At 45.5% G+C, this 144,179-nt stretch overlaps 2 protein-coding genes across 2 annotated transcripts; one reads left to right on the top strand and one right to left on the bottom strand.

Annotated features, from left to right (window-relative positions):
* The first annotated feature begins 38,608 nt into the window (after nucleotides 1-38,608).
* Nucleotides 38,609-80,344, top strand: LOC149458589 (tubulin tyrosine ligase 3-like). Its single transcript, XM_089682007.1, has 12 exons — nucleotides 38,609-38,665; nucleotides 46,531-46,708; nucleotides 48,511-48,572; nucleotides 52,168-52,296; nucleotides 58,682-58,796; nucleotides 61,151-61,279; nucleotides 66,805-66,991; nucleotides 68,742-68,890; nucleotides 70,788-71,031; nucleotides 73,312-73,747; nucleotides 76,979-77,579; nucleotides 79,436-80,344. The coding sequence occupies exons 1-12, from the start codon at nucleotides 38,609-38,611 to the stop codon at nucleotides 79,639-79,641; spliced, it is 2,493 nt and encodes an 830-aa protein (XP_089538133.1). The 3' UTR covers nucleotides 79,642-80,344.
* Nucleotides 80,345-82,476: 2,132 nt separating this feature from the next.
* Nucleotides 82,477-103,269, bottom strand: LOC149458588 (mitochondrial mRNA pseudouridine synthase Rpusd3-like). Its single transcript, XM_089682070.1, has 9 exons — nucleotides 103,065-103,269; nucleotides 100,999-101,159; nucleotides 98,789-98,833; nucleotides 96,242-96,338; nucleotides 95,123-95,230; nucleotides 92,833-92,917; nucleotides 91,445-91,571; nucleotides 89,428-89,567; nucleotides 82,477-85,975 (listed from the first exon to the last, which is right to left on the bottom strand). Exons 1-9 carry the CDS (start codon nucleotides 103,166-103,168, stop codon nucleotides 85,781-85,783), a joined length of 1,062 nt encoding a protein of 353 aa, XP_089538196.1. The 5' UTR covers nucleotides 103,169-103,269; the 3' UTR covers nucleotides 82,477-85,780.
* Nucleotides 103,270-144,179: the final 40,910 nt, after the last annotated feature.

Raw genomic sequence — 144,179 nt, 5'->3', positions numbered from 1 at the left:
TAGTGCCCCATCGTTGGTGTCAGTGGGGGGAGGAATAGTGCCCCATCGTTGGTGTCAGTGGGGGGAGAAATCGTGCCCCATCGTTGGTGTCAGTGGGGGGAGGAATAGTGCCCCATTGTTGGTGTCATTTGGGGGAGGAATCATGCCCCATCGTTGGTGTCAGTGGGAGGAATAGTGCCCCATCATTGGTATTAGTGACACCAATGATTGGGCACTATTCCTCCCACTGACACCAATGATACTTACCTTGCTGACCCCTGCTCCAGCCTGGCCTCGCTCGCTCCCTCCCTCTCACATGGTACAGACACTTAGCGGTCAGCTGTCTTCCTTCTCCGGCCGCTCTGCTCCTCTTCACTCGCTCGATCTTCGCGGTGCCGCTCGGCTCCACCTCTCTGAGCTCCACCACCTCGCCGGTGATTTGCCGCCTTTGTGCCTCTCCCGAGCTACAGTTCCGGCGTCCAATCACCGGCGAGGATTGATGCCGGGGGTGTGTCCAGATGACAGAGGTGGCATGTCATCCCGCCCACACCTGGAGACAGATAGAGGAGTGGTGTCTCGGTTCCTAAGACCATCGGAAATATGTGTTTTCCGATTGTCTTAGGCGACCCCTGTGAAAGCGTCGTTTGACCCCCAAAGGGGTCGCGACCCACAGGTTGAGAACCGCTGCTGTAGAGCGTATTTATCCCGCTAACCTTTTCTCTCCCCTTATCCCTCCCCCCCTTCCCACAATCCCTCCCCTCTCCCTCCCCTCCATCCCCTCCCCACAACCTCACCACCATCCCTCCCCCCCCTTCCCCCCTCTTTTTAGGCCTTCACTTTGCCTGTTCATCATTTGTGGAACTAACATCCACCTTTGATTTGGTCCTTAGGGCTACACTCCTCCCATGGCTAGCCTCCCCTCCGTCCAGATCTCCTTATTGACCCCTTTCTACTTGTACTTCTTAACAAAAAGGGGAAGAATTGGAGCAAAGCTAGATGAGCGAAGGAGGAAACAGGAGGCAAATTAGGGACACGGAGGGGCAGAGAGAAAAAAAAAAAAAAAAAAAAAACCCTCTCTCCCCTCCACCCCCTTCTTTATGGAGCTTCTATACTGTTCGCAAGTACGTCTCTTAGAGGCTGATCCCTCTTTGCAGATCCCTCTCCTAGGTCGATCACTGTGTAAAGAGGTAAATCGCATCTTAGAGTTCGGAAACGAAGAGTTGGAACTCTGCACTGCTGTCCCGTCTGCGTGCCCAGTCTCGACTGTAAAAGTGGGAAGAAGGTATACCCTTTTACGGAGGATAGACAGCAGGACCTTTTTGCCCTGAATATCAGCTTTACATCCAATCAGCCCTTTTATCTTTGATGCATAGAAAAGTAGACAGACAAATATATAGATAGATAGATACCAACCGGCCATCCGCTTTTAGACCTCTTCTCAACATATTCTGATTCTTTGATATGAAGGGCTTATGGAGCTTCTATACTGTTCGCAAGTACGTCTTTTAGAGGCTGATCCCTCCTAACACTGTGATCGACCTAGGAGAGGGATCTGCAAAGAGGTAGATCGCTTCTTAGAGTTTGGAAACGAAGAGTTGGAACTCTGCACTGCTGTCCCGTCGGCGTGCCCAGTCTCGACTGTAAAAGGGGGAAGAAGGTATACCCCTTTACGGAGGATAGAGAGCAGGACCTTTTTGCCCTGAATATCAGCTTTACATCCAATCAGCCCTTTTATCTTTGATGCATAGAAAAGTAGACAGACAAATATATAGATAGATAGATAGATAGATAGATAGATAGATAGATAGATAGATACCAACCGGGCATCCGCTTTTACCACAGAGTAAACTCAGACCAAATAATGTTCCAGAAAAGTAATCCACTCTGGCCAGAGCACAACACATTTAAAAAGGACACAATACTGACAAGAACATTAGACGCCCCACGCTCAACATGTTTCTTGCTGACATATTTTTCATTGCTTATTCACAATCAAAGTAACAAACTTAAGACCGACAAACACTAACTGTTTACTCTAAATCTTTATCTCTCCAAAGGAAAGGGAATTCCTCTTTTAGTTTTTCCTTTTCTTCATTTTTAAGGTTGATATTTAAAATTTCAGTCTTTGTCGGGTTTATTTTCAGATTCGACAGTTCTCCATACTCTCTCAATGATTTCATTAAATTTGGAAGTGATGTTCTGGGATTTCCTACATAGAACATCAAATCGTCCGTATACGCCGCTACCTTATTTTCTCTATCTTTTATCTTTATTCCTTTTATATCTATATTATTCCTAATCCTAGACAGCAAGGGCTCCAGTGATAATACATATAACAGTGGGGACAATAGACATCCCTGTCTTGTACCATTTGACATCTTAAAATACTCTGATCTTCCTCCATTTTCCATTATGGTGGCGGTAGGCCCTCTATCTAACTCTCCAATCCACCCTCTTATTCTATCTCCCATTCCTAATGCTTCCAGGGTGTCCATCATAAAACCCCAACTTACTCTGTCGAATGCCTTCTCGGCATCTATCGACATCAGTATTATTGGGGTTTTCCCTTTCTTGCCCTCTTGTGTAAGCAGCAGTGATCTCAGAGCGTTTTCTCTACCCTCTCTTCCTGGAACAAACCCCACTTGATCTCTATGTATCCACTCCGGCATCAGTTCTTTTAATCTATTTGCCAACACCTTTGCAAATATTTTAGTGTCTACATTCAATAGCGCTATTGGTCGATAACTCGCACATTGCGTGGGATCTTTATCTTCCTTCTGAATCAGTACTATATTAGCCTGTAACGATTCTCCCCTCATCTCCATCCCATTCCCCAAGGCGTTCATATAACTCTTCATCTTGGGTATTAAAAGCTCTATATATTTTTTATAGTATTTAACTGTGTATCCGTCTGGACCCGGACTTTTCCCTCCCGCCATGCTTTTTAACGCTATTTTTATTTCCTCTGAAGTTATTTCTTCCTCTAAAGAGTTCAGTTGTATTTCTCTTAATTTCGGTAGACCTGCTTCCTCTAGGTATATCTTTCTTTTCCCCCTATTTACTATTTCCATTTTCTTAAACTTATCCTGGGGTATAATATTATACAACTCATTGTAATACTCTTTAAATATTCTGGCAATATCCTTAGTTGAGTGTAGAAATTCACCCTTGGGGTTTCTTATTTTCTCAATATAATTTCTATTTTTCTTCTTTCTTAAAGTTCTCATTAAATACTTTCGCGGCCTATGTCCCCATCTATACCTTTCACATGTTATTTTATTAAAGACTTTTCTTTTTTCTTCCTCCATTACATTCTCTAGTTCTTCTTTCTTCTTTATTAACCCCTGCATTATCTCCTTAGATCTTTCCCTTTTATGCACCTGTTCAAGATCATTTATTTCATTTAATAATCTGTTTATCTTTTCTTTCCTTTCTTTTTTCTTTTTTGCCCCCATTGCAATGAGCAGACCTCTGATGTAAGCTTTATGAGCTTCCCACACCGTTGCTACCAATACATCCTCTGTCTCGTTCTCTTCAAAAAACCACTCAATTTCCCTCTCAATTCTTCGACTAATCTCTTCATCCATGAGGAGTGCCTCATTCATCCGCCACACATATCCCTCTCTCTCTTCTCTACCCCATCTTAACCTCATTTCTACCGGGGCATGATCCGATAGGGTGCTTTCTCCTATTTTTACTTCCCCCACCCATTCTATCATTTGGTGTTCTACTAATATGTAATCTAGTCTAGAATAAGTCTCATGTACTTGCGAAAAGAAAGTATAATCTCTCTCTTTCATATTCCTAATTCTCCAGATGTCCACCAGTTGACACTCATGCATCATTTTTTTTAACCTTCTCAAGGACTTGCTTTCCTCTCTCCTCACACAGGAAGTGGTATCCATCTTCAGGTCTATACAGAGGTTAAAATCACCCGCCACTAACATACACCCTTTTTTAAAGTCCATCAGTCTCTTCAACACTTCTCTCACAAATGTCACTGGCTTCTTATTTGGACTATATATATTTGCTGTTGTGCACTCAATTCCCTGTAATTTACCTCTCAAAAATAGGAACCTTCCCTCCGGGTCCGTCAATCTCTCCTCAACCTCAAACCTTATATTTTTAGCAAAGCCTATAGCAACTCCTTTTGCTCTTTTAATTGGTGAATGCGCATAAAACCATGTCGGAAAGTATCTGGTTCTCAGTCTAACCTTCGACTCTATCTCTAAGTGTGTTTCTTGCAAGAATATCACTGAAGATTTTCTATGTTGTAGTTCTTTAAATAACCTAAATCTCTTTCCTGGACAATTTAGCCCTTTTACATTATAGGTTATATATTGGATTTCTTCCATCTTACTCTTTTCCTCCTGACTCCTTTTCCTCCTTACTTTCCTCTTTCTGATACCTGTAGAGCGTATTTATCCCGCTAACCTTTTCTCTCCCCTTATCCCTCCCCCCCTTCCCACAATCCCTCCCCTCTCCCTCCCCTCCATCCCCTCCCCCCAACCTCACCACCATCCCCCCCCCCCCCCTCTTTTTAGGCCTTCACTTTGCCTATTCATCATTTGTGGAACTAACATCCACCTTTGATTTGGTCCTTAGGGCTACACTCCTCCCATGGCTAGCCTCCCCTCCGTCCAGATCTCTCTATTGACCCCTTTCTACTTGTACTTCTTAACAAAAAGGGCGAGAATTGGAGCAAAGCTAGAGGAGTGAAGGAGGAAACAGGAGGCAAATTAGGGACACGGAGGGGCAGAGAGAAAAAAAAAAAAAAAAAAAAAACCCTCTCTCCCCTCCACCCCCTTCTTTATGGAGCTTCTATACTGTTCGCAAGTACGTCTCTTAGAGGCTGATCCCTCTTTGCAGATCCCTCTCCTAAGTCGATCACTGTGTAAAGAGGTAAATCGCATCTTAGAGTTCGGAAACGAAGAGTTGGAACTCTGCACTGCTGTCCCGTCTGCGTGCCCAGTCTCGACTGTAAAAGTGGGAAGAAGGTATACCCTTTTACGGAGGATAGACAGCAGGACCTTTTTGCCCTGAATATCAGCTTTACATCCAATCAGCCCTTTTATCTTTGATGCATAGAAAAGTAGACAGACAAATATATAGATAGATAGATACCAACCGGCCATCCGCTTTTAGACCTCTTCTCAACATATTCTGATTCTTTGATATGAAGGGCTTATGGAGCTTCTATACTGTTCGCAAGTACGTCTTTTAGAGGCTGATCCCTCCTAACACTGTGATCGACCTAGGAGAGGGATCTGCAAAGAGGTAGATCGCTTCTTAGAGTTTGGAAACGAAGAGTTGGAACTCTGCACTGCTGTCCCGTCGGCGTGCCCAGTCTCGACTGTAAAAGGGGGAAGAAGGTATACCCCTTTACGGAGGATAGAGAGCAGGACCTTTTTGCCCTGAATATCAGCTTTACATCCAATCAGCCCTTTTATCTTTGATGCATAGAAAAGTAGACAGACAAATATATAGATAGATAGATAGATAGATAGATAGATAGATAGATACCAACCGGGCATCCGCTTTTACCACAGAGTAAACTCAGACCAAATAATGTTCCAGAAAAGTAATCCACTCTGGCCAGAGCACAACACATTTAAAAAGGACACAATACTGACAAGAACATTAGACGCCCCACGCTCAACATGTTTCTTGCTGACATATTTTTCATTGCTTATTCACAATCAAAGTAACAAACTTAAGACCGACAAACACTAACTGTTTACTCTAAATCTTTATCTCTCCAAAGGAAAGGGAATTCCTCTTTTAGTTTTTCCTTTTCTTCATTTTTAAGGTTGATATTTAAAATTTCAGTCTTTGTCGGGTTTATTTTCAGATTCGACAGTTCTCCATACTCTCTCAATGATTTCATTAAATTTGGAAGTGATGTTCTGGGATTTCCTACATAGAACATCAAATCGTCCGTATACGCCGCTACCTTATTTTCTCTATCTTTTATCTTTATTCCTTTTATATCTATATTCTTCCTAATCCTAGACAGCAAGGGCTCCAGTGATAATACATATAACAGTGGGGACAATAGACATCCCTGTCTTGTACCATTTGACATCTTAAAATACTCTGATCTTCCTCCATTTTCCATTATGGTGGCGGTAGGCCCTCTATCTAACTCTCCAATCCACCCTCTTATTCTATCTCCCATTCCTAATGCTTCCAGGGTGTCCATCATAAAACCCCAACTTACTCTGTCGAATGCCTTCTCGGCATCTATCGACATCAGTATTATTGGGGTTTTCCCTTTCTTGCCCTCTTGTGTAAGCAGCAGTGATCTCAGAGCGTTTTCTCTACCCTCTCTTCCTGGAACAAACCCCACTTGATCTCTATGTATCCACTCCGGCATCAGTTCTTTTAATCTATTTGCCAACACCTTTGCAAATATTTTAGTGTCTACATTCAATAGCGCTATTGGTCGATAACTCGCACATTGCGTGGGATCTTTATCTTCCTTCTGAATCAGTACTATATTAGCCTGTAACGATTCTCCCCTCATCTCCATCCCATTCCCCAAGGCGTTCATATAACTCTTCATCTTGGGTATTAAAAGCTCTATATATTTTTTATAGTATTTAACTGTGTATCCGTCTGGACCCGGACTTTTCCCTCCCGCCATGCTTTTTAACGCTATTTTTATTTCCTCTGAAGTTATTTCTTCCTCTAAAGAGTTCAGTTGTATTTCTCTTAATTTCGGTAGACCTGCTTCCTCTAGGTATATCTTTCTTTTCCCCCTATTTACTATTTCCATTTTCTTAAACTTATCCTGGGGTATAATATTATACAACTCATTGTAATACTCTTTAAATATTCTGGCAATATCCTTAGTTGAGTGTAGAAATTCACCCTTGGGGTTTCTTATTTTCTCAATATAATTTCTATTTTTCTTCTTTCTTAAAGTTCTCATTAAATACTTTCGCGGCCTATGTCCCCATCTATACCTTTCACATGTTATTTTATTAAAGACTTTTCTTTTTTCTTCCTCCATTACATTCTCTAGTTCTTCTTTCTTCTTTATTAACCCCTGCATTATCTCCTTAGATCTTTCCCTTTTATGCACCTGTTCAAGATCATTTATTTCATTTAATAATCTGTTTATCTTTTCTTTCCTTTCTTTTTTCTTTTTTGCCCCCATTGCAATGAGCAGACCTCTGATGTAAGCTTTATGAGCTTCCCACACCGTTGCTACCAATACATCCTCTGTCTCGTTCTCTTCAAAAAACCACTCAATTTCCCTCTCAATTCTTCGACTAATCTCTTCATCCATGAGGAGTGCCTCATTCATCCGCCACACATATCCCTCTCTCTCTTCTCTACCCCATCTTAACCTCATTTCTACCGGGGCATGATCCGATAGGGTGCTTTCTCCTATTTTTACTTCCCCCACCCATTCTATCATTTGGTGTTCTACTAATATGTAATCTAGTCTAGAATAAGTCTCATGTACTTGCGAAAAGAAAGTATAATCTCTCTCTTTCATATTCCTAATTCTCCAGATGTCCACCAGTTGACACTCATGCATCATTTTTTTTAACCTTCTCAAGGACTTGCTTTCCTCTCTCCTCACACAGGAAGTGGTATCCATCTTCAGGTCTATACAGAGGTTAAAATCACCCGCCACTAACATACACCCTTTTTTAAAGTCCATCAGTCTCTTCAACACTTCTCTCACAAATGTCACTGGCTTCTTATTTGGACTATATATATTTGCTGTTGTGCACTCAATTCCCTGTAATTTACCTCTCAAAAATAGGAACCTTCCCTCCGGGTCCGTCAATCTCTCCTCAACCTCAAACCTTATATTTTTAGCAAAGCCTATAGCAACTCCTTTTGCTCTTTTAATTGGTGAATGCGCATAAAACCATGTCGGAAAGTATCTGGTTCTCAGTCTAACCTTCGACTCTATCTCTAAGTGTGTTTCTTGCAAGAATATCACTGAAGATTTTCTATGTTGTAGTTCTTTAAATAACCTAAATCTCTTTCCTGGACAATTTAGCCCTTTTACATTATAGGTTATATATTGGATTTCTTCCATCTTACTCTTTTCCTCCTGACTCCTTTTCCTCCTTACTTTCCTCTTTCTGATACCTGTAGAGCGTATTTATCCCGCTAACCTTTTCTCTCCCCTTATCCCTCCCCCCCTTCCCACAATCCCTCCCCTCTCCCTCCCCTCCATCCCCTCCCCCCAACCTCACCACCATCCCCCCCCCCTCCCCCCTCTTTTTAGGCCTTCACTTTGCCTATTCATCATTTGTGGAACTAACATCCACCTTTGATTTGGTCCTTAGGGCTACACTCCTCCCATGGCTAGCCTCCCCTCCGTCCAGATCTCTCTATTGACCCCTTTCTACTTGTACTTCTTAACAAAAAGGGCGAGAATTGGAGCAAAGCTAGAGGAGTGAAGGAGGAAACAGGAGGCAAATTAGGGACACGGAGGGGCAGAGAGAAAAAAAAAAAAAAAAAAAAAAAACCCTCTCTCCCCTCCACCCCCTTCTTTATGGAGCTTCTATACTGTTCGCAAGTACGTCTCTTAGAGGCTGATCCCTCTTTGCAGATCCCTCTCCTAGGTCGATCACTGTGTAAAGAGGTAAATCGCATCTTAGAGTTCGGAAACGAAGAGTTGGAACTCTGCACTGCTGTCCCGTCTGCGTGCCCAGTCTCGACTGTAAAAGTGGGAAGAAGGTATACCCTTTTACGGAGGATAGACAGCAGGACCTTTTTGCCCTGAATATCAGCTTTACATCCAATCAGCCCTTTTATCTTTGATGCATAGAAAAGTAGACAGACAAATATATAGATAGATAGATACCAACCGGCCATCCGCTTTTAGACCTCTTCTCAACATATTCTGATTCTTTGATATGAAGGGCTTATGGAGCTTCTATACTGTTCGCAAGTACGTCTTTTAGAGGCTGATCCCTCCTAACACTGTGATCGACCTAGGAGAGGGATCTGCAAAGAGGTAGATCGCTTCTTAGAGTTTGGAAACGAAGAGTTGGAACTCTGCACTGCTGTCCCGTCGGCGTGCCCAGTCTCGACTGTAAAAGGGGGAAGAAGGTATACCCCTTTACGGAGGATAGAGAGCAGGACCTTTTTGCCCTGAATATCAGCTTTACATCCAATCAGCCCTTTTATCTTTGATGCATAGAAAAGTAGACAGACAAATATATAGATAGATAGATAGATAGATAGATAGATAGATAGATAGATACCAACCGGGCATCCGCTTTTACCACAGAGTAAACTCAGACCAAATAATGTTCCAGAAAAGTAATCCACTCTGGCCAGAGCACAACACATTTAAAAAGGACACAATACTGACAAGAACATTAGACGCCCCACGCTCAACATGTTTCTTGCTGACATATTTTTCATTGCTTATTCACAATCAAAGTAACAAACTTAAGACCGACAAACACTAACTGTTTACTCTAAATCTTTATCTCTCCAAAGGAAAGGGAATTCCTCTTTTAGTTTTTCCTTTTCTTCATTTTTAAGGTTGATATTTAAAATTTCAGTCTTTGTCGGGTTTATTTTCAGATTCGACAGTTCTCCATACTCTCTCAATGATTTCATTAAATTTGGAAGTGATGTTCTGGGATTTCCTACATAGAACATCAAATCGTCCGTATACGCCGCTACCTTATTTTCTCTATCTTTTATCTTTATTCCTTTTATATCTATATTCTTCCTAATCCTAGACAGCAAGGGCTCCAGTGATAATACATATAACAGTGGGGACAATAGACATCCCTGTCTTGTACCATTTGACATCTTAAAATACTCTGATCTTCCTCCATTTTCCATTATGGTGGCGGTAGGCCCTCTATCTAACTCTCCAATCCACCCTCTTATTCTATCTCCCATTCCTAATGCTTCCAGGGTGTCCATCATAAAACCCCAACTTACTCTGTCGAATGCCTTCTCGGCATCTATCGACATCAGTATTATTGGGGTTTTCCCTTTCTTGCCCTCTTGTGTAAGCAGCAGTGATCTCAGAGCGTTTTCTCTACCCTCTCTTCCTGGAACAAACCCCACTTGATCTCTATGTATCCACTCCGGCATCAGTTCTTTTAATCTATTTGCCAACACCTTTGCAAATATTTTAGTGTCTACATTCAATAGCGCTATTGGTCGATAACTCGCACATTGCGTGGGATCTTTATCTTCCTTCTGAATCAGTACTATATTAGCCTGTAACGATTCTCCCCTCATCTCCATCCCATTCCCCAAGGCGTTCATATAACTCTTCATCTTGGGTATTAAAAGCTCTATATATTTTTTATAGTATTTAACTGTGTATCCGTCTGGACCCGGACTTTTCCCTCCCGCCATGCTTTTTAACGCTATTTTTATTTCCTCTGAAGTTATTTCTTCCTCTAAAGAGTTCAGTTGTATTTCTCTTAATTTCGGTAGACCTGCTTCCTCTAGGTATATCTTTCTTTTCCCCCTATTTACTATTTCCATTTTCTTAAACTTATCCTGGGGTATAATATTATACAACTCATTGTAATACTCTTTAAATATTCTGGCAATATCCTTAGTTGAGTGTAGAAATTCACCCTTGGGGTTTCTTATTTTCTCAATATAATTTCTATTTTTCTTCTTTCTTAAAGTTCTCATTAAATACTTTCGCGGCCTATGTCCCCATCTATACCTTTCACATGTTATTTTATTAAAGACTTTTCTTTTTTCTTCCTCCATTACATTCTCTAGTTCTTCTTTCTTCTTTATTAACCCCTGCATTATCTCCTTAGATCTTTCCCTTTTATGCACCTGTTCAAGATCATTTATTTCATTTAATAATCTGTTTATCTTTTCTTTCCTTTCTTTTTTCTTTTTTGCCCCCATTGCAATGAGCAGACCTCTGATGTAAGCTTTATGAGCTTCCCACACCGTTGCTACCAATACATCCTCTGTCTCGTTCTCTTCAAAAAACCACTCAATTTCCCTCTCAATTCTTCGACTAATCTCTTCATCCATGAGGAGTGCCTCATTCATCCGCCACACATATCCCTCTCTCTCTTCTCTACCCCATCTTAACCTCATTTCTACCGGGGCATGATCCGATAGGGTGCTTTCTCCTATTTTTACTTCCCCCACCCATTCTATCATTTGGTGTTCTACTAATATGTAATCTAGTCTAGAATAAGTCTCATGTACTTGCGAAAAGAAAGTATAATCTCTCTCTTTCATATTCCTAATTCTCCAGATGTCCACCAGTTGACACTCATGCATCATTTTTTTTAACCTTCTCAAGGACTTGCTTTCCTCTCTCCTCACACAGGAAGTGGTATCCATCTTCAGGTCTATACAGAGGTTAAAATCACCCGCCACTAACATACACCCTTTTTTAAAGTCCATCAGTCTCTTCAACACTTCTCTCACAAATGTCACTGGCTTCTTATTTGGACTATATATATTTGCTGTTGTGCACTCAATTCCCTGTAATTTACCTCTCAAAAATAGGAACCTTCCCTCCGGGTCCGTCAATCTCTCCTCAACCTCAAACCTTATATTTTTAGCAAAGCCTATAGCAACTCCTTTTGCTCTTTTAATTGGTGAATGCGCATAAAACCATGTCGGAAAGTATCTGGTTCTCAGTCTAACCTTCGACTCTATCTCTAAGTGTGTTTCTTGCAAGAATATCACTGAAGATTTTCTATGTTGTAGTTCTTTAAATAACCTAAATCTCTTTCCTGGACAATTTAGCCCTTTTACATTATAGGTTATATATTGGATTTCTTCCATCTTACTCTTTTCCTCCTGACTCCTTTTCCTCCTTACTTTCCTCTTTCTGATACCTGTAGAGCGTATTTATCCCGCTAACCTTTTCTCTCCCCTTATCCCTCCCCCCCTTCCCACAATCCCTCCCCTCTCCCTCCCCTCCATCCCCTCCCCCCAACCTCACCACCATCCCCCCCCCCCCTCCCCCCTCTTTTTAGGCCTTCACTTTGCCTATTCATCATTTGTGGAACTAACATCCACCTTTGATTTGGTCCTTAGGGCTACACTCCTCCCATGGCTAGCCTCCCCTCCGTCCAGATCTCTCTATTGACCCCTTTCTACTTGTACTTCTTAACAAAAAGGGCGAGAATTGGAGCAAAGCTAGAGGAGTGAAGGAGGAAACAGGAGGCAAATTAGGGACACGGAGGGGCAGAGAGAAAAAAAAAAAAAAAAAACCCTCTCTCCCCTCCACCCCCTTCTTTATGGAGCTTCTATACTGTTCGCAAGTACGTCTCTTAGAGGCTGATCCCTCTTTGCAGATCCCTCTCCTAGGTCGATCACTGTGTAAAGAGGTAAATCGCATCTTAGAGTTCGGAAACGAAGAGTTGGAACTCTGCACTGCTGTCCCGTCTGCGTGCCCAGTCTCGACTGTAAAAGTGGGAAGAAGGTATACCCTTTTACGGAGGATAGACAGCAGGACCTTTTTGCCCTGAATATCAGCTTTACATCCAATCAGCCCTTTTATCTTTGATGCATAGAAAAGTAGACAGACAAATATATAGATAGATAGATACCAACCGGCCATCCGCTTTTAGACCTCTTCTCAACATATTCTGATTCTTTGATATGAAGGGCTTATGGAGCTTCTATACTGTTCGCAAGTACGTCTTTTAGAGGCTGATCCCTCCTAACACTGTGATCGACCTAGGAGAGGGATCTGCAAAGAGGTAGATCGCTTCTTAGAGTTTGGAAACGAAGAGTTGGAACTCTGCACTGCTGTCCCGTCGGCGTGCCCAGTCTCGACTGTAAAAGGGGGAAGAAGGTATACCCCTTTACGGAGGATAGAGAGCAGGACCTTTTTGCCCTGAATATCAGCTTTACATCCAATCAGCCCTTTTATCTTTGATGCATAGAAAAGTAGACAGACAAATATATAGATAGATAGATAGATAGATAGATAGATAGATAGATAGATACCAACCGGGCATCCGCTTTTACCACAGAGTAAACTCAGACCAAATAATGTTCCAGAAAAGTAATCCACTCTGGCCAGAGCACAACACATTTAAAAAGGACACAATACTGACAAGAACATTAGACGCCCCACGCTCAACATGTTTCTTGCTGACATATTTTTCATTGCTTATTCACAATCAAAGTAACAAACTTAAGACCGACAAACACTAACTGTTTACTCTAAACCAGCGGTTCTCAACCTGGGGGTCGCGACCCCTTTGGGGGTCGAACGACACTTTCACAGGGGTCGCCTAAGACCATCGGAAAACACATATTTCCGATGGCCTTAGGAACCGAGACACCGCTCCTCTATCCGTCTCCAGGTGTGGGCGGGATGACATCCCTTCCCTGTCATCTGGACACACCCCCGGGATCAATCCTTCGCCGGTGATTGGCCGCCGGAACTGTAGCTCAGGAGAGGCACACAGGCGACCAATCACCGGCGAGGAGGTGGAGCTTGGAGAGGAGGAGCTGAGGGGCAACGCAAAGATCGAGCGAGTGAAGAGGAGGAGAGCGGCCGGAGAAGGAAGACATCTGACCAGTAAGTGTCTGTACCATGGGAGAGGGAGGCAGCGAGCGAGCCCAGGTTGGAGCAGGGGTCAGCAAGGAAAGTATCATTGGTGTCAGTTTGAGGAATAGTGCCCCATCACTGGTATCAGTGGGAGGAATAGTGCCCCATCACTGGTGTCAGTGGGAGGAATAGTGCCCCAACATTGGTGTCAGTGGGAGGAATAGTGCCCCATCATTGGTATCAGTGGGAGGAATAGTGTCCCAACATTGGTGTCAGTGGAAGGAATAGTGCCCCATCATTGGTGTCAGTGGGAGGAATAGTTCCCCAACATTGGTATCAGGTGGAGGAATAGTGCCCCAACATTGGTGTCAGTGGGGGGAGGAATAGTGCCCCAACATTGGTGTCAGTGGGGGGAGGAATAGTGCCCCATCGTTGGTGTCAGTGGGGGGAGGAATAGTGCCCCATCATTGGTGTCAGTGGGGGGAGGAATAGTGCCCCATCATTGGTGTCAGTGGGAGGAATAGTGCCCCAACATTGGTATCAGGGGGAGGAATAGTGCCCCATCGTTGGTGTCAGTGGGGGGAGGAATCGTGCCCCATTGTTGGTGTCAGTGGGGGGAGGAATAGTGCCCCATCATTGGTGTCAGTGGGGGGAGGAATAGTGCCCCATCGTTGGTGTCAGTGGGGGGAGGAATAGTGCCCCATCGTTGGTGTCAGTGGGGGGAGAAATCGTGCCCCATCGTTGGTGTCAGTGGGGGGAGGAATAGTGCCCCATTGTTGGTGTCATTTGGGGGAGGAATCATGCCCCATCGTTGGTGTCAGTGGGAGGAATAGTGCCCCATCATTGGTATTAGTGACACCAATGATTGGGCACTATTCCTCCCACTGACACCAATGATACTTACCTTGCTGACCCCTGCTCCAGCCTGGCCTCGCTCGCTCCCTCCCTCTCACATGGTACAGACACTTAGCGGTCAGCTGTCTTCCTTCTCCGGCCGCTCTGCTCCTCTTCACTCGCTCGATCTTCGCGGTGCCGCTCGGCTCCACCTCTCTGAGCTCCACCACCTCGCCGGTGATTTGCCGCCTTTGTGCCTCTCCCGAGCTACAGTTCCGGCGTCCAATCACCGGCGAGGATTGATGCCGGGGGTGTGTCCAGATGACAGAGGTGGCATGTCATCCCGCCCACACCTGGAGACAGATAGAGGAGTGGTGTCTCGGTTCCTAAGACCATCGGAAATATGTGTTTTCCGATTGTCTTAGGCGACCCCTGTGAAAGCGTCGTTTGACCCCCAAAGGGGTCGCGACCCACAGGTTGAGAACCGCTGCTGTAGAGCGTATTTATCCCGCTAACCTTTTCTCTCCCCTTATCCCTCCCCCCCTTCCCACAATCCCTCCCCTCTCCCTCCCCTCCATCCCCTCCCCACAACCTCACCACCATCCCTCCCCCCCCTTCCCCCCTCTTTTTAGGCCTTCACTTTGCCTGTTCATCATTTGTGGAACTAACATCCACCTTTGATTTGGTCCTTAGGGCTACACTCCTCCCATGGCTAGCCTCCCCTCCGTCCAGATCTCCTTATTGACCCCTTTCTACTTGTACTTCTTAACAAAAAGGGGAAGAATTGGAGCAAAGCTAGATGAGCGAAGGAGGAAACAGGAGGCAAATTAGGGACACGGAGGGGCAGAGAGAAAAAAAAAAAAAAAAAAAAAACCCTCTCTCCCCTCCACCCCCTTCTTTATGGAGCTTCTATACTGTTCGCAAGTACGTCTCTTAGAGGCTGATCCCTCTTTGCAGATCCCTCTCCTAGGTCGATCACTGTGTAAAGAGGTAAATCGCATCTTAGAGTTCGGAAACGAAGAGTTGGAACTCTGCACTGCTGTCCCGTCTGCGTGCCCAGTCTCGACTGTAAAAGTGGGAAGAAGGTATACCCTTTTACGGAGGATAGACAGCAGGACCTTTTTGCCCTGAATATAAGCTTTACATCCAATCAGCCCTTTTATCTTCAATGCATAGAAAAGTAGACAGTCAAATATATAGATAGATAGATAGATATATAGATAGATAGATAGATAGATAGATACCAACCGGGCATCCGCTTTTAGACCTCTTCTCAACATATTCTGATTCTTTGATATGAAAGGCTTATGGAGCTTCAATACTGTTCGTAAGTACGTCTTTTAGAGGCTGATCCCTCCTAACACTGTGGTCGACCTAGGAGAGGGATCTGCAAAGAGGTAGATCGCTTCTTAGAGTTTGGAAACGAAGAGTTGGAACTCTGCACTGCTGTCCCGTCGGCGTGCCCAGTCTCGACTGTAAAAGGGGGAAGAAGGTATACCCCTTTACGGAAGATAGAGAGCAGGACCTTTTTGCCCTGAATATCAGCTTTACATCCAATCAGCCCTTTTATCTTTGATGCATAGAAAAGTAGACAGACAAATAGATAGATAGATAGATAGATAGATAGATAGATAGATACCAACCGGGCATCCGCTTTTACCACAGAGTAAACTCAGACCAAATAATGTTCCAGAAAAGTAATCCACTCTGGCCAGAGCACAACACATGTAAAAAGGACACAATACTGACAAGAACACGCTCAACATTTTTCTGGCTGACATATTTTTCATTGCTTATTCACAATCAAAGTAAAAAACTTGAGACCGACAAACACTAACTGTTTACTCTAAACCAGCGGTTCTCAACCTGGGGGTCGCGACCCCTTTGGGGGTCGAACGACACTTTCACAGGGGTCGCCTAAGACCATCGGAAAACACATATTTCCGATGGCCTTAGGAACCGAGACACCGCTCCTCTATCCGTCTCCAGGTGTGGGCGGGATGACATGCCATCCCTGTCATCTGGACACACCCCTGGGATCAATCCTTCGCCGGTGATTGGCCGCCGGAACTGTAGCTCAGGAGAGGCACACAGGCGACCAATCACCGGTGAGGAGGTGGAGCTTGGAGAGGAGGAGCCGAGGAACAAGGCAAAGATCGAGCGAGTGAAGAGGAGGAGAGCGGCCGGAGAAGGAAGACATCTGACCGGTAAGTGTCTTTACCATGGGAGAGGGAGGGAGCGAGCGAGCCCAGGCTGGAGCAGGGGTCAGCAAGGTAAGTATCATTGGTGTCAGTGGGAGGAATAGTGCCCCATCATTGGTGTCACTAATACCAATGATGGGGCACTATTCCTCCCCCCACTGACACCAACGATGGGGCACTATACCTCCCCCACTGACACCAACGATGGGGCACTATTCCTCCCCCCACTGACACCAACGATAGGGCACTATTCCTCCCCCCACTGACACCAACGATGGGGCACTATTCCTCCCCCCACTGACACCAACGATGGGGCACTATTCCTCCCCCCACTGACACCAACGATGGGGCACTATTCCTCCCCCCACTGACACCAACGATGGGGCACTATTCCTCCCCCCACTGACACCAACGATGGGGCACTATTCCTCCCACTGATACCAATGATGGGGCACTATTCCTCCCACTGATAACAATGATGGGGCACTATTCCTCCCACTGACACCAATGATGGGGCACTATTCCTCCCACTGACACCAATGATGGGGGCACTATTCCTCCCACTGATACCAATGATGGGGCACTTTTCCTCCCACTGACATCAGTGATGGGACACTATTCCTCCCACTGACACCAGTGATGGGGCACTATTCCTCCCACTGACACCAATCATGGGGCACTATTCCTCCCCCCACTGACACCAACGATGGGGCACTATTCCTCCCCCCACTGACACCAACGATGGGGCACTATTCCTCCCCCCACTGACACCAACGATGGGGCACTATTCCTTCCCCCACTGACAACAACGATGGGGCACTATTCCTCCCACTGATACCAACGATGGGGCACTCTTCCCCCCACTGACACCAATGATGGGGCACTATTACTCCCACTGACACCAATGATGGGGCACTATTCCCCCCACTGACACCTATGATGGGGCACTATTCCTCCCACTGACACCAATGATGGGGCACTATTCCTTCCACTGACACCAATGATGGGGCACTATTCCTCCCATTGACATCAGTGATGGGACACTATTCCTCCCACTGCAAAATTACAGTTATGAAGTAGCAACGAAAATAATTTTATGGTTGGGGGTCAGCACAACATGAGGAACTGTATTAAGGGGTCGCGGCATTAGATAGGTTGAGAACCACTGCTCTAAACAGTATATGTTACTCCTGGCTCCTTCTCTGCACTGTCTATTGTCTTTGCAATAAACTCAGCTCTTATCTTTCTATAGTCTGTGTTACACTGTACATTATACTTTTGACCCATTCTCTGGGTAGTGTATGTTGTACTCCTGACCTTTTTTCTGTATAGTCTTTATTGTACATTAAAAAGCTATTTTTCACATTACACTTCTGACCTCTTCTCAGCATATTCTGATTCTTTGACATGAAGGGCTTATGGAGCTTCTTTTTTTTTTTTTTATAAATATTTATCTATTTTCAAGTCTTATACATGTCATTTCAACATTTCTATTATTATAATTATCAAAACAGTAATTTATATGATTTATTTGACCATATATATAATCTTCCTTTTCTTACCATCCCCCCTGCCAAAACTCCCCCTCCCCTCCCCCCCTTCCCTCTCCCACCCACGCTCCACTTTCCTTTTTCTCTCATTAACTCCATATCTTTCTATTCTTCCTAAACCCTATTCTAATTCCACTTCCAGGAATATTATCTCCTCATATATTTCATCTTTACTTTATATTCTTCCCAGACTTTCCATTTTTTATTATACAACTCCAACTTGTCCTCATATGTATAATACAATCTTTCTGTCCTGGATAGCTGATTTACTCTACTTATCCAATCCTCCTCAGTTGGCACCTCTCTTTTCTTCCAGAACCTGGGGATCAGACTCTTTGCTGCGGTCAAGTATTGCCATATCCCGAGACTCTTGTATACTTTCGTAGAGAGCTTCGAGATATGGAGGAGACATAGTTCTGGATCCAATCCTATATTGATTTTAGTAATTTTCCCTATTAAATAAACTATCTTCCGCCAAAACACCTGTATTTCTGAACACTCCCACCACATGTGATACCACGTGCCAACCTCACCACATCCTCTCCAACACATCCGTGACATCTCTGTATTCATCTTGTGCTCTACATTAGGGGTAATGTGCCATCTATTCAAACACTTATAATTTACTTCTACTTCCCTCATACTAATATTTTCATGAATGAATGTGAACATTTTCCTCTCCTCCTCCTCCTCCTCCTCCTCTATTTTCCTTCCTATATCTCTTTCCCATTTCTCTATGTGCATTAACTTTGTGTCAGTGTCAATCTCCAATGATATCTTGTGTATTTTTGCCATTCCGTGTCTACCATTTCCCCGTGTCTCAAATAGTCTCTCAAATGGGTTCCAATCCTTTCTAGTTCTTATGGGCTTAGGGAGACTCTCAAAAAATTACTTCAGTTGGTAATATCTTAATCTATCCATCTTATTAAAAACTTCTCCCTTTCTGTCTTCCATATCCTTATATGACCCAATTTCCTCCCCTACCAATATATCTCTCAATTGCGCCTCTTGTTTTATAATCCATTTCCCTGCTATACTATCCATACCCGGGATAAAATATTTTGTGTTCCTAAGTGGTATTAATTGTGAATTAAAAACCCACCCTTTTTGTCTGTGTAATAAATCCCATTCTTTTAGAACATTCAAAGTATACTTACTAGTGCTCTCCTCTAATTCCCTATATTGTGCTGGTACCCAAATACTTTTACTTAAACTTATTCCACTCGGTGCTTTCTCAATTTTAACCCAACTTTTCTCCGGATTATGGATCCAGTCAAAAATTCTCGCAATAATCCCCGCTCTATAATATCTCCTGAAATCTGGTACTCCCAATCCTCCTCTCTCTTTACTTCTAGTCAATATCTCATAGCCTATTCTAGGTTTTTTATTTCTCCATATATATTTTATCATCATTTTCCTAAGTTCTTTAAAATATGTCTCTGGGAGCTTAATTGGGATCATTTGAAATTTGTATAATACTTTAGGGACAATTATCATCTTTATCAGGTTTATGCGTGCCATCCACGATGGGTTTCCATTTCCCACCCTTCTCAGCTCCGCCTTTATCTCATTTAATAGTGCTATATAATTGGCTTTATATAAGTTCGTAGTTGAGGCTGATAATTTTATTCCTAGATATTTTATTTTTTTATTTTTTTATTTTTTCCCAAGATATTTTTTATTGAGATATGAAAGGCATAACAAGTCATAAACAAATACGGATCGCAGTCCGCGCAAGTCTTTAAGCATGTTCTCCCGTAACGCAGACGGGATCAGGACATATAAGTAAATCGTTGCTCAACCTGAAATACAGTCCTAAGGGGAAGGCATAGTATATACCCATAGCAATGATGTTAGCAGTATGTAATTTATAGAAATACGGGGTACAATAGTCCTTGTGTAGGGAGATCTAAAGAAACAGGACAGTGAGGTATATAACAACAGTCGTGTCAACTCAAGGCATATATGTCTTAGGATTCCGTACCTGAACATTATAGATTAGATTTGAGGAGTATTGTTACACCTGTGTGTCTGTAAGTACTCTGTACCTTATGAAAAATATATAGTTAGTTAGAATATGGTAAAGAGGTGAAAGAGAGAGAAAGAAGAGATGGGAATGAGACGAGCAAGGGAATGGAGGAAGAGTATGAGGAAAAATATCATAGTGGGGCGAGGAGGGACGTAGGGGACGAATACAGAGGAAGAGAGAGAGAGAGAGAGAGAGAGAGAGAGAGAGGGGGAGAGAGGAAAAAAAAAAAAAAAAAAAAGAAAGAAGGGGGGGGGGGGGGGGAGGTGAATGGGGGAAGGATGAGGTATATAACTAAATAGGCACAACCAAACCAGTCATATCAGTTAGCAGCTTCCAGGCTGAGACAGATTCAATCTTTACTTAGAAATACAATTTCGTTAAAGTCCCGTAATGGAACTATTCCTGAGGTGAACGTTCTAGGGGTTTCCGTGTCACCAAATCTCCTCTCGCTCATTCCTTCATTAGACAATGATAAGTATCGGTAGTTTGGAAATGATTCCAACACGCCCAAGTCTTCCTGAATCTCTCGGGGTGTTCTTTTGCCACTGAAATCAGCTCCTGCATCTCTGCGATCCTGATGATCCTAAGAATCCACTCTCGCACGGTGGGAACGTATTCCGATCGCCAATGGACCGGAATACACTGTCTTGCCGCATTTATCATGTGTAAAGCAAGCGACCTACGATAAGTCCGCACAGAAAGTGAGGAATGATGAAGTAGACACTGTGCTGGGGTAAAGTCTAGGGCGTATGTAGTTACCTGTGTGATTATGTCCAAAACTTTTCTCCAGAAGGGTTGCAGCCGCGGGCAGTCCCACCAGATATGTAGAAGAGTACCTGTTGCCCGGGAACATCTCCAGCATAGATCTGAGGCGTTAGGATCAAATTTACTAACCAAAGACGGAACTCTGTACCATCTGGAAAATAATTTATAATTGCCTTCTTGTGTAGAGACACAAATGGAGCCTTTATGCATATGGTCGTAAATGTGGTCCCAGTCCTCTGGTGAGATTTGAAGTTGTAGGTCACGTTGCCAGGCTGAACAGGTCTTCCGCGAATGAGATGTGTTAGTACTTTCAAGATAGGAATAGAGCTTAGATATAACATGCCGCTGGGGGATGTCCGTAAAGCAGAGCTTCTCAAATGCAGTAAGCGGTCTTGAATAGTCTTTTAGATGTGGGGAGTTACGTAAGAAATGGTGGATTTGTCTATACATCCATGGAGTTAGTGTAATGGATGGCCACGTCTTTGCAATGTCTTCTTTAGATAAGAGGCTAGAATCTTTGAAGAATTGACCCACTGTAAGACTCTCATCACGGCCATACCCAGCAAGAAAGGTCGGAGAAATCCCTGGAATAAAGTCCGGATTCAATTTGATCGGAGTAAGAGGGCTCGGAAAGGAAGATAGTTCTTTTTTCTGGAACAACTGAGCACTACAGCATAGAGTGGGACCTATAAGTGGGTGTTCTCAAAACTCGGAAGGGACGTGAGAGGTTTTCAGCCACGGGGAGGTGGAGAGTGGTATCTTTGAGAAATCAGCCTCTACACCAACCCACACCTTACGAGTGTGGTTTGTTGTCCAGTCCACTATTCTGGCTAGGTGACAGGACCTGTAATAACGGTGAATATCCGGAAGTCCTATACCTCCACTCCTCTTGGGCATGGTGAGTTGGGCAAAGCTAATTCTTGGGCGTTTATTATACCAAAGAAAGGAGGTACAGAGCGTTCTATAGGATTTGAAGAATGAGTTTGGTAATTGGATTGGTATTGTCTGCAAAAGATATAATATTCTGGGGAGCACGTTCATCTTTAGTATAGCTGCCCTACCAAACCAAGAAAACCAGGGTTTATTCCATGTCTGTAGGTCTTTGGAGATGTCACGTAAGAGGGGTAGAAAATTTTTTGTATATAATTCCGAAAGATGTGTTGGTAATTGGATTCCTAAATAAGTGATAGCTTCACGTTGCCAAGTAAAAGGAAAATTTGATGTCGCTTGTTTCAACACATCCGGAGTTAATGATACATTAAGTGCTTGAGATTTAGAAAAATTGATTTTAAAGTTAGCCAAGTACTGAAATAGTTTGAAATCTTGTAGCAAGTTTGGCAACGTGATATGCGGGTCTGTTAGGAAAAGAAGTATGTCATCAGCAAAGGCTGCCACTTTATGTAGTTTGTCATTGATCAAAATCCCCTTGATGTTAGCATTATCCTTAATGCAATTCAATAAAGGTTCCAATGTAAGGATAAATAAGAGGGGTGACAAGGGGCATCCCTGTCTGGTCCCGTTGCCAATTGAGAAGGAGTCCGAAAGGTGACCATTCACGCGCACTCGCGCTGTGGGGGCTATATATAGAGACATAATAAAAGTCAAAAAGCGCAAAGGCAGTCCCAGTCCAATCAAAACTGCCTCCAGGTAATCCCATGCTAGTCTGTCAAACGTCTTTTCGGCATCTAAAGAGAGAAAAAATCCAGGTTGTCGCTTTTGAAGTAGCCAGTGATGTATATTAATGGCCCTAATTGTGTTATCTCTGGCCTCTCTGCCCGGAACAAAGCCCACCTGGTCCGGAGATATGATGGATTCTATAACAGGTAGTAAACGGTTAGCCAGAATTTTAGCAAAGATCTTTAGATCAACATTTAATAGCGAAATCGGACGATAATTCACTGTAGAAGTGTGGTCTTTATTCTCTTTGGGTATAACCGTAATGTGAGCCTCCGAAAGATGACTCATAGATTGTCCTGGCGTGTCTAATGTGTTGAAGGCCTGTAGAAATGGAAGCGCTAAAATGTCAAGAAAAGATTTGTAATAAGAGTTGATAAAGCCATCGGGTCCTGGGCTTTTACCAGGTTTCAACTGTGTAATAGCCTGTTGTAGTTCCTGTAGCGTCAAAGCTCCCTCCAATTCTTTCGCTTGTGTCCTTGAAACTGGTTTGGGGAGATATTGCGTGAGGAAGGCCTGTATAATGGTCTTACGTGGCCTAATGTCACCTGTTGGTTTTGGCTGTAAAGGTAGGTTGTATAGGTTAGAGTAAAACTCTTCAAATTCCGCCGCGATTTCCGACGATGTTTTCAGTAGGCGTCCATGCTTGGAATGGAGCTGATAAATGTGTCGAGCTGCCTTTTTAGATTGTAGCGCCCGAGCAAGAAATTTGCCACTCTTATTGCCATGTTCATAGAAAAGCTTCTGTTGTAGAGTAAAATTACGCTTAGTTTTCTTCTCTACGACATCGCGGAGTTGTTGTCGTGCTCGATCTAGTTCAGTAGCCGATCTTAAGGCTATAGATCGTTTATGTGCGCACTCAAGTGAGCGAACTTTTTGCAATAAAGAATAAAATGATGCTTGAGCCCGACGTTTTCGCGCAGCTGAGATTGACATTATAAGTCCACGTATTACACATTTGTGCGCTTCCCACCGTACGAGAGGGGTCGTTTCCAAGGATGTATTTTCTCGAAAGTAGTTTGTCAAAGAATCACGGATCTGGAGGGTAACTGAGGAATCCGTAAGGAGAAATGGATCCAGTCTCCATATTTTGGATATGCCTGGTGTATCCAGGAATTGCAAAGTTATCATAATCGGGTGGTGATCTGAGAGGAGCTTTGGTTCGATCGAGGCAGACTGCAAGGTATTTAAATCGTTTTGCGAGAGAAAGAAGTAGTCGATTCTAGAGTGGCGTTTGTGAGGAGCAGAATAAAAGGTATAATCTCTGTCTGAAGGGTGAAGGGTACGCCATGCATCATGAAGGAGAAGGTCTTTCAATTCAATTTTGATTTGTTTGAGTGCTTGGAACGGTATGGAGGAAAACCCCGAGGACGTATCTTCCAGTGGGTTCAGAGCCACATTAAAATCGCCTCCCAGAATCAGGATACCCGATTGAAATGTAGCAAGTAACTTGGTGATTTTACGAAAAAAGCTTACTTGTGCAGTATTGGGACTATAAACATTGACTAGGGTAAGTGGTTTATTAAAGAGGGTGCCTTTGAGAAAAAGGAACCTGCCCTCGGGATCTTCAAGAGACTCAGTAAGTTCAAACGGGAGCGTTTTAGAAAGCAAAATGGATACCCCCTTAGCTTTTACTTCCGCATTAACTGAGTGAAATGCCGTGGGGTAGTTAACATTAGAGAATTTAGGGACTTGGTCTGCTCGAAAATGAGTTTCTTGGACAAAGATCACATCTGCACGTAGGCTTTTCATATAAGTGAGTAGTTGCGAGCGTTTTTCAGGCACATTTAGGCCCCTTGCGTTGAGAGAGGCCACGGAAAGTGTGCGAAATGACTGTTTAGAAGCGTGTTTATTAGCCATTATGAAATCTACACGAACTGGTTGCTTGAGGGCTATAAGTGTACTCGATACGTATCGCTGAGGCAGGGAGAAGAAGGGGAAGGCGAAGAGAGAAAGAGAGAGAGAGAGAGAGAGAGAAAAAAAAAAAAAAAAAAAAAGGGGGGGGGGGACAAGGGGGTATCAGAAGAAAAAAGATTAATATAGAGTTTCTAAACTGTTGAAATAGAAACTAAATTATAAAGGAACAGAGTCAAAAAATTAGGTAGAAAAAAAGATAGAAGTGTCAGGTGTGTCATATATGTCCGTATGTATGTATTAATCTATGTTCCTTCAACTTCCTTTAAAACTCGACTCCAGAGGCAGAATAGTCCAGCTATTCTATCTCATAGTAAAGCTCCTATGGAATGGTTGTTTGCAAGACGTTGTGTGAGAATCTCGAATAAACTGTCGGAGAGGTGTCAAACCCAGAAACGGCCGTATTAAGAATATACAGTATAGTTCTAAAGCGGCCTAACTCTCCTGAATAAAAGTTGTAGAGGGGGAATGATCCAATATGATGTGTCCTTGACACATATACGTAGGTGGGAAGTGGCTAACTTGTAGCGAGAGATAAGTGGAGTGTAACAGGGGAGGGATGTATGCTAAAAGTGTTATATGCAACATCATGATAAACTCAATGTTGTAGGTAGGCACTTGGACCCTATCAAGGCTCCTAAACAGTGATGTGCAACAATAGGTGTAAAAGTGAATGTATGCCAAAGGAGAAGACCCAATATTTAAAACTGTATGACATAACTTGGACAGTCATTGGAAATACGTTATGCAATTGAGCGTAACCTATTTTACCATATACATATTATTGTATCACGAGTCATATACAATGCAATCTGTGATCTGTCATTTCCTAAAAGATACTTTAAATCGTACCACATAAACCCTCGAGTCACTTGAAAAGGGTCTGCATAGGCCATATCAATTTCGGATAAAGATAGCTACTGTACATGAAAAAGTGCATGGCAGGAGCAACAAAATCCCTTATGCCGAAACTGAGATGTAAGCCAAGGGCCAAATATCTCCTGAAACCGTTTTCCAAAGATAATGTAAGTAATAATCCCAACTGAGGGATCCTAAGTAGTGTTGAACACCCCATCGCCTACAAAACAGAGATAGGTTGCTGGGGAAGAAGCATCTATAATCTGTGGCCCAACGAGTCTGCGTCAAAGTAGAGCAGCTAAATGTATAGGGCCAAATTGTACCCATCCACGGAGTGAACTATACATGTGAAAATCATATAGTATGGGCTCATACTCCAAATCAAAAATACCACAGTACTCACATCTAGTTAGGAGGTATGTAACATATCATAAACTGAATTGCAGATAGAGGTATTCCAAGAGTTTTGTAAGACGAACATAATGTAAGGAGAGCAAATAAATAATGCGAATAGACTATTAATATGATATTAGCATTGATCTAATTAAGAGACAAGGGTCAGAGGCAAGCACGTACAGCAGTACACCAAGATGGTACGAAATCTCATGAATCCAGATTATGGTATTATTGTTTAGGATGCTTCAGGAGAGATAAACACATCTCGGTACACTACTGATCCGCACAAGCCCCCATCCCCCGTCCCACCAAAGATGGTATGTACAAGCGTATAGGCTAGTCCCGAGGCATTTCAAGGCTTATGGAGAATTTATCTGCAAGATCAAGACAAATAGCTTTTCAGAACCATAGTATTGCGCACTAGCCAAGCAAAAAAGAGCCCATCAATACCAGCAGGTACACAACCAATAGCTCCACAGATCCCAACATCTCTCTTCCATAACACAAATAAGGATACCTCAGCACTTACATGCCTACAAAACGAATAGATATGATTGATACATATTACATATATGAAGCTTGGCAATGTGATGCGATACACATACCCTAGAGAAGTACAGGTGATGTTAGGTATGTCACATAAAGGAACCGTGGATAAAAAATAACAAAACCTACTCGATTCACTAGTAAAGCAGCCTCAGACTGTGGGGGTGTTTATACTCATGAGCATGAATATCAGAAAACGGGAAAAGGTCATTCATGACGCGCCTTACGGTGTGCAGGCGATGCTGGTAAACTGTCATCATTAATAAGCCTTCTTCGTACCGGGGAAGTTGAAGCTGGGTGTGAAGATTTGCGTCGTCTTTCTCCAGATAAGTGGCCAGCAGATTGTGCTTCCATGGGGCTTTCATCTAGCTGCAATTGTAAAGAAGAAACACTGGACCAGTTAGGTATATCCGGTAGAGGGATATGCAAGGTTTCACAGAATGGTGCAAGGTCTTCCGGAAATCTCATGAGAGCTGATCTCCCCATATGTGTTGCAGCAAGACCAAACGGAAACTTCCAACGGTAGGCGATACCTTCAGAGCGAAGTAAATCTAGTAAGGGGCGCAGGTCTTTCCTACGTTGCAGGGTGAGATGGGAGAGATCCTGAAATAATTTAATTTCCGTTTCCTGGTAAAACAAGCGCTGTTTGTCCCGAGCTCTACGTAATATTTCCTCTTTAAGTCGGAAGTCGACTAGGCAGCAAACTATATCTCTCGGTGGGTCTGTGTCTCTGCCTTTGGGACGTAGGGCCCTATGGAGACGTTCGATCTCAATAGGAGATTCATGCGGTCTTTCCAAAAGATCATTAAAGATGGTTAAAAGAACTTGGGCGAGCTGGCCAGACTCTATTGCTTCCGGTACACCGCGCACCCGCAAGTTATGTCGTCTTCCCCTATTATCCAAGTCCTCAATATGACGATCGAGCTCTCTTAGGTGCATTGTGTGCGTGTCAACCTGCTTGCGCACCTCATGAATAGCAAGGCCTTGCATACTAACTTTATCCTCCACTGCGTCCAGCCTATGCGCCACTGCCTGCAGGTCAATATGTAGCTCAGCTATTGCCGCTGAAAGAGTCCCTTTAATATCTGATGCAACCGCTTTCAACCGCTTTCAAATCCCCGATGGTGAGAGGGGGAGGTTCGACATTGTCCAGGTATGGCCGCTGTTGTGGCAACTGTTGTCAAACTAATAGACTGTGATGGAATCTCCTTTGTAGGCGAATGTAATGGTGATGCAATAGAAGAGGATTCTGAGTGATCCGGAGTGTGAGACCGGAATAGCTCCGGGATACTGCGATTAGCAGGACCACCTGTACGGCGAGGGGATCTGGAGCGAGGAGTAGTAGCTTTCCTGTCTGCCTTCCCCATGTTTGCGTCGCCTCTCAGTGAAGATTGCGTAGCCCCACCTACGTGTGTCAAGGCTCACGGTATTATATTGCCATTTTCTTTGGGGTCAAGCTGGATCCCCCAGAACAGATATGTGAAAATGAGAATAGGTAGTTTACAACAGGCCCAGAATTGCACTATATGCCTCAGCGTGCAGGAAAGGATAAGCGAAACAGGGGGGGTCAATGGTTTCTGCTGTGCGGACTTACGGATACAGGGATTACCACAGCCTTCCCCTCATATGAATCTGTATGGGACGTCTTCTATAGGCCTATCCTCAGCACAGCTTCCTGTTGTAAAGGCTGTAGCAAGGCCTCTACAATATGCCGATATTTCCTGGGTTTGTGTGGGGGGTGACCCAATGGATCGTGAAGTGCTGGCAGTTCTCTGTGGGAGAAGGAATGTGCTCATGTGTGATGTGTCTCCCTGGACTGAAAACGCACTCAGCCTGTACCCTGATGGGAGAGGTCCTGGGCTCACTAGGCCTCACTACTCCACACCGCCCCTGTTTCACATATGGGGGGAGGGAGGGTGACACTTATATGCCTGTCGTCCCGTCTGGAACGGAGGGACGACAGGCGGATCGTTCACTGAACGAGTGGGAGGGGGGGTGACCAGTCCTCCCCCTTCCCACCTCTGCCCCGCGTGCTCTGTCACCACCGACCGGCCCGATGTGAGCCGGAGGACTCCGCGGCTCCACCCGGCCGCAACAAGGCCACACCCGGTCACCGCCTCCGAGTGGCGCCGACAGCGCCCGAAGCTGCCCAGTAGGGAAGTCGCGGGGACGGGTGAGTCTCGCACTCACTCCCGCCCTCTGATGTATGGTGGATGCCGGTGAACTCCGCGGCTCCACCCGGCCGCAACAAGGCCGCACCTGGTCACCGCCTCCGAGTGGCGCCAACAGCGCCCGAAGCTGCCCAGCAGGGATGTCGCGGGGACGGGTGAGTCTCACACTCACTCCCGCCCTCTGATGTATGGTGGATGCCGGCGGATGAGGAGATGAGCCGTCGGAGCTCCAGTTCAGGCGACTGGTCCGATCGCCATCTTGGACACGCCCCCCCCAATTCCTAGATATTTTAAATCTTTATCTCTCCAAAGGAAAGGGAATTCCTCTTTTAGTTTTTCCTTTTCTTCATTTTTAAGGTTGATATTTAAAATTTCAGTCTTTGTCGGGTTTATTTTCAGATTCGACAGTTCTCCATACTCTCTCAATGATTTCATTAAATTTGGAAGTGATGTTCTGGGATTTCCTACATAGAACATCAAATCGTCCGTATACGCCGCTACCTTATTTTCTCTATCTTTTATCTTTATTCCTTTTATATCTATATTCTTCCTAATCCTAGACAGCAAGGGCTCCAGTGATAATACATATAACAGTGGGGACAATAGACATCCCTGTCTTGTACCATTTGACATCTTAAAATACTCTGATCTTCCTCCATTTTCCATTATGGTGGCGGTAGGCCCTCTATCTAACTCTCCAATCCACCCTCTTATTCTATCTCCCATTCCTAATGCTTCCAGGGTGTCCATCATAAAACCCCAACTTACTCTGTCGAATGCCTTCTCGGCATCTATCGACATCAATATCATTGGGGTTTTCCCTTTCTTGCCCTCTTGTGTAAGCAGCAGTGATCTCAGAGCGTTGTCTCTACCCTCTCTTCCTGGAACAAACCCCACTTGATCTCTATGTATCCACTCCGGCATCAGTTCTTTTAATCTATTTGCCAACACCTTTGCAAATATTTTAGTGTCTACATTCAATAGCGCTATTGGTCGATAACTCGCACATTGCGTGGGATCTTTATCTTCCTTCTGAATCAGTACTATATTAGCCTGTAACGATTCTCCCCTCATCTCCATCCCATTCCCCAAGGCGTTCATATAACTCTTCATCTTGGGTATTAAAAGCTCTATATATTTTTTATAGTATTTAACTGTGTATCCGTCTGGACCCGGACTTTTCCCTCCCGCCATGCTTTTTAACGCTATTTTTATTTCCTCTGAAGTTATTTCTTCCTCTAAAGAGTTCAGTTGTATTTCTCTTAATTTCGGTAGACCTGCTTCCTCTAGGTATATCTTTCTTTTCCCCCTATTTACTATTTCCATTTTCTTAAACTTATCCTGGGGTATAATATTATACAACTCATTGTAATACTCTTTAAATATTCTGGCAATATCCTTAGTTGAGTGTAGAAATTCACCCTTGGGGTTTCTTATTTTCTCAATATAATTTCTATTTTTCTTCTTTCTTAAAGTTCTCATTAAATACTTTCCCGGCCTATCTCCCCATCTATACCTTTCACATGTTATTTTATTAAAGACTTTTCTTTTTTCTTTCTCCATTACATTCTCTAGTTCCTCTTTCTTCTTTATTAACCCCTTGTCAGGGCTACCGGGTATGACCAGAGGTGTGTGACTGACGCAGGGAAACGCAGACTTCAGATATGTTATAAACAATGTAATTTATTCACACTAACAATACAAACATAAACGCAGTGCAATACTAAAACATAACACAGAGCAAACAAACCAAACCAAACCACCCACAGATAACAGTACATACAATGCAAGCGTCGTCAGGCAGGCCGGGTCAATATCAATCGGGCAGGTAGGTACAGGGGGAGCAAGCGGAGAATGGTCGGGGTCACAGGCCAGGTTCAGCAGGTAGCGGGCAGCGTGGTACAGAGGGTCAGGCAGAGGGTTGGTCAGGGTCACAAGCCAGGGATCAGAACAGGAGAAGTCAGCAGAGGTCAGAATCAAGCAGGGTCAGCAACAAGACAGGAACAGGAACAGGAACGCAGGTTTACAAGATACAGGGCCCAGGAAAACACACACCAAGGCAGAGTCTGCAGGTCTGGCCATCCCTTAAATACACCAGTGTAAGCAGTTTCAGCTGTTTTAGCTGGCTGCAAGGTTGAGTCTCTGATTGCTGGGAGCACCCGCTGGCCAGCCCTGGTACTGCAGCGCATAAGGCAGGCGAGTCCCACCATTGCTGGCCAGTCCATTCCTGACAGTACCCCCCCCCTCAAGGAGCGGCCTCAGGATGCTCCAAACAGTCCTAGCTGGGCAAAATGTTCCACCGCCTGGGTCTGGTAACTGGCGGGATATCAAAGACTGGCACACCGGGCAGGACTCCGGGCAGCGGCACACCGGGCAGGACTCCGGGCAGCGGCACACCGGGCAGAGGCACATCGGGCAGAACTTCGGGCAGAGGCACATCGGGCAGCGGCACATCGGGCAGGACTCCGGGCAGAGGCACATCGGGCTGGACTCCGGGCAGAGGCACATCGGGCAGGACTCCGGGCAGAGGCACATCGGGCAGGACTCCGGGCAGAGGCACATCGGGCAGGACTCCGGGCAGAGGCACATCGGGCAGGACTCCGGGCAGAGGCACATCGGGCTGGACTCCGGGCGGAGGCACATCGGATCACCAGGCGAAGCAGCAGGCAGCGGCCACCAGGCGGAGCAGCAGGCCCCGGGCCCCCAGGCGGAGCAACAGGCACCGGGCCCCCCGGCGGAGCAACAGGCACCGGACCCCTAGGCGGAGCAACAGGCACCGGGCCCCCAGGCGGAGCAGCAGGCACCGGGCCCCCAGGCGGGGCAACAGGCATCGGGCCCCCAGGTGGAGCGGCGGGCGCCGGGCCCCCAGGAGGGGCGGCAGGCATCGGGCCCCCAGACGGGGCGACAGGCATCAGGCCCCCAGATGGGGCGACAGGCATCAGGCCCCCAGACGGGGCGACAGGCATCGGGCCCCCAGGCGGAGCGGCGGGCGCCGGGCCCCCAGGAGGGGCGACAGGCATCGGGCCCCCAGACGGGGCGACAGGCATCGGACCCCCAGGCGAAGCGACAGGTCTCGGGCCCCCAGGCGGGGCGGCGGGCGCCGGACCCCAAGGTGGAGCGACAGGTCTCGGGCCCCCAGGCGGAGCGGCGGGCGCCGGACCCCCAGGCGGAGTGACAGGTCTCGGGCCCCCAGGCGGAGCGACAGGTCTCGGGCCCCCAGGCGGAGCGACAGGTCTCAGGCCCCCAGGCGGAGTGGCGGGCGCCGGACCCCCAGGCGGAGCGACAGGTCTCGGGCCCCCAGGCGGAGCGGCGGGCACCGAGTCACCAGGCACAACAGTGGGCTCCGAGTCAACTGGCAAGACTGCGGGCACCGAGTCGTCTGGCAAGACTGCGGGCACCGAGTCAACTGGCGGAACAGCGGGCATTGAGTCAACTGGCGGAACAGCGGGCTTCGAGTCGTCTGGCAAGACTGTGGGCACCGAGTCGTCTGGCAAGACTGCGGGCATTGAGTCGTCTGGCAAGACTGCGGGCACCGAGTCGTCTGGCAAGACTGCGGGCACCGAGTCAACTGGCGGAACAGCGGGCTTCGAGTCGTCTGGCAAGACTGTGGGCACCGAGTCGTCTGGCAAGACTGTGGGCACCGAGTCGTCTGGCAAGACTGCGGGCACCGAGTCATCTGGCAAGACTGCGGGCACCGAGTCGTCTGGCAAGACTGCGGGCATCGGGTCACCAGGCATCAGGTCATTTGGCTCAACCGCGGGCACCGCGTCATCTGGCAAGACAGTGGGCACCAAGTCACCAGGCACGACAGTGGGCTCTGACTCAACTGGCAAGACTGCGGGCACCTAGTCGTCTGGCAAGACTGCGGGCACCGAGTCAACTGGCGGAACAGCGGGCATTGAGTCAACTGGCGGAACAGCGGGCTTCGAGTCGTCTGGCAAGACTGTGGGCACCGAGTCGTCTGGCAAGACTGCGGGCACCGAGTCGTCTGGCAAGACTGCGGGCACCGAGTCGTCTGGCAAGACTGCGGGCACCGAGTCAACTGGCGGAACAGCGGGCTTCGAGTCATCTGGCAAGACTGTGGGCACCGAGGCGTCTGGCAAGACTGCGGGCACCGAGTCATCTGGCAAGACTGTGGGCACCGAGTCGTCTGGCAAGACTGCGGGCACCGAGTCATCTGGCAAGACTGCGGGCACCGAGTCGTCTGGCAAGACTGCGGGCATCGGGTCACCAGGCATCAGGTCATTTGGTTCAACCGCGGGCACCGCGTCATCTGGCAAGACAGTGGGCACCAAGTCACCAGGCACGACAGTGGGCTCTGACTCAATTGGCACGACAGCGGGCACCGGGTCATCAGGTACCGGATTGGCTGGCTCGACAGCGGGCATCGGGTCACCAGGTATGACAGCGGGCACTGGGTCACCAGGCCATTTGGCTTGCCAGCGGGCACCGCGTCATCTGGCAAGGCAGTGGGCACCGGGTCACCAGGCATTGGATCGTCTGGCTCGACAGCGGGCATCGGGTCACCAGGTATGACAGCGGGCACTGGGTCACCAGGCCATTTGGCTTGCCAGCGGGCACCGCGTCATCTGGCAAGGCAATGGGCACCGGGTCACCAGGCATTGGATCGTCTGGCTCGACAGCGGGCATCGGGTCACCAGGTATGACAGCGGGCACTGGGTCACCAGGCATCAGGTCATTTGGCTCGCCAGCGGGCACCGCGTCATCTGGCAAGGCAGTGGGCACCGAGTCACCAGGTACGACAGCGGGCTCTGAGTCAATTGGCACGACAGCGGGCACCGGATCAGGTACCGGATCATCTGGATCAACAGCGGGCATCGAGTCAACTGGCCTAATAGGATCATCAGGCTGGATCAGTTCATTATGCTGGGTAGAGGCATCCGGCTGAGTAGAGGCATCCGGCTGAGTAGAGGCTTCCGGCTGAGTAGAGGCTTCAGGCTGAGTAGAGGCTTCAGGCTGAGTAGAGGCTTCAGGCTGAAGAGAGGCATCAGGCTGAAGAGAGGCATCAGGCTGAACCACGGAAGGCAGGTTCTCAGACGGCAGGCTCACCGGTTTGGATACTGGCAGGATGGTACTGGTTGTAAAGAATTTTCGCTTTTTTCTGGTTTTAACTACTGGAGCACTGCAAGTAAACGCAGGTCTGCAAACAAATGGAGCAGCTGGAGACAGAGAAGAGCTGGAGGATGGAACAGAGTAGGGAGCAGTTGCTACAAAGGGCTTTTTTACAGGGTTAAAGGCAGGATAGGTGCAGCGAGCGGGAACAGGGTACTGACATGCGGTAGATAGCAGGGCAGGAGGAGCTGTTGGGAATGCAGGAATAGAGCTTTGAGGAAATAGATTAGAAGCAGGACTGGGTTTTTGTAAGCTGACTGAGGCTGGGTGCAACAAATCTGTCCATGTCTGCAGTATGGGTTGAACAAAGCTCAGCTTACACAAAGCCTGTCTGACCAATGACTGCACTGCGTTTATACAATCTCTTAGTGTCTGTGGTGAACATGCAGCATAATGCTCCAAGAAGCAATCCACATCATCCTCTAATAACCACACCAGGGACTCTACCTGGTCAGCACTAAATGGCGGCAAAAATTCATCCCTGCATTCGGGGGTACCAGATGAAACCAACTCCGCACAAACCTGAATCAATGGCTGCACCTCAGAGAACTCTGTGCCCTGATCTACTAGAACATGAGCGAGCCGTATACATTCTAGCAGTTCATCCCGGGGATACTCCTTCAGAGTTTGATAAGCATACTCTCTGTCATCAAACACTAGCAGATATAAATACACAACCTCATCAAGATCCATCCTTCCCATCAACAAGCCAAGATGGCTTCCCTGTGCAGCCACTTCTGGTCAGGATTGGCCTTGGTGTAATGTCAGGGCTCCCGGGTGTGACCAGAGGTGTGTGACTGACGCAGGGAAACGCAGACTTCAGATATGTTATAAACAATGTAATTTATTAACACTAACAATACAAACATAAACGCAGTGCAATACTAAAACATAACACAGTGCAAACAAACCAAACCAACCACCCACAGATAACAGTACATACAATGCAAGCGTCGTCAGGCAGGCCGGGTCAATATCAATCGGGCAGGTAGGTACAGGGGGAGCAAGCGGAGAATGGTCGGGGTCACAAGCCAGGTTCAGCAGGTAGCGGGCAGCGTGGTACAGAGGGTCAGGCAGAGGAGAATGGTCAGACAAGCCAGGGATCAGGAGCAGGAGAATGGTCAGACAAGCCAGGGATCAGAGCAGGGTCAGCAGAGAATCAGACAGGAACAGGAACAGGAAACAGGGCCCAGGAGAAACACACCACCAAGGCAGAGTCTGCAGGTCTGAATGTCCCTTAAATACACCAGTATAATTAGTTCCAGGTGTTTGACTGGCTGCAAGGTTGAGTCTCTGATTGCTGGGAGCACCCGCTGGCCAGCCCTGGTACTGCAGCTCATAAGGCAGGTGAGTCCCACTATTGCTGGCCAGTCCATTCCTGACACTTCATCAACAACACCAACAACTAGGAAACTTTATCTTCCCAAGTTTTTTATAGTCTCAAATATTAGTAGTCTCTATTTATCCAAATCTGTGCCCCCCTGTATAGTACAGTGCTAATTCTAGTCCAGCCATTCTCAACCAGGGTTCCATGGAACCCAAGGGTTCTCCAGGAGTTGCTAGGGGTTCCTTGAGCCGTGGCTGGTTGACCTTCCTTTTAATGGTGCCTGTATTGTTCTAGGACCAACAACACTTGGCAGAGTCAGCAGGGTGACATCAGTTATCTTTTTTTTTAGCATTATTGCTACTTTTATTTCCAATTTTCTTTTTTATCATCATTCCTACTGACCACCAACGTAAGGAACCTTTGCCTCCTGATTAACTGGTTTTAGTAAGGTTCCTTTGAGATCTCCACACTTTTTTAGGGGTTCCTCTGGTCTATAAAGGTTGTAAAAGGCTGTTCTAATCTGTGAGAGTCTCCATGTTGGAGCTTGTATAGCATTGTGTACTGTACATTAGGGGCAGGTATACCTTGAGGCGTCTCATTCCTTCCTAAAGGTGCAGGGACACACAAGAAGTCCAGCAAAGCACAATGACAGCTGAAGGCGTCCAACGTGTCCCTGCTTCAATTTAACCAATTTAACTAAATAAAAATGGCAATCACCCGAACATACATATAACATGCTTTTAAAGTATGGTGCACATAAAAAGCCTTTGCATAGCAAAGTTCTTTTATGTGGATCTTACTTAAAAAAGCTAGTTATAAATTCAGGTGGCTGCCATTTTTGTTTATCTTGGTTCTGTCTCCAGTCCTCTGCCCACTGCACCTTGGCCATCCATAGGTACACATCAAAAGTGAAAAAAAGTAACTTTTAATCAGAAGATTTTAGTTTTACCTCCTTGGAACATCTCTTAGCCAGTTGGCCAAAAGGTAGTAGAAAAACCATATAAGCTCCACTTGATGGACAGGTTGGGTGAGTATAGTTGTGGGTCACAGTACCATCAGGGGCGGGCAGGAATCTCACTGGATTTTTTACTCAAGAAGACACCCGTCCTATCTATAGCCACTACTGCATCAAGTCATCTACAGAAACCTGGTGTGGCCATGTTATATAAAATAGGTTGGTTCATCATTTCTGAATATAGGTTCCTCCCAATCTAGAAGTTGTAGAGTAGACTTTCTGAATGTCACTGCTGGTTATATGACTTGGCCATGATATTTGTGCTCTTGTTTAAAAAAATGAACACTGAATGAGCAGCTGGGGCACATTTAAAAAAATATTATATACTTTCCAGGCACCTCCTTGAATCTTCAAAGTCAACATGAAGGCCATCGAGCACCATCTCCTACTGGGAACCTCAAAAAGAATCCTCGGTCTGCTGTGGAAAAGCACAAGCAGGATGGTAGGAAAACAATCAAAGACTCGCTATTGATGCGTATGGGAGGGCCTCATGCATAATAGTTTAAGGAGGAAAAATAGTTCATGCAGTTAGGCTTTACGAACCAGTCAGGCTCTCTATTCTTAAGTTTCCAGCAAAGGTTAGTTGCTATGGAAAACCAGAACTGTTCATCTCTCAGCGACCTTAATGTATGGGGCCCAATGGGTATGCACGATGAACATCTGCTCACAGCATCTTCTCACAGCTACTAATCACATTCCCTATTTAATCCCCTAACCAGTACTGGAAAATTAAATATAGACTGAAGGCAATGCTTGGATGGTCCACCATCCACCCAGCTCTGTATTTCCTTATTGAGAGTGACAACCCTATTCCAGCCAATGCTCTGTGTACCACTTTTTCTGCTCATGCTCCAGTTTCCGCTGGGGATGAAGCTGTGCACTCCCAAACGTTTCCCCTTTTAGCCACCACAGGTGACATTCTTCATCAGCTTGCAGGACAGCATGATTGACAGCTGCTCCTCCAGGGATCCTCACTGTCAGAATGGAACCCCAGGCAAAGGAAGAGAGAGTCCTGCAGTGATGTCACGCTAGCTATGACTCATAATAATGCATATCATCCTTCAATAAAAGAGCATTTTATGCAATGATCAGTCATATTTTCAATATCAATACCAAAATTTCACAATTTCTGCCAGGGGATGCAAACTTTTGAGCACAACTGTATATATTTATATATATAAACAACATTTGACAAATAGAGGACTATTTCTAAAAAATATTTGTTGGACCAGTGTGACAAGCATTTGCCCATCTTTGACTAGTTCTGACCATATTATATTTAATACATTGATTTTCTGTGATCATCAGCTTCATCTAGTGGCCATAATAAGGTATTGTTTTTGATTGAAGTATTTCAGGAAAAATACCACATTAAAGCCACTAGATGGAGCTGACAATCATAAAAAAAATCACTGTATTAAAGGAGAAGTACAGCCAAAGCTCTTCTGGCTGTACTTTTCCTGTGGATCACAGGAGTGCAGTTCATTCTTCACTTCTGTGACCCGTTTTCAGGTGACAGCGGGCTGAAGCTCGCTGTCGGCTGACGTCGCTCAGCAGGTCCAGGCTGGAGAAAGGCTGGATGAATTCTTGTCACATTCATCCAACTTTTTATTTTTCTAATAATTACAGCCCTTATCTTTATGATCATATGCAAGTGCTAAAAAATTGGTATGCAGACACTTTAACACCTTCTATCACTGCAATTCTACTAAAAGGGATTGTGCCAGGAGAAATGTACATTTTTGTGTGTGGATCTTATCTTGAAAGAATCAGAAACGTTAGTCTTCAAGTATAGCTAAACTCAAGAATAAAAATGTAATGTATTGCAGTCCTTAGATACACTATTTTTTCAGGCTAAGTACATTTTCTACAACTATAGAAAAATTCCTGTTGATCCTGCCAGAAATCTAGTATCTCCTTGTGCACTGATCTCATCAAGGTTATCAGCTTTCCAAGCTATCTTCTGTAAATTACCCAGCTCCCTCCTCCATATGTAAGAGACATATAGAGGGCAGTGGCGTCCCTATAGGGGTGCGTGGAGTGCGGGCCGCACTGGGTGCCACAATCACAGGGGGTGCAGGAGCAGGATGCCGGCATAGTGACAGCTGCCCCCGCCCCGGTGTAGCGGTAAAATAAGTATCCTCTGAAGCAATTGCACATGTGTCAGTTTCAGGCCAAAGAAGCCGATCGCTGGCTCTGTGCTAAAGTAAGAGATCGGCTTCTTCGGCCTGAAACCGCCACATGTGCAGTTGTTTCAGGGGTTACATATCTTCAAGGGATACTCATTTTACCGCTACACCGGCACCACTCCTCTCTGGAGGGGGGACACCATGTGTTACTGCACCGGGTGACACCAACCCTAGGGACGCCTCTGGTAGAGGAGTAGATGTTTATAGTCCAAATCAGGGGATCAGCCTAGGGTGACAACACTGCTCCTCTATACAGTACAATGAGTGAGCGTTGTCACTCAGGAAGTGTGTTTCTGGCAGGATCGTTAGGTGAAAATAAAGAAAAAGCCAGAAAGAAAAGAGAACTAACGCAGCCGCCACCAAGAACTGGTGTGCTGAGATGGATATAAAATGTTCTTGGGTATAGATACAATAATATCATGCAGACAGGGCAGGCGTAACCGCCTCTATTAACATCGCAATCTAATCTTTATGTACACATGCTATGGCAGCCGAAGGACGGATAAGAAAAACAATGAATTCTACCATGATCAACCCAGAGAGACTGAAGCTAGCCAAGCTCCTAGTGGAGAAAGCAATTAAGGTCAGTAAAACTAGTTCAGCATACTCTAAAGTGCGGCACGATAATTATTCATCCCCCGTTAATGAAGTAATTAAATCTTTAGGGTTTAATATATATGAGACGTGACACAAGGGCCAAGCTGGGAGCCCAAATGAACTGTCATTGTAAATCAGTTAAATATATTCCAAGCAAAGGCTATGGGGTGTGTTATAAAAAAAAAAATGTAGATCTCTTCTTCGTGTGAAAGAGCATGTACATTCCTTCTGTGCAAATTGGGGCAAAAATTCATGTAATTAGGCTATTTTTTCTCCAGGTTGAGTTACTCTTCATACAGAATAGATTGACGGAATATACTGCATTATGGCAACTAGATGGAGCTAAGTGTTTATTTCCTATGATTATCAATAGAGATGAGCGAATCGAACTTGGCGAAGTGGAATTCGTTTCGAAGTTCAGGAAAAATTCGATTCGCGCCGAATCTGAAAATTAGCAAACTTCGGATGCACGAATCAAATTTTCCCAAAAATGGCGGCGACATGTGTGGCGACGGGGCGGGGATCTCTGGGAAGGCGCGCAGACAAGGCGCGCTGACCCATAATGCATTCATTCATGACGTGATCGCATTAGCCAATCAGCAGCCAGCCAGTCAGCACTGTGTAATGGTGGAGCTATAAATTGCGGCCATCTTACAATTCTCCATTAGCCTCCGGTCATTCAAGAGAGACAGACCTGTCTGTATTAGGGACAGAGTTAGGGCCAGAGAGACTTTAGGGCCACAGAATCGTTACTTAGGGACACAGAATCGTTACTTAGGGACACAGAATCGTTACTCAGGGACACAGAATTGTTACTCAGGGACACAGAATTGTTACTCAGGGACAGACACAGAATTGTTACTGAGGGACACAGAATTGTTACTCAAGGACACAGAATTTTTACTCAGGGACACAGAATTGTTACTCAGGGAAAGACACAGAATTGTTACTCAGGGACACAGAATTGTTACTCAGGGACACAGAATTGTTACTGAGGGACACAGAATCGTTACTCAGGGACACAGAATTGTTACTCAGGGACACAGAATTGTTACTCAGGGACACAGAATTGTTACTGAGGGACACAGAATTGTTACTCAGGGACACAGAATCGTTACTCAGGGACACAGAATCGTTACTCAGGGACACAGAATCGTTACTCAGGGACACAGAATTGTTACTCAAGGACACAGAATCGTTACTGAGGGACACAGAATCGTTACTCAGGGACACAGAATTGTTACTCAGGGACACAGAATTGTTACTCAGGGACAGACACAGAATTGTTACTCAGGGACACAGAATTGTTACTGAGGGACACAGAATCGTTACTGAGGGACACAGAATTGTTACTCAGGGACACAGAATTGTTACTCAGGGACACAGAATTGTTACTCAGGGACAGAAACAGAATTGTTACTCAGGGACACAGAATTGTTACTCAGGGACACAGAATTGTTACTGAGGGACACAGAATCGTTACTCAGGGACACAGAATTGTTACTCAGGGACACAGAATTGTTACTCAGGGACAGACACAGAATTGTTACTCAGGGACACAGAATTGTTACTCAGGGACACAGAATCGTTACTCAGGGACACAGAATGGTTACTGAGGGACACAGAATTGTTACTCAGGGACACAGAATTGTTACTCAGGGACACAGAATTGGGACACAGAATTGTTACTCAGGGACACAGAATTGTTACTCAGGGACACAGAATCGTTACTGAGGGACACAGAATTGTTACTCAGGGACACAGAATTGTTACTCAGGGACACAGAATTGTTACTCAGGGACAGACACAGAATTGTTACTCAGGGACACAGAATTGTTGCTCAGGGACACAGAATCGTTACTCAGGGACACAGAATCGTTACTGAGGGACACAGAATTGTTACTGAGGGACACAGAATTGTTATTCAGGGACACAGAATTGTTACTGAGGGACACAGAATCGTTACTCAGGGACACAGAATTGTTACTCAGGGACACAGAATTGTTACTCAGGGACACAGAATTGTTACTGAGGGACACAGAATCGTTACTGAGGGACACAGAATTGTTACTCAGAGACACAGAATTGTTACTCAGGGACACAGAATTGTTACTCAGGGACAGACACAGAATTGTTACTCAGGGACACAGAATTGTTACTCAGGGACACAGAATCGTTACTGAGGGACACAGAATCGTTACTCAGGGACACAGAATTGTTACTCAGGGACAGACACAGAATTGTTACTCAGGGACACAGAATTGTTACTCAGGGACACAGAATTGTTACTCAGGGACACAGAATCGTTACTCAGGGACACAGAATCGTTCCTCAGGGACACAGAATCGTTACTCAGGGACACAGAATCGTTACTGAGGGACACAGAATCGTTACTGAGGGACACAGAATCGTTACTCAGGGACACAGAATCGTTACTCAGGGACACAGAATCATTACTGAGGGACACAGAATCGTTACTGAGGGACACAGAATTGATACTCAGGGACACAGAATTGTTACTCAGGGACACAGAATTGTTACTCAGGGACAGACACAGAATTGTTACTCAGGGACACAGAATCGTTACTCAGGGACACAGAATCGTTACTGAGGGACACAGAATCGTTACTGAGGGACACAGAATTGTTACTCAGAGACACAGAATTGTTACTCAGGGACACAGAATTGTTACTCAGGGACAGACACAGAATTGTTACTCAGGGACACAGAATTGTTACTCAGGGACACAGAATCGTTACTGAGGGACACAGAATCGTTACTCAGGGACACAGAATTGTTACTCAGGGACACAGAATTGTTACTCAGGGACACAGAATCGTTACTGAGGGATACAGAATCGTTACTCAGGGACACAGAATCGTTACTCAGGGACACAGAATTGTTACTCAGGGACACAGAATTGTTACTCAGGGACACAGAATCGTTACTGAGGGACACAGAATCGTTACTGAGGGACACAGAATCGTTACTGAGGGACACAGAATTGTTACTCAGGGACACAGAATTGTTACTCAGGGACACAGAATCGTTACTGAGGGACACAGAATCGTTACTCAGGGACACAGAATTGTTACTCAGGGACACAGAATTGTTACTCAGGGACACAGAATTGTTACTCAGGGACAGACACAGAATTGTTACTCAGGGACACAGAATTGTTACTCAGGGACACAGAATCGTTACTGAGGGACACAGAATCGTTACTCAGGGACACAGAATTGTTACTCAGGGACACAGAATTGTTACTCAGGGACAGACACAGAATTGTTACTCAGGGACACAGAATTGTTACTCAGGGACACAGAATTGTTACTCAGGGACACAGAATCGTTACTCAGGGACACAGAATCATTACTGAGGGACACAGAATCGTTACTCAGGTACACAGAATTGTTACTCAGGGACACAGAATTGTTCCTCAGGGACACAGAATTGTTACTCAGGAACACAGAATCGTTACTGAGGGACACAGAATCGTTACTGAGGGACACAGAATTGTTACTCAGGGACACAGAATTGTTACTCAGGGACACAGAATCGTTACTGAGGGACACAGAATCGTTACTGAGGGACACAGAATTGTTACTCAGGGACACAGAATTGTTACTCAGGGACACAGAATTGTTACTCAGGGACAGACCCAGAATTGTTACTCAGGGACACAGAATTGATACTCAGGGACACAGAATCGTTACTGAGGGACACAGAATCGTTACTCAGGGACACAGAATTGTTACTCAGGGACACAGAATTGTTACTCAGGAACACAGAATTGTTACTGAGGGACACAGAATCAATACTCAGGGACACAGAATCGTTACTCAGGGACACAGAATTGTTACTCAGGGACACAGAATTGTTACTGAGGGAGACAGAATCGTTACTGAGGGACACAGAATCGTTACTCAGGGACACAGAATCGTTACTCAGGGACACAGAATCGTTGAATTAAAGAGTATGTCAGACAACACGCAGAGGAGTGGCAGAGGAGGCAATGTTTTAGGAGCGAGCAGACGTGGCAGCAGAGGAAGGGGTCGAGGCAGCTCTAGTCGCAGCCAGAGGCCAGTGCTCCCGGTGTCATCCAGCGGTCGTGTCTCCACCGACAACCCTGCCGTCATCGATTGGTTGGCTCGGTCGTCTTCCTCTTCCCAGGTCACCTCTGACACCTACAGCCAACGGTCGGTGGGTACGTCAGACACAACCGTTAGTTGGCATGGCCCGGGAGCAAGCCCACTGAAATCACGTGTCCTCTACCTGCCCCTGTCCTTAGGTGTTCCCTCACCAAGCGAAGTATCGCATGCTGTGGGCTCAGCCCCACTGTACAGTGAGGAAGAGCTAACAGAGGGCGGTCAGGAACGGGGGGAGACATCCGCCTCTTCAGCAGCCAGGCGAAGAAGTACTGGCGAGGAGAGTGGCTCGGTAGCCGGTCTAGGGACAGGTCTGTCTCCTGACCCACACGCAGCCGAGGGGGCTAGTAGTGAGGCGGAGACCCTAATTGATGATGATGAGGCTGATCGCACTTGGCAGCCTCGTCGTCATCAAGCTATTGCTTCCGCATCATCAGGAGAAGAGGGTGCCAGCTTGGCAGCGAGCAAAACAGTCGGTGGGTTGCCCAGGAGGCAGCAGGGTCGCAGCAGTGTCAGTGGAGGCAAACGGCCACGGAGTAGAGCACCAGCTCCACTGCAGCCTACCACCACGGCCAGTAGTGGTGCCGGTGTGCACGGAGGAAGTAGCAGTCAGCCAGTGAGGAGTAGCGGAGGCAAAGTTTCCTACTCGGCGGTGTGGCAATTTTTCGTCAAGCCGCCCGAGGAAGTAAACGTAGCCGTATGTCGACTATGTGGCCAGAAAGTCAAGCGTGGCCAGGGGGCCCCTGTACCGCCTCCTCATGCTGCTGCCAGGTCCAGAGTGTGTCATGGGTCCCTGTACGGCCTCTCATTGCTGCTGTCTCCATCGCCACACTCTGCCATGTGCCACTTTCAGGTCTCCTCACACTGCTGGTGGGTTCCATTTTGTCATAGGGTGCTGTATGGCCTCCCATTGCTGCTGCCAGGCCCGTAATCTGCCATGGGCCCCCGTACCGACTCCTCATGCTGCTGCCAGGCCCGTAATCTGTCATGGGCCCCTGTACCGCCTCCTCATGCTGCTGCCAGGTCCAGAGTGTGTCATGGGTCCCTGTACGGCCTCCCATTGCTGCTGTCTCCATCGCCACACTCTGCCATGTGCCACTTTCAGGTCTCCTCACACTGCTGGTGGGTTCCATTTTGTCATAGGGTGCTGGCAGATTACGGCCCTCCCATTGCTGCTGCCAGGCCCGTAATCTGCCATGGGCCCCCGTACCGACTCCTCATGCTGCTGCCAGGCCCGTAATCTGTCATGGGCCCCTGTACCGCCTCCTCATGCTGCTGCCAGGTCCAGAGTGTGTCATGGGTCCCTGTACGGCCTCCCATTGCTGCTGTCTCCATCGCCACACTCTGCCATGTGCCACTTTCAGGTCTCCTCACACTGCTGGTGGGTTCCATTTTTTCATAGGGTGCTGTATGGCCTCCCATTGCTGCTGCCTCCACCGCCACACTGTGGCTCCACACTCTGGTTTTGGCCCCGTGACTGCCCAAATGAGTGAAGTGTGCGGTGATTCTAAGATCGACGGCACTCATCTGCATGTCATACTGACTGACAGTATTATTTCTCTTCCCCAGCAGACTCCAAGGGCATTTAAATTAAAGGTACAGTGTTCTGCACTAATATAAAGGCTCTCTGAAGCCTAGAAACACCCTTTTTATAAGTTAAATTCGCAGCGAATATATTCGACTCGAATCGAATTTATTCTGCGAATTCGCCGAATCAGCCGAATCGAATTTTTGAATAATTCGCTCATCTCTAATTATCAACCCCATCTAGTGGCCATAATGCAGTATTTTCCTGATCCACATTTTTCTGATGACAGAAAAAAGCCTATTAGCGTTTGTTTTTGCCTTGGTTCACACAGGACGTACATGTAGTTTCTCAGGACAAAGAGGCCTGTAATTTTTTTTTCTTAATAAATACACGCCTTAGAGTTTGTCTTCTTTCTAAAGCAGAAACAGCGTGTCTCCTGCAGCATGCCATAGAGAAGGATGCTATGTTCTAGCAATAACAATAATAGTCTGGTTCTATTAATAACAAAGCAGTTTTTGTTTTTCTCAGATTCCCATGTAGCGTAGTTTTGTTACCTTTTGATCCCGCCAGTATGTGACTTCTCACAAAGGTCACAGCACTCCCCCTGAAAATGCCTTCATCTGTATTTTTTTTTTAAATTCAGGACCATCTTTGTTCAGGTATCAATTCAGGGTCCATGCACTCTGGCTTAACCCCTTGCCCTCCAGAGGATTTACTCCCCTTGCTGACCAGGCCATTTTTTGCGATACGTCGCTGTGTTACTTTAACTGACAATTGCGCAGTCATGCAACGCTGCACTCAAATGAAATTTACGTCCTTTTTTCCCACAAATAGAGATTTCTTTCAGTGGTATTTAATCACCTGTGCATTTTTTTTGCGCTATAAATAAAAAAAACGACAATTTTGAAAAACGAAACAATATTTTTGACTTTTAGCTATTAAACAAAAAATAAAGAAAAAAAAATAAAATTTTGTCATAAATTTAGGCCAAAATGTATTCTGCTCCAAGTCTCTGCTAAAAAAAAATCCCAATACGTGTAAATTAATTGGTTTACGTGAAAGTTATAGCATCTAAAAATGGCGGTATATACACTGGAATATTTATTTATTTATTACTAGTGATGGCGGTGATCAGCGACTTATAGTGGGACTGCGGCATGCATTCTGGCACTGGAGGGAACTAACTGCCACTAACGTCCCCAGTGACACCAATACAGTGATCAGTGCTAATAAAAAGCACTGACACTGTACTAATGACACTGGGCAGGAAGGGGTTAACATGAGGGGCGATCAAAGGGTTAACTATGTGCTGTGTGTATTCTACTAGGGAGACTGCGCAGAGCAATACAAAGCAGAATGCCATTGCTGACAGGGGAGAGATCTGTGTTGTTCACATACAGACCTCTCCACTGTCAGCTCCCCCAACGATCACCAAGTCCTGGTCGAGAATCGGCGGCCGGGACCCGGTGATTGACATGCCGAGGAGCCAATAGCGGCGCAGGTAGGGAGCCAGATATAGTGAATGCAGGGTCCTGGGAGACCAGATATAGTGAATGCAGGGTCCGGGGAGAGCGGATATAGTGAATGCAGGGTCCGGGGAGACCGGATATAGTGAATGCGGGGTCTGGGGAGACCAGATATAGTGAATGCAGGGTCTGGGGAGACCAGATATAGTGAATGCAGGGTCTGGGGAGACCAGATATAGTGAATGCGGGGTCCGGGGAGACCAGATATAGTGAATGCAGGGTCTGGGGAGACCAGATATAGTGAATGCGGGGTCCGGGGAGACCAGATATAGTGAATGCAGGGTCTGGGGAGACCAGATATAGTGAATGCAGGGTCCAGGGAGACCGGATATACTGAATGCAGGGTCCGGGGAGACCAGATATACTGAATGCAGGGTCCGGGGAGACCAGATATACTGAATGCAGGGTCCAGGGAGACCAGATATACTGAATGCAGGGTCCGGGGAGACCAGATATACTGAATGCAGGGTCCGGGGAGACCGGATATAGTGAATGCAGGGTCCGGGCAGACCAGATATACTGAATGCAGGGTCCGGGGAGACCAGATATACTGAATGCAGGGTCCGGGGAGACCAGATATACTGAATGCACGGTCTGGGGTTTAGTAACACTTTGATAATACTGTTTTCTCCCCATCCCTGTTACACAGCAAAAAAAGATATTCAGCATCCATGGTCCATACCCCGTCATACGCAGATGTCTGCGGAATCGCGGATGGGTGGAGAAGAAACTGCCCAAGGTGGCCAAGGCAGTGCGGAAAAAAGAGAAGTCATCAGATGAGGAGACAGAGGAGGATGATGGCGATGGAAGCGGCCATGATGATGACGGTAATACAAATGGCAGAACATGGGCTCCGTATAGACATGACTAGGACGTCTCCATGCCAGAGCTGTATGCTTTTCTGCTCCTTGCTGCAAATGGAACTAAACCGATTTCCTGGTAATGTAAGGAAGAGGAAAAGAATATTTACCAGCATGGCATAAGCTGCGCTTCTATCTAAGACTCACTACAATGACGCCTTCTTTATGATGCATAAACAGTCCTTATATATGGTGGCTGCATTTGTTTTCTTTGTCTAATGTCTTTTCTCCCGTTATTTTCACCTTGTGATCCTGAGACTAACACACTTCTTGCCCCTCCATGGCTACACTCACTTCTCCATTGTATCTATGCAGGGAGCCCCAGGCTGGACTTTAGGTCTACTTTTGCACCTCTCCACTACATGGGGAGGGGTGATTGGTTTACAAAACAAAGATATGATTGTTTTGTTGTCCGTTCAGCTCACAGAAAGTGATAAGAACACTGCATTTATGGCAGGATCAACAGGTATTTTCTGTACTTGCTGAAAATGTTCTTAGCCTTAAAAAAAGAAAACTAATGCAGTCACCACATCTAAGGACCTGTAAGCTGCAATATATTATGTTTGTTTTTGGGTTGTAAACCTTTACATATACCCTATCAGCATGCTTCTTGTCAGCTCATGAACTGATTGGCTGCTTGTGCTGGTTCTTCCTCTCATACTTCAGTCCTGCTGTACAGGGACTGCAAGAAGCTGATGCCAAGTCACAGTCAGGTACTTGCATTTAAAAAATAAATTTAAAGTGGTTGTAAACTCTTATATACCCAGTGAAGTGTCTGGCCTCAGGTAATACACAGAGATGAAACATAAGTTGTCCTACATAAGTTGTACCTGTTTATCTGTACCACTCTCCTCTCTACAGTCATTCTCTACATCCGTTATAAAGCTTGTCTGAGAGTTCAGAAAGCAAGGGGCATGCAGCGGAAGTTACACTATGCAGAGCTCAGTGAGGAGATCTCAGAGAGCTGATTGGAGGGAAGAGACACCCCCCCCCCCTTCACATAGCTCACAGGAACAGAGCTGAGGCTGTCAATCAGCTGGAGGTCCCTCCCCCATCACCATTTTTCTCTTGGTGTCAGGAAAAATTGTCAGAAGTGATTCATGCTGACAGCAGAGGAATGAGGCAGCAGACAGAAATGACACTTAGTGCTCTGGATTGAGACACGTACACACTATAGAGGGATTTGCTTTGTTCATATTTCATGTCTGAGGTTTACAACCACTTTGGGTTAGCAATAGTCGGACACCAGTATCAAAGTCAGGCATGGAGACAGAGGGTCATTTCCCGGGAAAATCCAGTGTTACCCACAGACACACTTTAGTTGGTTCTTCTTCTATTACCATTCAGTGAGCAGGCATACATCTGCTAAGGTGGAAGTAGGGGCGGACTGACCATTCGAGCACTCGGCACTGCCTGAGGGTCCGGGGTCAGTAGGGGGCCCAATGAGATACCCCTGGTACCTTTCTTTGGCTTTTTCATAGGCTTTTTTGGGTGTGGGCAAGGACACAGGAGCCCCATAATCCCCTATTGCCTGGGGGCCCCATGAGTTGTCAGTCCGCCCCTGGGTGGAAGCCTGCGACACACCACCACACACCATGAAGGTGAAGGTAGGAGATCTTTGGGAATGGCCAGGAACTTACAATAAAGTCATTTGGAAAAAATGGTAAAAAAGTTATGAAAGTTAATGTCATTTCCACAAAACTCCCAGATGAGCAATGCTGAATGGCTGGTAAATGTAATGGTGAAATCATGTTTTATTTCCTGATCAGATGATGATGGTGAAGAGGAGGACGAAAAAGATGATGATCCTGATGGCACCTATGACCTTATGGCAAGTATCTAATCAGTCAATAACCCATTCCTTTACATTCCATTCTGTTTTATTTTATTCTTTTATTCTATATTTTATTCTGTTCTGTTCTATTCTATTCATTTTGTATTCATTTGTTAGGTTATGTTAGAATGATTCGCTTTCGGAATTCGTATATTTGGATTAGTTTCGTTTGTCCAACAAGGACTGTGTTTGCTTTATCTGCAGTTCACACCTGAGCAATTTGAAGCACATCAATGCTTTGCATGAGGATTCCCCATGTATAGTATCCTACAGTACCCTTTAACATCTGAGCAGTGTTTTGCTTGAAGCTTGTCCTCCAAAGCTTGAAAAAAAAAACATGAGCTTCTTTGGGCAAGAGGTGCATATTTTTTTCCCCTATAGGCGTTAATGGGAGTGCCTGAAAAAAAAGGCCTAAAAATGTGCACTTTCTTGCCTCTAGAAATGTGCATAATGGAAAAATCTGTTTAGTTTCGGATTCATTCATTGACACCCCGGTCACATCAAGCCCGACTTTGAAATCATGCAACTAACTGAGAAGTCGCACAATTTCTTTTATATTCCATTCTGTTTTTTCTATTCTATTTTATTCCTTTACATTCTATTCTGTTTTCTTTTATTCTATATTCTGTTCTATTCTGTTTTATTCTATTCTATTCCATTCGTTTTGTATTAATTCGTTAAGATAGGTTATGTTAGAATGATTTGCTTTCGGAATTCGTATATTTGGATTCGTTTCATATTTTCATTATTTTCAAATCTATTCGAAATGTGAATTTCAGAAGATAGCTATATTAATTCTATTTCATTCTATGCTATTATATTCTAGTTTTTATTTTCTATCATATTTTGTTAATTCTATTATATTCTTTTCTATATCTCTTCTATTCTTCTATTTTATTGTATTCTTTTATTTACTATTCTGTTGTATTCCATTCTATTATATTCCTTTATATCCTATTCTATTATTTTTTTATTCTATTTTATTCTTTTTTTTCTATTCTAATTTTTTATTCTATATTATATTCTTTTCTGTTTTGATCTATTATATTATATTATTTTCTATTCTATTCTGTTTTGTTTTATTCTATTCTACTCTATAAAGCAACCTAAGTAGGATTCATCATCTTATTTCACTTTTAGACTTTACTGTATTTATTGCAATATGTTTCCATTACAAATTCAAATTCATTTTCAAATGTAAATTCAAATTCATTTCCAAATTCAAATTCATTTTCTAATTTGAATTTGGATAGTACGGAATTTGGATAGATTTGAATTAGTACTGTTACAAATTTTAATTTGGATAATTTGTTTGTTACAATTGATTTCGGATTTGTTGAAATTCGTTACTATTGTGATTCAGAATTTCAGATACATCTGAGTCACCAAATAAAGAAAATTTTGTCCGAATTACAATTCGTAATCAAATGAATCGCACACATCTATTTGCCTCTCCTTCTCCTGGTAACTGTTTTTTCATTGGCTAAAATAAAAACGCATGAAAAATGCATGTGCAACCGCACATAAAAAACATTCCAAAAATGTCTAAAGAAGCTCAAATGTGAACCTAGCCTTGAGATTTCTACATCTCTGAGCCTTCTCCACCATCATTTAATCACTGCCTCTCACTGTTACTGCCCCCCAACTGTGGTATAAAGACTGTTCCAGTGTTACGTTGGTGATGGACCTTTATCTGAAGACCTTCAGCAAACACTAAGTCATTGTTCATGAGGTGGATAGGGAACACGACTATGCAAACGCACTTCTCTTGGCTCTCAGCTGATCACTTCATTTCTTGCATGTGCATATTTTTCAACAGTTGGGTATATTGGAAACCAGAAGGGTAGCTGGACTTTGAAGGCCAAGTATAGCTTTGGAACAAGCAGCCTTGGTGTGTGGTTTTCCTGGGCCCTGTATCTTGTTCCTGCATCCCTGTTCCTGTCTCTGTCTGATTCGTTGCTGACCCTGCCTGATCCGGACCTCTGCTGACTTCTCCTGTTTGGCTATCACCGTGTGTCAACAGGGATCCATTTGATCCTTCACCTCACCCTACTCACTGGGAGATTGTGAACTATAGATTTGTGTGTCAATTGAGACTATAAGGGGCAGTATAAAAATTACACCCTGCCTGCGTTTTGCAGTTATATACTCTTGCACTTTGATATTTTGCATGTTTTAATATATAAGCGCTGCACTTTTTTATATGTATAGCTTTGGAACAAGTGGCCCCCATTCCTCTGAGCTGACCCAGTCCAATACTTGCCTTCATCCTGCTTCCAGCAATTTTTACTGTATGGCCCTGTTCACACCGGTACAGGCTTTCTTCCAAAACTGTCCCTCTGGGTCCTCTTCATCCTGCGCATACATGCCATGGTTCCATTAGTTCCTATAGGGAAAGAAGTACTCCATAGGACTGCTGGAGGCCACAATGAATACAGATATCCAAAGAAACGAATGGGGCCATGGAGTGTATGCCCAAGATGAAGAAGACTCGGCAGTGCTCCTTTGATTTCTTCGTTGAAGTTTGTTAAGTGTATGGCCAACTTTACAGGACACAGGACAAATCTGTAACACAGATGATGTTTTGAAGGCATTACACAGGATCTTCTATCCCTAATCTATGGAAACACATTTACGTTAGTTTGAATAACACTTCCCACGTAGTCTGCTTTAATTTTTAGTTTATTTTTGATTACAAGGGTTGTGGATCCCTTTTTTTATAAGGACTTTACACAGCAAGGCCCCATTAAAAGGAATTCTTGAAGAAGATATAGTAATACAAATGTCACTGTAAGAGTATAAACTAATCCTTCCATTTCAGCTTTGCCCAGCCGACTTTGTTGAGTTCTGGCCTGGCTGTCTGAGTGGAGTTCTGGCCTGGCTGTCTGAGTTGAGTTCCGGTCTGGTGGGCTACATTGAGTTCTGGCCTGGCTGTCTGAGTTGAGTTCCTGTCTGGCGAGCTACGTTGAGTTTTGGCCTGGCTGTCCGAGTTGAGTTCCGGTCTGGTGGGCTACATTGAGTTCTGGCCTGGCTGTCTGAGTTGAGTTCCGGTCTGGTGGGCTACATTGAGTTCTGGCCTGGCTGTCTGAGTTGAGTTCCGGTCTGGTGGGCTACATTGAGTTCTGGCCTGGCTGTCTGAGTTGAGTTCCTGTCTGGCAAGCTACGTTGAGTTCTGGCCTGGCTGTCTGAGTTGAGTTCCGGTCTGGCGGGCTACGTTGAATTTTGGCCTAGCTTGTAAGCAAGGATTAGTAGCTCTTTTAGCGAGACACCACCCCTGGGTGGGTACTGTGGATTGGGTCAGCTTATTTCTTTATAAGCAGGGTCCCGGAAGAACCATAGTGGGTTGACTTGAAGTCTGTAAAACAACACCATGTAGGTACACAGTCTGAGTGGAGCATGCCCCTCAGGGTAGGCCTAATATAGGCCCCAATGAGAACCCATCTCAGGAAAGCTAAGGCTGAGGTAAATGGAAGCGTTGGTTGACATCCGTATGTTTGAATATCACTTCCCATGTCTGCTTTCATTTTAAGTTTATTTTAAATTATGCTTAAAAAAAAAATAACTTCTAGTGTCCATTGTATGTCCTGCTCAGTCCAGGCTAGTTCGCAATGAGATCCCCTATTTTATCTGGACGACCAGACGTGATGCCGTGGACTGTCGCTTCCTGAAAAAAGACCAAATGATGAATCACTACGCCAGAGCTGGTTCCTTCACCACCAAGGTGGGTCCCTCCACTTTGTATCTTAATGCCTACATTATCCCGATGAAGACCAATGAAGACTGGCCTTATGTTATAAACAAGAGCAAAGTGTGATGATTGTGTGCACATGTAAGTCTTTATCCTTCTCATCATCTGACAGCAATGTCCTGAAATCTGATCGGCTGCACTTTGCTCTTTTGTTAAATACATTTCTTTCAGAAATGGAAAAGAGGGACACCTTTTATAATGTTGGCACAGGACACACCCCTGCCATGTCCCCAGCTGAGTGGACCACAAATCTTTTGTCCTTTAATCTGGGTGGCAGAGTACAAGGAAACAAATGGCCGCACACTGGTGTCACCATTTTTCTTTATAAAAACTTTATTGAATCAGCCAAGAAGGAGCTGAAGACTGAGCCTCTGCTGGTGTCAGAGATGAGCGGTCTTTCAGTGGAGGTGTCAGTGTGTTCTTGACTAGTTCAATAAAGTTTTTATAAAGAAGTGACAACTTTGATGCCTGGCTGTTAATTCACTTGAGCTACATAGTAACTTAGTCTGGCTGAAAAAAGACAAAAGTCCATCCAGCTAAACCATAAAAAAAATAAAAAAAAAACAGTTATAATCCTACACCCATAGTTGATCCAGGGGAAGGCAAAAAAACCCAGCAAAGCATGATCCAAATTTGCTCCTGCAGCAGAAAATATTCCTTCCTGATCTCCAGAGAGGTAATCGGATATTCCCTGGATCAACCTTACCTATAAATGTTAGTATCCAGTAATATTCTTTGTATCCAATAAAGAACCCAGGACTTTTTTTAAAGCAATCTATTGAGCTGGCCAGAGCCAACTCTTGAGGGAGTCTATTCCACATTTTCACAGCTCCATGTTTGAAGCTAGGGTGTGCAAAAGCAGCTTGACCGGCACCTGAGACACCCATGGCTGGAGAATTTAGAGCATTAACTGGGTTATTTTATTAACTGGGAAACAAAGTGTTATAGAGTGCTTTATAAACAAGTTCAGACAGCCATAATACGTGTGCAGGCATCTGAATGTATCATAACAAGAACAAGAACTGGGACTAACTTTCAGAGTATAGATAAAATCAGAGGTGGGCATCCTTGGAGAAGTGGAGGTCTACCTGAACAACATGGAAGAGATCGAAGATTACCAGGGTTGTGGAGCCCTTTTTTATAAGGACTTTACACAGCAAGGCCCCATTAAAAAGAATGCTTGAAGAAGATATAGTAATACAAATGTCTCTGTAAGAATAAACTAATCCTTCCATTTGAGCTTGGGCCAGCCGACTTTGTTGAGTTCTGGCCTGGCTGTCTGAGTTGAGTTCCTGTCTGGCGGGCTACGTTGAGTTTTGGCCTGGCTGTCCGTGTTGAGTTCCGGTCTGGTGGGCTACATTGAGTTCTGGCCTGGCTGTCTGAGTTGAGTTCCTGTCTGGCGGGCTATGTTGAGTTTTGGCCTGGCTGTCCGAGTTGAGTTCCGGTCTGGTGGGCTACATTGAGTTCTGGCCTGGCTGTCTGAGTTGAGTTCCGGTCTGGCGGGCTACGTTGAATTTTGGCTTGGCTTGTAAGCAAGGATTAGTACCTCTTTTAGCGAGACACCACCCCTGGGTGGGTACTGTGGATTGGGCCAGCTTATCTCTTTATAAGCAGGGTCCCGGAAGAACCATAGTGGGTTGACTGGAAGTCTGCAAAACAACACCATGTAGGTACACAGTCTGAGTGGAGCATGCCCCTCAGGGTAGGCCTAATATAGGCCCCAATGAGAACCCATCTCAGGAAACCTAAGGATGAGATAAATGGAAGCATTGTTAACTTTGAGTTTGAACTGAACAGTAATGCTAATGTCTGATGAATAGAGGAAGAGATGTACGTGTGTATGGGGAAGAACTGAGCATAGTAAAGCATTCAAAAGGCTGATTGTGTGGACATTCTTCTATTCCTGGAGGAGGGTATTTTGGCTGGGAGCATGTAGTTAATCAAAATGGCTGAACACATTTGTTGTACAGGTGAACGATACCCCATTTCGTTCATGTTGCAGGAGTATGATGAGAGGTGCCCTGAGCCAACATGATTGTTGCTGGTGGCGAATCCGGTCCTTGCTTATAAGCTAGGTACATTTGGCTCTGTCCTGGCTGCCTTGAGTTCTGGCCTGACTGGTTGGGCTGAGATTTGCTCTGGTTGGCTAGGATCGGCCCATCAGAGCAATATGTAATTTAGTTAGGATAGCACAGCGGTCAGGAGTAAGTAATGCAGAGTGCAGAGCAGGGGCGGACTGACAACTCACGGGGCCCCCGGGCAATAGGGGATCATGGGGCCCCTGTGTCCTTGCCCACACTCAAAAAAAGCCTATAAAAGGTACCAGGGGAATTTCTTGGGCAGTGCCCAAGTGCTTGAATGGTCAGTCCGCCCCTGGTGCAGAGTTATGTAACACGTAATGCAGAGTGCAGAGGTCAGTAGGAAGTAATGCAGTGTGAAGAGGTCAGTAGGAAGTAATACAAAGTGCAGAGCTCAGTAGGAAGTAATGCAGTGTGCAGAGGTCTGTAGGAAGTAATACAAAGTGCAGAGGTCAGTAGGAAGTAATGCAGTGTGCAGAGGTCAGTAGGAAGTAATACAAAGTGCAGAGGTCAGTAGGAAGTAATGCAGTGTGCAGAGGTCAGTAGGAAGTAATACAAAGTGCAGAGGTCAGTAGGAAGTAATGCAGTGTGCAGAGCTCAGTAGGAAGTAATACAAAGTGCAGCGGTCAATAGGAAGTAATGCAGTGTGCAGAGGTCAATAGGAAGTAATGCAGTGTGCAGAGGTCAGTAGGAAGTAATGCAGTGTGCAGAGGTCAATAGGAAGTAATGCAGTGTGCAGAGGTCAGTAGGAAGTAATGCAGTGTGCAGGGGTCAATAGGAAGCAATGCAGTGTGCAGAGGTCAGTAGGATATAATACAAAGTGCAGAGGTCAGTAGGAAATAATGCAGTGCGCAGAGGTCAGTAGGAAGTAATACAAAGTGCAGAGGTCAGTAGGAAGTAATACAAAGTGCAGAGGTCAGTAGGAAATAATGCAGTGCGCAGAGGTCAGTAGGAAGTAATACAAAGTGCAGAGGTCAGTAGGAAGTAATACAAAGTGCAGAGGTCAGTAGGAAGTAATGCAGTGTGCATAGGTCAGTAGGAAGTAATACAAAGTGCAGAGGTCAGTAGGAAGTAATGCAGTGTGCAGAGGTCAGTAGGAAGTAATACAAAGTGCAGAGGTCAGTAGGAAGTAATGCAGTGTGCAGAGCTCAGTAGGAAGTAATACAAAGTGCAGCGGTCAATAGGAAGTAATGCAGTGTGCAGAGGTCAATAGGAAGTAATGCAGTGTGCAGAGGTCAATAGGAAGTAATACAGTGTGCAGAGGTTTTAAAATCTGACAGATAGTACAGGGGGGACTTCTCCCCATATTATCTGTCAGAGAGATGGAGGGGCAGCGGGCGCAGCTACAGCCATAGGAACATGTTACATGTTTCACCCTAAAAACAGGTGGAACATGTAACAAGTAATATGTTCCCAAAGGTGAACTTATCCTTTAAGCGCAATGCTACCTTTTTAACAACTACTTTCCTTCGCTTCAGCAGGCAAAAAGTTTCGTATAGTGTGACCTTTTTGTTAGATAAAGTGGATGTGAACTAGGTGCAAAAGCTGGGGTACACACAAAAAGCGAGGTCTGATGACAGGGTCTCTTTAACATGTTAAAAGCTCGGTGATTTGATTTACACTTAAATGTATTTTAAATGATAGAGGTCTGTATATCAGACTACAAAGAGAATGAAAGACAGATTAATTTGGTTCCAAAACAGAGGATGTACCTCCAAGGGTGGCACCATCATTGCACACTGCATTCACTTATTAAGGTGTTACTAAACCCACAACAGTACAATCAGTCTGTATATGCAGCGAAGCATGCTTGTTATACTCACTGTGGAACCTAAGGGGTTAATCATGTGTAAAAATGCTGTTTGATCCTGACTTATCTGATCCTCCCCTTCTTATTTATTTATTTCAGGTACTTGTATATCGCTGTCAATTTACGCAGCGCTTTTACATATATATTGTACATTCACATCAGTCCCTAACCCTCAAGGGGGGTACAATCTAAAGTCCCTAACTCACATTCATACATACACATACTAGGGACAATTTAACAGGATCTAATTAACCTACAAGCATGTCTTTGGAGTGTGGGAGGAAACCGGAGTACCCAGAGGAAACCCACGCAGGCACAGGGAGAACATGCAAACTCCAGGCAGATAGTGCCATGGTTGGGATTTGAAACGGCGACCCTAGTACTGCCAGGCAGACGTGCTAACCACTTAGCCACTGTGCCGCCTTCTTCCAGTGCCCCCATCTTATCTCCTGATAAGACATACGGAGACACTCTGCACATGCTCAGTTTGGGAGAGTGCATGTGATCAGCACAGAGCCAATCAGCACTGTCCAGACAGAGGTCAGGGGTCCTGCATCCTCCTAGAGCAGAAATAAACTCCTCCTACAAGCTTTAACAAGTGCTCTGCTGGACACTGATAGAAGTCATAAGACTGCTCTAACTGCTGATGAGAAAAGGGATTTAGCAGTTTATATTTCCTAACATAATTGCATTTCCATGTTGTGTGTACTGTGGGAGACCAGATATAGTGAATGCAGGGTCCGGGGGACCAGATATAGTGACTGCAGGGTCCGGGGAGACCAGATATAGTGAATACAGGGTTCGGGGAGAGCGGATATAGTGAATGCAGGGTCCTGGGAGACCAGATATAGTGAATGCAGGGTCCGGGCAGACCAGATATAGTGAATGCAAGGTCCGGGGAGACCAGATATAGTGAATGCCGGGTCCGGGGAGACCAGATATAGTGAATACCGGGTCCGGGGAGACCAGATATAGTGAATGCAGGGTCCGGGGAGAACAGATATAGTGAATGCGGGATCTGGGGAGACCAGATATAGTGAATTCAGGGTCCGGGGAGACCAGATATAGTGAATGCGGGGTCCGGGGAGACCGGATATAGGGAATGCGGGGTCCGGGGAGATCAGATATAGTGAATGCGGGGTCCAGGGAGATCAGATAGTGAATGCAGGGTCCTGGGAGACCGGATATAGTGAATGCAGGGTCCAGGGAGATCAGATAGTGAATGCAGGGTCCGGGGAGACCGGATATAGTGAATGCAGGGTCCAGGGAGATCAGATAGTGAATGCAGGGTCCGGGGAGACCGGATATAGTGAATGCAGGGTCTGGGGAGACCAGATATAGTGAATGCAGGGTCCGGGGAGACCAGATATAGTGAATGCAGGGTCCAGGGAGACCGGACATAGTGAATGCAGGGTCCAGGGAGATCAGATAGTGAATGCAGGGTCCGGGGAGACCGGATATAGTGAATGCAGGGTCCAGGGAGATCAGATAGTGAATGCAGGGTCCGGGGAGACCGGATATAGTGAATGCAGGGTCTGGGGAGACCAGATATAGTGAATGCAGGGTCCGGGGAGACCAGATATAGTGAATGCAGGGTCCAGGGAGACCGGACATAGTGAATGCAGGGTCCGTGGAGATCGGATATAGTAAATGCAGGGTCCTGGGAGACCGGATATAGTGAATGCAGGGTCCAGGGAGATCAGATAGTGAATGCAGGGTCCTGGGAGACCGGATATAGTGAATGCAGGGTCCAGGGAAATCAGATAGTGAATGCAGGGTCCGGGAGACCGGATATAGTGAATGCAGGGTCCAGGGAGATCAGATAGTGAATGCAGGGTCCTGGGAGACCGGATATAGTGAATGCAGGGTCCAGGGAGATCAGATAGTGAATGCAGGGTCCGGGGAGACCGGATATAGTGAATGCAGGGTCCAGGGAGATCAGATAGTGAATGCAGGGTCCGGGGACACCGGATATAGTGAATGCAGGGTCCGGGGAGACCGGATATAGTGAATGCAGGGTCTGGGGAGACCAGATATAGTGAATGCAGGGTCCGGGGAGACCAGATATAGTGAATGCAGGGTCCAGGGAGACCGGACATAGTAAATGCAGGGTCCGTGGAGATCGGATATAGTAAATGCAGGGTCCTGGGAGACCGGATATAGTGAATGCAGGGTCCTGGGAGACCGGATATAGTGAATGCAGGGTCCAGGGAGACCAGATATAGTGAATGCAGGGTCCAGGGAGACCGGACATAGTGAATGCGGGGTCCGTGGAGATCGGATATAGTAAATGCGGAGTCCGGGGAGACCAGATATAGTGAATGCAGGGTCTGGGGAGACCGGATATAGTGAATGCAGGGTCCGGGGAGACTGGATATAGTGAATGCAGGGTCCGGGGAGGCCAGATATAGTGAATGCAGGGTCCGGGGTTTAGTAACACTTTAACTAAGATCAAATGTTTTATTCGCAGGTGGGGCTGTGTGTCAATCTTAGAAACTTGCACTGGTTTGATGAAGCCGACCCTGATTCCTTTTTTCCTCGTTGCTACAGACTGGGGGCTGAAGATGAGAAGAGGACTTTCATTGGTAAGGCCTTTTATCACCTGTAAGACTTTGTTTACACGGGAAAAACAAGGAGGTTATATACATGTGGATGCAGTGCTACAAAACACCTCTCCCATATGTGATATGTGATGGGTATGCAAAACAATTATAAACTTTAAAATTAACCCACAAAAACAAAACAAATAAAGATAAAAATCCACATGGTGTTAAAATTACCAAAATATATGTACTATTAAATCCTCCCTCCTGCTACCAATGTTTCACCATCCTCAGAACATATCTATTCAGTGTAAATCCAACCAAATATCATTAGTCATGCGACAACAAACAGTTAATAAACACAATTTTGTGTGGTACTACGACACACCTCCCCCATTACAATATATGACATTATAAAAGTCTTATATGGTTTTAATTAAAAGTCCAATAAAGTGCTTGCTAGTGACACGTTTGTTATGTTGATCTGTTTTTGGGGGCTTATTTTATAGCTTAGAATTTTTGCATACCCATCATATATCACATATGGGGGAGGTGTTTTGTAGCACATCCATGTGTACATAACTTTGATTGGTTGTATCTCTTTTTGGATATGATTGAGGTGCTGGCAGCCACATGTTAGGAGTTTGTACACCATAGCGCTGGACCTATTGCTATTTATCAATAAAAGGGGTGCCCAAATTCCATTCTCTATGCCCTTTGAGCGCCCCTTCCACTTCTCCATGTCGAAAGGATGGATCTCAGCAATTCTTAGTAGAGTGTTACATTTTGCTGTCTTCAATGTTACCTGTAATATGTGGACAGAGAGAGAAGTCCCTTAAATATCATGTCTACCCTATTAAAGTGTTACTAAACCCACAACAGTAAAATCAGTCTGTATATGCAGTAAAGCATGATTGTTATACTCACTGTGGAGCCTAAGGGGTTAATCCTCCGCAATGATTACAAAGGATGTTTGCTCCTGTGTTCTCTGATCCTCCCCTTCTTCTACTGTCCCCAATCCATCTGCTGATAGTACAGAGCCTTGGGGGCAAGCTGCACATGCTCAGTTTGGTGAGTTTTATTTTCTCTGGGAGAGTGCATGTGATTAGCACAGGGCCAGTCAGCACTGTCCAGACAGAGGGATAGGGGTCAGGCAGCCTCATAGGACAATCAGGGGAGAATTAAAACTCTTCCTACAAGCTTTAACCAGTGCTCAGCAGGACACTGATAGAAGTCACAAGACTGCTCTAACTACTGATGAGAAAAGGTATTTAGCAGTTTATATTTATTAAAATAATTGCATTTCTATGTTGTGTGTACTGTGGGAGACCAGATATAGTGAATGCAGGGTCCGGGGAGACCAGATATAGTGAATGTAGGGTCCTGGGAGACCAGATATAGTGAATACAGGGTCCAGGGAGACCAGATATAGTGAATGCAGGCACTGGGGAGACCAGATATAGTGAATGCAGGGTCCGGGGAGACCAGATATAGTGAATGTAGGGTCCTGGGAGACCAGATATAGTGAATGCAGGGTCCGGGGACAACAGATATAGTGAATGCAGGGTCTGGGGAAACCAGATATAGTGAATGCAGGTTCCGGGGAGACCAGATATAGTGAATGTAGGGTCCTGGGAGACCAGATATAGTGAATGCAGGGTCCGGGGAGACCAGATATAGTAAATGCAGGGTCCGGGGAGCGGATCTAGTAAATGCAGGGTCCGGGGAGAGCGGATCTAGTGAATGCGGGGTCCGGGGAGACCAGATATAGTGAATGCAGGGTCCGGGGAGATCAGATATAGTGAATGCAGGGTCTGGGGAGACCGGATATAGTGAATGCAGGGTCCTGGGAGACCAGATATAGTGAATGCAGGGTCCGGGGAGACCAGATATAGTGAATGCAGGTTCCAGGGAGACCAGATATAGTGAATGCAGGGTCCGGGGAGACCAGATAAAGTGAATGCAGGTCCTGGGTTTAGTAACACTTTAAGAGAGTGATAGAAAGCCAGGTGGAATATTTCCTCAAGCCACACAAGTGTTGAGGGGTTCTTGAGTCCAGCATAAGGTCTAGCTGCTGTGATATCCATTGTCCTCTGGGATGGACACCATCAGTCAGTAAACTCTGAGACAAACCCTAAATGGGTGACCATCAAGGCCCCTTATGTATAGTCCTTCTTTCTTCTTCAGCTGTCACTCTGTTTGGTCCAAAGTCAGGATCTGTAGACGTAATGGTCTGTTCTACAGCACAATACTACAGTATATGGGAAATATTTATGTGTAAGATTTTATAACTACCAAATTACAAATAAAATGATTATAAAATCACAACACATTCTTTATAAAATTTCACTTTGCACAATAAATATATCCATTTCCGTGGGAATTTTAACCTTTAGAAGATTTCTGGCTGACGGCTGCTCGGAGTATTCTCAAGAGAGTGTCGGGAAGAAGAAGCATTTCGGCTACAGATACAGAGTTCATCGCATTGACCCCGGAGAATGCAACTAATCCAAAGAATGAACAAGGTAAAAACAGATCCCGACATGTTGGCATTTGACTGATGTAAAACGTACCTGTCACCAGATAAATAAAAACAGAAGAACATATAAAAATAAAGAGGATGGTGGCCAAAAACAAGTGTTTTTCCGTACATTGCCTGAGAATAGACGTGTTTATCTCGAGTATGGGAACTGCTGGGCCTGTTTTGAAAATATTGGTTCCTGGTGTCATTGAAGGGTCTCATTTATCCAGGCCATGGTATAACTAGTAGTAGTCACATTGCACCTGAATTGTTCTGTAATGTTGAAGACATTTGTAGCTTCTACAAGCCACTTCTTCAGTTCTACCGGATGTTAGGAAGATAACCCAGCATCCATATGCCCAGACATATTAATCCACTTAACAAAATCAAAACAGGACGCACTCTCTTCATCCATTGACGTAGTAGACCACGAATTTAATATAAAGCATAAAAATGCATACTCACAAACCAATGGGGGATAAAAACAGACAAGAAGTGTCCATAATAACAGTCCAAAGTGACGATAGATCCTTAGTGAGGTAAGCTAACGCATTTCAGGAGATGAACTCCCCTCATCAGAGCCAGTTACCATGAAATGTGTAGATGTTGATTGTCCAAGAACAGGATGGGAGGTGAGAAAAGATGTGATACTTAACTAGAACTTGGTGGTACCACTTTCCCATCTCCGATCCAGTTCTTGGACAATCAACATCTACACATTTCTTGGTAATTGGATTAAGGTGTCTGTGCTACTGATGTAGGTTTAAATGTTGGGGTATCTTCCTGATAACCATTGGAGCTGAAGAAGTGGCTTGTAGACGCTACGAAATGTCTTGAACATTGAAGTTCAGCTGAATATGACTTACTGCTACTAGTTGTAGTTCCCTGGCTGTACCTGGCTCTAATACCGTTGAGTCACTGACCTGCTGTATAATGTTGGAATTCCTTATCTCTACACTTGTTACAGATCAGTGATTCAGAAAGTATTAAAATGGTTGTAAACCTCAGACATGAACTATGAACAAAGCATATCCCTCTATAGTGTGTACTTGTCTCAAGCCAGAGCACTAAGTGTCATTTCTGTCTGCTGCTTTGTTTTTCTGCTATTAGCCTGAATCACTTCTGACAAGTTTTCCTGACACCAAGAGAAAAATGGTGACAGGGGAGGGACCTTCAGTTGACAGCCTCAGCTCTGTTCCTTTGAGTTGTCTGGAGGGTTGTGACTTTTCCGTACCAATCAGCTCTCAGAGCTCTCCTCACTGAGCTCTGCAGAGTGTAACTTCAGCTCTCCACCCCCTTTTTTATTTTTTTTTACTCAGGCTTTAAAAAAAACTGGACTTTGAACTGAAACAGAGAAGAGAAGACTGCAGATAACCAGATACAACGTATGTAGTAGGATTTGTTTCATCTCTGTGTATCACCTGAGGCCAGTCACTTCATTGGGTACATGGAAGGGTTTACAACAGCGGTTCTCAACCGGGGGGTCGCGACCCCTTTGGGGGTCGAGCGACCATTTCACAGGGGTTGCCTAAGACCATCGGAAAACACATATTTCCGATGGTCTTAGGAACCTAGACACCGCTCCTGTCTCAGGCGATCTGTGGGCGGGATGATATGCTGCCCCTGTAACCTGGCCACACCTCCGGGATCACTCAACAGCTCCGCCTCCTCGCCGCTGATTGGCCACCGGAACTGTAGCTCAGGAGAGGCACACAGGCGGCCAATCGCCGGCGAGGAGGTGGAGCTTGGAGAGGAGGAGCCGAGCGGCAGCGCGCGGAGATCGAAGAAGATCAAGGGAGCTGCAGGAGCGAGTGAAGAGAGAGGCCAGAGAAGGAAGACAGCTGACAGGTAAGTGCAAATTTTGCTGCTGCAGCCAGGTATGCAGGCTGTAGATGGGAGAGGGAGAGAGCGAGCCCAGGCTGGAGCAGGAGTCAGCAAGGTAAGTATCATTGGTGTCAGTGGGAGGGATAGTGCCCCATCATTTGTGTCACTAATACCAACGATGGGGCACTATTCCTCCCCCCACTGACACCAACGATGGGGCACTATTCCTCCCCCACTGACACCAACGATGGGGCACTATTCCTCCCACTGACACCAACGATGGGGCACTATTCCTCCCACTGACACCAACGATGGGGCACAATTCCTCCCACTGATACCAATGATGGGGCACTATTCCTCCCACTGACACCAATGATGGGGCACTATTCCTCCCACTGACACCAATGATGAGGCACTATTCCTCCCAATGACACCCACAATGGGGCACTATTCCTCCCATTGACACCCACAATGGGGCACTATTCCTGCCACTGACACCCACAATGGGGCACTATTCCTCCCACTGACACCAATGAATGGGCACTATTCCTCCCACTGACACCAATGATGGGGCACTATTCCTCCCACTGACACCAATGATGGGGCACTATTCCTCCCACTGATACCAATGATGGGGCACTATTCCTCCCACTGACACCAATGATGGGGCACTATTCCTCCCACTGAAACCAATGATGAGGCACTATTCCTCCCAATGACACCCACAATGGGGCACTATTCCTCCCACTGACACCCACAATGGGGCACTATTTCTCCCACTGACACCCACAATGGGGCACTATTCCTCCCACTGACACCCACGATGGGGCACTATTCCTCCCACTGACACCAATGATTGGGCACTATTCCTCCCACTGACGCCAATGATTGGGCACTATTCCTCCCACTGATGCCAATGATTGTACACTATTCCTCCCACTGATGCCAATGATTGTACACTATTCCTCCCACTGACGCCAATGATGGGGCACTATTCCTCCCACTGACGCCAATGATGGGGCACTATTCCTCCCACTGACGCCAATGATTGGGCACTATTCCTCCCACTGACGCCAATGATTGTGCACTATTCCTCCCACTGATGCCAATGATGGGGCACTATTCCTCCCACTGACACCAATGATGGGGCACTATTCCTCCCACTGACACCAATGATGGGGCACTATTCCTCCCACTGACACCAATGTTGGGGCACTATTCCTCCCACTGACACCAATGATGGGGCACTATTCCTCCCACTGACACCAATGATGGGGCACTATTCCTCCCACTGACACCAATGATGGGGCACTATTCCCCCCACTGACACCAATGATGGGGCACTATTCCTCCCACTGACACCAATGATGGAGCACTATTCCTCCCACTGACACCAATGATAGGGCACTATTCCTCCCACTGACACCGATGATGGGGCACTATTCCTTCCACTGATACCGATGATGGGGCACTATTCCTTCCACTGACATCAATGATGGGGCACTATTCCTCCCACTGACACCAATGGTGGGGCACTATTCCTCCCACTGACACCAATGATGGGGCACTATTCCCCCCACTGACACCAATGATGGGGCACTATTCCTCCCACTGACACCAATGTTGGGGCACTATTCCTCCCACTGACACCAATGATGGGGCACTATTCCTCCCACTGACACCAATGATGGGGCACTATTCCTCCCACTGACACCAATGATGGGGCACTATTCCCCCCACTGACACCAATGATGGGGCACTATTCCTCCCACTGACACCAATGATGGAGCACTATTCCTCCCACTGACACCAATGATAGGGCACTATTCCTCCCACTGACACCGATGATGGGGCACTATTCCTTCCACTGATACCGATGATGGGGCACTATTCCTTCCACTGACATCAATGATGGGGCACTATTCCTCCCACTGACACCAATGGTGGGGCACTATTCCTCCCACTGACACCAATGATGGGGCACTATTCCCCCCACTGACACCAATGATGGGGCACTATTCCCCCCACTGACACCAATGATGGAGCACTATTCCTCCCACTGACACCAATGATGGGGCACTATTCCTCCCACTGACACCAATGATGGGGCACTATTCCTTCCACTGACACCAATGATGGGGCACTATTCCTCCCACTGATACCAATGATGGGGCACTATTCCTCCCACTGATACCAATGATGGGGCACTATTCCACCCACTGATACCAATGATGGGGCACTATTCCACCCACTTATACCAACGATGGGACACTATTCCTCCCACTGACACCAACGATGGGGCACTATTCATCCCACTGATACCATTGATGGGACACTATTCATCCGACTGACATCAGTGATGGGGCGCTAGTCCTCCCACTGCAAAATTACAGTTATGAAGTAGCAACGAAAATAATTTTATGGTTGGGGGTCACCACAACATGAGGAACTGTATTAAGGGGTCGCGGCATTAGAAAGGTTGAGAACCACTGGTTTACAACCACTTTAAAGATAAAGTATCAACAAAACAACTATTCTCAAGGAGATAGTCAACAAAGGGAGCCCCCATACTTTTCTCCTAACAAGGTCACTTTAGATTCACTTGCAGTTCAAACTCACAATTGACCTAAACACTGCATATTTCTATTATGTTGCCATTCTGAATAAGGTAATTGAATTGTACTATAAACCATGTGATGACCCAAGTGGGACTTGAACCCACAATCTCCAGCTCTGGAGGCTGATGCCTTCTCCCAGGGGCGTATATACCACAAGGCAAACAAGGCATTTGCCTGGGGCAGCATTTTTCAGGGGGGCAGCACTGTCCCCTGGAAGAAGGGACTGAGGAAGGGACACATGCGGCATGGGGATCAGGTGGGATCTGAGAGAGGCTGCGGGCTGGTTGACAGTATATGCAAAGCCCAACTCTCATTCTCAAGGATGTCCAGAGCTGTGAAGGCGAGCGTCTTTCTCTCTCTTGCCGGGTGGGGAAGGCGGTGTATGGGGGGCAATGGTAGTAGAAGGCTCTTTCAGGTGGGGGGGGGGCAGGTTGGTTGGTGTCAGGCTCTCTATACGGGGGGGGGGGGGCGATTTTTGTGTTGCCTAGGGCAGTACAAAACCTACATACACCACTGCCTTCTCCATTAGGCCACTGGGCCCACTATAAGGAACCTATGTAACTCCGCAGTATCTTTCTGCAGTTTCTGTGGACCCCTTGACGTGCTATAGGTAAGCTAGGTCCATTGAGATTCTTACTATTAGGGAGATTGCTGAAAGATACCCTCTAAAAAAATTGGATCAAATGGAAAAAAAATGTTCTTTCGCCCATAGCAGCCAGAGAGGTTTCATGTCTTTTATCGTAGATAAGAAAATGAAAAGGGGAACTTGATTGGTTATTATCGTTCACACCACTGCCCAAGCTCTACTTGTATTTTTCTCTAATGGAGAAAGCATGAGCTCTGGAGGCTCTATTAGGCCACTGGGCCCACTATAAGGAACCTATGTAACTCCGCAGTATCTTTCTGCAGTTTCTGTGGACCCCATTGACGTGCTTTAGGTAAGCTAGGTCCATTGAGATTCATGCTATTAGGGAGATTGCTGAAAGATACCCTCTAGAAAATGAAAGAAGGAACTTGATTGGTTATTATCATTCACACCACTGGCCAAGCTCTACTTGTATTTTTCTTGTTTTCTTTTTGTCTGCAGATGCCAAAAGAACAAATAAACATGGAGGACGTGTGTCAGCTCAGGTGATCAGTACCGCCATCCAGGCCTGTGAGGCCTACCTGAATAGCCTGGAACACGATGACATTGATATGGAAACATGCTCAGCTTCCATCATGACAGATGCAGCGTGGGAAGAATTTCTGCGTCATTATTATCAGGTCATCCAGTAAGTGAACACCCAAGGAATCATTTATGATGTAATTTTTTTTTTTACATCCAAACATGATGTCATTTTTATATTATCGGACATCTGCCGTGAACTCAAAATTCCAGGCAGATATAAAAAAAACATTCAAAATAAAAATTATATTATTAATGAATAATAATATTTAGTGCTGCGCTCCCGTGCTAAATTAATTATATAAAAAAACTTTCAACAGTGATTATCAGTTCATAATCAAATTATATACTCAAAAACATATTAAAATAACAAAAACAATATAATATAATAGCCTTGATGCAAACAATTTGTGTGTTAAATGAACAGTCCTCTTGATAAATCCAAAAACTCGTGTCACCAAATGGGGAAAAACACAGATGAATATTAATATATATTGCGCTCACCTCCAATTTTTGCCTAATATATAAATAGGCAAAAAAACACTTTTTGTCCTGACAGGACAGATGAAAACTACTCCTGCTCCAGATCTCTCACATAGGTGTCCGTTTATGACACAGAGAATAGCTGCGATTCAACAGATCTCAGCTATTCTCTGGTCATTCACAGTTTATGACACTCAGGAGATCATGTCAGCCCTTCACTGGAGATCTGTGTTCTCCCTCCAGATTCTCCAGCCCAGAGCTGGAGAATCAGAGGGACCGAAAACTAAGCAGAGATAATTTACCTCTGTTTAGTAAACTGATCTTTTACTGTAATCTCGCGAGATTATAGTAAAATGAGCCGTTTTCCAGCGTTTGGAGACCGTTCTCCCTTCGTTCGGAGAACTGCTTCATAAACTGCATTCACAGGAGAACTGTGTTCTCCGAGAATGCCGGAGAACTGAACAGCGATCTATTACCGCTGGTTCATAAACGGACACCTCAGCTGGTTGCACGTTGTTGTATGCTAATGATCCACCTGGTGTCTCTCCACAATGCTGCTTAATAAGATGGATATGGAAGGATTCCTCACTCGCACCTCCAGGGCTCTATTTGTCTCTATATCCCCTCCAGAATATTCTGATCACTGGAGCTAAGTGTAAGGTGCCACCATAGCATGACTTCTGTAGTACTGAAATGGAGCTGAGTAACTTCACCAAAAAAAACATATCACTTGATTTTTATAAAAAAAACATTGTTTAATTCTGGGAGGTATTCATTAATAATTTAATACATTTTTTAAAATGCAACTAGTGTAACAACCTGAATATGAATTGGTAGCGGCGTCTTGCGGTCCTTGTTCAAACCTAGAGGTAGGAGTAGCCGTAGGAACACTTCAGGTGTGCTGCATGTAAATATACTAAAAGGGAACAAGATGAGAGGAAGAGCGAGCAGAAGGATGATCTCAACAGTCTGCTGCTATCTTTATCCAATCAGTGGGATAGGAGTAGAAAGAGGACATCACTGTATTTCTGAACTGTAAGTGGCATATTCACTTGGGTGTGATGTATGATGGGGCTGTGTCAATCTTTGGACTGGACAGACAGATAATAAAAATGCATCAGAGGGGAAGAGCAGGTTAAAGTGTTTCTTGACTAAATAAAGTTGTTTAGGAGATGAAGGTTTGCAGTATGTTGTCTTGCCTCGTAGAATATGCTAGCAGAACGAGGTAACAAGCCCCAATGTTGGGTCATGACTGGAATGTGTAGCTTGGGGGGATGGGTGAATAGACTCATGGAACCAGAAATACCTACCGTAACATTATAATAGTACAGTATGTTCTGGCTGTTAAATAATCACTTCCTATCTTATTTTAGTGATGGAGCTGTGATAGACCAATCGTCCTCCTATGTGGACCAGTGTGATCATGTTTTAAGACAATTGGCAGACGTGAACCCACAGCTGGACATTGAAGGTGACAGAAACATCTGGATTGTTAAACCGGGTGCCAAATCCAGAGGTAGAGGTGAGAGAACAAGAATCACATGGCCTTATGTCCTACCATACCTTGCCATACTGGCGTACCCAATCCATTTTGTCTGGAAGTTTTGTTTTCTCTGCCATAATTCATTACATCAAAAGAGTCAGCCCACCTAAGACTAATTTATCGGTTAGGAATGGAGAGTGGTTGATGTTGGAGTATTATATGCAGCCAATTATTATCTAGCACCTCACAGACCCTGAAGAGCTAGTAGTCAACATGGGGTTTATTTACTAAAGCTGGAGAGTGCAAAATCAGACTCCCTTCTGCATAGAAACCAATCAGCTTCTAACCTCAGCTTGTTCAATGAAGCTTTGGCAATGAAACCTTGAAGCTGATTGGTTTCTATGCAGAAGTGAGTCTGATTTTGGACTCTCCAGCTTTAGTAAATAAACCCCCATGTGTCAAACGCCTATGAATCTACTTTGGAGATACACTCACCAGCTACTTTATTACGTACACCTTGCTAGAACCAGGTTGGACTCCCTTTTGCCTTCAGAACTACCTCCATTCTTTGTGGCATAGATTCAACAAGATGTTGGAAACATTCCTCAGAGATTTTGGCCCATATTGACATGATAGCATTACGCAGTTGCTGCAGATTTGGCGGCTGCCCTTCCATGATGCGAATCTCCCGGTCCACCACATCCCCAAAGGTGCTCTATTGGATTGAGATCTGGTGATTGTGGAGGCCATTGGAGTACAGTGAACTCATTTTCATGTTCAAGAAACCAGTTTGAGATGAATTGAGCTTTGTGACACGGTGCATTGTCCTGCTAGAGATAGCCATCAGAAGATGGGGACACTGTAGTCATAAAGGGTGGACATGGTCAGCAGCAATACTCGGGTAGGCCACGGCTTTTAAACGATGCACAGTTGGTACTAAGGGGCCCAAAGTGTGCAAAGAATATATCCCTCACACCATTACACCACCACCAACAGCCTGAACTGTTGATACAAGGCAGGATGGATCCATACTTTCATGTTATGTACACCAAATTCTGACCCTACCATCTGAATGTCGCAACTGAAATCAAGACTCATCAGAACAGACAACATTTTTCCAATCTTCGTTTGTCCAATTTTGGTGAGCCTGTGCGAATTGTAACCTCCGTTTCCTGTTCTTAGTTGACAGGAGTGGCACCCGGTGTGGTCGCCTGCTGCTGTAGCGCATCCGTTTTAAGGTTCAACGTATTGTGCATTCAGAGATGGTCTTCTGCATACTTTGGTTGTAACGAGTGGTTATCTTAGTTACTGTTGCCTTTCTATGATCTCAAACCCCAGTCTACCCATTCTCCTCAGACCTCTAACATCAACAAGGCATTTTCGTCCACACATCTGCTCACTGGATATTTTCTCTTTTTCGGACCATTCTCTGTAAACCCTAGAGATGGTTGTGCGTGATAATCCCAGTAGATCAGCAGTTATGAAATTCTCAGACCAGCTTGTCTGACACCAACAACCAGGCCACATCCAGAGTCACTTAAATCCCCTTTCTTCCCTATTCTGATGCTCGGTTTGAACTTCAGCAAATCGTCTTCACCACATCTAGATGCCTAAATGCATTGAGTTACTGCCATGTGATTGGCTGAATAGTAGTTTGTGTTACCACACAATTGAACGGGTGTTCCTAATAAAGAGGCTGGTGAGTGTATAAAGGACACAGGAGCACATGGAAGAAAACTGTGCAAACAAAGAGAGCAGATACAGACTCCATGCAGATGATTGGGACCTGATAAGAACTGCACCCAAGACCCCAGCATTGCAATACTGTACAACAAAATAGTTCTAGTTGTTCCATATGTGTTGAGATCATCCAAGTTACAGGCAGATGGATGTGGTTGGCGGAATCTCTAACATGGTTGAAATTCCTTTTTTCCAGGAATAATCTGTATGGATCGTTTGGAGGAAATTCTGAAGTTGGTGGATTGCGATCCCATGATCGTTAAGGATGGCAAATGGGTGGTGCAGAAATACATTGAGAGACCACTGCTCATCCATGGCACAAAGTTTGATGTCCGCCAGTGGTTCCTTGTTACGGACTGGAATCCGCTGACGATTTGGTTTTACCGAGAATGTTACGTCCGCTTTTCAACCCAGCCGTTCTCCCTGGAAAATCTAGACACGTAGGTTAGGTTGGGACTGTACAGAAACTAGCTGTTTAAAAAACACTTTTATATGTTAAACATGCAGGCTAGGCTACAAGGTTTGGTTTGCACAGTTTCACAGATACCAACCGGCTAGGACCATATACGTGCTGCCATGTCACCCGCTGTGGAAAGTGTTGTCAAGATAACTCCATACTGACAAAGCAAAATGATGAGGGGCCGCATTATCATGTATATTGTACATCAATGTATAATGTAGAGGTAACATACCTACTTTGGGCCCACCCTATATATGCAGCCACAGTTCTGCACTCACATTGTACAGTTGACCCAAACTTTACCCAATATATTTTACAGGTATACGTCGATAGATAGACTCCAGTGAAACATGGAGATTTTTCTTTTTAACCAACCAATAGCACACAACTTTGCAGCTCAATGGTCCTGATATTTATCTTGTGTAGTTGACTTTCCCCTTGCTAAATATGTATTCCTGTTGGTTCAGCATAACAATCAAAATTACCACATCACAGGGAATGGGTGTATGGTGCCACATCCAAAATGTTGAGACCAAAAAGAGAAGAAGAGGGAGATTCTCTCAGAATGAAGGGGACAATAAAGGCACCATACTAATGCATAGCATAATTTGGTTAAAATATATATTTATTAATTAACATAAATATAAAAATAGTGGAATATTACATAACCACCATGTAAAATTCATACATTTTATATACACATCAACCTTCATAAACCATACAAAGTCATGGCTGGTATTGTGTCCCGTTTTATGCCAACACATTTCTCAGTTTACAGCTACTTCATCAAGGACATCATGGGACTATTTAAAGATTTAAAGCATTATTTCATAGTACCAATAACATTTCCATTAACAACATTTCATATATCAACAAAAATTTTATTTACAGCTTTCCACAGCGTCAGTTAATAACCTAACTGCCGCTAATTCTGAGAGGGTGCTATATATACGTGGTTTAAGAAATCCTACCCCAGGTGGCAATAGGGGAGTGCCTGCAGGACACTGGGATAGATAAAGGGGAGGCAGAATAGAGCCGTAGCCAGCTGTGTAATCCCAACTATTACAAAAAAAAAAATGGAGAAAACAAACTATGTATACCCACAAGCCAAGGCTCCAGTGAAACATGGGAGATTTTTCTTTCCAACCAACTCAGAGAACACGACTTAGCAGCTCAATCGTTCTGATATTTATCTTGTGTAGTTGACTTTCCCCTTGCTAAATACTTATTCCTGTTGGTTCCGCTTAAGAATAATTGTAAGTCTGGGGCTGGTCAAAGTGTTCCATGTTTCCAGTACTTCCCTCCCCAATGTAGCTTTTAACATACACTGGATAATAAGGTGGAGGATGAGCAGAATCATGTGACAGATACTGCAGTACCTAACAAAACGCAAGTAAGAAGTCTGCAAAACCAGACTACATTTGATGATTTAAGACTTTCTGACATTCCTGTAGTATTTGTTTTGATGACCTTGCCTGATCATTGGGAATTTCAGAAAAAGGAAGTGCTGTTTGAATAGTATTAAGGTGTAATACTGTACAGAACAGAACAGAACTCAGTCGAATTGTATTCCCTTAGCTCTATCCATTTATGCCACAACTCCATCCAGAAGAATTTTGAGATCTCCCGCCATCGCCACCCTCAGGTGCCATTGGAAAATATGTGGTCCAGTGACCAATTCCAGGCCCATCTGGAAAAAACCCTCCCCCAGGTGGCATTAGGAGAGGGCCTGCCAGGCAGAAAAGAGCCGTAGCCAGCTGTGTAATCCCAACTATAACAACAAATGGAGAAAACAAGCTACGTTTACCCACAAGCCAAGTCTCCAGTAAAACATAGAGATTTTTCTTTCCAACCAACTCGACTTAGCAGCTCAATGGTTCTGATATTTATCTTGTGTAGTTGACTTTCCCCTTGCTAAATATGTATTCCTGTTAGTTCATCTTAGGAATAATTGTAAGTCTGGGCCTGGTCAATGTGTTCCATGTTTCCAGTACTTCCCTCCCCCTCCCCAGTGTAGGTTTTAATGTACACTGGATAATAATGTGGATGATAAGCAGAATCATGTGACAGATACTGCAGTACCGAACAAAATGCAAGTAGGAAGTCTGCAAAACAAGACTACATTTAATGATTTAAGACTTTCTGACATTCCTGTACAGTATTTGTTTTGATGACCTTGCCTGGGAATCTCAGAAAAAGGAAGTTCTGTTTGAATTGTATTAAGAACATAACATAACACAGTCAAACTTTATTCCCTTAGCTCTATTCATTTATGCAACAACTCCATCCAGAAGAATTTTGAGAACTCCCGCCATCGCCACCCTCAGGTGCCATTGGACAATATGTGGTCCAGTGACCAGTTCCAGGCCCATCTTCAGAGGCTAGGAGAAAGACATGCCTGGACTGACATCATTGTCCCAGGGATGAAAGCTGCCATCATACATGCCATGCAGAGTGCTCAGGATGTTGTGGAGTTCAGAAAAAGCAGCTTTGAATTATATGGGGCCGACTTCATGTTCGGAGAGGACTTCAAACCCTGGCTGATTGAGATCAATGCCAGTCCAACCATGGCCCCTTCAACGGCAGTGACCACCAGAATGTGTGCCAGCGTTCAGGAGGACACCATACGCATCATCATAGATAGGAAGCACGATCGCAACTGTGATGTTGGCAGTTTTGAACTCATCTATAAACAGGTACAGATAATCCATGAACACGAGAAACCCTTAAAACTAAATGTTGAGATTCCACTGTTCAGGGGGCCAAAGCAATATAAAAGATTACAGTTTCCTGGAAATGTTCTAGCTTGGTGACGTATACAGGAAGGCCACTTGCTTCAGAAAGCTGTCTCTATTGCTGTAGTCAAGCCTTTGAAAATAGCAACAAGACGTCATTTTGCAAATTTCTAGCAGCGTATTGTGAAACATGGGATTTTTTAGGCAGAACTATTAAAAAATATACTTTATTTATTCAATTAAATATAAAACCTGCTAATATAATATACAATGTTTTGTAAAATCAATCCATAATACAATCTTATTCATCGGTTTCACCAAAACATTTTATAAAATTGGTATACAGATATGCTGGGCTTATGTGGGCCGACACGTTTCATGGAATACTCTACTTCTTCAGGAGCCGTCAGTCTAGTATTGTATCAAAATTGATCTGAAGAAAAAAGGAGTATACATATATGTGTCATAATTATGAAATACCATCTTGACCTAAGGGCCAGGAACCCACCGCATGCTATGACAGAGAAAGAAAAAGCAGCCATGGAACAGGGTCCAGAGGAGGGACAATGGCAGTGAAAGAGTCTCCATAGTTTCCAAAATGATAATGCATTAAAAATAATGAAGGTTACTCTACCTCAATAAAACCAAATGGCCAGAATCCATCAGTTGCTAACATAAGGAAGGGATCTGTATTCATAGCATTATGCAAAACTATTATTATTATTATACAGTATTTATGTAGCGCCAAAGGGTATGCTCAGCGCTGTACGGTATCAAGGGGGACAGAACATGAGACGAGACAGTAACAATACAATACACGAGGGGTTCGAGGGCCCTGCTCTTTCGAGCTTACAATCTAGGAGGGAGGGGAAGGTAGTACAGGAGGAGATGGCTGTGGGGGATGGAGTGGTGGGAGGAGTGGAGGAGGTTAGTTGCTAGGTGAGGTCAGGCGTTAGGTGAGGTTGGGGTAGGCTTCCCTGAAGAGGAGGGTTTTCAGGGTGCGCCTGAAGGTGAGGAGGGTAGGTGACAGTCTGATGGATTGGGGTAGGGAGTTCCAGAGGATGGGGGAAGTCCTGGAGAAGTGCTGCAATCGGGCGTGGGAGGAGGAGACCAGGGAGCTAGAGAGTAGGAGGTCCTGTGAGGAGCGGAGGGCACGGGTAGGGAGGTATTTGGGTATCAGGTCAGTTATGTAGTTTGGGGCGGCATTGTGAATGGCTTCGTAGGTCAGGGTTAGCAGTTTGAATTTGATGCGTTGGGCAACCAGGAGCCAATGAAGGGATTGGCAGAGGGGGGAGCCAGATGTGGAGCGGTTGGTGAGGTGGATGAGTCTAGCCGCTGAGTGTAGGATCGACTGGAGTGGGGATAGCGTTCATTTGGGTAGGCCAAAATCCTCCAGTTTATAACAGAGGCATCTGAAAAAAGGAAATTTTTATTCAGGTAAAGTGAGCTTCATTATTGTTTTTGAATTATAATTTTGGAAACTATGGAGACTCTTTCATTATCATGATAACTAGACAGAAAATAGCCTAACAATTTTATTTTCTTGGGGTGTATATCCAAAATAACCCATTCATATGAAAAAGCTTTCGTAGATCAATAAACCATCAACTCAAAGTCACTCTTTTTTTTTAGACCATTATTATATAATTAGGCCTCATGCACACAGGGGCTTTTTGCAGCTACTTTTAGGGGCGTTTTCAGCCCTCCATGTTATCCTATGTATCCATGCACACAAACATTAGGAGCTTTTAGTAGCAGTAGTGTTTACCAGCAGGAAGAAAAAACCCATGGCCAGTGCATCCAGGAGCAGCAGCGTTTTGTCAGAAAAATGCTTGATGTGTCTAAACGCGTATTAATGATAGGCGCTTATTATTCTCGCCAATTAAATGGATTATCGCCAAAGCACTTGACACCTGTAAACGCGCCTAAATGCTTGTAAAACTGTTAGACGCTTTGATAAGACTCAGGCGTTATTTCTGCCAAAACGCAGCTGCCAAGAGGAGGAGCTTTTTTAAAACGTACTGTGTGCATGAGGCCTTGACGTGTAATTTTAGATATACATAATGAGATGGCACCACTCCCACCCTGCTAAATTCCAGAAAGTTTTCAGGCCATCTAGGAGATTCAGTCACATACGTGAGTTTTTGGTCTTCCTCAGGATGTCATCCCCAGTGGAGTTGACTAGTAGTTACCTGATCTAGTTCCAAGAGAAACCTCCCACCTACAGTGCCTTGAAAAAGTATTCATACCCCTTGAAATTTTCCACATTTTGTCATGTTACAACCAAAAATGGTAATGTATTTTTGTTGTGAGGATGCTTTTCTTCATCAGGGACAGGGAAGCTGGTCAGAGTTGATGGGAAGATGGATGAAGCTAAATGCAGAGCAATCTTGGAAGAAAACCTGTTAGAGTCTGCAAAAGACTTGTGACTGGGGCGGAGGTTCACCTTCCAGCAGGACAACGACCCGAAACAACCAGCCAGAGCTACAATGGAATTGTTCCGATCAAAGCATATTTATTATTATTATAATACATGATTTCTATAGTGCCAATAGTTTGCACAGTGCTTTACAAAATGAAGGTAGACATTATAGTTACAATACAATTTTGTACAAGAGGGAAACAGATGTGTTAGAATGGCCCAGTCAAAGTCTAGACCTAAATTCAATGGAGAATCTGTGGCAAGACTTGAAAATTGCTGTTCACAGACACTCTCCATCCAATCTGACAGAGCTTGAGCTATTTTGCAAAGAAGAACGGGCAAAAATGTTCCTCTCTGAATGTGCAAAGCTGGTAGAGACATCCCCAAAAAGACTTGCAGCTGTAATTGCAGTGATAGGTGGTCCTACAAAGTATTGACTCTGGGGGGCTGAATACAAATGCATGCTGCACTTTTCACATATTTATTTGTAAAAAATTTGGAAAACCATTTCTCATTTTCCTTCCACTTCACAATTATGTGCCACTTTGTGTTGGTCTATCACATAAAATACCAATAAGACACATTTACATTTTTGGTTAGAACATGACAAAATGTGGAAAATTTCGAGAGGTATGAATACTTTTTCAAGGCACTGTGTATAAGTGGACCACTGCTTCTGAAAGCTGTCAATAACATCAGTTACTTTTCACTTCTTGCACTATAAAAGACCAGCAATGGAGAACTGTGGTAACATCTTGATTGTGTTACAGGCTGCAGTAGACATCCCTCAATACATTGGAATAAATTTGCTGGTTGAAGGAGCCATGGTGAAAAAGCCACGTGTCCCTCTTCCAAGACAACCCACTAACCTTGTCAACCCAGGCATGACTCACCTGATCAACCACCAAAGATCTCTCTCCATGGTGCAAGCCAAGGTGTCAACAGCAACAAGCTTTGCTGGGCCTCATGATACCACCAGACACCCACCTGCCATCCCATATTCAACATTCAAAGCAAATCATCGTACCAAAACACTGCACACCTTGAACAGGGCAAAAACCACAGTCCTAGATAAAGAAAACAAAGCAACGTCCGAAGTTCGGTGCGGATCAGAGAGCGTAGAGTTGGTCAGGCTTTCTGAGAAGTTTGGTGTTGATCATAAGAACACAAAATCGCTCATGCATGGAGTAAGCACGGCAAAAGTCATACAGCTTCACCAACGTTTGCTTGCCACTCCTAAGCTGTGTCTTTCGGAAAAGCCTTCTTTAACAAAACACCTGATTGGGCAGAAAGATGCATCACGTCTGGATCTGAAGATTACAAGCCTTGACTCAGGAGAAATGCAGCTTCTTAAGAGGGTGACGAGGGCAGGTAAAGACATCTGTCATTTATAAAGCATACACTCATAATTTGTCCAAGAAGGAGTTTAATTGGTTGATTGCTTCTAGTTTTTAAAGCGGAGCTCCACCCAAAAGGTAAGTTCCGCTTTAAGGACTGCTTCCTCGCTCCCTATTAAGGATTAGTACCTTTGGGGGGTGGGGGGGAGCGGGTACCCGAATTTGACAGGTACCCGCTCCCATTTCCGGTCCGACTGCCTAGGCGATCAGAAACGGAAGGTGTCCTCCCTCCCTCCCTGTAGTCTTTTGGGACACGTGACAGGTCCCAGAAGACTACAGGACCATTCAGGAAGCACAGCGCTACTCGCGCATGCGCAGTGGGTACCCGGCTGTGAAGCCGCAAGCTGTCACAGCCGGGTGCCCACACTGAAGATGCCGGCCTCCTGGAATACAGGACAGCCGGTGAAACGGGGGACACACCACGGGACCGAGGAACAGGTAAGTGGCTGTTTTTTATTAAAAGTCAGGAGGTACAGTTTTCGTAGCTGCTGACTTTTATTTTTTGACAGGGTGAGCTTTAACTGCATAGTACACTTTTAATGGCGATCGCTTTTCCATTTGACGTATAAGGGCTACCCAAGGGCTGTGGTAAAGCCAATATCTCCAACTAGACATGTATGAATCGTTTCATTACAAATTGAAATTTGGACAAAATTTGTTATTCAGAGATTCGGATGTATCAGAATTTCTGAATCACAATAACAAATTTCAACAAATGTGAAAGAATTATAATGAAAACAACGAATGCTTTCGTATTCATTTGTTTAACCACTTGCCCTCCAGAGGATTTACCCCCCCCCCCCCTTCCTGACCAGGCCATTTTTTGCGATACGGCGCTGCATTACTTTAACTGACAATTGCGCGGTCATTCAACGCTGCACCCAAATGAAATTTTTGTCCTTTTTTCCCACAATTAGAGCTTTTTTCCAGTGGTATTTGATCACCTGTGCGGTTTTAATTTTTTGTGCTATAAACAAAAAAAAGACCAACAATTTTGAGAAAAAAAAACAATATTTTTGACTTTTTGCTATTAAACATGTCCAGTAAAAAAATTTAAAAAATCAAATTTTGTCATAAATTTAAGCCAAAATGTATTCTGCTCCATGTCTGGGTGGTGATCAGCGACTTATAGCGGGACTGCAGCGAGCTTTCTGGGGGTGAACTGACTAACTGCCACTGATATCCCCAGTGACACTAATACAGTGGTCAGTGCTAATAAAAAAAAAGCACTGATACTGCACTAAAGGCACTGGGCAGGAAGGGGTCAATATATGGGGCGATCAAAGGGTTAACTGTGTGTTGTTTCACATTATGTGCTGTGTGGGTGCTTTCAAGTGTGGCTCTGCACAGACATTTCCCTCCTTTTTCTTTTTTAGCTAAAAATACGGTATATAATGAATGAATCCAACATGAAACAAAATAAAAGAAAAAATTCCTTTCTTCTGAGTACTCTACACTAAACTGAGCATGCTAGGTGAGGTTGATTATCTACCTCACGGGTGTCAAACTGGTGGCCGTCCAGCTGTTGCCAAACTACAAGTCCCATGAGGCATTGCAAGATTGACAGTTACAAGCATGACTCCCAAAGGCAGAGGCATGATGGGACTTGTAGTTTCGCAACAGCTGGAGGGCCGCCAGTTTGACACCCCTGATCTACCTATAATGTACTGACATCTTGAATGTTAGTGTCCAGATCCTCCTGTAGGTGGTAGTATAGCCATAACATGGAATTTAGAGACGTGTCCCTAATAGAACATATAGAAAATGATGCTGGTATCCCCTATGTGTAAAATAGACCTTGTTACTAAACTAACCTTCTTTATCATGCAGGACTTGACTCCCATCGGATGCCCTGCCTGTTCTGTAAGGGAATCTCGTCTCTGCAAGCCACATGCAGCTGTTGTAAAAGCACCAAACTCCCCCCTAAACCAATCCGCTTCCAGCTATCCAAAGGGACGCATCTCAGCAGGTTCCACGGAGGAGCACAACAGCTCTCGGCACGAGGAACCGCCATCATCACATCCTTGCTGCTGTGAATCTCATCTGTCAGTCCATGCATTGACCTTTGGTTTTAAAGAGACTCTGTCACCTTAAAAACATGAACGCTGCAGGTATACAGTGCCTATATTTTTATTTTTTTCAAGGTGACAGAGTCTCTCTAAAGTCAACCTATCACCAACTCAGAGACCTTACCAATGCAGACTAGACAGTATTGAAAGGTATCTCTTGCATTAGAATCTGTTGCTGCGGCATGATACTGTAAAACCTGCAATATGCAAACACTGACTTTTTCAAAAGTCAGCAGCTGGAATCGCTTCCTGCACCTCCCTATATACACATTGCATTGTGGGATGATTGGGAACATTTTCAGCCTCGACATCTCCAAAGACAGAACGTTTGAATATTGTAGGCCACAGAGTTGTGGAGGCTCCTCGGGGGCCCTGCAGTGGAAGACTCATGTAACCAATCAGAACCCGGTGCTGTCTTATCTTCATTGGTAAACTTAGCCATATCAGTTGGGGGAGTGGCAGGTTTGTTTTAGAGAAACATGGAGGCTGCCATTGTTGACGGGTCTATCTGTAAATGTTGGCTGCCTGGCTGTTTCTTGCTTCAATAACTTGTGACCTGGAAAAAGCACTCAGGATTTGACTCTTCTGTGACTTTCTCTACATTCTTGATCCAAGGGGTGACTCAAAGTATTGAACTAGTAGCTTCTCTGCACCAAAAAAAATTAGCACTTTAAACTGCTGCTGTTGCTGTCTTTACAATCAGCCTCTAAGAAGCCCAGGACCCTGGGTGCGTGGGCCATTCCACAGTCTTCACTGGTGCTACCTTCTCCGAGTTTCCCTCTTTAAAAACATATTCAACATATTTCTGCCATAAATGCAAATTTTACTGTTTTATCCCTTTAAAAATGCTGCAAGTACAGAAAAAGACCAATCAAATCTGCCAGAAATCCAATGAGCTCCCAACTTCCTGTAGTGAGGTGACAACGCTGCTTCTGCTGCACTGAACTCCCAAACAGTGTTGTCAGCCCTTCCAAGCTCTTCTCTGCTGGATTACAGAACACCTTCCCCTCTCCATAACCCAAGGGAAAAGTGTACTGTAGTCAAGTAGAGAACTCAGACAGGACTGACAACACTGCCTGGGATTTCAGTAAAATATATCGGTATTTTGGTGTTGGAGGGGTATAGCCAAAGTAACTTAAAATTCCAATAAAAATCCAGTGAAAAGTTCAATAACAAGTCCGTAAATAAAGTCCAACTTATAGCCAGGGGAATTAAAGGGAGAGGGATTGTTGGACAGGCTGTGGTTACTCAAGGGGGGCAGTGGGCAATAAATGGTAGCATCAGCGGCAGCTCCCTTAGAGTAAAGCTGAACTCTGTAAACAGGGAAAGAGAAAATAGGGGCGCCAATCTAAGTGCAGCATTAAAAGTCATTTATTGCAAGGTTAAAAATATTAGCAACTCACTAGACATAAGTTGATAAAAGGCATGTCACCTTCGTACGGGGTCCTGAAGGATCGAGAATCCGGCACAGCGAGTCTGGGCGTCCCATTGGTAGTTGAGAGCAGGTTCTCTGAGGCACAGGAAGCATCCGGCCACGATGAAGGAACCAGCCTGGAGCGGAGATGGCGCTGGAGTAGACATGATGTCAGAGCGTGATGGCGTGAAACAGGGGGCGGTAATGCGTTTCGAAGCGTAGCTTCTTCTTCAGACCTCCTAAAGGCCTGAAGAATAAGCTGTGCTTGGAAACGCGTTACCACCCGTTTCACGCCATCTCGCACCGACGTCTGACGTCACGTCCGCTCCAGCGCCATTTGTGCTCCAGGCTGGTTCTTTCATCGCGGCCGGCCGCTTCCTCAGCCTCAGGGAACCTGCTCTCAGCTATCAACGGGATGCCCAGACTCGCTGTGCCGCATATCGGCTCCTGGATCCTTCAGGACCCCGTACGAGGGTGACATGTCTTTTATCAACTTATGTCTAGTGAGTTGCTAATATTTTTAACCTTGCAATAAATTCCTTCTAATGCTGCACTTAGATTGGACCTATTTTCTCTTTCCTTGGGATTTCAGTGCAGCAGAGGCAGTGGTGTCAGTTCACTAAAAGAGGTCATGAGCACACTGGATTTCGGACACGGTCAACAGGTATTTTTTGGTACTTTTTTAATGAGAAATAAAATATAGGGAACTGTGCACATATTGAAGAGATGTACTTAATACTTTTTTTTTTTTTGTAACTTTGACCAGACATACGCCCTCAGAGACTATATGACCCGTGCTGTTTGTGAGGCCCCCTACAGGCTAAAAATGGTGCATACACTGTGCTTTACTATTGCATACATGAGACTGTGATATATACTTTTTCTGTACTGATTGATGTAAAACGGTTTGGAAAATGAACAATCACTGCAGAAAAATGCACTCTTCTCTCACTATCTACCTTTACCTCCCTGGAGAAATGTGATGGTGCTGGTTGTCCCAGCTCTGTGCAAATAAAGTTTTATAACTGCTTATCATGTGTTTTCTTCTGGCCATTTCATTCATATTCCCTGTAAGGCCTCTGTCCTGGTTCAGACTTGAGTCGCACAGAATTGCATGATGATGGAAATCACATTGTTCTCAATGATGTCCATTCACATGAATGCAACTCAGTATGGAGCAATTTTGGAACTTTGATGCTATTCCAGAACAATTTTGGCCCCATAGAGTTCAAAGGAATCACACAGAAATTGCACGTATATTCGATTCTGATGCGATCTGGAAAGTGATTTCATGTTTTTTAACCTTCAACTCTTTATCCAGGTAAAGCAGCAACACCTTGACTACTAGGGATGAAACTGCATGAAATCATGTCAAAATCACTCACAAGTCGCACTTCAAATTTATTTATTACAGGTACACTGTCAACTTACGCAGCGCTTTACATATATATTGTACATTCACATCAGTCCCTAACCCTCAAGGGGTGTACAATCTAAGGTCCCTAACTCACATTCATACATACACATACTAGCGACAATTTAGACAGGAGCCAATTAACCTATCAGCATGTCTTTGGAGTGTGGGAGGAAACCGGAGTACCCGGAGAAATCCACGCAGGCACAAGGAGAACATGCAAACCCCAGGCAGGTGGTGCCGAGGTTGGCATATGAACCAATGACCCTAGTACTGCCAGGTGGAAGTGCTAACAATTTAGCCACAATCTCCTCAAAAACGCATTGCACTTGTTTGAACCAGGCCTTAGAGTCCTGGATCGGGATTCTTGATCCAGCTGGTTACAGTCAGATCAGGAAACATCATGGGGTTGATTTACTAAAGGTAAAGAGGCTGTTCATTTTGCCCATCAGTTGAATCAGTGCCACCTAACAGTGCAGCCTCATCAGTGTCACATATCAGTGACTCCTCATCAGTGCAGCCTATCTGTGCCAATCAGTGAAGGAGACAAATTACTTTTTTAAAAACTTTATAACAGAACTAAAAAAGCTAAAAACTAAAAAAAGTTTGGTCTTTTTTGGTTTGTTTAGCAAAAAATAAAAACCCCACTGGTGATTAAATACCACCAAAAGAAAGCTCTATTTATCTAAAAAAAAAGATAAAAGTTTAGTTTGGGTACAATGTTGCATGACCGCACAATTGTCATTCAAAGTATAAGACTACTGAAAGCTGAAAATTGGTCTGGACAGGAAGGGGGTAAAAGTGCCCAGTAGGCAAGTGGATAAACCAGATACAGTGAAGGAAATGTGTTCAGCAGGATTTCTGGCTACCAGATGTCTTTTATACAGGTAACAAATTGAAATTAGAAGCAGTCTCTTAAAGGGAGTGCTGCTAATCTCATTTAATTACCTGTATAAAAGACACCTGTCCACAGGAGCAATCAAACAATCAGATTCCAAACTCTCCACCATGGCAAAGATCAAAGAGCTGTCAAAGGATGTCAGGGACAAGATTGTAGACCTACACAAGGCTGGACTGGGCTACCAAACTATGGCTAAGCAGTTGGTGTAATCATTCGTGAAATAGAAAAAACGCAAAACAACTGTCAGTCTCCCTAGGCCTGGTGCACCATGCAAGATCTCACCTCGTGGAGTGTCAATGATCATGAGAACAGTGAGGAATCATCCCAGAACTACATGTGAGGATCTTGTCAATGATCTTCAGCCACCAAGAAAACAATTGGTAACACACTATGCCGACAAGGATTGAAATCCTGAAGTGCCCACAAGGTCCCTCTGCTCAAGAAAGCAAATGTCTGAAGTTTGCCACTAAACATCTGAATGATGCAGAGGAGGACTGGTTGAAATTTTTGTGGTCAGATGAGACCAAAATCGAGCTCTTTGGCATCAACTCAACAAGTTTGGAGGAAGAGGAATGCTGCCTATGACCCCAAGAACACCATCCCAACTGTCAAACATGGTGGTGGAAACATTCTGCTTTGGGGGTGTTTTTTTGCTAAGGGGACAGGATAACTGCACTGCATCAAAGGGACGATGGACGGGGCAATGTACCATCAAATCTTGGGTGAGAACCTTCTTCCCTCAGCCAGGGCATTGAAAATGGGTCTTGGATTGGTGTTCCAGCATGACAATGACCCAAAACACACAGCCAAGGCAACAAAGGAGTGGCTCAAGAAGAGTGGTTTAGCCATTCTCCACCCCTTAATCCGATTGAAAATCTGTAGAGGGAGCTGAAAGTTTGAGTTGCCAAAAGTCAGCCACCAAACCTTAAGGACTTGGAGAGGATCTGCCAGGAGGAGTGGGCCAAAATCCCTCCTGAGATGTGTGCAAACCTGGTGGCCAACTACAGGAAACATCTGACCTCTGTAATTGCCAACAAAGTATTTGCCACCAAGTACTAAGTCATGTTTTGTGAAGGGGATCAAATACTTATTTCCCTTGTGAACATGCAAATCAGTGCATCATTTGTTAGACATGCATTTCTGCTGAATTTGTTGTTGCTATGCTCTCTCTCAGTGTTACAATACACCATTTGATTTTTAGACTGATCATTTCTTTGTGAGTGGACAAACATTCAAAATCAGCAGGGGATCAAATATCTATTTCCTTCACTGTATAACCAAAAATTATCATTTATTTTAATTATGTATAATTTATTTTTTAATATTATTAGTTTTTTTTTTAAATATACTGCCTGAAGATTTTTTTTTAATACACCATAAAGGCTGTAAAAGCAATCATTTCTCCTACTACGAGAGCTGCAGTTGGTCACAGCTTGTCACATGGTACAAGGCTGTTGTGAATAGCCTTGTAGCGTGTGATCTCTGTGATCATTCACAGATTTCACTAGTAGTTAGCAATGATGTCAGGAAGTGACATCTTGCTTACTACTATTCATGTGATCACTGAGGTCCCGTACAGCGATCGGTGTTCCGCTGTGTCCGGAGGACAAAGCAGACACCGGATCGCGGTACTGCGCACTCCCATGGAGCACACACAGGCTCAAAATGCAGGCGCCATTTATGAACGGCAACCCGCTCCTGCACTGCTCCCGCCCGGCCGTTTACGGACATGTGCTGGACGAGAAGTGGTTAAAAAGGTGACAACACTGTTCATTCTGCAGTGAAATCACACATGTAGACAGGGGATGGATATTGTCCATGCCTCTGTTATTGCATGGTCCACGGTTCAGATTTTAGGTCCTTCTCAGCCCTGACAAAGGGGGACTCCTACAGCACCTGAAACACGTTGACTTTCCTATGAAGATTTTTAAATAAAATCCCATTCTGAACTTTTAGTGGAGGAGTGGTACTTCTATTACTTTTTCTATATGGTATTGCACATCTTTTTATTTTATTTTGCCCACAGTCACATCAACCTATGCTTGGAGGCCAACATTAGAAAAGGTAATGATAAAACATCAAATGTGTTTATGTGTTAAAAATACAAAGTCATAATAATTAAGAGCATGAAGTGACACTGTCATTTTAAGTTGCATTACAGTTAAAAAAAACAAAACAAAAAAAAAAAACATATTTTGTAAATCCAGAAACGAGGCTACTGATTGTATGTGTTTTGGGATCACTCAAATTGTCCCAAAAAATATATTCTGCAGGGAGCTACAGTTAAAAGTCCACAGTGAAATCATGATACAGTTGGAAATGGCTTAGACAATCCTGAAATCCATGTGCAGATGAAACCATGCTTGATGCAAGCAGGTTAATTTTGCATCCTAAGTCCCAAGAGTTCCATTGTCCGCTGGAAGAAGGGCAGGGGTGGAGCCTGGATATGTGCAGGATACCTCCCTCGAGGATCCTTTGGCATTAACAGTTGGTGAAGGTGGAGGTGAAGAGGCATCCGATGCATCAGCTGGCTTGAAAAATGCATCTTACGAAGAATCCTCTCTTCTACCCGCTGGAGAAAACCAAGACAAAAATGAATCCATTTGTTACCACAATGTTCAGTAAACTTCTCTGGTGTTGGATAAATACAATGGATAGGTTTTCCTATTGAGATGATTTATTAAGATGGGAAATGTCTCCACTAGGGACACAAACAACAATACAATTTAAGCAGTGAAGAGGGGTTAGAACATCTGAAATGGTTTACTATCTGCGCCTTTCTGTCACGGTGATAATCCCTTTTATTTGGAGAACAGGAATTAAGGGGGAAGTCTATCAAACAGATTCACAGGCAGAAATAAAAGCCTGACAGAAATGTAATTCTTCCTCAAGCCATCTAAAGCTAGAGAAACATTTTGGTTGAGTTTAAAGCCCAGGCTCACCCCTGCAGCCCGAGTTGTTTTGTTTACTTTTGCCCTGACTGGGTGACCATTTGCCTAGAGTTGAGCTTTCATTTTGGCTGTCTGAAGTGAAATTATGTCTCCCAATGAGTCTGGAATGCCAACGGGGCCCAAATGATTATCATCACTTTTTCCTCTTCAATGCCGTAGTATGTTATTAAATAAAAATATATTTTCTTGTGTTTATTTTTTATTATAGGTCTCGTCATAAACATCATTTTAAACAAAACAGAACTCTAGGCATATACCTACAACTACAATACAGAGGAGATGGTATCAAAAGGTTTGGGGACTACCACTGTTTACAAGAAAGTACTTTGTCTACGTTCACACACTTCCACCTTCAACATAGTCCCCTTGCAAAGCAATACAGCGCTCCCAGCGTTCCGGTCACTTCTGGAATGTGTCCTGGAGGTCTTTTCAAAGCGCATCAAGCACCTTCTGCTATTCTTGGATCTCTTCTTTACGAAGAGGGTGAAGTCTGCAGGAGCCAGATCTGGTGAGTGCAGAAGTGAGATCATTGCAGCCTGGGGTCGAACTTGGCAGCAACATGCCACATGTTCAAATTACACAAGAATAGCCTGGACTGCCTTGATGTTTCTTCAGGGGTGCCTTGGCCAAATGCCTAAAAATTGCCCAAAACCTGTACACAAGCTTGCCTTTTAGTTACACAAAGCCACAGGGTTTTCATTGTGCAACATTATGACCTTCTTAGGTGCCGGCGTCCTGACAACCATCAGTTGAAAAGCAGGATGTCAGCTGCCTGCACAGCATCCTAGTTTGACCCTTCCCTGCCCACCTCCATCAGTGCTGGGGTCATATTAGCTCAGTGATGGAGAAAAACTGAGGGAGAGGAGAAACATGGGAATACTAGTCAGTACCAGTGTGCAAAAGTGTATTTGCTTTGGAAGAATGAATCCCCTCTAATGTTGGGTGTCCTACATGTGTGGATGTTGCTGCGTTATATAAAACTTTTCACTTTTAGAATGGGGTGCCTCAAGACTGTCCATCATTTTAAAAGGGTGCCGCGGGACTGTCCATTTTTAAGGGTGCCGCGGGACTGTCCGTCATTTTTAAGGGTGCCGCGGGACTGTCCGTCATTTTTAAGGGTGCCGCGGGACTGTCCGTCATTTTTAAGGGTGCCGCGGGACTGTCCGTCATTTTTAAGGGTGCCGCGGGACTGTCCGTCATTTTTAAGGGTGCCGCGGGACTGTCCGTCATTTTTAAGGGTGCCGCGGGACTGTCCGTCATTTTTAAGGGTGCCGCGGGACTGTCCGTCATTTTTAAGGGTGCCTAAACTGAAAAAAAGGTTGAGAAACACTGCCGTAGGATATACCGACAATGGCAGCAATGTTGTGGATTGTTCTCCAATGATCATCATGCACAAATTGCCGATTGGTTTCGACATTTTCGAGGGTTGAGCTTGTTGAAGGTCTTCCTGATCTCTCCTCGTCTTCCAGTGATGTTCTTCTGCTCTGCTCTCGTGTGCTACTCGAAACACTTCAAACAACTCATTGCAGCATCGCCATAAACTTTCTGAATCATGTCAAATGTCTCTGTAGCAGATTTGTCCAGTTTCAAACAGAATTTCACGTTTGCCCTTGTTTTTTGTTTTTTTTATTGCAGTAGTTAACACTTACAGACCTTATTCCCCTACACCCCCTGTGACTGAAAAGTGAATAGAAAAGCAGTAGGTTTGATAGGCTGAACTCTGGCACTTCACTCTCTCCTCCTATCGGGATACGCCACAGCAAAAGGAAATGCAGCAAACATTACTGCCATCTTTATGCTGTTTCTCTTACTCCCAGTCTGAGCTCTGCTGTTCGGGGAACACTGAGTCACATTCAGGCACTTACACGGCTTACATTAACCTCTTACCGTTCACGTAATGCAAAATGAGTGGGCTTTAGAACCCACGCATCTCATATATGCGTCCGTGGGAGGCAGAGCTTTATGAATTGAAGGCGTGCTCACTTCGTATACCCAGCACAGTGACCAAGCTATCAAAGATAGCCTTTGGTCTCTATAAGGGCTCATGTACACAGGGTGTTTGGAAAACTCTTCTGAACGATGGAAACTGACTGCTGGAAAACGTAGGTTAAAAAAACGTCAGTTTAGCTGCATTTGCATACCGCATTTATGCACGTTTGTGTTTAGAAGCATTTTTAAAAGATAACCTCAGGAGACCTTCCCAAACGCCCAGAATGCACTGAAAAATAGTAAAAAATTAACTATTTCAGACATTTTGAGAAGAATAGAGAGCAGAAGCAGAGAGAGCAGTATTTGTTGAGATGACCTGTCTTTTCTGGTTGTATTCACTATGGATCCCATCATGAGCATAATGAGGTGCGTTCTACCATTGTTTCCTTCACGCGAAACCTGGAACTGACTGCGCTGGTGTGCCGGGTCCATTTGAATACATGGAAAACGCTTTGCATGCATTTCTGATGATGAAAAAAGGCTCTGGACAGCATCTGGACATGGAACAGTTAAAAAAAATGCTTCTAAACGCAAATGCTTATAAACGCAGTTAACCGCGTTTACAAGCGTTTGAAACGCTGGTAAAATCTACTCCAGTTTGCCGCGTTCAAAAAAACAACTGGAAACTCAACTGCCTGTAAACGACTCTGTGTACATGGACACATAGGAAAACATGAAGGAGAGTTCATGGGCTGCTGAAAAAAATGCTGAATGGCTCCTGAGTCAGTTTATCAGCTGCAGTGTACATGAGCCCTTAATGATTGGAAGCTGGCAGGACTGGCTCACAATCACACAACCACTGATAGGCAATTGCAATGGTCACACGATCGGCTGGTCTTTCCCACCCACCAGGCATAAAGACCCTGATACAGAGACCCTGGGCTGGGCTGGAAGGGGTTACAAAATACACGGAATGATAACAGAGCTGCATTCAATTGTGTCTTATACTGTATCTGCCTGGAGTTCACATTTCGGCAAAGAGCAGCAACGCTTCACATTGTAACATTTTGTATACTGGCTCTAGAACATTATTTATACTGGAAATGTGCCAGGTACTCTTTAAGAAAATCAGCCAAGCATCTACCTGAGTTTGTGGAAGAGCCACATCAAAGGGGATGTAGATGTCCTTTCCCAAAATCTTTGCTACCCGCATGCTGTACGTGTGATCGCCAAGTACTGGACAAAACTTCAGGGTGCATTGAACCAGCAGCTGGTCTTTAAAGACTGAAAATAAAAAGTAGTAAAAAAATATAAAATAATGATAAATGCAAATAATCCTCCCCAAAAGGAGCTATTCCATTTTTACGTGACTGTAAGACAGTGGTTTCCCAACTGCGGCCCGGGGGCCAGATGTGGCCTTTTTCTTGGCTTTATCCAGCCCTTGGGACACTATTTCCCCCACTGTCAGGAACAGTGGGGGATACTGTAATTCCTGACAGACAACGGGACACCCACATTCTCCCCACTGACACCAATGATGGGACACTATTCCTCTCACTAACAAGGACGGGGCACTGCTCCTCCCGCTGACACCAATGACGGGGCACTGCTCCTCCCGCTGACACCAATGACGGGGCACTGCTCCTCCCGCTGACACCAATGACGGGGCACTGCTCCTCCCGCTGACACCAATGACGGGGCACTGCTCCTCCCGCTGACACCAATGACGGGGCACTGCTCCTCCCGCTGACACCAATGACGGGGCACTGCTCCTCCCGCTGACACCAATGACGGGGCACTGCTCCTCCTGCCGACACCAAAGATGGACACTATTCCTCCCATTGACACCAATGATGGGGCACTATTCCTCCCGCTGACACCAATGATGGGGCACTATTCCTCCCACTGATACCAATGATGGGGCACTGCTCCTCCTGCCGACACCAAAGATGGACACTATTCCTCCCATTGACACCAATGATGGGGCACTATTCCTCCCCCAGTAATAACGATGGAGCACTATTCCTCCCCCAATAATAATGATGGGGCACCATTCCTCTCACTGATACCTCCGATGGGGCACTATTTCTCTCACGAATAATGAGGCACTATTGCTTCAACTGACACCAATGAAGGACCACTATTACCGGCTACAGTCTAGCCCCCCTAAAGTCTGAAGGACAGTAATCTTGCCCTTTATTTAGAAATATTGGACACCGCTGCTGTAGATAATGTTCAACACATTGGAGGGGGGGGGGGGGATAAACAAAAAAAGAAAAATGAAATGCACATCTTTTACCTGCTAAATAATGTGCATTTATTATTTTTTTGTAAACGGTAGTAAACTGGATAAAACAATCTTTATGTATCCTTTGTTACTTCTGATCTCCTGCAGCTTCTTCCTGTCTACATGCACTCCAGTGATGGCTGCATGACATTTCTCAGGGTGGGTTTCCCGATGACAGCAGTAGACCATGCCTGTGTGATGTGGGTTCAAACAGCCACTTGTAATCTCTGTAAGAGGTCGTGTTACAGTGTGACAACACAGGAGCACAACTGGTAGACAAAGACAGAGCGTTGTCGCCCTCTAACAGGAAGTGCCTGCACAAGTACTGTACATTCATGGCAGGATCAGCAGGAATGATTAGAATGAAAGTTGCAGATATGAAAAGCTTGTATGTGATTTTAGCAATTGGATTGACATTTAACCTCTTCACGCCGGCCGAACGCAAAAGTGCGGCCTCCCGGCGTCTGGGCCTAGACGCTGAGCGGCTGCACATTTGCGTTCTATTAAAAAAGAACATATGTGCTGAGAGTGCACGCCCTGCGCGCTCCCAGGACACATGTCTGGTACTCACGGAAAGGTCCCGATCTCCACTTTTGATCGAGACCTTTCCCGATCATGTGACTGCGTGTCACGGCAGTCACATGATCCTAAAACCCCTCCCAGCTTCTGAAACCCTTATAAAGGGCCGGGAGGCGCCAGCACCAAGAGGTTAGAGCACTACGCACTCATTGAAAATATACTGTACATGGCCTTCAACCACAGGTGCGCTGCCTTTGCCCTCTGGCCTTGTTACATAGAGCAGTACAGGGGTTCTAGGACATGCAAACGTCTCACCACTGACTATCATTGAGCCTACAGAGCATTTCTGATGTACCTTTCATGGGCTGCAGCTGTAACAAAGAACAACCATCCACAGAGTCCAGAACCTTATAGAATGTACAGGTCTCCTTCAACTCTCTCCTCTCCAGGCTCCCTCTGGATGGATCAGTCACTGGAATGACCTGTACAAAAATCAAACTGCATCTACACAGAAAAATATTTCAACACATCTGCTTATTTCATACCTCCTTCCCCCAGCAACATGTTAATGACATTTGTAAATAAAATCTTTTCATTGCATACCTTATTTTAGACCCAGTGACATTATCACTGGGTGTCTGTGCTTCTCTATGCAGTGCAGGCAGGTCATAGCTATTGTGAGGGGCCAACAAGGTGCTGTACATACAGTAGTTCCCTGAATACACCACAGCCCCCTGCTTCAGTACTCCTCTCAAGAGCCCTCAGTCCCTAAGAAAACAATGAGCTGGTTCTTGGGAGGAGTTATGCAAATATTAAAGCGTCTTAATTATTGGGAGCAGTGGGCATTCTGAGTCAGGCTTTATTTGTATGCAGACCCCCCCCCTAGGTAACACCCCCAAGTGTTCCTGAGCCTGCATGATTGGAAAAAACTGAAATCCAATGAATGAAAGGGTTGGGCCAGGGACATTCAGGCTGGGGAGGAAAGGCCTAAAGGGTGCTGAATGTCCTCCAGCCAGAAAACGAGACAGGCCCCATGTGACCTGCTTCTAACGAACAATGGGAGAAGCCAGAGGCGTCCCTAGGTGCGATCACACTTGGTGACACCCCCTCCGACGATCCCCGCAGAATAGATCGGATCTGCAGATTGAGCATAATGGATCAGACTACAATCCATTATGCTCAATCCGCAGATCCAATCCATCCTGCGGGGATCGTCAGCTTTCTTTACAACTTATCTTTTCTTGGAGCGGGTCCGGGACAACTGCGCATGTCCTGGTTTCAGGCACGATCAATAGATCGATTGATCGTGCCTGAAACCAGGACATGTGCAGTTGCTTTAGGGGGACATATCTACATGGGAGACACATCTTGCCGATACACTGGTGTCACCCCGCAGGATCGTCCGCATGCAACCTATACGGGGCGAGACCGGACCCGCTCCAAGAAAAGGTAAGTTGTAAAGAAAGCTGACAATCGTCGGCTTGCTTTACAACTTACCTTTTTGTGGAGCGGGTCCAGTGTCACCCCTTGCGGTCGGTGTCACCCGGTGCGAACCGCACCCCCCGCACCTGCCTCGGGACGCCACTGGGAGAAGCTCACAGTGTGCAGTGAAATCAGAGTAAGCAATTACAGTACAGGAGAGGAGCTGTACAACAACAAGACTGAAGGGAAGGCTGGAGTTCAGCTTCAATCCCCGAAGGGCCACAAGCTGCTCAAATCCAATGAGACATCAAATCAACTTACCAGCCTTAGATCTTTAATACTTTCCTCCTTCAGAGATACTTTTACATCCCCTTCCGCTGGGTCTGGCACTCCTAAAGTGATAACACTGAAAAATAAGTGGCCATTATTTATAAGAAGTCTTTATTCAAATCCCAGCCACGACACTAATTACATGGAGTATGCATGTTCTCCCTGTGCCTGCGTGGGTTTCCTCCAGGTACTCTGGTTTCCTCCCAAACTCCAAAGACATGCTGGTAGGTTAATTGGCTCCTGTCTAAATTGGCCCTAGTATGTGTATGTATGAATGTAAGTTAGGAACCTTAGATTGTACACCCCTTGAGGGTTAGGGACTGATGTGAATGTACAAAAATATATATACATATATATATATATATTGCTGCATAAATTGATGGCGCTCTATAAGTACCTGAAATATATAATGAGTAGGATGTGTTAAACGATAACGATATTGTGAACGAAAAATTGTCGTTTTGCATACGAACGATCGATTTTCTATGCGGTGGTATGACAGTCGTACAAAAAAAATCAATCAAGCGCTATCACGCATGAGCGGAAACAGAAGATAACCCGGATGTTTATATCCAAGGAATCTTCGTAAACATGAAGGAAAAATCCAAATGTTAAAAGTAGATTGTGCTAATGAGATGATGAAACCAGAATTCTGCAGATTATATTTTATGTATCACTATTTATGTATATAAGTCATGTAATAAACGATATTATACTCATTGCTGGTAATCGTGTATATCGCTCGTTCTGTCCGGAAGGGCGTGGCTACAAGGTCACACGCACACCGCATCACTTTCACTTGTACGGAAGACGTCAACACTACGTATTGCCCAACAATTTTTTTTAGATTGGTTAATGTGGCCCACGATTTCGACCAGCGAACGAACGCCTCTTGGTCGTCGGATGACCGATCAGTTGATTTTCTAATCGTGTATTCCCACCTTAAGGCTCACCCTTGCCATTAACAGCAGCGTTGTCAGCCTGCTGTGTTCACTCCTTCAGATGGTCATTGGGTTGTCTAACAGTTCTATCAGATAAGCAGCCTAATGGCCAACTAAAGCCCAGTACACATGTACCAAAAGTTGGCCAGTTCAGCAGGAACCGGTCAACTTTCAGCACATGTGTATTGCTGTCTTCAACAGAATCCGGGCTAACAAGAGTACACAGCATGCTGACAATGCGTCTGCTAACTTTGAGGAACCAAAAAAAAATAAAAAAAAATCTAAAACCTTAAAGAGATCCCTTGCAAAGCAAAGCAACAGCTTCATCTACCTGCCCCCTCAACTGTTCTATTTGGCTGCCAGAAACAAAGAAATGAAGCCCTGTGTTTGAGTCTAGAGCTTACACAGGGCTTAGGACTCTGTCTGCCTCCATGTGACATCATTGGTGGCTGTGCGACCAATCACCATTGCTGCAGGTCACATGCTCCCTGTATTTGGAAGTTTTATTATTATAATACAGGATTTATATAGCGCCATCAGTTTGCTCAGCGCTTTACAATATAACGGGAGACAATACAGTTCAATACAAGAGGGTTAGGAGGGCCTGATCCTGGGAGCAGGGGCGGACTGACCATTTGAACCTCGGGCACTGCCCAAGGGCCCGGGGTCAGTAGGGGGCCCCATGAGATGCCCCTGGTACCTTTGTCATAGTCTTTTTTCAGTTTGGGCAAGGACACAGGGGCCCCATGAGTTGTCAGTCCGCCCCTGCCTAGTACTCTACTATCTAAGACGTATGTGTTATTTATGTTTCTTCACAGAACGGCAGTACAAGATGCTGAGTAGACTGGCACAAAAACCTTCATTCAAATATATTCCTCAGTAGCAATCGACTATATAAAACCACTATGTGTACTAAATGCCAGATATTACTTTGTAAAAGCAGCAGTGACATCACTGTGCTGTACAAATCCTATGCATAGAGCAGAGATGTGGGAAAGGTCCAGCAAGCTCCACCCATTACAGGCTGCCTGCAATAAACTACAGGAGGAGGCGGAGACAAGACCAGTCACCCTGCACAAGGAGAGAGCAGCAGTGACCGGTCTTTATTACAGGAAGCCAACATTTCACACTGGAATACTGCACAGATCTTGAAGAAATGCACAAAGCGCACCAAAATACAAGAAAAAATAAACATGACGAATGTATTTAGGCAATATTTACTTATGCCCGAGTTCAGTTGTTGCTTTGCCCTATACAGGCTCACTTGGATTCTTTTGGCATCGTACATAATGCTCACACATCTTGGGTATAACTTACAGGACTTGAAGACACAAACTCACCAGAACGTTGTAAACGGTTTCTTTGCTTTCCGACACCGAGAATAAAAATCTTCAAAGTGCTTGGTTGTCACATGGCAGGTGGAGAGGAGGACGAGCCCGGAGCTCTCCCTACAGGAGAGACAAGGAGAACAGATGACAGCCATCCTACAGAAGTGCACTCATATGGGTTACATGTCTGGTGGGGTGGGACATAAAGATGGCCATACATCACTAGAATGCCTTTTGAAAATGTTATTTCTTTGGCACATTTGTTTCATTTTCTAATGGTTAGTGGAGTCAAGTCGATGTTCGTTTGTGACATTACTGATGAGAAAATTTGAAGGAAGCTCTTGGGAGGAGTTATGCAAATATCAAAATACCTTGATGGGTGTTGCTAGGTGGGCTGTGTTTGCATGCAGATCGTCCTAGGTAATGCCTACATGTAATGCTGAGGCTCCATGATTGTAAAAACTGAATTCCAGAGATTGAAAAGGTGGGCCAGGGAGAAAAGTGCTAGATGATGCTGGATGTCCTCCACTCAGAAAATGAGGCAGGCTCTATTTGAACTGCTGCAGCTTCTAATGCACATCGTGAGAAGCTCACAGTGTGCAGTGAAATCAGAGGAAGCAATTTCAGTCCAGGCGAGGACGTAATCTGGAGCCTAGGGCAGGGGTGTCAAACTGGCAGCCCTCCAGCTGTTGAGAAACTACAAGTCCCACCATGCCTCTGCCTTTGGGAGTTATTCTTGTAATTGTCAATATTGCAATGCCTCCTGGGACTTGTAGTTTGGCAACAGCTGGAGGGCCACCAGTTTGACACCCGTGGCCTAGGAGAAACATGCCAAACTGTCCCCCCGCCCCCCAAGATGTATAACCATTATGTGTCAGCAAAAATCCCCCCCCCCAAAAAAAAGTAAAAAAACAAACAAAAAAACAAAAACAAAAACTGAGCACTAATTTGCATGCTTACTAGCTATGCATGACCACAGTGCCCAGGGCAGCTGCCCCTCCTGCCCACCCCTTGTCCCGGCCCTGTATACAACTGTGCAAGACTGAATGGAAAGCCGGAGTTCTGGCTGGAGGCTGTAAGAATGTGACTACCATACACAGAAAATAAATAATAATAATATCACATATGTACTTAGGTGCTGCTTTCACAACATGCAGTTCAGGTTCGACCTCCAACAACTGCTGTAGATCCGGTAGTAGAGACACCAGAGAGATCTCCTCTGAAGTTCCTACAGATAAAAGGAAACATTGTTAACAGGAAATGAGAATAGATGACACCACCGCCATACAGGGAAGGATCTGATTGGCTAATACAGACACTGCTCTAACCCCAATCTAATATATTGCTACATGCTGGATGACAGCTGACATCACACACATGTCCCTTTGGGGAGATTTCTCTTCACTTCCTGTCCCGAGGAGACAAAGGAAGTAAGAGGAAATCACCTGGTGTCCCCATTGGAAGAGGTCTTCACTATTCCTGTTTTGGTGACAGCTGTAAAAATTTCCCATTACTTTCTGTCCAAGTGTGGATGGTCATCAGGACAAATAGAGAGGGTGAATCTCCCCAGTATTCTGCACTCCATCTAAAAAAAAGAAAAAAAAAAAAGAAAAAAAAACAAACAATTGGCTTTAGATACTTTAAAGGTTTAGTTCAACTTCTCAGAAAGAAAAAAAAAAAAAAAGAAAAAAAAGGTGACCGAACACCCTGCCTACCTCCCGTTCCCCGTTGTACTGATGAGCTGTCAGTACACACACAGGCGGTGTAGTGTTCCAGAGATTCTCCCTCTTCTCTCTGCAGGGCTTCCGGGATGGATGATTTGTGCTGGTGCTGACCAATCAGAACCATTCTGATCCATCCTGGAAGTGATGCACAGAGAAGAGCAGAGATTTCAAATCACCAGACTGCTATACTGGCTGCCTGGGCACTGACGGCTCATCACACAAAGAGGTAAGTACAGAGGGGACCAGGGGGAAGGTGGGGAGGCTGTACGGTGTAAGTTCACCTTTTCATTGTCTCTTAAAGGTTGAACTTACACTTTAAGCTCCGTTCACACTGGGAGTTTTGAGTCGCGGGCAGAATCAGCGTGATTCTGCCCATGATTTTCATAGCGCTCTGCTATACTGACAATAACTATATTCCCTTCGCACACATTCCTGGCAGTACGGCTCATCAATAGAGGGCGCTGTACTGACTGCCAGCTGGGACTGGAAACACCATAGGAAAAACGTACATATTCAGTGCATTATTGTTTAAAATAATTTATTAAAGAAACAAAAATAGGTATCATACTCACAAAGGTTGGCTCTGAGGAAGAGGTTGCGTCCTCGAAACGCGTTAGCCAGTTGGTCATCCAGGGTTCCATCGTATGGACTCAGATGTTGTTTGGATCATACATCTTGTTCAGTTTGACATGCCTGTGTTATTATGTCTATTGTGAGTATGATACCTATTTTGTTTCTTCAATAAATTATTTTAAACGATAATGCACTAGGTCGGTGCGTTCTTTTTCTGTTTCTCCATTTGTATCCAGTGTATTCGGACCACCCCGGTCTGTTGAGGGCAGCAAGCAGTGCATATTCCAGAAAATTCCAGAACATTCCTATTGGGTCTACTGAGTCCTTTCCTAGCGCAGGAGTAAAGTGTTTGTTGTGTTAAACGTACATATTCGTCAGCACAGCACGGATCTCGATATGGTCCAAAAAGGTTTTCATTCCAAAAAGATCACATCGCAAAGAAAAGTGCAGCATTTCGGAGTCGTTCAGGACCCCTTCGTCACCCCTTCAAATGCCTGATGAAGGGGTCCTGTGAGGCTCCGAAACGTTGCACTTCACTTTGTGATGCGATCTTTCTTTGTGATGCGATCTTTTAGATGCCATTCATTTTAATGGCACCCTAAAGCGTGGTGCGGTTCTGCCATAAACGTAGAGCAAAAATTTGCGCTACAATCACAGCAAACCGCATCGTGCGAAGCTTGTCGCCCAAAAGAAGCTCCTTTTTGGGCAACGAGCTTCACGTGATGCAATTGCAGCACGATTTATTGCATGACAATCGTCGCAGAACCCCACTGCGTTTTTAGGTGCCTTTAAAATGAATGGCATCTGAAATTTGTGTTGTGCGATCTGTCATTTTAGCAGGGCGCTTTGAAATTGCAAAAACTCCCAGGCGTGAACGAAGCCTTAAAGTTGGCAGCAAAAAAAAAATAAAAAAATTTAATATATTCCTCAATAGCCAAATTGAATAAAAATCCATTTGTGTGCACCAAACGCCTTTAAAAACCGGGATATTACTGTGGAAACGTAGTGGTGACATCATCAGTGTGCTGTGCAGAGAGCAGAGCTGTGGGAGGGACCCAACAAGCCCCACCCACTACAGGCTGCCTGCAGAAAACAGTTGGGGGCAGAGACGAGACCAGTCACCCTGCACAAGGAGAGAGAGCAGCAGTGACTGGTCTTTATTACAGGAAGCCAAAGTTTCACTCTGGAATACTGCAGAGATGTGAAAAAAAATACAACAAAGCACAGCAAGATTCCAGGAAGAATGCACAGGGTGAATGTATTTAGACCATATTTGCTAATCCTGGAGTTCAGCTTTCAAGGTTCATGATCCGATCTCTGGCTTACATCAATGTGGAGTGGGGACAGGCTGTCATTACTGTTGTATACAATGGGTGTGTACCTGTGATCGACAGTCCTTGTGGTTTGTTAATGGCAAGGATCGGACCTAAAAAAAAACAGAACAATGCTGTAGTCAGTAAAATAAAAAAGGTATTCTAGATCTAAAACATTCAAAAGAGAGAAACTCAACACCTGGACTTTCAAGAAGGTGCCCCAAGGAGTAACACACAAGATGCCAATTGTAAAAATAGCAGGGGGGGGGGGGGGGGGGGGGGTCGGAGGGTTACCTCCCCGATTACTCTTTATTAATACTCTCCTAATCATTCTACATCTTTATTCTAGATCTAAATAGGAGAACATTAAGGGCTGCTGGATCACACCAATCACGGCGTGGGAACATACGTGGAAGTGCGTGTTTTCCCACACTGCACAGGGGCGTGCTGCTGGCTACAGATTTGCGGGTGCCACTAATTCTTAATGGTGCCCCCGTGCATCTTGGAAACGTGGGTGTATTCACAGCCACCAAAACACATGGTACCACAGTGATTTGGTGCGAAGCGATCTTAACCCCTTCCCGCCGGAGCCTCCTGGCCCTTTAAGAGTTTCAGACGCCGGGAGGCAGGGCGTGTTTTAGGGATCATGTGACTGCCGTGACGCGTCGGCACGGTGGTCACATGAGTAGGAAAGGTTCTGATCGAAAGAGCAGACCGGGACCTTTCCGTGAGTACCAGACATGGGTGCTGAGAGCGAGCAGGGCGCGTGCTCTCAGCACATATGATTTTTCTTACATGAACGCAAATGTGCGGCCGCTCAGCGTCTCGGCCCAGACGCCGGGAGGCCGCACATTTGTGTGCGGCCGGCGTGAATGGGTTAAAAGTCGCACCTGCCATACTTTTTTTTTTTGCATGGAAACATGCAGAACCATGGGAACCGGTCCTAAAGTCGAAGTTTAGTTAATCATTTGAGCACCGGAAGATTTTACCCCTTTCATGACCGGGTCATTTTTTTTTTTTTTTTGCTATTCAGCACTGTGCTAATTTAAACTGGCAATTGTGTCATCATGCAACACTGTACACAGATAAAATTTATATCATTTTTGTTCACACAAATAGGGCTTTCTTTTGGTGGTATTTGATCATCACTGGGATTTTTGATTATATAAACGAAAAAAGACAGACATTTAAAAAAAAAAAAAAAAATTTATAATAAATTATATATATATATATATATATATATATATATATATATATATATATATACACACACACACACACACACACACACACACAGTTGTGCTCAAAAGTTTGCATACCCTGGCAGAAATTGTGAAATTTTGGCATTGACATTGAAAATATGACTGATCATGCCAAAAATGCCCTTTTACTGAAGGATGATGATCATATGACGCCATTTATTATCACATAGTTGTTTGGCTCCTTTTTAAATCATAATGATAACAGAAATCACCCAAATGGATCAGAAGTTTCCCTCCCCTGGAATGTTTGGCCTTGGTACAGACACACAAGGTGACACACACGGGCTAAAATGCCTATTAGAAGTTAATGTCCCACATTTGTGGCTTTTCAAATTGCAATTAGTGTCAGTGTATAAATAGTCAATGAGTTTGTTAGCTCTTATGTGGAAGCACTGACTAGGCTGATCCATGAGGATCAGAAAAGAACTGTAAAAAGTCCTGCGTAACAAGGTAATGGAACTTTATAAAGATGGAAAAAGACATATAAAGATGTCCAAAGCCTTGACTATGCCAATCAGTACTGTTAAATCACCTATTAAGAAGGGGAAAGTTCGAGAATCTCTTGATACCAAGCCAAGGTCAGGTAGACCAAGAAAGATTGCAGCCATAACTGCCAGAAGAATTCTTCGGGATACAAAGAAAAACCCACAGGAAACCTCAAAAGAAAAACAGGCTGCTCTGGAAAAAGATTGTGTGGTTGCAGCTACAAAAACTGGTGATTGGACCGGAAATGGGAGCAGGTACCTGTCAAATTCGGGTACCCGCTCCCCCCCTGCCCCCCAAAGGTGCCAATCCTTAATGGGGAGCGGGGGAGCAGTCCTTAAAGCGGAACTTCCCCTTTTGGGTGGAGCTCCGCTTTAAAGCGGTTATCCTCCCACAGTGCTGGAAGTTCAGCAGCAGGAAGAGGACAGGGCAGCCCTGCACTGAAGACTTCGAAGGAATCCAGCAGCCTGCACATGGATGTCAGTGGGTGCTCCCAGGTCCGGTAGAGCGCCGTTCTTTGTGGTTTGGTTTACCTTCCTTGTAGACAACATTCTGAGCCAGATGCTGGCACAGCTCCTCCTTGCTGAGTCTACTGACGGTGACGACCCCCGGGTTCCTCAGGATGCTTTGCCGGTCTCGGTCTTCCTTCTTAACCTTCTTTGTTTTATCCTGTGTTTTCAGAATCTCCTGGTACCTACCGCAAGGGAAACAACACCGTGATACATATTTCCCAACGTAACCCTGGAACCCAACAGGGATGCACCAGTGCCGATACAGGTGTCAGTGCCAATGGAGAGAACTTATACTTGTGAAAATGCTCCCAATACCAGACACCAATACTTTGTGGCGCAAAATTACTGAGCGCAAATCCCACTGCAAAGAACCATATGTGATTTGAACAGGAATGCAATGCGATTCCTGTCCAAATCACATGCGGTTTCCCCACTGCTCCTGTGTGAAGCCAAGCTTGTTATCGTAACTTTGAGCCTGAGTTCACATAGGAGGGGTGGGGGAAACCTCCCTGCATGGCGGGTTCCACCAGCTCCTGATCTGACTGTTGACATCAGTGGCTGCGGCTTTGGCTTCTCCTGCCTCTCCCATGGCTCTCTCTCCCCAGCCTCCAACAGTTCCAGCCATCCAATGGACCTCTGCCTCATCCCCCCCTGGTCCCGCTGTACCAGATTGCCGATCCCTGCTGTCAGGAGCGGTGCGGGAAACCTCCCTGCACCCATCCCCGTTGTCACGCAACGAAAAGCCGCTTCACAGGTCTGGGGATTTGCAATCCCTGCGGCTTTCTCGCCTCTCCTTGCAGGGATGACTGTATGGGCTAGGTGGCTACTGATTGGTCAGCACTGTCACATGGACAGTGCTGACCAATCAGTAGCTGTCTAGCCTGTACTGTTATCCCTGCAAAGGGAGGAGAGAAACCCCCAAGGATTGCAAATCCCCAGACCTGTGAAGCAGCTTTTCGTTGAGTGATAGCGGGGATCGGTGCAGGGAGGTTTCCCCCACCCCTCCTATGTGAACTCAGCCTCAAAGTAACTATGACAAGCCTGGCTGTGTGGGAAACCGCATGCAGTTTGGACAAGGAATCGCACCACATTCCTGTTCAAATCACATGCGGTTCTTTGCAGTGTGATTTGCGCCCATTTATATTTATGATGCAAATCGCAGCGCAAAGTATCGGTATCTACCAATAAAAAAAAAAAAAAAGTGTATCGGTGTGTCAATAGAACCTACCTGACCTATAGACGTCCTATGGAGTGATGGAGTCGGAGGGCCCGATGAGACCCCCAGGGCATGACAGGGATTCCAGAACAATCATCCATTTATAGTTTCTTGTACACTTCCAGTTTCCAATAGGGTCAGTTCACGTTAATGTGATTTTCCAGTTGTAGGTGGAGCCTGGCGCTCAGAGTCATCCAATTTTTTCCTGAAGCTGACCATACACTGCACAATCTAATTGTACAATCTCCTTTACATCTGCCATCACTTATGTAGTGCAATGGCCTGCCTGGATACAAAGCGATTGGTTTCATTCAGTGAGTGCACATTATTCATGGTGTTGGGAAGTCTAATGACTGTATAGTCACATTGTAACCTGTATGATGGCCCTAAATGAGGTCATACAATCAGATTGCACAGTGCATGGCTAGCCTTTTACCTCCTGCATTGAGATCTCCCTGTTAAGAGTGCCTAGCTTTGTCCCCGCCAACCTGGAACCCCTCATAATGGGCACAGCAGGTGTACAGACCCGAGAACTCAGCACAGAGACGGTGGGAACCCCTCATAATGGGCACAGCAGGTGTACAGACCTGGGAACTCAGCACAGGGATGGTGGGAACCCCTCATAATGGGCACAGCGAGTGTACAGACCCAGGAACTCAGCACAGGGATGGTGGGAACCCCTCATAATGGGCACAGCGAGTGTACAGACCCAGGAACTCAACGTAGAGATCTCACTAATGTCTACCAAACTCTGAACTCTCAGTTTAGGGTGGAAGGACACATGCTTCACCTGCTATCCATGCAGGAGTTACAGGCGGTGCACTCCATCTGTCCTCTCATGTCCCCATAATTATCTACATAAAGGACTCACCAGGGCACTGAGTGCCTCCTCCTTGCAGAGGGGATGTGGAGGCCAGTAATGTGACGGATCAGCCCACACACAGGCAGACAGGTCCTCTTCCAGGGCAGAGCCATCACCTCCCTCTACCCATCAGATGTCAGCACAGCCCTACCCATGCCGAGGTGGATGGCTGCAGAACGGAACTCTGTTTTCTACAGGAAACACGTGACCTCCACTTTTTTTTTTTTAAATGAACTTTAATGTAAAACACTGGCAAAGTCTACAGAGTGGAGCTCCACTCGACAGAACCCGTGTCCTCCGCTACAACTTTTTTTGAATTAATTGAACTTTAATGTAACAAACAACTCATAGACACAAGGCAAGGAAGTGGAGGTCACGTGTTTCCTGTCACATATTGCCTGTGTATATTTTTCAAAGGGGCGTAGCTGCAGACTGGAGTTCCACTCTGGACAGGAAACGTGACCTCCACTCCAACTTTTTAGTGGACTCCACCTTTATTCTTTATTTAATGAACTTTACCCACTTGCCCTCCAGATGATTTGCCCCCTTTCCTGACCAGGCCATTTATTGCGATACGGCGCTACGGCGCTGCATTGCTTTAACTGACAATTGCGCGGTCATGCAACGCTGTACCCAAACTAAATTTACGTCCTTTTTTTCCCACAAATAGAGCTTTCTTTCGGTGGTATTTGATCTCCTCGGTGTTTTTTATTTTTTTGCGCTATAAACAAAGAAAGACTGAGAATTTTGAGAAAAAAGCAATATTTTTAACTTTTGTTATTAACCACTAGCACTAACACCCCCTTCCTGCCCAGGCCAATTTTCAGCTTTCAGCGCTGTCACACTTTGAATGTCAATTGCGCGGTCATGCAACACTGTACCCATATGAAATTTTTATCATTTTTTTGTGACAGAGAGAGCTTTATTTTGGTGGCATTTAATCACCTCTGGGGTTTTTATTTTTTCTTAAACCAAAAACCACTGAAAATTAAAAAAAAAAAAGTTTTTTCTTATTTTTTGTAATAAAATGTTGTAAATAAGTGATTTTTCTCCTTTACTAATGTGCGCTAATGAGGCTGCAGTGATGGGCACTGATAGGTGGCACTGATGGGCACTGATGAGGAGGCACTGGTAGGTGGCACTGATTGGCATTGACAGGCATCACTGATGGGCACTGAAAGACAGCACTCATATATGGCACTGATAGGCGGCACTGACTGGCACTGATAGGCGGCACTGACTGGCACTGTTAGGTGGCACTGACTGGCACTGATAAGTGGCACTGATTGGCAGCACTTATAGGTGGCACTGACGCACTGATGGGTGACACTGAAAAGCAGCTCAGATGGGCACTGATATGTGGCATTGATGTGGCACTGACGGGCACTGGCAGGTGGCATGGATGAGCACTGACAGCTGACATTGATGGACACTGACAGGTGGCACTGCTGGGGCTACACAGATCATCAGAGCACACTGCTCATCAGTGCCTTGATGATCAGTGCACATCTCCCCTCCGAGGAATGCCGATTACCGGCTCTGCTCTCCTCTGGAGCTGTCAGCATGACAGGTCGTGAGGAATGCCGATAACCGGCATTTCCCTATTTACATGCGATCAGCTGTGATTGGACACAGCTGATCACATGACCAAGCCGACATATTCGGCTCTTTCCATTGATCGGTGATCCGCTGTGTCCGAGGGACACAGCGCACCACCGATCGCCGCGGTGCGCGCTCCCAGAGCCGCACATGCACGGTTAGAATGGGAGGACGTCATATGACGTCCTCCCAGAACGAGAGAACCGCCTTGCGCCCGTCATTGTACTATATGGCAGGCGGGAGGCGGTTAAACATATCTAGAAAAACAAATTTAAAAATCAAATTTTGTCATAAATTTAGGCCAAAATGTATTCTGCTCCATATCTTTGCTGGAAAAAAAATCCCATTACGTGTAAATTAATTGGTTTATGTGAAAGTTCTAGCGTTTACATACAGGTCTCTCCCCAGTCAGTGTTCCTCAGCGATCGCTGGGTCCCGCCAGGGAATCACTGGCTGGGACCCGATGATCAACAGCTGTCAATGCACGTGTGCCCCCTACCCGGAAGTGCAAAATCATGTATATATACGTGATTTTGCACAGCCCTGCCGCCCTGTAGCTGTATTTCTACTATAGGGTGGCGGAAAAGTGCTTAATATAAAAAACAACCAATAGACACAACTCAAGGAAGTGGAGGTCACGTTTCCTGTGTAAATGTTTACAGAAACACTGTGGTCTGTATTTTGGCAAACACCCAGAAGTGCGTTTCAATATACAGGACACTGCAAAGGTAAGTATAGTGCCTGTCCTATTACAGTGCTGTTAAATTTTTTGCAAGCTAACCTGTGGTGACAGGTCACTTTAATCGGCTCAATACCCTGCCGTATTGTAAAAAAAAAAAATGGTGGGGAGATGGACGCTATTTTCTAATGGGCCGGAAAAAATGGCTCTTCAAAAAACACACATGGGTGGCCAGCGCTTCCATAAATGGCTGCCATTGAACAGCTCAGATCACATGCACAATGTACAGAGCCAATCAGAGTGGCTCAGTACCTTGTGATCACTGTGAACTAATCAAAGTCATCACAGGTGTAAATACTGCTAGTGTTTACAAACATTCAGCCAATTCACAGTTGCTGAAGGAGAGTAAAGGGAGCACTAAATATTTGTAAACACAGTAGGAAGAAGGATCAGCAGATGGAAGGTGAAGGTAGGGGGTCTTAAAGTGTTAAAGTGCTACTGACCACCAATGATGGTGGAATTTGTTTCTCCAGGGTCAGAGCTGGGGTTAAAGTGCTACTAATCGGCAACGATTGTGGGATTGTTTTGGGGGTTTAAAGTGCCATTGGCCACTGATGAATAGGGACCATGCTGCATGTTGCACACTAAATATACATGGTCTAAGGCAGGCCATACATTTACCATGGGTTGAAGGAAAGGAAATTGCTTGATTTCTCTATCAACACAGTCAGTGTTGGGGGAATCCCTCCCACTGTGCTATTGTATTCTGATGGCGGAAGGATTCACCGCTGTCAGAATACATTGATCAATGCTGGTGCCTATAGTGATTGAACAAAAGAAAAAAAAAAAAAAGAAAAAACACAGGCTGGTTGCACTGAAGTCAATCAATAGATAGCTCGACTTCAGTTCTACCAGTCTGATCATAGATGGATTGAAATTCGTCCGGTTCCTGCTGAATCACCTGGGTTTAGATTTGTCTATGGCTGGCTTAAATGCGGCCTATAAACTGTTCAGATGTCATAACAGTGTCTCAGTCTATAATTATATAAATTTTAAAACTTAAAAAAAACCCCTTGTGTATGGACTTGTAACCGATACAAAAGTAAAAAAGAAAAACGACTGGGAATTTTAGGGCCGGTTCACACCTGAATCGCACACATTCCTACGCTATTCAGAATGGTGCGAGTTTCAGCTTATTCATTTGAATAGGCTGCAATTGCACTAGATTGCACATAAAGTAAAGCGTGCACTACTTTTCAAAAACACACAGCACTGCGGTACCATGCGATCTGGTGCAGGCAAATGCACTGCGTTTGCAATCTGTTTGGGGTGCCATTAACAAATTATTGGCACCCACAGCAGATCAGTGGGTTTTGGATGCGGTGCGAGAAACGTGCACGGAACGAGAAAGCAAGGGGCTTTATGAGGAGAAAGAGGAAAACGGACAGCTAGGAGACCCAGATTATGGACCTGTCAGCATACCCATCGACACTAGAGTGTATGGTTGTACCTACACTGTGTCAAACAAAACACCCAAGATTCTGGGTCAGAGCAGCTGCCATCTAGTAAATTCCTGCAAGCCAGAGGCGTAACTACAACCTTCAGGGCCCTGGTGCAAAAAACCATGAAGAATCCCCCTGATCCGAGCCTGGGGCCCTTTATTATGGTACTGCAGCGGGGCCCTCTCACATGTTCTGCAGCGTGCCCCCTTCCTGTCACTACATTAGAATCCCCTCATACATCAGAGTTCCCAGCCTTTCGCAGAGACCTCTTTACATCAGAGTTCCCCTTTACAGTACATCAGAGTCTACAGGATTTGCCTTATAGTGCAAGGAGAAACTCTATGGACCCGATTTAAAGGGAACTCTGCAGACCCTGATGTAAAGGGGAACTCTCCAGACCCTGATGTAAAGGGGAACTCTCTGGACCCTGATGTAAAGGGGAACTCTCTGGACCCTGATGTAAAGGGGAACTCTCTGGACCCTGATGTAAAGGGAACTCTCTGGACCCTGATGTAAAGGGGAACTCTCTGGACCCTGATGTAAAGGGGAAATCTCTGGACCCTGATGTAAAGGGGAACTCTCTGGACCCTGATGTAAAGGGGAACTCTCCAGACCCTGATGTAAAGGGGAACTCTCCAGACTCTGATGTAAAGGGAAACTCTCTGGACCCTGATGTAAAGGGGAACTCTCTGGACCCTGATGTAAAGGGGAATGTTGCTGACTTGGTGTAAAGGGGAACTCTGGTGTAAGAGGTTACCTGGTCACTAGAGCCCCCCCCCCCCCTTACATAAGAGTTTGCAGAGTTCCTCCTTACCTCAGAGTCCATAGAGCTCACCTTTACATCAGGGTCCACAGATTTCCCCTAAAGCAGGGGTCTCCGAACCTTTCAGTATGATGGCTATATTGTTTATTTTACAAATATTTGTGGGCCAAAACAAAAAAATTTTTATAAAGAAATGAGTCCACTTTTACATCAGAATCCCCCCTTACATCACAGTCCCCCTTACATCAGAGTATCCACTTATATCAGGGTCCCCCTTTCATCTGGGTTCCCATCAGAGTCCCCTCTTACATGAAGTCAAAGCAGAGACCATAGGCAGCCTCTGTTGGGCTAAATCCCAGATCTGTGCACATTGAGGATATGTCAATGCCACTAGTCGTTGGCTGGAAAAAATCTTGCAGTAGGACGGTTATGGTGACCCCATTCTAGACAAACATTTCTGGAAAAATAGAGGAAATGTTAAGTACAACTCATGTCTCAATCTTTATTGCAATCTTGATTCAAACTGCAAAAAATCTTAATTTAGATATAAGATTCAGGCATGTAGATTGATCAGATAGGGAGCTGGGTTATCACTGTGAGAGAATGTGATGGGAAATCTTAGAAAAGGAAGGCCCAGTCCTGTGTTTGAGCACCCAGGAAAATTGTTAAATGTAGTGTTCCCTCTACAGCTGGGAGAACAATGCATCTAGTAGGGGTGGTGAGGAGATTACAGGAAGGTCTAGACCAGGCTTTTTCTAACTTAAATCCTCTAACAGTATAAAAAAATAATAATTTTCAGGTTTTTGGGAACCGCAGGGGCGGACTGACAATTCATGGGGCCCCCGGGCAATAGGGGATCATGGGGCCCCTGTGTCCTTGCCCAAACTCAAAAAAGCCTATGAAAACGGTACCAGGGGCATCTCATGGGGCCCCCTACTGACCCCCGGCCCTCGGGCAGTGCCCGAGTTTCCATATGGTCAGTCCGCCCCTGCTTACAAGTTTAATCAGGGTCAATTGCAAAAGTGTCCCTCACATTGGTGGTCAGTAGGAAGAATGCACCCCTTACCCAATGTCATGCTGTAGTCTGGTGTCACACATGGAACTAACCAGGCACCATCAAATGGGAGGTCAATTAAAGGAAAATCTGGGGGTTCTCAAAAAACAAACATCCATACTCCCCGCCACAATGCAGCATCAGTCTGAGATGTATGGGGGCACTAAAAATAAACAAACATACTTACCCACTTCTATGCTGCATCATCACTGTGATGCTGCAGCTGTCCGCAACCAACTCTAAGACAGAGAACTGAGTGATCACATAACTGCTGATTGCTTAGTTCTCGGTCTCCTCAAAGCAGACAGCAGTTTCAGCCGTGTGCTGAGAGCTGAAGCCAGCTGTCAATAGGCAGCTGGGCGGATCCCAACAATAAGGTTGGGATCCTTCCACAGCTTGGAGCAGCTCTGTGACATCAGCCCACGGAGGACCTTTAGCCCACTTTTGGCTGATTCTGGGTCACAGGGGAACACAAGTGCACTCTTGTGACCCAGAAGAGAAGTATGTCCAAATGAGCTTCTGGTTTTTAAAGTGGTTGTAAAGACAGAAGGTTTATTACTTTGATGAATTCTCTGCATTAAGGTAAAAGATCTTCTTTGATCAGCTCCCCCCAGACCCCCCTAAATACTTACCTTTGCCTGATCTCGATCCAGCACTGTGCCTGAGAGCAGCAGTGCTACTCTCTCTCTCCTCACTGGATATGGAAGCAGCAGCTGGAGCCATTGGCTCCTGTTGCTGTCACTCAAGGGAGCAGGGGCGAGGCTGAACTGCAGTGTGTGTATCAATAGACGCACACAGCTCAGCTCGGGATCAAACCCGTGCGAGTGCCCCCATAGCAAGCAGCTTGTTGTGGTGGCACTTGGAAGGGAGGAGGAGCCAGGAGTGATGGCGGGGGACCCCAGAAGAGGAGGGCTGCTGTGCACAGAACAGGTAAGTATAACATGTTTATTATATGAAAAAAATAATCAAACCTTTATAATCACTTTAATTGTATCAGAGAAAAGCCCATCTAGACCGTGTTGTGCTGTGTGTGGGAGCTGTGTAACTATCACCAGTGTACAGACAGAAGCACAAATTCTTTGGCAGGTCCCTTGTATGGATCTCATTTGTGGATTTAGCCGTGTTCCTGTAGGTCACTTTTAAATAACTGAAGTAAATCTATGAGTAGCCCATCAATTCTTACCTCTGTGCAGTACGCTGGAATGTTGATTACAGATGAAGTATTATTCTGTAAAGGAGATTTATCGATCTGGCCCCTTACTATGTGCTGTGCTGGGAGCTTCGCTGGGACACCTGTTTAAAAAATACTTTTAGTAACATTTTTCAAAAACAATATATTGGTTAAAAAAGGCATCTTCATTTTTAGGTTTACAGCTGAACTCCAAGCAGAAACACTTTAAAATATATCATTCCTAATAGCCACAAAGGATGTCCACTTTGGGAGCACCATATGCCTTTGCAAAACCAGATATTATCTTATAAACGTAGCAGTGACATCATCACTGTTCTGTACATAGCCTGTGCAGAGAGCAGAGCTGTGGGCGGGACCAGGCAGGACCCATCCATCGCAAGCTGCCTTCAGAAAACCACCAGAGGGGCAGAGACAAGACCAGTCACCCTGTGCAAAGAGAGAGAGCAGCAGTGAGCGGTCTTTATTACAGGAAGTTCCTGCACAGAGGGAAAAGTTCATACTGGATTACTGCGCAGATCTGGAAGAAATAAACCAAACACACCGAGATTCAAGAAGAATACACAGGACTCTTACATTTAGACAATATTTGCTTATCCTGAGATTCACCTCTAAACCTTCACAGAACAGCTGCCCCATCTGAGTATCCCCATAGATCAGGTGCTCTTATCAGAGTATCCCATACATCAGAGTACCCCCACAGATCAGTTACCCCCACCAGAGAACCCCCATAGATGAGGTGCCCAAATCAGAGTACTCCCATAGATCAGAGTACCCCCACAATCAGGTGCCTCAGAGTAACCCCATAGATTAGAGTGTCCCCATAGATTAGAGAACCCCCACAGATCAGTTGCCTTCATCAGAGTGCCCTCATACATCAGAGTGCCCCCATAGATCAGAGTACTCCCACAGATCAGGTGCCTGAGAGTACCCCCATAGATTCAAGTACCCCCACAGATCAGTTGCTGTCATCAGAGTATACCCATAGATCAGAGTTCCCTCATAGATCAGAGTAGACCCACAGATCAGGTGCCCCAATCAGAGAACCCCCATAGATTAGAGTGCCATAGATTAGAGTCCTGCCAGTGGTGGGAGGGTACAAGGAAAATGGTATTACAAAAATTAATAAATAAATACAAAAAAGGTGAATAATCCATAAAAGAAATACAAAGAAATGTCCATCTGTGACAGCGGAGGGGAGGAGTGCAATGATACAAAGTGGGAGGGGGGAGGGAGGGTCACTTTAAAAGAAAACTGACAAAGAAAAGTAGCAAAGTGTCCATAGAAAGCAGAGTGTGATGTCATGATCACCTGTAATGTGAGGGGAGGGGACAAGAAAAAAAGATAATACAGCAATAAACAAATTTAAGAAAAAATGCCAAAAAAAGTAGAATAATAAATAGAATAGTGAAATAAAATGTCCATCTGTGACAGCGGAGGGGGAGGAGTGCAATGATACAAAGTGGGGGGAGGGTCACTTTATATAAAACCTCTGACAACAAAGTAGTAAAGTGTCCATAGAAAGCAGAGTGTGATGTCATGATCACCTGTACATGAGATGACAGACATTTCTATAGCAATGCTTGTGTATACAGAGCTAGATCCCCTCTGAGGTCCCCAATAGATCACAGTCCCCCTCCCCATAGATCAACACAGCTCCTATCACAGCCCCCATTATACCTGACAAGTTCCAGAAGTCAGCCAATCAGGAGGAGGGAAGTGGGAGGAGTCACGCACAGAAGGGGGCGGAGCAAACCTCGGTTGCTATGCACTCTGGAGTCCCTAGCAACTATTCATTTGCTGCCTTCTCGTCGAGAGGAGTGGACTGCTGGGCTGAAGCTCCACCTCCGCCAGTTATGAAGAGACCACAGACTAGGCCATATGAGAGGAGGAGCCAAGGAGAGGCGGAGACGAGTACTAGGATGGCCATCTTTGTTAAGGTACAGTGACCTATTCTCCTCTATATACAGTGTGGGCAGCCGTGAATGTCATTCACTGTAGTAATCGCCACAGTGCACTCTGGATGGGCAGTTCATGCATTTTGTAATGTTTGTACATGTTTGAATGCCGATTTTGATTCAAGTTTCAAAGCCGTCATTAGTTGCTAACCCAACAACTGTGTGGGTGGAACTGAGGACTTCGGTGGCCATCTTTGTTATGGTAAAAGAACTCATTCCTTTCTATGTACAGTGTGGGCACACCCCAGAGGGACATCTCATGGCTTTTGGGCTGATTATTTATGTACCAATGCTGATTTTGTTTCCAGTTTTAAAGCTGTCATTACTTGCTAATTAGCTAAATGGGGCAGAGCTGAGGACTCTGGCGGCCATGTTTGTTATGGTGAAGGGACCTATTCCCTTCTAGGTGCAGTGTGGGCAGCTGGGGATGTAATTCAGAGCAGTAGTAGCCACAGAAAACCCCAGAGGGACAGCGAACGGCTTCTGGGCTGATAATACATGTATGAATGGCGATTTTGGGTGCAGTTTCAAAACTGTCATTAGCAGCTAAGCCAGCATGTGAGTGGGCGGAGCTGAGCAGCCCACATCTCTTTATCCTGGTAAAGTGCCCCCTTCCTGCCATGTATGGTGTGGGCAGCTGGGACTGTAGTACAGACAAATAATGACACATACTACACCCCAGTGACCACCCTCATAATAGTAAAAGATTTTTTTCCTTTGTAATTTTTTTTATCCTGTATCTATAAACTGCATTTTGTGGACGCATGTAAAAAGAGCCCTTTTTTGTGTGTATTTGTGTACTACACGCATAGGGCAGCCATTCATTTCAATGGGCTTCCCTACTCACAACACACACGCCAAAGCAGTGCATGTAGCTTTTTCAGCATTGAACTTTGTGCGTTTTGACACGATTGTTGTGCACTTTTCTACATGCAGAACCATGTCTGCTTACTGCGTTTAAGGTGCCATTACCAGTGAATGGCACCACAAGCGTCACATGCATGTTATGCGCATTTTGTAAATGCATGTACATACTTGGGAGTTTTTGTGCATTTTCAAAACGCTCAGGTGTGAATGGGACCTACTGAATATTCTGGATACTGAAGATCCTAATGGCTCTGTAACCCTGGAAGAGAGTGGTGATTCCACTCCATCATAAGTATAATACATAGATTTTAACCCCTTGCCTACAGGGCACTTATACCCCCTTCCTGCCCAGGCCAATTTTCAGCTTTCAACGCTGTCGCACTTTGAATAACAATTGCACGGTCATGCAACATTGTACCCATATGAAATTTGTATCATTTTTTTCACACAAATAGTGCTTTATTTTTGGTGGTATTTAATCACCACTGGGTGTTTTAGTTTTTGTGCTATAAACAAAAAAAGAGTAAAAATTGTGAAAAAAAAAGTTTTTCTTTGTTTCTATTATACAATTTTGCAAACAGGTAATTGTTCTCCTTCACTAATGTGCGTTAATGAGGCAGCACTGATGGGCACTGATAGGCAGCACTGATAGGCAGCACTGATAAGCAGCACTGATAGGCGGCACTGTTATGCAACAATGATGGGCACAGATAGGCGGCACTGATGAGCAGCACTGATGGGTGGCACTGACTGGCAGCACTGATGGGCACAGGTGGGCGGCACTGATGATCAGGGCACTGATGATCGGTGCCGATCCGTCTTATGACAATTGTCAGTTATTGGCAGTACTTTCCTCACCTTGCTCCTTGCAGGGATGACTGTATGGGCTAGGTGGCTACTGATTGGTCAGCACTGTCACATGGACAGTGCTGACCAATCAGTAGCTGTCTAGCCTGTACTGTTATCCCTGCAAAGGGAGGAGAGAAACCCCCAAGGATTGCAAATCCCCAGACCTGTGAAGCAGCTTTTCGTTGAGTGATAGCGGGGATCGGTGCAGGGAGGTTTCCCCCACCCCTCCTATGTGAACTCAGCCTCAAAGTAACTATGACAAGCCTGGCTGTGTGGGAAACCGCATGCAGTTTGGACAAGGAATCGCACCACATTCCTGTTCAAATCACATGCGGTTCTTTGCAGTGTGATTTGCGCCCATTTATATTTATGATGCAAATCGCAGCGCAAAGTATCGGTATCTACCAATAAAAAAAAAAAAAAAAGTGTATCGGTGTGTCAATAGAACCTACCTGACCTATAGACGTCCTATGGAGTGATGGAGTCGGAGGGCCCGATGAGACCCCCAGGGCATGACAGGGATTCCAGAACAATCATCCATTTATAGTTTCTTGTACACTTCCAGTTTCCAATAGGGTCAGTTCACGTTAATGTGATTTTCCAGTTGTAGGTGGAGCCTGGCGCTCAGAGTCATCCAATTTTTTCCTGAAGCTGACCATACACTGCACAATCTAATTGTACAATCTCCTTTACATCTGCCATCACTTATGTAGTGCAATGGCCTGCCTGGATACAAAGCGATTGGTTTCATTCAGTGAGTGCACATTATTCATGGTGTTGGGAAGTCTAATGACTGTATAGTCACATTGTAACCTGTATGATGGCCCTAAATGAGGTCATACAATCAGATTGCACAGTGCATGGCTAGCCTTTTACCTCCTGCATTGAGATCTCCCTGTTAAGAGTGCCTAGCTTTGTCCCCGCCAACCTGGAACCCCTCATAATGGGCACAGCAGGTGTACAGACCCGAGAACTCAGCACAGAGACGGTGGGAACCCCTCATAATGGGCACAGCAGGTGTACAGACCTGGGAACTCAGCACAGGGATGGTGGGAACCCCTCATAATGGGCACAGCGAGTGTACAGACCCAGGAACTCAGCACAGGGATGGTGGGAACCCCTCATAATGGGCACAGCGAGTGTACAGACCCAGGAACTCAACGTAGAGATCTCACTAATGTCTACCAAACTCTGAACTCTCAGTTTAGGGTGGAAGGACACATGCTTCACCTGCTATCCATGCAGGAGTTACAGGCGGTGCACTCCATCTGTCCTCTCATGTCCCCATAATTATCTACATAAAGGACTCACCAGGGCACTGAGTGCCTCCTCCTTGCAGAGGGGATGTGGAGGCCAGTAATGTGACGGATCAGCCCACACACAGGCAGACAGGTCCTCTTCCAGGGCAGAGCCATCACCTCCCTCTACCCATCAGATGTCAGCACAGCCCTACCCATGCCGAGGTGGATGGCTGCAGAACGGAACTCTGTTTTCTACAGGAAACACGTGACCTCCACTTTTTTTTTTTTAAATGAACTTTAATGTAAAACACTGGCAAAGTCTACAGAGTGGAGCTCCACTCGACAGAACCCGTGTCCTCCGCTACAACTTTTTTTGAATTAATTGAACTTTAATGTAACAAACAACTCATAGACACAAGGCAAGGAAGTGGAGGTCACGTGTTTCCTGTCACATATTGCCTGTGTATATTTTTCAAAGGGGCGTAGCTGCAGACTGGAGTTCCACTCTGGACAGGAAACGTGACCTCCACTCCAACTTTTTAGTGGACTCCACCTTTATTCTTTATTTAATGAACTTTACCCACTTGCCCTCCAGATGATTTGCCCCCTTTCCTGACCAGGCCATTTATTGCGATACGGCGCTACGGCGCTGCATTGCTTTAACTGACAATTGCGCGGTCATGCAACGCTGTACCCAAACTAAATTTACGTCCTTTTTTTCCCACAAATAGAGCTTTCTTTCGGTGGTATTTGATCTCCTCGGTGTTTTTTATTTTTTTGCGCTATAAACAAAGAAAGACTGAGAATTTTGAGAAAAAAGCAATATTTTTAACTTTTGTTATTAACCACTAGCACTAACACCCCCTTCCTGCCCAGGCCAATTTTCAGCTTTCAGCGCTGTCACACTTTGAATGTCAATTGCGCGGTCATGCAACACTGTACCCATATGAAATTTTTATCATTTTTTTGTGACAGAGAGAGCTTTATTTTGGTGGCATTTAATCACCTCTGGGGTTTTTATTTTTTCTTAAACCAAAAACCACTGAAAATTAAAAAAAAAAAAGTTTTTTCTTATTTTTTGTAATAAAATGTTGTAAATAAGTGATTTTTCTCCTTTACTAATGTGCGCTAATGAGGCTGCAGTGATGGGCACTGATAGGTGGCACTGATGGGCACTGATGAGGAGGCACTGGTAGGTGGCACTGATTGGCATTGACAGGCATCACTGATGGGCACTGAAAGACAGCACTCATATATGGCACTGATAGGCGGCACTGACTGGCACTGATAGGCGGCACTGACTGGCACTGTTAGGTGGCACTGACTGGCACTGATAAGTGGCACTGATTGGCAGCACTTATAGGTGGCACTGACGCACTGATGGGTGACACTGAAAAGCAGCTCAGATGGGCACTGATATGTGGCATTGATGTGGCACTGACGGGCACTGGCAGGTGGCATGGATGAGCACTGACAGCTGACATTGATGGACACTGACAGGTGGCACTGCTGGGGCTACACAGATCATCAGAGCACACTGCTCATCAGTGCCTTGATGATCAGTGCACATCTCCCCTCCGAGGAATGCCGATTACCGGCTCTGCTCTCCTCTGGAGCTGTCAGCATGACAGGTCGTGAGGAATGCCGATAACCGGCATTTCCCTATTTACATGCGATCAGCTGTGATTGGACACAGCTGATCACATGACCAAGCCGACATATTCGGCTCTTTCCATTGATCGGTGATCCGCTGTGTCCGAGGGACACAGCGCACCACCGATCGCCGCGGTGCGCGCTCCCAGAGCCGCACATGCACGGTTAGAATGGGAGGACGTCATATGACGTCCTCCCAGAACGAGAGAACCGCCTTGCGCCCGTCATTGTACTATATGGCAGGCGGGAGGCGGTTAAACATATCTAGAAAAACAAATTTAAAAATCAAATTTTGTCATAAATTTAGGCCAAAATGTATTCTGCTCCATATCTTTGCTGGAAAAAAAATCCCATTACGTGTAAATTAATTGGTTTATGTGAAAGTTCTAGCGTTTACATACAGGTCTCTCCCCAGTCAGTGTTCCTCAGCGATCGCTGGGTCCCGCCAGGGAATCACTGGCTGGGACCCGATGATCAACAGCTGTCAATGCACGTGTGCCCCCTACCCGGAAGTGCAAAATCATGTATATATACGTGATTTTGCACAGCCCTGCCGCCCTGTAGCTGTATTTCTACTATAGGGTGGCGGAAAAGTGCTTAATATAAAAAACAACCAATAGACACAACTCAAGGAAGTGGAGGTCACGTTTCCTGTGTAAATGTTTACAGAAACACTGTGGTCTGTATTTTGGCAAACACCCAGAAGTGCGTTTCAATATACAGGACACTGCAAAGGTAAGTATAGTGCCTGTCCTATTACAGTGCTGTTAAATTTTTTGCAAGCTAACCTGTGGTGACAGGTCACTTTAATCGGCTCAATACCCTGCCGTATTGTAAAAAAAAAAAATGGTGGGGAGATGGACGCTATTTTCTAATGGGCCGGAAAAAATGGCTCTTCAAAAAACACACATGGGTGGCCAGCGCTTCCATAAATGGCTGCCATTGAACAGCTCAGATCACATGCACAATGTACAGAGCCAATCAGAGTGGCTCAGTACCTTGTGATCACTGTGAACTAATCAAAGTCATCACAGGTGTAAATACTGCTAGTGTTTACAAACATTCAGCCAATTCACAGTTGCTGAAGGAGAGTAAAGGGAGCACTAAATATTTGTAAACACAGTAGGAAGAAGGATCAGCAGATGGAAGGTGAAGGTAGGGGGTCTTAAAGTGTTAAAGTGCTACTGACCACCAATGATGGTGGAATTTGTTTCTCCAGGGTCAGAGCTGGGGTTAAAGTGCTACTAATCGGCAACGATTGTGGGATTGTTTTGGGGGTTTAAAGTGCCATTGGCCACTGATGAATAGGGACCATGCTGCATGTTGCACACTAAATATACATGGTCTAAGGCAGGCCATACATTTACCATGGGTTGAAGGAAAGGAAATTGCTTGATTTCTCTATCAACACAGTCAGTGTTGGGGGAATCCCTCCCACTGTGCTATTGTATTCTGATGTCGGAAGGATTCACCGCTGTCAGAATACATTGATCAATGCTGGTGCCTATAGTGATTGAACAAAAGAAAAAAAAAAAAAGAAAAAACACAGGCTGGTTGCACTGAAGTCAATCAATAGATAGCTCGACTTCAGTTCTACCAGTCTGATCATAGATGGATTGAAATTCGTCCGGTTCCTGCTGAATCACCTGGGTTTAGATTTGTCTATGGCTGGCTTAAATGCGGCCTATAAACTGTTCAGATGTCATAACAGTGTCTCAGTCTATAATTATATAAATTTTAAAACTTAAAAAAAAACCCTTGTGTATGGACTTGTAACCGATACAAAAGTAAAAAAGAAAAACGACTGGGAATTTTAGGGCCGGTTCACACCTGAATCGCACACATTCCTACGCTATTCAGAATGGTGCGAGTTTCAGCTTATTCATTTGAATAGGCTGCAATTGCACTAGATTGCACATAAAGTAAAGCGTGCACTACTTTTCAAAAACACACAGCACTGCGGTACCATGCGATCTGGTGCAGGCAAATGCACTGCGTTTGCAATCTGTTTGGGGTGCCATTAACAAATTATTGGCACCCACAGCAGATCAGTGGGTTTTGGATGCGGTGCGAGAAACGTGCACGGAACGAGAAAGCAAGGGGCTTTATGAGGAGAAAGAGGAAAACGGACAGCTAGGAGACCCAGATTATGGACCTGTCAGCATACCCATCGACACTAGAGTGTATGGTTGTACCTACACTGTGTCAAACAAAACACCCAAGATTCTGGGTCAGAGCAGCTGCCATCTAGTAAATTCCTGCAAGCCAGAGGCGTAACTACAACCTTCAGGGCCCTGGTGCAAAAAACCATGAAGGATCCCCCTGATCCGAGCCTGGGGCCCTTTATTATGGTACTGCAGCGGGGCCCTCTCACATGTTCTGCAGCGTGCCCCCTTCCTGTCACTACATTAGAATCCCCTCATACATCAGAGTTCCCAGCCTTTCGCAGAGACCTCTTTACATCAGAGTTCCCCTTTACAGTACATCAGAGTCTACAGGATTTGCCTTATAGTGCAAGGAGAAACTCTATGGACCCGATTTAAAGGGAACTCTGCAGACCCTGATGTAAAGGGGAACTCTCCAGACCCTGATGTAAAGGGGAACTCTCTGGACCCTGATGTAAAGGGGAACTCTCTGGACCCTGATGTAAAGGGAACTCTCTGGACCCTGATGTAAAGGGGAACTCTCTGGACCCTGATGTAAAGGGGAAATCTCTGGACCCTGATGTAAAGGGGAACTCTCTGGACCCTGATGTAAAGGGGAACTCTCCAGACCCTGATGTAAAGGGGAACTCTCCAGACTCTGATGTAAAGGGAAACTCTCTGGACCCTGATGTAAAGGGGAACTCTCTGGACCCTGATGTAAAGGGGAATGTTGCTGACTTGGTGTAAAGGGGAACTCTGGTGTAAGAGGTTACCTGGTCACTAGAGCCCCCCCCCCTTACATAAGAGTTTGCAGAGTTCCTCCTTACCTCAGAGTCCATAGAGCTCACCTTTACATCAGGGTCCACAGATTTCCCCTAAAGCAGGGGTCTCCGAACCTTTCAGTATGATGGCTATATTGTTTATTTTACAAATATTTGTGGGCCAAAACAAAAAAATTTTTATAAAGAAATGAGTCCACTTTTACATCAGAATCCCCCCTTACATCACAGTCCCCCTTACATCAGAGTATCCACTTATATCAGGGTCCCCCTTTCATCTGGGTTCCCATCAGAGTCCCCTCTTACATGAAGTCAAAGCAGAGACCATAGGCAGCCTCTGTTGGGCTAAATCCCAGATCTGTGCACATTGAGGATATGTCAATGCCACTAGTCGTTGGCTGGAAAAAATCTTGCAGTAGGACGGTTATGGTGACCCCATTCTAGACAAACATTTCTGGAAAAATAGAGGAAATGTTAAGTACAACTCATGTCTCAATCTTTATTGCAATCTTGATTCAAACTGCAAAAAATCTTAATTTAGATATAAGATTCAGGCATGTAGATTGATCAGATAGGGAGCTGGGTTATCACTGTGAGAGAATGTGATGGGAAATCTTAGAAAAGGAAGGCCCAGTCCTGTGTTTGAGCACCCAGGAAAATTGTTAAATGTAGTGTTCCCTCTACAGCTGGGAGAACAATGCATCTAGTAGGGGTGGTGAGGAGATTACAGGAAGGTCTAGACCAGGCTTTTTCTAACTTAAATCCTCTAACAGTATAAAAAAATAATAATTTTCAGGTTTTTGGGAACCGCAGGGGCGGACTGACAATTCATGGGGCCCCCGGGCAATAGGGGATCATGGGGCCCCTGTGTCCTTGCCCAAACTCAAAAAAGCCTATGAAAACGGTACCAGGGGCATCTCATGGGGCCCCCTACTGACCCCCGGCCCTCGGGCAGTGCCCGAGTTTCCATATGGTCAGTCCGCCCCTGCTTACAAGTTTAATCAGGGTCAATTGCAAAAGTGTCCCTCACATTGGTGGTCAGTAGGAAGAATGCACCCCTTACCCAATGTCATGCTGTAGTCTGGTGTCACACATGGAACTAACCAGGCACCATCAAATGGGAGGTCAATTAAAGGAAAATCTGGGGGTTCTCAAAAAACAAACATCCATACTCCCCGCCACAATGCAGCATCAGTCTGAGATGTATGGGGGCACTAAAAATAAACAAACATACTTACCCACTTCTATGCTGCATCATCACTGTGATGCTGCAGCTGTCCGCAACCAACTCTAAGACAGAGAACTGAGTGATCACATAACTGCTGATTGCTTAGTTCTCGGTCTCCTCAAAGCAGACAGCAGTTTCAGCCGTGTGCTGAGAGCTGAAGCCAGCTGTCAATAGGCAGCTGGGCGGATCCCAACAATAAGGTTGGGATCCTTCCACAGCTTGGAGCAGCTCTGTGACATCAGCCCACGGAGGACCTTTAGCCCACTTTTGGCTGATTCTGGGTCACAGGGGAACACAAGTGCACTCTTGTGACCCAGAAGAGAAGTATGTCCAAATGAGCTTCTGGTTTTTAAAGTGGTTGTAAAGACAGAAGGTTTATGACTTTGATGAATTCTCTGCATTAAGGTAAAAGATCTTCTTTGATCAGCTCCCCCCAGACCCCCCTAAATACTTACCTTTGCCTGATCTCGATCCAGCACTGTGCCTGAGAGCAGCAGTGCTACTCTCTCTCTCCTCACTGGATATGGAAGCAGCAGCTGGAGCCATTGGCTCCTGTTGCTGTCACTCAAGGGAGCAGGGGCGAGGCTGAACTGCAGTGTGTGTATCAATAGACGCACACAGCTCAGCTCGGGATCAAACCCGTGCGAGTGCCCCCATAGCAAGCAGCTTGTTGTGGTGGCACTTGGAAGGGAGGAGGAGCCAGGAGTGATGGCGGGGGACCCCAGAAGAGGAGGGCTGCTGTGCACAGAACAGGTAAGTATAACATGTTTATTATATGAAAAAAATAATCAAACCTTTATAATCACTTTAATTGTATCAGAGAAAAGCCCATCTAGACCGTGTTGTGCTGTGTGTGGGAGCTGTGTAACTATCACCAGTGTACAGACAGAAGCACAAATTCTTTGGCAGGTCCCTTGTATGGATCTCATTTGTGGATTTAGCCGTGTTCCTGTAGGTCACTTTTAAATAACTGAAGTAAATCTATGAGTAGCCCATCAATTCTTACCTCTGTGCAGTACGCTGGAATGTTGATTACAGATGAAGTATTATTCTGTAAAGGAGATTTATCGATCTGGCCCCTTACTATGTGCTGTGCTGGGAGCTTCGCTGGGACACCTGTTTAAAAAATACTTTTAGTAACATTTTTCAAAAACAATATATTGGTTAAAAAAGGCATCTTCATTTTTAGGTTTACAGCTGAACTCCAAGCAGAAACACTTTAAAATATATCATTCCTAATAGCCACAAAGGATGTCCACTTTGGGAGCACCATATGCCTTTGCAAAACCAGATATTATCTTATAAACGTAGCAGTGACATCATCACTGTTCTGTACATAGCCTGTGCAGAGAGCAGAGCTGTGGGCAGGACCAGGCAGGACCCATCCATCGCAAGCTGCCTTCAGAAAACCACCAGAGGGGCAGAGACAAGACCAGTCACCCTGTGCAAAGAGAGAGAGCAGCAGTGAGCGGTCTTTATTACAGGAAGTTCCTGCACAGAGGGAAAAGTTCATACTGGATTACTGCGCAGATCTGGAAGAAATAAACCAAACACACCGAGATTCAAGAAGAATACACAGGACTCTTACATTTAGACAATATTTGCTTATCCTGAGATTCACCTCTAAACCTTCACAGAACAGCTGCCCCATCTGAGTATCCCCATAGATCAGGTGCTCTTATCAGAGTATCCCATACATCAGAGTACCCCCACAGATCAGTTACCCCCACCAGAGAACCCCCATAGATGAGGTGCCCAAATCAGAGTACTCCCATAGATCAGAGTACCCCCACAATCAGGTGCCTCAGAGTAACCCCATAGATTAGAGTGTCCCCATAGATTAGAGAACCCCCACAGATCAGTTGCCTTCATCAGAGTGCCCTCATACATCAGAGTGCCCCCATAGATCAGAGTACTCCCACAGATCAGGTGCCTGAGAGTACCCCCATAGATTCAAGTACCCCCACAGATCAGTTGCTGTCATCAGAGTATACCCATAGATCAGAGTTCCCTCATAGATCAGAGTAGACCCACAGATCAGGTGCCCCAATCAGAGAACCCCCATAGATTAGAGTGCCATAGATTAGAGTCCTGCCAGTGGTGGGAGGGTACAAGGAAAATGGTATTACAAAAATTAATAAAGAAATACAAAAAAGGTGAATAATCCATAAAAGAAATACAAAGAAATGTCCATCTGTGACAGCGGAGGGGAGGAGTGCAATGATACAAAGTGGGAGGGGGGAGGGAGGGTCACTTTAAAAGAAAACTGACAAAGAAAAGTAGCAAAGTGTCCATAGAAAGCAGAGTGTGATGTCATGATCACCTGTAATGTGAGGGGAGGGGACAAGAAAAAAAGATAATACAGCAATAAACAAATTTAAGAAAAAATGCCAAAAAAAGTAGAATAATAAATAGAATAGTGAAATAAAATGTCCATCTGTGACAGCGGAGGGGGAGGAGTGCAATGATACAAAGTGGGGGGAGGGTCACTTTATATAAAACCTCTGACAACAAAGTAGTAAAGTGTCCATAGAAAGCAGAGTGTGATGTCATGATCACCTGTACATGAGATGACAGACATTTCTATAGCAATGCTTGTGTATACAGAGCTAGATCCCCTCTGAGGTCCCCAATAGATCACAGTCCCCCTCCCCATAGATCAACACAGCTCCTATCACAGCCCCCATTATACCTGACAAGTTCCAGAAGTCAGCCAATCAGGAGGAGGGAAGTGGGAGGAGTCACGCACAGAAGGGGGCGGAGCAAACCTCGGTTGCTATGCACTCTGGAGTCCCTAGCAACTATTCATTTGCTGCCTTCTCGTCGAGAGGAGTGGACTGCTGGGCTGAAGCTCCACCTCCGCCAGTTATGAAGAGACCACAGACTAGGCCATATGAGAGGAGGAGCCAAGGAGAGGCGGAGACGAGTACTAGGATGGCCATCTTTGTTAAGGTACAGTGACCTATTCTCCTCTATATACAGTGTGGGCAGCCGTGAATGTCATTCACTGTAGTAATCGCCACAGTGCACTCTGGATGGGCAGTTCATGCATTTTGTAATGTTTGTACATGTTTGAATGCCGATTTTGATTCAAGTTTCAAAGCCGTCATTAGTTGCTAACCCAACAACTGTGTGGGTGGAACTGAGGACTTCGGTGGCCATCTTTGTTATGGTAAAAGAACTCATTCCTTTCTATGTACAGTGTGGGCACACCCCAGAGGGACATCTCATGGCTTTTGGGCTGATTATTTATGTACCAATGCTGATTTTGTTTCCAGTTTTAAAGCTGTCATTACTTGCTAATTAGCTAAATGGGGCAGAGCTGAGGACTCTGGCGGCCATGTTTGTTATGGTGAAGGGACCTATTCCCTTCTAGGTGCAGTGTGGGCAGCTGGGGATGTAATTCAGAGCAGTAGTAGCCACAGAAAACCCCAGAGGGACAGCGAACGGCTTCTGGGCTGATAATACATGTATGAATGGCGATTTTGGGTGCAGTTTCAAAACTGTCATTAGCAGCTAAGCCAGCATGTGAGTGGGCGGAGCTGAGCAGCCCACATCTCTTTATCCTGGTAAAGTGCCCCCTTCCTGCCATGTATGGTGTGGGCAGCTGGGACTGTAGTACAGACAAATAATGACACATACTACACCCCAGTGACCACCCTCATAATAGTAAAAGATTTTTTTCCTTTGTAATTTTTTTTATCCTGTATCTATAAACTGCATTTTGTGGACGCATGTAAAAAGAGCCCTTTTTTGTGTGTATTTGTGTACTACACGCATAGGGCAGCCCATTCATTTCAATGGGCTTCCCTACTCACAACACACACGCCAAAGCAGTGCATGTAGCTTTTTCAGCATTGAACTTTGTGCGTTTTGACACGATTGTTGTGCACTTTTCTACATGCAGAACCATGTCTGCTTACTGCGTTTAAGGTGCCATTACCAGTGAATGGCACCACAAGCGTCACATGCATGTTATGCGCATTTTGTAAATGCATGTACATACTTGGGAGTTTTTGTGCATTTTCAAAACGCTCAGGTGTGAATGGGACTTACTGAATATTCTGGATACTGAAGATCCTAATGGCTCTGTAACCCTGGAAGAGAGTGGTGATTCCACTCCATCATAAGTATAATACATAGATTTTAACCCCTTGCCTACAGGGCACTTATACCCCCTTCCTGCCCAGGCCAATTTTCAGCTTTCAACGCTGTCGCACTTTGAATAACAATTGCACGGTCATGCAACATTGTACCTATATGAAATTTGTATCATTTTTTTCACACAAATAGTGCTTTATTTTTGGTGGTATTTAATCACCACTGGGTGTTTTAGTTTTTGTGCTATAAACAAAAAAAGAGTAAAAATTGTGAAAAAAAAAGTTTTTCTTTGTTTCTATTATACAATTTTGCAAACAGGTAATTGTTCTCCTTCACTAATGTGCGTTAATGAGGCAGCACTGATGGGCACTGATAGGCAGCACTGATAGGCAGCACTGATAAGCAGCACTGATAGGCGGCACTGTTATGCAACAATGATGGGCACAGATAGGCGGCACTGATGAGCAGCACTGATGGGTGGCACTGACTGGCAGCACTGATGGGCACAGGTGGGCGGCACTGATGATCAGGGCACTGATGATCGGTGCCGATCCGTCTTATGACAATTGTCAGTTATTGGCAGTACTTTCCTCACGCTGTCACAGCGTGAGGAAAGTGCAGCTGATAACCGGCAACTACATTTACTGGTGATCTGATGTGTCATTGGACACGGCTAATCACCTGGTAAAAGGCCACTGTGATTGGCCTTTTACCACATCACGTGATCAGCTGTGTCCAATGGACACAGCGCTCACGGTGATCGCCGGGTGGCGCCCCCCTGGGGACATGAGGGAGGGCGCGTTCTGGGAGGACGTCATATGACGCCCTCACAGAACCGGCCGGCCGCAGTGAAGCCATCATTTGGCAAGTGGTTAAACAGAAACTTATGCTTTCTGTGTGTTTGTGTGCGTCATGTTTGGGCAGCCCATTCTGTATCGGTTGGCATGAGTGAATCTAGTTTGAGATTGTAGATCGCCGTGCGCACCCCTGGGGGTATGCGGGAGGGCACGTTCTGATAGGACGTCATATGACGCCCTCCGAGAACTGGCCGGCCGCAGTCTGCGCGTCATGTTTGGGCAGCCCATTCATTTCAATGGACTGCGCTATGCACAAGAAATGTACAAAATAATTCCCTGGCCTCTATTAAAAATCGCACCACACTAAAATGTAATAAAGTACCATATGTTTTGGCGCACATGAATGTACACGCATTGGCGTGGTGCATGGAGGTGCCATTAAAAATTATTAGCAATGCTGTGCACCTGATAAAGGGCTGCAAAGTGCGCAATTGTGCATGTGTTCCCACAATGCACAAGTGAGAACAGAGCCTTTGGATACATGAACACATTTGGACTGCAGGCTTCCCATTTGCACTTGGGAGTAATACATAGATTTCTGTATCGGTTGCCATGAGTGAATCTGGTTTACCTATACAGAGAACTGACATTACTTTTTGAACCATAACTCAGAGAGACCCAACCAGATTCGCTGCAATTATTGATGCATGCGATGGCTACTGCCCAGCCACTGCAGCTCCAAGACACTTGATGCAGCTTGCCATAGAGCCTGCTCTTTACACTGCAGAGGGGTTTTCTAATTATACCGCCTCTCCAGCTGCAATCCGCTGCAAGCTGTTCACCATGCTTCCATCTTGCTTACTTACATCGAGGGGCCGCTGTGTCTTCCGGGTTCTTGTAGCCGTCCCCCTGATGGCATGCACGTGCCACAGTGTAACATCAGGGATACAGCTGCAAGAACTAGGAAGAGACAGCCAGAGCCCCGATGATGCACAGCAGCGCATGCGTTGTACAGGACCCCAAGGCGTCCTGGAATGCTGCGGGAGAATCCTGGCTGTGGCAGGAAAGGACAAGAAAAAGGTATTACCACAAAAAATTTTCATACAAAATGCAAAAAAAGTAGAATAAGAAATTAAAAAATATTCAATTGTGACAGTGGAGGGGGTAGGAGTGCAATTATACAAAGTGGGTGGGGAGGGTGAAGGTTCCCTTTAATCAGAACTTTTTTTAAAAAAAGATACAAACTGTCCATAGAAAGCAGAGTTTATTATCATTATCACTTGTAAATGTACATTTCTAGAGGAATGCTTGTGTATACAGAGCTAGATTCCCTCTGAGTTCCCCCATGGATCAGAGTCCCCCTCCCCATAGATCAGCACAGATCCTATCACTGCACCCATTATACGTGACAAGTCCCTGTAGCCAGCCAGGCAGGGGGCGGAAACTGGAGGAAAGACGCATGGCGCCGGGGATGGAGCAAATGGGGCTTCATCAATTGCTAAAGAACCCCCTAGCAACCATTCACTGCTGCTTAGCGGGAATCCGGTGCTGTTGATTGGCAGGCTGACAGCCTAGGTCTGTCCTTTATTGAAGAATCTTCAGGAAATGTATTGGTCAACGGAGCCTGAGTGACAGGTGGAGCCAAGGACAACTTACGAGTTTAATCAGAGTCAATTGCAAAAGTGTCCCTCACATTGGTGGTCAGTAGGAAGAATGCACCCCTTACCTAATGTCATGCTGTAGTCTGGTGTCACACATGGAACTAACTAGGCACCATCAAGTAGGAGGTCACTTAAAGGAGAACTTTGGAGTTCTCAAAAAAGAAACATTTATACTCCCCGCCACACTGTTGCATCAGTCTGAGATGTATGGGGTCACTAAAAAAAAAAACATACCCACCTCTATGCTGCAGAATTTCAGGTGCCCCATTCAGAGCACCCCCATAGATCAGAGTACCCCTAAAGATCAGTTGCCCCAATCAGAATACCTCCACAGATCAGGTGCCCCAATCAGAGTACCGCCATAGAGTGCCTCTACAGATCAGAGTACCCCCACAAATCAGAGTACCCACAAAAGATCAGTTGCCCTCATCAGAGTACCCCCATAGATCAGGTGCCCCAATCAGAGAACCCCCATAGAGTGCCTCTACAGATCAGAGTACCCCCACAAATCAGGTACCCCAGTCAGAGTATCCCCATAGATTAGAGTGCCCACATAGGTCAAAGTAGCCCCATAGATCAGTAGAGCCCTATCACAGTGCCCAGGCCCATGATCAATATGTCCCTGAAGAAGGGCAGACAGGAGACGGGAACTGGGAGGAGGTGTGCTACAGGGGACAAGGCATACACAAGACACCATTGGTTGCTAAGAAGTTGCTAAGTACGCTGGCGTTCCTAGCAATCATTGACTGCTGCTCAGTGGGGATCCAGCGCTGCAGATTGGCGGGCTGACGGTCCGGGTCTGCCATTTTCTGAAGAGCTTTCAGTAAGTTTGAAGGATTACAGAGCCTGAGTGAGAGGTGGAGCCAAGGATGGGAGGTGGCGCCAAGGATGGGAGGTGGCGCCAAGGATGGGAGGTGAAGCCAAGGATGAGAGGTGGAGCCAAGGATGGGAGGTGGAGCCAAGGATGAGAGGTGGAGCCAAGGATGGGAGGTGGAGCTGAGCATTCCAGTGGCCATCTTTTTTATGGTAAAGTGACCCTTTCACTCCAATGTCTGGTGTTGGCAGCAGGGAATGTAGTGCAGATCAGTAATAGCCGCAATACACCCCAGAGGGACCCCTGATGGCTGTTGCCATCATCCATACACATCCATACATCCATGAATAGCAGTTTTGGTACAAAGCTGTCATAATCTGCCAGCCCAGCACAATGTTGCGGGGTGGAGCCGAGCGCTCAGAGCTTTTTGTTCTGGTAAAAGAATGACTTCCTTCATCATTTTTTGTAAGCTATAAAGTACATTCCATGAAGGCATGCAAAATCTCATTCATTTCAGTAGGCGGCCCTACGCATGACACACGTGCCAAAGTAGCATTAAGCTTTGTGCGTTTTGACACGTCTGCGACGTGGAACACCACACGTGTGCTTGCTGTGTTTGTGATGTCATTAACAATGAATGGCACCACAACGTTTCATAAATTCACATAAAAACTTACGATTTTGCTGCTCTCATGAAACAATCAGGTGTTTAGGTACATCATCAAGGGGCCGCTGTCTCTCCCGGGTTCTCGTAGCCGTCCCCCTGATGGCACGCATTGGACAAAGTGCAGCATCATGGCTACAGCTGCAAGAATCATGAAGAGACAGCCAGAGCCCTGATGATGCACAGCAGCGCATGCGTTGTACAGGACCCCGAGGCTTCCTGGGATGCATGACATCAGTATTCCAGGAGGATGTGGGAGAGTCCTGCCAGTGGTGGGAGGGGACAAAGAAAATGGTATTACAAAAATTAATAAAGAAATGCAAAAAAGGTGAATAATCCGTAAAAGAAATACAAAGAAATGTCCATCTGTGACAGCGGAGGGGAGGAGTGCAATGATACAAAGTGTGGGGGGGGGGGGGAGGGTAACTTTAAAAGAAAACTGACAAACAAAAGTATCAAAGTGTCCATAGAAAGCAGAGTGTGATGTCATGATCACCTGTAATGTGAGGGGAGGGGACAAGAAAAAAAGATATTACAGCAATAAACAAATTTAAGAAAAAATGCCAAAAAAAGTAGAATAATAAATAGAATAATGAAATAAAATGTCCATCTGTGACAGCGGAGGGGGAGGAGTGCAATGATACAAAGTGGGGGGAGGGGGAAGGATCACTTTATATAAAACCTCTGACAACAAAGTAGTAAAGTGTCCATAGAAAGCAGAGTGTGATGTCATGATCACCTGTACATGAGATGACAGACATTTCTATAGCAATGCTTGTGTATACAGAGCTAGATCCCCTCTGAGGTCCCCAATAGATCCCAGTCCCCCTCCCCATAGATCAACACAGCTCCTATCACAGCCCCCATTATACCTGATAAGTTCCAGAAGTCAGCCAATCAGGAGGAGGGAAGTGGGAGGAGTCACGCACAGCAGGGGGCGGAGCAAACCTCGGTTGCTATGCACTCTGGAGTCCCTAGCAACTATTCATTTGCTGCCTTCTCGTCGAGAGGAGTGGACTGCTGGGCTGAAGCTCCACCTCCGCCAGTTATGAAGAGACCACAGACTAGGCCATATGAGAGGAGGAGCCAAGGAGAGGCGGAGACGAGTACTAGGATGGCCATCTTTGTTAAGGTACAGTGACCTATTCTCCTCTATATACAGTGTGGGCAGCCGTGAATGTCATTCACTGTAGTAATCGCCACAGTACACTCTGGAAGGGCAGTTCATGCATTTTGTAATGTTTGTACATGTTTGAATGCTGATTTTGATTCAAGTTTCAAAGCCGTCATTAGTTGCTAACCCAACATCTGTTTTGGTGGAACTGAGGACTTCGGTGGCCATCTTTGTTATGGTAAAAGAACTCATTCCTTTCTATGTACAGTGTGGGCACACCCCAGAGGGACATCTCATGGCTTTTGGGCTGATTATTTATGTACCAATGCTGATTTTGTTTCCAGTTTTAAAGCTGTCATTACTTGCTAATTAGCTAAATGGGGCGGAGCTGAGGACTCCGGCGGCCATGTTTGTTATGGTGAAGGGACCTATTCCCTTCTAGGTGCAGTGTGGGCAGCTGGGGATGTAATTCAGAGCAGTAGTAGCCACAGAACACCCCAGAGGGACAGCGAACGGCTTCTGGGCTGATAATACATGTATGAATGGCGATTTTGGGTGCAGTTTCAAAACTGTCATTAGCAGCTAAGCCAGCATGTGAGTGGGCGGAGCTGAGCAGTCCACATCTCTTTATCCTGGTAAAGTGCCCCCTTCCTGCCATGTATGGTGTGGGCAGCTGGGACTGTAGTACAGACAAATAATGACACATACTACACCCCAGTGACCACCCTCATAATGGTAAAAGATTTTTTTTCCTTTGTAATTTTTTTTATCCTGTATCTATAAACTGCATTTTGTGGACGCATGTAAAAAGAGCACTTTTTTGTGTGTATTTGTGTACTACACGCATAGGGCAGCTCATTCATTTCAATGGGCTTCCCTACTCACAACACACACGCCAAAGTAATGCTTTTTCAGCATTGAACTTTGTGCGTTTTGACACGATTGTTGTGCACTTTTCCACATGCAGAACCATGTCTGCTTACTGCGTTTGAGGTGCCATTACCAGTGAATGGCACCACAAGCGTCACATGCATGTTATGCGCATTTTGTAAATGCATGTACATACTTGGGAGTTTTTGTGCATTTTCAAAACGCTCAGGTGTGAATGTGACTTACTGAATATTCTGGATACTGAAGATCCTAATGGCTCTGTAACCCTGGAAGACAGTGGTGATTGCACTCCATCATAAGTATAATACATAGATTTTAACCCCTTGCCTACCGGGCACTTATACCCCCTTCCTGCCCAGGCCAATTTTCAGCTTTCAGCGCTGTCGCACTTTGAATAACAATTCCACGGTCATGCAACATTGTACCCATATGAAATTTGTATCATTTTTTTCACACAAATAGTGCTTTCTTTCTGGTGGTATTTAATCACCACTGGGTGTTTTAGTTTTTGTGCTATAAACAAAAAAAGAGTATAAATTGTGAAAAAAAAAGTTTTTCTTTGTTTCTATTATACAATTTTGCAAACAGGTAATTGTTCTCCTTCACTAATGTGGGTTAATGAGGCTGCACTGATAGGCAGCACTGATAGGCACTGATAGGCAGCACTGATAGGCACTGATAAGCAGCACTGATAGGCGGCACTGTTATGCAACAATGATGGGCACAGATAGGCGGCACTGATGAGCAGCACTGATGGGTGGCACTGACTGGCAGCACTGATGGGCACAGGTGGGAGACACTGATGATCAGGGCACTGATGATCGGTGCCGATCCGTCCTCTGACAATTGCCAGTTATTGGCAGTACTTTCCTCACGCTGTCACAGCGTGAGGAAAGTGCAGCTGATAACCGGCAACTACATTTACCGGTGATCTGATGTGTCATTGGACACGGCTAATCACCTGGTAAAAGGCCACTGTGATTGGCCTTTTACCACATCACGTGATCAGCTGTGTCCAATGGACACAGCGCTCACGGTGATCGCCGGGTGGCGCCCCCCTGGGGACATGAGGGAGGGCACGTTCTGGGAGGACGTCATATGACGCCCTCACAGAACCGGCCGGCCGCAGTGAAGCCATCATTTGGCAAGTGGTTAAACAGAAACTTATGCTTTCTGTGTGTTTGTGTGCGTCATGTTTGGGCAGCCCATTCTGTATTGGTTGCCATGAGTGAATCTAGTTTGAGATTGTAGATCGCCGTGCGCGCCCCTGGGGGCATGCGGGAGGGCACGTTCTGATAGGACGTCATATGACGCCCTCCCAGAACTGGCCGGCCGCAGTCTGCGCGTCATGTATGGGCAGCCCATTCATTTCAATGGACTGCGCTATGCACAAGAAATGTACAAAATAATTCCCTGGCCTCTATTAAAAATCGCACCACACTAAAATGTAATAAAGTACCATATGTTTTGGCGCACATGAATGTACACGCATTGGCGTGGCGCATGGAGGTGCCATTAAAAATTATTAGCAATGCTGTGCACCTGATAAAGGGCTGCAAAGTGCGCAATTGTGCATGTGTTCCCACAATGCACAAGTGAGAACAGAGCCTTTGGATACATGAACACATTTGGACTGCAGGCTTCCCATTTGCACTTGGGAGTAATACATAGATTTCTGTATCGGTTGCCATGAATGAATCTGGTTTACCTATACAGAGAACTGACATTACTTTTTGAACCATAACTCAGAGAGACCCAACCAGATTCGCTGCAATTATTGATGCATGCGATGGCTACTGCCCAGCCACTGCAGCTCCAAGACACTTGATGCAGCTTGCCATAGAGCCTGCTCTTTACACCGCAGAGGGGTTTTCTAATTATACCGCCTCTCCAGCTGCAATCCGCTGCAAGCTGTTCACCATGCCTCCATCTTGTTTACTTACATCGAGGGGCCGCTGTGTCTTCCGGATTCTTGTAGCCGTCCCCCTGATGGCATGCACGTGCCACAGTGTAACATCAGGGATACAGCTGCAAGAACTAGGAAGAGACAGCCAGAGCCCCGATGATGCGCAGCAGTGCATGCGTTGTACAGGACCCCAAGGCTTCCTGGAATGCTGCGGGAGAATCCTGGCTGTGGCAGGAAAGGACAAGAAAAAGGTATTACCACAAAAAATTTTCATACAAATTGCAAAAAAAGTAGAATAAGAAATTAAAAAATATTCAATTGTGACAGTGGAGGGGGTAGGAGTGCAAATATACAAAGTGGGTGGGGAGGGTGAAGGTTCCCTTTAATCAGAACTTTTTTTAAAAAAAGATACAAACTGTCCATAGAAAGCAGAGTTTATTATCATTATCACTTGTAAATGTACATTTCTAGAGGAATGCTTGTGTATACAGAGCTAGATTCCCTCTGAGTTCCCCCATGGATCAGAGTCCCCCTCCCCATAGATCAGCACAGATCCTATCACTGCACCCATTATATGTGACAAGTCCCTGTAGCCAGCCAGGCAGGGGGCGGAAACTGGAGGAGAGACGCATGGCGCCGGGGATGGAGCAAATGGGGCTTCATCAATTGCTAAAGAAACCCCTAGCAACCATTCACTGCTGCTTAGTGGGAATCCGGTGCTGCTGATTGGCGGGCTGACAGGCTAGGTCTGTCCTTTATTGAAGAATCTTCAGGAAATGTATTGGTCAACGGAGCCTAAGTGACAGGTGGAGCCAAGGACAACTTACGAGTTTAATCAGAGTCAATTGCAAAAGTGTCCCTCACATTGGTGGTCAGTAGGAAGAATGCACCCCTTACCTAATGTCATGCTGTAGTCTGGTGTCACACATGGAACTAACTAGGCACCATCAAGTAGGAGGTCACTTAAAGGAGAACTTTGGGGTTCTCAAAAAAGAAACATTTATACTCCCCGCCACACTGTTGCATCAGTCTGAGATGTATGGGGTTACTAAAAAAAAAACATACCCACCTCTATGCTGCAGAATTTCAGGTGCCCCATTCAGAGCACCCCCATAGATCAGAGTACCCCTAAAGATCATTTGCCCTCATCAGAGTACCCCCATAGATCAGGTGCCCCAATCAGAGAACCCCCATAGAGTGCCTCTACAGATCAGAGTACCCCCACAAATCAGGTACCCCAGTCAGAGTATCCCCATAGATTAGAGTGCCCACATAGGTCAAAGTAGCCCCATAGATCAGTAGAGCCCTATCACAGTGCCCAGGCCCATGATCAATATGTCCCTGAAGAAGGGCAGACAGGAGACGGGAACTGGGAGGAGGTGTGCTACAGGGGACAAGGCATACACAAGACACCATTGGTTGCTAAGAAGTTGCTAAGTACGCTGGCGTTCCTAGCAATCATTGACTGCTGCTCAGTGGGGATCCAGCGCTGCAGATTGGCAGGCTGACGGTCCAGGTCTGCCATTTTCTGAAGAGCTTTCAGTAAGTTTGAAGGATTACAGAGCCTGAGTGAGAGGTGGAGCCAAGGATGGGAGGTGGCGCCAAGGATGGGAGGTGAAGCCAAGGATGAGAGGTGGAGCCAAGGATGGGAGGTGGAGCCAAGGATGAGAGGTGGAGCCAAGGATGGGAGGTGGAGCTGAGCATTCCAGTGGCCATCTTTTTTATGGTAAAGTGACCCTTTCACTCCAATGTCTGGTGTTGGCAGCAGGGAATGTAGTGCAGATCAGTAATAGCCGCAATACACCCCAGAGGGACCCCTGATGGCTGTTGCCATCATCCATACACATCCATACATCCATGAATAGCAGTTTTGGTACAAAGCTGTCATAATCTGCCAGCCCAGCACAATGTTGCGGGGTGGAGCCGAGCGCTCAGAGCTCTTTGTTCTGGTAAAAGAATGACTTCCTTCATCATTTTTTGTAAGCTATAAAGTACATTCCATGAACGCATGCAAAATCTCATTCATTTCAGTAGGCGGCCCTACGCATGACACACGTGCCAAAGTAGCATTAAGCTTTGTGCGTTTTGACACGTCTGCCAAGTGGAACAACACGTGTGTGCTTGCTGTGTTTGTGATGTCATTAACAATGAATGGCACCACAACGTTTCATAAATTCACATAAAAACTTATGATTTTGCTGCGCTCACGAAACAATCAGGTGTTTAGGTACATCATCAAGGGGCCGCTGTCTCTCCCGGGTTCTCATAGCCGTCCCCCTGATGGCACGCATTGGACAAAGTGCAGCATCATGGCTACAGCTGCAAGAATCATGAAGAGACAGCCAGAGCCCTGATGATGCACAGCAGCGCATGCGTTGTACAGGACCCCGAGGCTTCCTGGGATGCATGACATCAGTATTCCAGGAGGATGTGGGAGAGTCCTGCCAGTGGTGGGAGGGGACAAGGAAAATGGTATTACAAAAATTAATAAAGAAATGCAAAAAAGGTGAATAATCCGTAAAAGAAATACAAAGAAATGTCCATCTGTGACAGCGGAGGGGAGGAGTGCAATGATACAAAGTGTGTGGGGGGGGGGAGAGGGTCACTTTAAAAGAAAACTGACAAACAAAAGTAGCAAAGTGTCCATAGAAAGCAGAGTGTGATGTCATGATCACCTGTAATGTGAGGGGAGGGGACAAGAAAAAAAGATATTACAGCAATAAACAAATTTAAGAAAAAATGCCAAAAAAAGTAGAATAATAAATAGAATAATGAAATAAAATGTCCATCTGTGACAGCGGAGGGGGAGGAGTGCAATGATACAAAGTGGGGGGAGGGGGAAGGGTCACTTTATATAAAACCTCTGACAACAAAGTAGTAAAATGTCCATAGAAAGCAGAGTGTGATGTCATGATCACCTGTACATGAGATGACAGACATTTCTATAGCAATGCTTGTGTATACAGAGCTAGATCCCCTCTGAGGTCCCCAATAGATCACAGTCCCCCTCCCCATAGATCAACACAGCTCCTATCACAGCCCTCATTATACCTGATAAGTTCCAGAAGTCAGCCAATCAGGAGGAGGGAAGTGGGAGGAGTCACGTACAGTAGGGGGCGGAGCAAACCTCGGTTGCTATGCACTCTGGAGTCCCTAGCAACTATTCATTTGCTGCCTTCTCGTCGAGAGGAGTGGACTGCTGGGCTGAAGCTCCACCTCCGCCAGTTATGAAGAGACCACAGACTAGGCCATATGAGAGGAGGAGCAAAGGAGAGGCGGAGACGAGTACTAGGATGGCCATCTTTGTTAAGGTACAGTGACCTATTCTCCTCTTTATACAGTGTGGGCAGCCGTGAATGTCATTCACTGTAGTAATCGCCACAGTACACTCTGGAGGGGCAGTTCATGCATTTTGTAATGTTTGTACATGTTTGAATGCCGATTTTGATTCAAGTTTCAAATCCGTCATTAGTTGCTAACCCAACATCTGTTTTGGTGGAACTGAGGACTTCGGTGGCCATCTTTGTTATGGTAAAAGAACTCATTCCTTTCTATGTACAGTGTGGGCACACCCCAGAGGGACATCTCATGGCTTTTGGGCTGATTATTTATGTACCAATGCTGATTTTGTTTCCAGTTTTAAAGCTGTCATTACTTGCTAATTAGCTAAATGGGGCGGAGCTGAGGACTCCGGCGGCCATGTTTGTTATGGTGAAGGGACCTATTCCCTTCTAGGTGCAGTGTGGGCAGCTGGGGATGTAATTCAGAGCAGTAGTAGCCACAGAACACCCCAGAGGGACAGCGAACGGTTTCTGGGCTGATAATACATGTATGAATGGCGATTTTGGGTGCAGTTTCAAAACTGTCATTAGCAGCCAAGCCAGCATGTGAGTGGGCGGAGCTGAGCAGTCCACATCTCTTTATCCTGGTAAAGTGCCCCCTTCCTGCCATGTATGGTGTGGGCAGCTGGGACTGCAGTACAGACAAATAATGACACATACTACACCCCAGTGACCACCCTCATAATGGTAAAAGATTTTTTTCCTTTGTAATTTTTTTTATCCTGTATCTATAAACTGCATTTTGTGGACGCATGTAAAAAGAGCACTTTTTTGTGTGTATTTGTGTACTACACGCATAGGGCAGCCCATTCATTTCAATGGGCTTCCCTACGCACAACACACGCGCCAAAGTAGTGCATGTAGCTTTTTCAGCATTGAACTTTGTGCGTTTTGACACGATTGTTGTGCACTTTTCCACATGCAGAACCATGTCTGCTTACTGCGTTTGAGGTGCCATTACCAGTGAATGGCACCACAAGCGTCACATGCATGTTATGCGCATTTTGTAAATGCATGTACATACTTGGGAGTTTTTGTGCATTTTCAAAACGCTCAGGTGTGAATGGGACCTACTGAATATTCTGGATACTGAAGATCCTAATGGCTCTGTAACCCTGGAAGAGAGTGGTGATTCCACTCCATCATAAGTATAATACATAGATTTTAACCCCTTGCCTACAGGGCACTTATACCCCCTTCCTGCCCAGGCCAATTTTCAGCTTTCAGCGCTGTCGCACTTTGAATAACAATTGCACGGTCATGCAACATTGTACCCATATGAAATTTGTATCATTTTTTTCACACAAATAGTGCTTTCTTTTTGGTGGTATTTAATCACCACTGGGTGTTTTAGTTTTTGTGCTATAAACAAAAAAAGAGTAAAATTGTGAAAAAAAAAATTTAATTTGTTTCTATTATACAATTTTGCAAACAGGTAATTGTTCTCCTTCACTAATGTGGGTTAATGAGGCTGCACTGATAGGCAGCACTGATAGGCAGCACTGATAGGCACTGATAAGCAGCACTGATAGGCGGCACTGATAGGCACTGATAAGCAGCACTGATAGGCGGCACTGTTATGCAACAATGATGGGCACAGATAGGCGGCACTGATGAGCAGCACTGATGGGTGGCACTGACTGGCAGCACTGATGGGCACAGGTGGGCGGCACTGATGATCAGGGCACTGATGATCGGTGCCGATCCGTCCTCTGACAATTGCCAGTTATTGGCAGTACTTTCCTCACGCTGTCACAGCGTGAGGAAAGTGCAGCTGATAACCGGCAACTACATTTACCGGTGATCTGATGTGTCATTGGACACGGCTAATCACCTGGTAAAAGGCCACTGTGATTGGCCTTTTACCACATCACGTGATCAGCTGTGTCCAATGGACACAGCGCTCACGGTGATCGCCGGGTGGCGCCCCCCTGGGGACATGAGGGAGGGCGCGTTCTGAGAGGACGTCATATGACGCCCTCACAGAACCGGCCGGCCGCAGTGAAGCCATCATTTGGCAAGTGGTTAAACAGAAACTTATGCTTTCTGTGTGTTTGTGTGCGTCATGTTTGGGCAGCCCATTCTGTATCGGTTGCCATGAGTGAATCTAGTTTGAGATTGTAGATCGCCGTGCGCGCCCCTGGGGGCATGCGGGAGGGCACGTTCTGATAGGACGTCATATGACGCCCTCCCAGAACTGGCCGGCCGCAGTCTGCGCGTCATGTTTGGGCAGCCCATTAATTTCAATGGACTGCGCTATACACAAGAAATGTACAAAATAATTCCTTGGCCTCTATTAAAAATCGCACCACACTAAAATGTAATAAAGTACCATATGTTTTGGCGCACATGAATGTACACGCATTGGCGTGGCGCATGGAGGTGTCATTAAAAGTTATTAGCAATGCTGTGCACCTGATAAAGGGCTGCAAAGTGCGCAATTGTGCATGTGTTCCCACAATGCACAAGTGAGAACAGAGCCTTTGGATACATGAACACATTTGGACTGCAGGCTTCCCATTTGCACTTGGGAGTAATACATAGATTTCTGTATCGGTTGCCATGAGTGAATCTGGTTTACCTATACAGAGAACTGACATTACTTGTTGAACCATAACTCAGAGAGACCCAACCAGATTCGCTGCAATTATTGATGCATGCGATGGCTACTGCCCAGCCACTGCAGCTCCAAGACACTTGATGCAGCTTGCCATAGAGCCTGCTCTTTACACTGCAGAGGGGTTTTCTAATTATACCGCCTCTCCAGCTGCAATCCGCTGCAAACTGTTCACCATGCCTCCATCTTGTTTACTTACATCGAGGGGCCGCTGTGTCTTCCGGGTTCTTGTAGCCGTCCCCCTGATGGCATGCACGTGCCACAGTGTAACATCAGGGATACAGCTGCAAGAACCAGGAAGTCACAGCCAGAGCCCCGATGATGCAGAGGAGCGCATGCGTTGTACAGGACCCCAAGGCTTCCTGGAATGCTGCGGGAGAATCCTGGCAGTGGTGGGAAAGGACAAGAAAAAAGGTATTACCACAAAAACTTTTCATACAAAATGCAAAAAAAGTAGAATAAGAAATTAAAAAATATTCAATTGTGACAGTGGAGGGGGTAGGAGTGCAATTATACAAAGTGGGTGGGGAGGGTGAAGGTTCCCTTTAAATAGAACTTTTTTTAAAAAAAGTTACAAACTGTCCATAGAAAGCAGAGTTTATTATCATTATCACTTGTAAATGTACATTTCTAGAGGAATGCTTGTGTATACAGACCTAGATTCCTTCTGAGTTCCCCCATAGATCAGAGTCCCCCTCCCCATAGATCAGCCCAGCTCCTATAACGGCACCCATTATACCTGACAAGTCCCTGTAGCCAGCCAGGCAGGGGGCGGGAACTGGAGGAAAGACGCGTGCCGCAGGGGGTGGAGCAAATGGGGCTTCATCAATTGCTAAAGAAACCCCTAGCAACCATTCACTGCTGCTTAGCGGGAATCCGGTGCTGCTGATTGGCGGGCTGACAGGCTAGGTCTGCCCTTTATTGAAGAATCTTCAGGAAATGTATTGGTCAACGGAGCCTGAGTGACAGGTGTAGCCAAGGACAACTTACGAGTTTAATCAGAGTCAATTGCAAAAGTGTCCCTCATATTGGTGGTCAGTAGGAAGAATGCACCCCTTACCTAATGTCATGCTGTAGTCTGGTGTCACACATGGAACTAACTAGGCACCATCAAGTAGGAGGTCACTTAAAGGAGAACTTTGGGGTTCTCAAAAAAGAAACATTTATACTCCCCGCCACACTGTTGCATCAGTCTGAGATGTATGGGGTTACTAAAAAAAAAACATACCCACCTCTATGCTGCAGAATTTCAGGTGCCCCATTCAGAGCACCCCCATAGATCAGAGTACCCCTAAAGATCAGTTGCCCCAATCAGAATACCTCCACAGATCAGGTGCCCCAATCAGAGTACTGCCATAGAGTGCCTCTACAGACCAGAGTACCCCCACAAATCAGAGTACCCACAAAGATCAATTGCCCTCATCAGAGTACCCCCATAGATCAGGTGCCCCAATCAGAGAACCCCCATAGAGTGCCTCTACAGATCAGAGTACCCCCACAAATCAGGTACCCCAGTCAGAGTATCCCCATAGATTAGAGTGCCCACATAGGTCAAAGTAGCCCCATAGATCAGTAGAGCCCTATCACAGTGCCCAGTGCTCGACCAATAATACCCTGAAGAAGGGCAGACAGGAGACGGGAACTGGGAGGAGGTGTGCTACAGGGGACAAGGCATACACAAGACACCATTGGTTGCTAAGAAGTTGCTAAGTACGCTGGCGTTCCTAGCAATCATTGACTGCTGCTCAGTGGGGATCCAGCGCTGCAGATTGGCGGGCTGACGGTCCAGGTCTGCCATTTTCTGAAGAGCTTTCAGTAAGTTTGAAGGATTACAGAGCCTGAGTGAGAGGTGGAGCCAAGGATGGGAGGTGGCGCCAAGGATGGGAGGTGAAGCCAAGGATGAGAGGTGGAGCCAAGGATGGGAGGTGGAGCCAAGGATGAGAGGTGGAGCCAAGGATGGGAGGTGGAGCTGAGCATTCCAGTGGCCATCTTTTTTATGGTAAAGTGACCCTTTCACTCCAATGTCTGGTGTTGGCAGCAGGGAATGTAGTGCAGATCAGTAATAACCGCAATACACCCCAGAGGGACCCCTGATGGCTGTTGCCATCATCCATACACATCCATACATCCATGAATAGCAGTTTTGGTACAAAGCTGTCATAATCTGCCAGCCCAGCACAATGTTGCGGGGTGGAGCCGAGCGCTCAGAGCTTTTTGTTCTGGTAAAAGAATGACTTCCTTCATCATTTTTTGTAAGCTATAAAGTACATTCCATGAACGCATGCAAAATATCATTCATTTCAGTAGGCGGCCCTACGCATGACACACGTGCCAAAGTAGCATTAAGCTTTGTGCGTTTTGACACGTCTGCGACGTGGAACACCACACGTGTGCTTGCTGTGTTTGTGATGTCATTAACAATGAATGGCACCACAACGTTTCATAAATTCACATAAAAACTTACGATTTTGCTGCTCTCATGAAACAATCAGGTGTTTAGGTACATCATCAAGGGGCCGCTGTCTCTCCCGGGTTCTCGTAGCCGTCCCCCTGATGGCACGCATTGGACAAAGTGCAGCATCATGGCTACAGCTGCAAGAATCATGAAGAGACAGCCAGAGCCCTGATGATGCACAGCAGCGCATGCGTTGTACAGGACCCCGAGGCTTCCTGGGATGCATGACATCAGTATTCCAGGAGGATGTGGGAGAGTCCTGCCAGTGGTGGGAGGGGACAAAGAAAATGGTATTACAAAAATTAATAAAGAAATGCAAAAAAGGTGAATAATCCGTAAAAGAAATACAAAGAAATGTCCATCTGTGACAGCGGAGGGGAGGAGTGCAATGATACAAAGTGTGGGGGGGAGAGGATCACTTTAAAAGAAAACTGACAAACAAAAGTAGCAAAGTGTCCATAGAAAGCAGAGTGTGATGTCATGATCACCTGTAATGTGAGGGGAGGGGACAAGAAAAAAAGATATTACAGCAATAAACAAATTTAAGAAAAAATGCCAAAAAAAGTAGAATAATAAATAGAAAATGAAATAAAATGTCCATCTGTGACAGCGGAGGGGGAGGAGTGCAATGATACAAAGTGGGGGGAGGGGGAAGGATCACTTTATATAAAACCTCTGACAACAAAGTAGTAAAGTGTCCATAGAAAGCAGAGTGTGATGTCATGATCACCTGTACATGAGATGACAGACATTTCTATAGCAATGCTTGTGTATACAGAGCTAGATCCCCTCTGAGGTCCCCAATAGATCACAGTCCCCCTCCCCATAGATCAACACAGCTCCTATCACAGCCCCCATTATACCTGACAAGTTCCAGAAGTCAGCCAATCAGGAGGAGGGGAAGTGGGAGGAGTCACGCACAGCAGGGGGCGGAGCAAACCTCGGTTGCTATGCACTCTGGAGTCCCTAGCAACTATTCATTTGCTGCCTTCTCGTCGAGAGGAGTGGACTGCTGGGCTGAAGCTCCACCTCCGCCAGTTATGAAGTGACCACAGACTAGGCCATATGAGAGGAGGAGCCAAGGAGAGGCGGAGACGAGTACTAGGATGGCCATCTTTGTTAAGGTACAGTGACCTATTCTCCTCTATATGCAGTGTGGGCAGCCGTGAATGTCATGCACTGTAGTAATCGCCACAGTACACTCTGGAGGGGCAGTTCATGCATTTTGTAATGTTTGTACATGTTTGAATGCCGATTTTGATTCAAGTTTCAAAGCCGTCATTAGTTGCTAACCCAACATCTGTTTTGGTGGAACTGAGGACTTCGGTGGCCATCTTTGTTATGGTAAAAGAGCTCATTCCTTTCTATGTACAGTGTGGGCACACCCCAGAGGGACATCTCATGGCTTTTGGGCTGATTATTTATGTACCAATGCTGATTTTGTTTCCAGTTTTAAAGCTGTCATTACTTGCTAATTAGCTAAATGGGGCGGAGCTGAGGACTCCGGCGGCCATGTTTGTTATGGTGAAGGGACCTATTCCCTTCTAGGTGCAGTGTGGGCAGCTGGGGATGTAATTCAGAGCAGTAGTAGCCACAGAACACCCCAGAGGGACAGCGAACGGCTTCTGGGCTGATAATACATGTATGAATGGCGATTTTGGGTGCAGTTTCAAAACTGTCATTAGCAGCTAAGCCAGCATGTGAGTGGGCGGAGCTGAGCAGTCCACATCTCTTTATCCTGGTAAAGTGCCCCCTTCCTGCCATGTATGGTGTGGGCAGCTGGGACTGTAGTACAGACAAATAATGACATACTACACCCCAGTGACCACCCTCATAATGGTAAAAGATTTTTTTCCTTTGTAATTTTTTTTATCCTGTATCTATAAACTGCATTTTGTGGACGCATGTAAAAAGAGCCCTTTTTTGTGTGTATTTGTGTACTACACGCATAGGGCAGCTCATTCATTTCAATGGGCTTCCCTACTCACAACACACACGCCAAAGCAGTGCATGTAGCTTTTTCAGCATTGAACTTTGTGCGTTTTGACACGATTGTTGTGCACTTTTCCACATGCAGAACCATGTCTGCTTACTGCGTTTGAGGTGCCATTACCAGTGAATGGCACCACAAGCGTCACATGCATGTTATGCGCATTTTGTAAATGCATGTACATACTTGGGAGTTTTTGTGCATTTTCAAAACGCTCAGGTGTGAATGGGACTTACTGAATATTCTGGATACTGAAGATCCTAATGGCTCTGTAACCCTGGAAGAGAGTGGTGATTCCACTCCATCATAAGTATAATACATAGATTTTAACCCCTTGCCTACCGGGCACTTATAGCCCCTTCCTGCCCAGGCCAATTTTCAGCTTTCAGCGCTGTCGCACTTTGAATAACAATTGCACAGTCATGCAACATTGTACCCATATGAAATTTGTATCATTTTTTTCACACAAATAGTGCTTTCTTTCTGGTGGTATTTAATCACCACTGGGTGTTTTAGTTTTTGTGCTATAAACAAAAAAAGAGTATAAATTGTGAAAAAAAAAGTTTTTCTTTGTTTCTATTATACAATTTTGCAAACAGGTAATTGTTCTCCTTCACTAATGTGGGTTAATGAGGCTGCACTGATAGGCAGCACTGATAGGCACTGATAGGCAGCACTGATAGGCACTGATAGGCGGCACTGTTATGCAACAATGATGGGCACAGATAGGCGGCACTGATGAGCAGCACTGATGGGTGGCACTGACTGGCAGCACTGATGGGCACAGGTGGGCGGCACTGATGATCAGGGCACTGATGATCGGTGCCGATCCGTCCTCTGACAATTGCCAGTTATTGGCAGTACTTTCCTCACGCTGTCACAGCGTGAGGAAAGTGCAGCTGATAACCGGCAACTACATTTACCGGTGATCTGATGTGTCATTGGACACGGCTAATCACCTGGTAAAAGGCCACTGTGATTGGCCTTTTACCACATCACGTGATCAGCTGTGTCCAATGGACACAGCGCTCACGGTGATCGCCGGGTGGCGCCCCCCTGGGGACATGAGGGAGGGCGCGTTCTGGGAGGACATCATATGACGCCCTCACAGAACCGGCCGGCTGCAGTGAAGCCATCATTTGGCAAGTGGTTAAACAGAAACTTATGCTTTCTGTGTGTTTGTGTGCGTCATGTTTGGGCAGCCCATTCTGTATCGGTTGCCATGAGTGAATCTAGTTTGAGATTGTAGATCGCCGTGCGCGCCCCTG

This window comes from Staurois parvus, unplaced genomic scaffold (assembly GCF_062004578.1).
Source record: "Staurois parvus isolate SC_StPar_1 unplaced genomic scaffold, SC_StPar_1.0 ptg000283l, whole genome shotgun sequence".
Taxonomy (NCBI): domain Eukaryota; kingdom Metazoa; phylum Chordata; class Amphibia; order Anura; family Ranidae; genus Staurois; species Staurois parvus.
The sequence above is the reverse complement of the archived record's forward strand: the minus strand, read 5'-3'. Positions and strand labels throughout refer to the sequence as shown.

Coding starts and splice junctions, on each gene's coding strand:
- LOC149458589 (XM_089682007.1), top strand. CDS start 38,609: ATGATCAACCCAGAGAGACTGAAGCTAGCCAAGCTCCTAGTGGAGAAA. Junction 61,280..66,804: donor TAATCCAAAGAATGAACAAG/GTAAAAACAGAT, acceptor TTTTGTCTGCAG/ATGCCAAAAGAACAAATAAA. Junction 73,748..76,978: donor TTGAACTCATCTATAAACAG/GTACAGATAATC, acceptor ATTGTGTTACAG/GCTGCAGTAGACATCCCTCA.
- LOC149458588 (XM_089682070.1), bottom strand. CDS start 103,168: ATGGCTCTGCCCTGGAAGAGGACCTGTCTGCCTGTGTGTGGGCTGATC. Junction 91,572..92,832: donor GTATTAAAGATCTAAGGCTG/GTAAGTTGATTT, acceptor ATTTTTGTACAG/GTCATTCCAGTGACTGATCC. Junction 85,976..89,427: donor TGGCTCTTCCACAAACTCAG/GTAGATGCTTGG, acceptor GGTTTTCTCCAG/CGGGTAGAAGAGAGGATTCT.